The following is a 144,179-nucleotide window of genomic DNA, read 5'->3' as shown; positions in this document are numbered from 1 at the left end:
GTGCTTGTACTCTTTCTCTTCCTCATTAGGACCCAGTACAAGAGTATATCTCAGTTTTGGTTTTAATAAAAAAACGACCTAAATTGAGCTCATCTCAACTCGTAACTCTGTTGCCTCAAACCTCTTGGATATACCTTTTCACATTTCCAACCTCTTCTATCCATTCCATCCATTATCCAAACCGCTTATCCTGCTCTCAGGGTCGCGGGGACTTCCAACCTCTTCTTTCTCCAGTTCTCTATTTCTAGCCTATGAGGTTTGGTGTTCTCCAACTTAAACCAAGTAAAAGAATTTGTCAGTCTTGAAATTCAGTACAAACAAGCCATATTACTGCTCACCCCTATCCTCTTTATCTACACACCAACCTAATCTCACAGAAATACGTGAAATGACAATGACCTCTTAACACCATGTTACAAAAATGACAAAATTTAGTGACAAAATGTCCAATGCCTGCAAGCGGTTCTCCTCCCTCTCTTCCCTCCTCACCCCGTCACGATGAATGACTATGTCCTCTACTTTGAGGAGAAAGTAATAATTTCCCTACTCCCTCTGCCACTGATCCAGAGACTTCAATTTTCCAAACTTCACCTCTCTCATCATCCCACAACAATCTGTCCTCTTGACTCCCTTCCCTCACCCCTCCTTCAGTGCTTTACACCCACCATCACCTCCACCTTAACCTACACGTTTAAGTCATCACTCCTAGTATCTCACCTATGTCACCCCGCTCCTGAAAAAAAAAAAAAACCCATCACTTGATCCTATTTTGGTCCAAAACTATTGGCCGGTATTGCTGCTCCCATTCCCAGCTAAAACTCTTGAATGATTAGCATGTAGTCGATGGCCCTAATTTCTGTCCCAGAGAAACCCACTTCATCAAAATTATCTTTAGTTTAGAAGTGGTCACTCCAGTGGAATTGCTCTTCATGTAATTACTGAAGTGCTCCATTCTGCCCAAGCTGCCTCCAATTCACCAGATCCTCTGACACCCCATCACTAGTTGTCCCTCCAGGAGCTCCAGGTCGGTGACCGAATGTTCGGTGTCAGTTCCTCTCAGATCTGAAATTCCCTGGAGAGACAGCAGGCTTGACGGCATTTTATCCAGTTTAAAATCTCTGCTCAAGACTTGCATTTTATAGAAAAGCTTTTGTGATGTACTGATTTCAATCTTTTGTCCCCATATTCATTGTGTTTTATTCTGTAAGCTATTTTTTGTTTGTATCTTAATATTGTGTTGAGGCAGCACGGTGGCTCAGTGGTTAGCACTGTTGCCTCCCAGCAAGAAGGTCCTGGGTTCGAAACCCAGGCCATCCCAGGTCCATTCTGTGTGGAGTTTGCATGTTCTCCCCATGTCTGCGTGGGTTTCCTCCGGGTGCTCCGGTTTCCTCCCACCATCAAAAAGACATGCATGTTAGGGTTAATACTCCTGCCTGTGTCCCTGACCAGGGCAATGGAAAGAAGAACTGGAGTTGGTCCCCGGGTGCTGCAGCTGCCCACTACTCCTATACAATGGGATAGGTTAAATGCAGAAGACAAATTCGTTGTAAGAATACAATTCGTTGTAACAGTACAAGGACAAAATAAAGTGTCTTTGTTTCCCTCTTTCTATTTTATTACATTTTATTATGTTTAATTGTTTTGTGACTTCATTTTGTTTGCTTTATGTATTTTGCTAAGCACTTTGTATGATTGTTTGGATAAGTGCTATGCAAATAAAGTTTTTATTATTATTATTGATATTTTTTGAATTATTATTATTACTTCTTGGTATGAGTATTGCAAAGCACTTCTCGCTGGTCTCCTTGCCCATGCAATTCAACTGCTCCAAGGAATCCAGAAAAAAAAGCTTAGCGCTTGGTTTTCAACCTGCTGAGATGTCAGCATATTTTTGTATCCTTACACTGGCTCCTGGTTGCCGGGTTCAAGGTTCAAAGTCCAAAACCTCGCTGCTGGCTTTCCTGCCAGTTCAAGGAACTGCGCTGACTTATCTGCAAACTCACATCAGCATGTACCCAGCTCTTCGTTCATCCTCAGGTGGACTACTGTCTATGCCCGCTTAAAGAGGGCCGAGCTTTAGGTTCAGAACTCTTTCTCACCTGACCCAAAGATGGTGGAAAGACTCAAAGAATGTTGAATCAGTTCATCTGGATACAACGTTTACTGACAGATACTTTTCATCACTCATCTAAGTGATCTCTTCAGTCATCTTCAGTAGTTGAGCGATTAAACGTATCTGCCAATAAATGTTGTATCCAGATGAACTGATTCAACCTTCCTTGATTTTCTTACCTGGATTATTGAGCATGCATCAAAACATGGTGGAAAGAACTTCCAGCTTTTCATCAGTGCTGCCTGCCTGCAAGGTTATTTCATTCAGGAAACTCCTAAAAATGGCCTTTTCCGGGCCTCCATTAACCAATAGAGGGCCCTAAACAGTGATGCTGTTTTGTGGCGTTGTCCAACTAATTTGTTATCTCGGGGCATTCGGGTAGCTTAGTAGTCTATTCTGTTGCCTACCAACATGTGGATCGCTGGTTCGAATCCCCGTGTTACCTCCGGCTTGGTCGGGCGTACCTACAGACACAATTGGCCGTGTCTGCGGGTGGGAAACTGGATGTGGGTATGTGTCCTGGTAGTGCCGTCTCTGGTTGGTCGGGGCACCTGTTCAGGGGGGTAACTGGGGGGAATATTGTGATCCTCCCAGGCGCTATGTCCCCCTGGTGAAACTCCTCACTGTCAGGTGAAAACTAGCGGCTGGCGACTCCACATGTATCGGAGGAGGCATGTGGTAGTCTGCAGCCCTCCCTGGATCGGCAGAGAGGGTGGAGCAGCGACCGGGACGGCTCGGAAAGCAGGGTAATTGGTCAAGTACAACTGGGGAGGAAAAAAAGGGGGAAAAAGCCACACACAAAAGAAAGTAATCTAGATCTCCTAATATTCTTGTCACTATTGGTGATCTACCTGTTGCACATTATGCTAATTGTACTTGACATGATATGCAGTCTTGATATTGCTATGATATTACTATTATGCAGTGCTCTAAGAGGCCTACAGGTTGACATAAATATACCTGCTAATCGCTGATTTTCTTCTAAGTTGCTCTGGATGAAAAAAGCATCTCCTAAATAACAAAATGTAGGTGCAGATGTAAATTTAAAACCAGTCAGATAGGGTGTGTAAATGCCCGGCCATCACACACACTGACTCAGCTACTGAACCAGTCCTTTTTTCCCCCTTTTGTTCCCTATTTTAGTTTTATCTCACATCTTTACATTGTTCATCGTTCACTGCTTAGCATCACTTTCCCTTTTCAGTCTTTGCTTATACGTTGCTTTTGTTCTTGAGCTATTATGCCGTCATCAGAAATAATTTTATATGTATTGCTCATACAAGATACTGCAGCATTGCAGCTGATGTATGTAACATTTCCTCTGAAGAAGCATTTTGGATCTTGACGTTCGACGTTTCATCTGTTAAGTATCTTGCAGTGGCTCTTCTCTGGCAATGCATGTTTATGTAAACCAGTATGGCACCCTCCAGTGCATTGCATAACACTGAAAGGTCAAAATGCCTATTCTTGAGTATTTTTGTGTTTATTTGTGCGTGTGTGTGTGTGTGTGTGTGTGTGTGTGTGTGCGGCTGCACTTGCCAGTTGTGTGTATGCCAATCCTAACGTTTCAAACTGATCAGTTGTAGCCAGTTTCCATGGTAACGTCTGCCTGAGAGCACAGATGTAGGAGAGAGGGGAAAGGAGTTGAGACAATTATCATCATGGAGGGGGCTGAAAAAGGAAGAGCCCAGAATGATTAGTGTGAAATAGTGTGAACCGTGGGATGAGACAGCATGAGAAACAGATGCATGTGTGTGTGTGTGTGTGTGTGTGTGTGTGTGTGTGTGTGTGTGTGTGTGTGTGTGTGTGTGTGTGTGTGTGTGTGTGTGTGTGTGTGTGTGTCTGTGTCTGTGTCTGTGTCTGTGTCTGTGTGTCTGTGTGTGTGCGTGCATGCATGCACCGGTGTAGGAGCAGTTGGTTTGTTGAAATCATGACCGCAGCCATTATAATGCTAGACACATCAGCCTTAATCCACAGAACAAAATGCTAGAAGAAGAAAACAAAGATCTGGCATGCAGGAAAACATTGCTGCCAGGCCATACGGCAAATCTTAGACTGAACCTGAATTTTTATTTTATTTTTTTGTGTCTTGAGTGAGAGTGTTAGAGTGAGTCAACAAGGTATCTCTAGCACAATTTTGTTTCCATGGTGACAGGGGGGATTCTGTTCAAACAGAGGAAAAAGCAGGTTGGAGGCCACATTTTCTTTCTTTTTTTTTTTTTTTTTTGGAGTTTCCATTATTCATCTGAAACATTTTGACGAGCAATTATCTGCCTTCCAATCTAGTCTGGAAGCCGGCTTGAAATTAAAGCATTTCACGCTGTGCAAGAAAAACCCTTCAGCTTTGCTCAACCCACATTCTAATGCCAGCGAGCCCATTTCTGCTATGCGAACCACAAAGTGAGTCTATAAACCCAACACATAACTGGCCTCAAGAACTAATACCTGATTAAATCAGTTCAGGCCTGAGCCGGAGCCAAAAAGAGGTCTATTAAATTTGATGTTTTTCTAAGTTATCTGATTTGCTAATAATGCTACAGGGTTTTGTTTTGTTTTTTTGTTGACATTTACAAGGGGCTGTCACCCCCCCCCCCATGCTGCCTCCTGCTGATAAGCTCATTTACAGTAAATACATGGTCAATGATCGCATGGGAGACATTTTCTATGAGGCAAAATATTTTAATTGGACTCTGATGTTTAGGTGGCTATACATTTTTTGCTTTGCATGTGGGATAAGAAAGAGTACTTTAGCTTTTTTTCCTCCTCTGTCCTACCCCCCCCCCCACCACCACCACCGCCCCCAATCATCTATGGTGTACTTTCTTCATTTATAAACATTATTGTGTTACTATTGCACCATTACCTGCAAAACCCATTATAAATGGGCTGAATACTGACTGATATGTCACAGGTGAGAAATAATAATAATAATAATAGTAATAATAATAACAATAAAAAAAAATTCACAAGACATTGCTTTTAACATTGCTATTTTATTAGAGTAATGAATGTGAATCGCTGTTTATGAACTGTACATCATAGGGTAATCTAATAAAGATAAAGAAATCCACCAACTTTACTATAGCATACAGTGATGATCAGTGTATAAAATACAAATACAAATAGATATATTCAAATATTTTTTTCTCTAAATTGCTCATTTTGAGCAACCTAATGACATTCCACCCAGCTGCATTTCTTAGTCTTTTTTCCTTGTTCCTGTGCTTAATTTGTGATTGTCCAAAACAGCATCATGTTGCTGGCAGAGTTTTGAGGACTCTGTGTCCCGTGTTTACTTCCATGTAAAACGGGACATGTCTTAGTCTAGGCTTCAGTGCCTTCCTCAAGAATATTGACAGACTGCTAAAGTTGCCCTTGCCAAGTTCAAAAGATGTCAGAATTCAAAAAGCAAAAACACACAACCATCCCAATGCTCCCTGCTCCCTCTAAAGAAACCCAGGAAGAATAGAATAGAATAGAATACATTTTATTCTTAATGCACTTTTCATTAAAGGCAAGGCTCAAAGTGACAGAATAGAATAGAATAGAATAGAACAGAATAGACGAGTAAGGGGTAAGTGGGAGGAGACCCCTGCCGCAAAGCATCATATTTGGACAACTTCCCAAGGAAGATTAGCTGTAGAGAGAGCGATTGGTGAGCAAGAGGGTTAAAAGTATGTTAATATTGTTTGCCCTGCACAATTTTATTTGGAAACCATGGTGCAAAATGTCTCATCTACAACACTACACTACCAACTATTGTAGTGTGATTTTGACCATGCCATTTTTTTTCCATCGTCGGTACTGATTTGTTCAAGATGTGATTTTACCTGTTTCTAACAGACTACCAACAAGCCACTGAAACAAGGCAGAATGCCAGTGGTCACCATGGATTACTTGGACAACAAACAAATAAATAGCTGTATGTTGATTCTTCATGCAAGCTGTGGCAAGGTGAAATATTACTTTAATAGACTGCCAGTATTCAAGGTGTTTGCTGTGTGGGTCCAATGGCAACCATGTTAGATATGTTATCCCCATCAAGTGTAACAAGAGGAACCAGACTATGACAAACACAGTTTGTTCCCCAGCCCTGGATGCACCCTTCCTCTACCGATGTTAAAATGACACATTTGAACCACCACTTATCGACAAATATTTCAGACTAATAAAACAAACGATAGCAAAGGCAGCACCAGCTGAGCAAAGGCTTTGCTGTTAAATAGAGTCTCGGCCGACACCGGATATGAGTAGGTCCCTCTGAAAATTGGCACAATTTGAAATGTATTGAGATTATTCAGTTTACACCCATTTACAATCCATCCACCCATTATCCAAGCCGCTTACCCGAATTCGGGTCGCGGGATGCTGGAGCCTATCTCAGCAGTCATTGGGCGGCACCCTGGACAGGGCGCCAGTCCATCGCAGGGCCGACACAGTCACACGTAAGGACAATTTAGTACGGCCGATTCACCTGACCTACATGTCTTTCTGATGATGGTGGAGGGAAACCAGAGCACCCGGAGGGAACCCATGCAGACACGGGGGAGAACATGCAAACTCCACACAGAGGACGACCTGGGACGACCTCCAGGGTTGGACAACCCCGGGGTTTGAACACAGGGCCTTCTTGCTGCGAGGCGACCGCACTAACCACTGTGCCGCCCCCCATTTACGATCAATTGTGCTATTGTAATCACAGATGATGCCTTTCGTTTCTATGACTGAAACACTGTGATCCACACTTTACTGTCATTATTACGTCTCCCATTTGTTTCACACCCACTGTTATGACATATATTGAAGAATATTGTTGGTACCGATACACCTAATGAATGACAATACATTGCTGTTTCGTTGTCTTCGTATATGACAAAGATTTCTATATCTGTAATCCACATAAGAAACGCTTGTGGTATAGATGGAGATGCATACAGTAAACTTGGAAAACAGGAATAAGGCGCTTTCTGCACACTGCCAAAAAATATGACTAAATACACGACAACAGTTTAGCAAAGTTTCTCGGCTTTTGCTCTCTTTCTAACAAAAAAAAAAAAACGATGACGCAAATTGAAATACACTAGTGTACAGTTGCAAATAAAAAGCCAAGGCTAGTCATCGCTCTGACGGGCGGTGACAGAGGATTGTATCTAGCTTTGTTCGCTCTGCTCTCATGTGCACTAATGTACTTTCAATGTTGTCGCTTCTGTTTTTCAGCACACAAGCTGAGCAACTGTAGCTGCAAGTTTTTCCTTGTCCTACTTTAGGTCCAATAATATATTGCATCTCTGAGTATGGCGCTCTTTGAAATTACACAGAGCCCGGCATGTGGTCTATGTGTAGTAATTCCTCCCTGCAATGGACATATTTAACAGAGTCCCCCCTGTAAATGTTGTTATCAGTCCACAAAAGTTCCCAAGCTTTTTTTCTTTTTCTTTTTTTTTTTGTATCTGCAACACATTCATTTGAAATTAGAAAAGTATATCACCTCGAATACAAGGAAAAACACCAAAATCGTTTGTTTTTTTTCCCCGCTTGTAGCTTGTGATTGCAGTATAGTTCCCGAATCAAAGAGCACATCGGGCATCCTTTTGCTTGGCGTTTCACAGTGGTTTGAGTGACTGGATATGTGAAAGCAGCACGGGAAAACTCCAGCCCTTCAAATGTCCTGTCAGATCACACGATGGGTCAAAGGCAACACACACATTATTCAATTAATTTTTTTTTCCTGCTTCATTTCACTCCTGCGAAACATAATCCAGCCGTCAAGTGTCCGTCTCTGGGCTAAAGCAGTTGAATCAAGTGGACCCAAAACCTCTACAGTACATTCATATTATCACCCAGAATGATCATTTCATGTTCACCCGAGGTTACGTCGGAGAAAACCCAAGCCAGTGGCGAGATAAATACATGGCACGAAGAAAAAGCGATGGCATTTGTTTTATTCCTCCATGTCCTTTCTGACCTTTAGTCCTTGTTTCGTGGTCTTCTATCCTCTGTTAGAAACTCACCAGGGCATAGACCATACTTTCAGGGGAAGACACACGGTACAGATAACAAAATGGGGAGACAGGACAATAAAATGTTGATTTCTTGCAATTGTGGATCACATTAAGGCAACAAATAGAAAATAAACTCATTTAAATCCATGAGAAGAATATGAGATAAGACTTACCTATACAGGTAATAGAAGAACGACACCAGATAAAAACCCAGTTTACACCAGGACTCCTTCTGACAGTAGTTGAGGATATCTGCATTCATCACGCTGACGGGGTCGTACATGACCTCTGAACCATCTGCGGGCCGATGAAAAAACCTGAAAGGGTAAAGAGAGTAGATGAGTCATGCCCTTGATCTTGCAGAAAGTTATTCGAGACCCGGTCTGTGGTCCTACATACCTCCAAAGATGGTAGAAAAGCAGGGGGATATTTAGGCCAAGTGTGACCCACTCTCCAGCACACATGAACATCAGACAGAAGAGACCATGGATGGAGTACTCTGGTACCACCAACTGAAAGGAATATTTACTGGGACTCAGACAGGACATTTGTGTAGCTAATAATTCCTCTCTTTCTCTGTCTCCCTATTCTTCCGCTCATGCTGCATCTGCTTCTTATGAGTAAATGGCTGCAAATCAGCATCAATATAGTTATTTTCAGCAATCCCCGATAGACAATCTGCCACCGTTTTTTCACCATTTCCGACATTTCCAAGAATATCATTATGTGCAATTTTAAGAAGGCCTTGAAATGTAAGCCTTACCATCTTGAGACAATACTGTAATGAATATTCTCAGATTATTTGAACACATCAGTGTTTTTCCTGACCCCTGGCATCCCATCGTCTGAGCATGCTACATGTTATTGATGCTCAACCACAGGAAAGGGGTTCATGCCGAAACCAAACAAATGACAAATTGGGTTATTATCCTCTGAGGTAATCTGATACTAATCCCTCTATCAATCATCTGCCATTTTCAGGTGGATAAAGACATTTACTCACCCTCCGAAGCAGGTTGCAGATTCTCTCAATATTAAGAATTCTCTCCCTCTGTGGAGTGGATATAGAGAAAGTGGGATAAGGGGCCCATGTATTTTTCAATATTTGCTTGCTGCTTCTGTCACCGATCATAACTTAATATCTAAATATTTGTAGTATTATAAAGGATTTGGAAAAAATTCCCAGGACACTTTACAGGGATTGTAGCCTGGGAACCAGACGAATTTGCAAATGCTAATTATATGCCAGAGCATATGTAAAACATGAGCTCGCAGATTCATCTGGCTCCCAGGCTACAAGGATTGCAGAAAAGCAACAAAAAAAGAAGAAAAAAAGCAAGCTGCATTTTAAATTCAAATTCATGTTTGCCATTATTGAGTCCATCCTCACCTCCTCCATCACTATCTGGTATGCTGCTGCCACTGCCAAGGACAAGGGCAGACTGCAGCGTATCATTCCCTCTCTGAGAGGGTGATTGGCTGCAACCTGTCGTCCCTCCATGACCTGTACGCCTCCAGGACACTGAGGTGAGCAGGAAAGATCATGGCCAACCCTTCCCACCCAGGCCATGGTCTCTTCGAAACACTCTTCTCTGGCAAGAGGCTAACGTCTATAAAAACCAGAACCTCGCACCACAAAACAGCTTATTCCCTACAGCAATAGACCTTTCTCACAAGCCCCCAGACACCGACAGATCCGACACTGCCGCCCACCCCTCCCACTTCTATCTTCCCTACTGTGCTCTCTGTATATGGGCACCTTGCATGAATCCTGCACTACCCTGTAAATAACTCTTATTCTGCAAATAACTTCTTAAATTCTCATTTAATTTTTTGTAAAAACAGCTCCTGCCACCCAGTCCCAGGCACGAGGGGCTGCTATGTGGTCTCTTGTTGTTCACTCCTATGTGCTGCACCTGTATGGAATATTGCAGGGACCTGGTTGCATTAACTATACTGCACATGTGCATCAAATAACTCATGCTAGAGCTGAACAGTTAATAGTTTATGGACGAGAGTAAGTTGATTAAGTTAAATCGATGCAAATTTGAGCAAGCTTGAACCTAATTCAATGTTAACCGACTTGCTTAAAAGACACAAAACAGACTTAGAGCGAAGTTACTTCATCCATCTTCCCTTATATAACATCATCATGTGATGATGTTACAATGGTGTATGATGTTATGAGGCATGCCGCTTCTGGTCTCCTCAAGTCCACATGTACAGTATTCCTCTCGAATCGTATAAGCCGATTACTTATTTTACAAGAGATACTGAAGCACAGAATCGTATTTCCACACTTTGGTTCCTTAGTATTGCCCTTTCCTTTCAAACAGCTAGTGCAGGGGTGGCTAACCATGTGCCATGGAGAGCCATGTGTATGCAGGTTTTCATTCCAGCCAAACTCCACACCAGGGGATTTCACTGATTTGCAACCCTTCAACCAAAGGTAGAATGTATCAGTGAAACCACCTGGTGTGGAGTCGGGTTGGAATGAAAACCTGCATACACATGGCTCCCCATGGCACACGGTTAGCCACCGCTGAGCTAGTGGCTGGCTGAATGTCCACTACCTGGTAGCAACTCTCTATTGCTTCTGTGTTTTTCCCTCAAATTAAAGCCTGACCCCATATTCCAAGCTCCCTTTGTAACCTGAGTGTGGGTGTTGTCCTAAATCCACAGCATACAACCTACACTGCTTTCCAACTTAAACCTTCCCAGCTGCTGGATTGGTGTATCGAAAATTCATGCTCTGGTATGTTTACAGTTGGTGTATCGAAAATTCATGCTCTGGTATGTTTACAGTTGGTGTATCGAAAATTCATGCTCTGGTATGTTTACAGTTGGTGTAACTAAAATTCACGCTCTGGTATGTTTACAGTTGGTGTATCTAAAATTAATGCTCTGTTATGTTTACAGTTGTTCAAATCATTTGTCCAAGGTAATGTGAGCTCTGCAATGTCACACAGTTCATGGTTACACCTTCAGTTTCTATCGTTATCATGACATTTAATCGTTGGCTTATATTTGTTAGAGCAGATAATCAATAATGAATACTTTTTGTTGTTGTTGAAGTGATCATTAGAATTGAAGTGCTTGGACGGCATCCTCCCAAACTGGATAATTACCATGCAGAAACATGCTCTACTTTGGCCCCATATTAATTTGAGCAACTTAAACTTCTTATGAGGGGAGGAGCTCCATCATAAGATAAAGCTTATTTCAGACTAGGCTGTTAGAAATGTTTGTCTCAGCTCTTGTCCCTCCTCCCCTACTTCCTTCCCCTGAATAAAAAGCATTTTTAAAGAGTACCTAAACTCAGGACCATTTTAGTGAGTTTGCTGACATTTAAAGGCTAAAAAACCATCTAAAGGTTAACATAAGACAGGCTAGTCTTGGTATTCTGTGATGTTAGCATAGCAGGATAAACACAGCTGCAGCTAAGAAAATTAAAAAGGGATCTGTTAAAGGTGTGCAAACTCACCTATCAGCATTGACAGACAGACGGAACTGAGCCAACACTAACAATCATCAATAGTACTGTCAATGCTTCTTTTTTTTTTGGCACATCTACATCCAACAAATGTTATTAGCTGTAGCTGCGCTTATCCTGCTATGCTAACATCACACAGTACCAAGACCAGCCTGACATGTTTTTAAAGTTTAGATGGTTTTTAATTATAGATGTCAGCAAACTCATTAAAATGATCTAGGGTTTAGTCATTCTTTAATGGCTTTTTGATTCCACTCATAATCTTAATTTTCCAGTCCTCTTGCAGGTTGTGACAGTAGTTTATAACCATAGTTGGATATGTTAGCTGACATATTTTCTTCAGGCGCTGCCAACCAAGTGGCTTGATAAACTAATAATTGTTAGTAGTATCTGCTTGATGCATTTTGTAATTTAAAAAAGGATGTTTTTTTAATTTTATTTTGTTGTTATTGGTTATTGGTGTTGGTCCATAAATTATTTGGGATAAGTTAACACTGTTGGTAATTAAAGCCTAAAATCAGACACGATTCTGAACTTATACAAGTTTTCAGTTGTTATGCCACTGTATTGTTTATAAGGGTGGGGATACCTGAAGTCAGCTGAGACTGAAGGCTCACTTGGATGAGTGATGAAACCGTTCTGTCAATAAATGTTGGGTCCAGATGAACCGATTCAACTTTCTGTGATTTCCTTACCCGGACCACTGAGCATGCATCAAGACATTTTGTAAAGGTTCTTTTGTTGTAGGGACGGCAATGAAGAATGCTTCAACAAATTCCTGTGCCCCCTCTGCAGGAGGGTTACTCAATATTCATTTGCCTGTGGCGTATTTGGGAGAACTGTCACAGTGTCAAAATGCTACATATAAAACATCTAAACATAAATATAGATGAGGTAAATGAAACAAGGCTTTCATTCCCATATGAGACATCCAGTCTCATACGGGGGGAAAAAAAACAACTAGCACCCACACGTTCAACATGATGGCTGGCATTAAAGTAGAAAACATTATGGGTTATGTAAGGGAAGCCATTAAAATGTGACACATGGGTGAACCACAATGAAATACTAAGGTCACTCAGTTTGTTTCCATTAAAAAATGTGTTGGCATTTGAATATTTTAATGAGGGCTTTTTGACAAGTCTCAAAAGGAGTCACCCTGGCATGTTCCACACATTTTAACCAGTGTCTTTAGAGGACAGTCTCTAAAGACAAAGAACAGCTTTTCAGTGAACAAGTCATCAGTTGAAAGTCAAAGTTCTGTTTCTCTACATTACAATTAAGGTTTACAATGAGAGTTATGAGTTATTTTGTGACAGATAAACCCTGTGTGTTTTTGAAATACGTGTATATTCAGTTGTCCCCCGTCTGTATATGTAGTTGACTGGCGAATCCCCTTGTTATGAAATTCAAATTAATTCTAGTAGCTACATGAAACTTGAAAGAAAGCATGTCCAGTCACATAACAGGGGTCTTACCGCTCTGGTGGGGTTGCTCTGATCAATTGGGTTCTTGAAGTCGGTGCGGAGCTCATCAAACGCGATGATCTAAAACAGACGTACATGAGCGAATCTGTGTTCATTCCGTTACATTTCGAGTAGCCTCGCTTGCACGATTTCATTCTTTAAAACAGCTCAGGAGACAGTACACTGAAACAAAACTGACTCCTTTCACGACACCATTCAGTGGAGAGTAAGTAGGGAGAGACTGGCCTTTGCACAGGAAGCAAACTGAGGAGTTCAAAACTTTTTGGAAAATGTTCCCTCCCTTTCGCAGCACACTGTAAGTGATCAAATCCATATCCATCATATTTGGGATTAAAGGTCCTGTTGAATTTACCAGCGAGTTGACGTTTGACTGAATTAGCACCACAAAGGACTATCAACATGACCATGTAAATATTCTATCTAAAACCCTCTCTCAGACTAGCTTGGTCTAGTCAGAAAGGCATGAACTGATGAAGCCTCTTGGATGAGAGGCGAAACGTCTTCATGGATATACACCAAGTCCAGTTTCACTTGATTCAATTCCTTTGGATAACCATGACCTGGATGAATGAGAACATTCACAGACACCCTCTCTTAACTTTTGAAAGCTAAACATTTAAATGGTACATGTGTTTGGAATTGTTCTCTTGGTCTTATCCATCCATCCATCCATCCATTTTCTATACACGCTTATCCAATTTTGGGTCGTGGGGGGGCGGGGGGGGCTGGAGCCTATCTCAGCATGGTGTTATATGCTGGAGCATGGTGCACATATGTTTGCATATTTTATTCTTATTTCTATTTCTTATCTTATCTTCTATTTCTATTTATTTCTATTTTCTTGTTATCTTGTATCTTGTTATTTTTTTCTGTACTTGAGCGTGATTGTATGTACTTGGACCCAGTTTCCCCTTGGGGGTTAACAAATATTTCTGACTCTGGTTCTGACTCCATACAAATCTATATCGCTCTCCCTCGTCTGCTTCCCACTTGGCGCTCTTGTAAACAGATGCAGTTTCCATGGTGACATGGTGAGCCCCTCAGCGGGCACCATGGTTACTATAGCAGTGAATAAATGATCTGATTGGTTGACAGCCACATAGAAATTCGGAGCTCTAAGCAAGGATGGATTCAGATAGGGGGAAGGGGAGGATGAGGATCATGGTTTGATAAGCATTTCCAATCACATGCTTCATTGCTGAGACACACGCAGACTGGCTCCTGTCTCTTTCAAACGCAGACACACTCGCACACTGACTCATATGTAGTCTCACCCACTTAGTCAGTGCATAAGTCAATACAATAGCCATTTCAAGCCTGATTTTGTTATGGTCTGATTTGCATTTCACATCAGTACTTTATCCATGGCTTGAATGGCTGAAAGAGCAACGCTTTTTAATATTTGCAAAGTCTGTATCTGTCACGAAGCGAGGCTTCGGGTCGAATGCTGAGTGTTGGAGGTCTCCGGTGACGTCTGTGCAAATTCCACTCGAAATTCTTCAGACAGGTGAACAACAATCCGGCAGATAGATTTGTCTGCGCAGTTATTCCCCCCCCTCTCCCCGCGAGACTTGTGTACTGTTTGGCCTCGCCGCCTTATTTCAAGAGCGGCTTTGCTTCAGTGTGCTGTCATTGTAAAAAAACCCTTCATGTAGAAGGGGAGGAAAAAAATGCCTTGAGGCGGCCCTACACTTTGAAAGGGGACAGCATTTATTAGACTAACAATAAACCCACCCACCTGCTGACCCAATCAATTTAGAGCCACTTATGTGTTTTTTGTGTGACTGTAGCTGGAAAGAAATAGCATGTTTGCAGCTTAAATTCGGTGTTGCCGCGGCTCATGTGCTGATATTCACATTCTTTGGTGTTTTGTAGGAATGATTTCTCTCTCGCATCAATGCCACAATCATAAATGGCTGCAATAATTCTGAGTTCATTCATTCTAACAACACAACACCAGTGGCATTAGCTTACAAACCAGTGTTTCGATGCTTTTTAAAAGGCAGGGCAAATGGGTCACTTAGCCCCCTCCATTACAAGTTAGCAAATGCTGAGGTTTTTTGGCCAGCTCCTCTGTGTGGAGGGGGGGACTTAAATTCAAACACCCAGAGGCTTTTCAAAATCTAACTGTCGCAGATACTAACTATAGTGTTAGAGAACATTTTTAGAGGTTTTGTCATTATAAATATGCAAAATACGCATTAGTGAGATGGGTGCTGCCCGTTCCTTTTTAGTATTTTCTTAGTGTGGATGTGTGTGTGGGTGGTGGTGGTGGTGATGGATGGTCTACTACGTGTGTGAGAGGGTGGACATTTGCGGGCCTACAGTGCGACGGCTTTGTCTGTGTGTGTAGTGTCAGGGGTGCGGGGGTAAACACTCACCTGCCATATGACGAAGAAAATGAGAGCAGCGCACAGCACCAAGGTGAGCATGTAGCAGAAGGCCGCAAAGGTGAACGCCATGGCCGTGCCAGCCAGCCTGACGATAAGATGGGTCGAGAGAGGGAGAGAGGGAACTTCCCCCTCTCTCTCTCTCTCTCTCTCTCTTGCTTTGAAGCTCTCTTTCTCCTGTTTGCTTACTCTCCCTCCTTCCTTTACGAAGGTTTAGCAGTCCGTTCCCTCTTCGGCTCCCCTGCGCTCTCAGTCCTCGCCCCAGGTTTGAGTTGTACCGACAGTCTGTATTGTGCAGGTGAGGTGGAGGACTGAGAAAAAAAAAATCAATCAAGCCGGGGCATCACTACATCTTCCCACAGAATCTGCTCTTCAGTCCACCGGTTGCCTGCCACCCCGTCCCTTTTTCATACGTCAGAGCCGGTGAAGAGTCTTGTTTCTTTAAAGGAGTCTTAAGTCTTTTGCAGCTTTAAAGCACTTACGGGCTCTTTTTGCTCACAGTTGCTCTCCAGCCTGGTGCAGCTCTTCTTCAGTTTGTGACGGGCTTCACGTCGGTCCCCCTCCCCATCCCCCTCGCTGTAGTTTCACCGTGGACGAAGGCTACTCATTCCAATCACTGTGACGAACCTGCAAAGTGTCTCACTGACCACAGACACACGGGCTTCCTCTCGACACCGAGCGGCACGCGCTGGTTCGGAGCGCTGACGACTATTACGGTGAATGAGAGTATGGCTATCGGTTCGGATGATTAAACCCTCCGCGTTATGGCTTTCGACTTATCCGTTGCTTTGAATCAAGTAGGCAGATGCGGCCAAAGACGCGCGTCGACCGTGTTTGTAAACATCTGTTGTCGGCAGAAAAGCCGAGACGTCTTTATGACATTAAAGGCCAGATTTCTGCGCGAGTAGACATCTAGAATTTGGGTTCAGGCGAACATTTTGCTTGCCGTGCAAGATATTGCTCAGGATGTACAATAAACCATACAGTATTGTGAACGAGTAAGTTATTGGTAGACCCATATGGTCGATGGTGGACTTTGCAACTAAACAAATCGGCCATAGATTACAGGCAATCGTGCGTTCAAATTACATTTCAAATCAAATGAGCGCTTTAGCCAAGACCGCTCATAAGACACGTTTACGTAAGGAAAAAACAAGAAGGATGAAACGAAGACGGCATCGCTGTTGTGTTTTGTGGCGTTTGTTTGGAGCCGGAAAGTCTGTGCGGATCTTAATGTCGAGGAGAGAGAGTACCTGCGTCTGTCTGTAGACGGCTCTGCCGCTGAATATTCCAGTCTCTTCTCACCCAACTCTGTCTCTGTCAATTCGGGTCGGCACCATGTCAGAATTTTGTGCTCCGCGTCTCCCCCTCAGTCGCATCCCTCAGATGTCATCAACGACTTGCCCTTTCCATTGCTCATGTGCAGTATATTTATCAAAATACATTTTTAAAAATAAAACACCCCCCAAAACGAGCATCTAAGGCAATCTAAAATAGGCATCCGAAATCTCTACATGTTGAGATAGCACGACTGCTGTCATTTGGACATTTCATTCTGAGATGTTGAGCAAAACCTCCACAGCCCTGAGAAGTCACAAGTTAATTAATCCACCTTTCTCTCGCACCCTCCGGTCTACTTTGTCGTCAGTCTCCCTCCATCCCCTTCCTTTTTCTCCCCCCCTCTGAAGAAAGACCCCAGAAATATTTCCTCAATCTGTCTACCTCTTCTCTTCTGTATCTTAGACTGTAACGGCAATGTTTCTATCCCGATAGCTGTTATAACGGTCCTCCAATCGCATCACTTGTTCAACCCCCCCCTCCCTCTCTCCCTCTCTCTCCCTCCCTCTCCCTCTCAGACACTGTTTCTGTCTGTCTTCCTCTCCTTTGCTTTTTTTTACATTTCCATAATCCCTGGTTCCCCAGAGATGGATGAGGGGGCAGGGGAGATCCCAAATGTTTCTTCTTTTTGTCTGCATCCTTTTTTTTTCTTCTTCCTCTCTCCCTCCTTTTCTCGCTCCGTCCCTCTTCCTCTCTCCAGCTCCCTCCTTCTCCTTCTTTACACCCTTTCTCTCATCATTGTTTATACAGCCTTGTGACCCATTGTTAAAAAAGAGCCTGTTTTGCTGAGTATTTAGCCCCCTCATCCTTTTTTTTCTTCATACCCTACCAGCTATGCTTTTATCCTTTACCAAATTGAGATACCCCCCCCCCTTTTTTTTTTTGTTAAATTTTCAATTATTTTCCCGCAGTAGGTTTCCGTTTAGAGAGCGTAGTGGACCTTTACTGTTCGTGCCTCCCCAATATCCATTGTTGCCCGTTCTTTTGTTTAAAGCCTCCTATACAACGTCACAATGACCTGCATGCTACCTGCTGATTTCCCGTCTGCAGGAGTGATGGCATATCCTTTGCTTTTGATGCACAGTACCATGCTGAAATAGTTAATGGTGATGGTATAATGGTACATTACATAGTGTTATGTCTGCACATTTGGTTATCAGTGATGTATCGAGTCATAGCATTGTTTGTGCTGCAATAATTGTGTTATGCCTGGGTCACCAGCGATGCATCAAGTTATAGTATTCTTCTATTGTGCTGCAACCATTGTGTTATGCCTGAGGTGATGGGTATTGAATTATTTTTGTTTTGTTTTTTTGTCCCCCCTCCCCCCTTTTTGTCCCCTACCCCACTCTCCCGCGCTGTCCCGGTCGCTGCTCCACCCCCCTCTGCCGATCCAGGGAGGGCTGCAGACTACCACATGCCTCCTCCGATACAAGTGGAGTCGCCAGCCACTTCTTTTCACCTGACAAGCAAGGAGCGTCGCCAGGCGGACGTAGCGCGTAGGAGGATCACGCTATTCTCCCCAGTTCCCCCTCCTCCCTGAACAAGCACCCTGACCGACCAGAGGAGGCGCTATAGTGCAGCGACAAGGACACGTAGCCTACCCACATCTGACTTCCCACCCGCAGACGCTGTGGGTATTGAATTGTGTTCAATCTGTGGGTGTTCTGAATGCGGAAGTAAACAGACGTTGTGTTGATGCTACGAATGTGTCGAGGTGTGATCCATTCGAACACAATATTCGGAGACGAGGATGGTTGATAAGTCTTTCCCACCACCTGCCCCCCCCCCCCCCCATCTTGGCATTGCCTGGCAAGCCTCCGATACTTCGGACTCGCTGGTTACAGTCCTTCGAAACTTACCTCATAGCATTGGGGCTAACCGGCGTGAGCGCGGCTCGGAAGAAGGCACTGTTCCAACACCACCTGGGAGCGGAGGATCAGCGTGTGCTCGGGACACCAGGGAACAGCAGCACCGACACCAGCTATGACACAGGGAACAACAGCACCGACACCAGCTATGACACAGGGAACAGCAGCACCGACACCAGCTATGACACAGCTGTGGGACTTCTGAACACCCACTTCTCTGCTCCACAAAGTGCTCTTCTTCGGCAATTTTTTATCCCGCCAGCAACACCAACTGCCCGGTGGGTCTGTGCACAAGTAGTATGTGGCTAACTTGAGGGGGCCGGCTAGTTCGCGTAAATTCGGCACGACGCAAGACAAGATGATCCACGAACACACCAGCAACGCGAAAGTGCGCCAGACTCTTACTCGAACGATACGATCTACCGCTGTCTAGCATTTACCATTGCGTTGCAAGTGGAGAGTGCAGCTGAGGGTGCAGCTACGCTAACTAAACAGCAGGTGTTTACAACTAGCCAAGTTGCCTCCGATTGCTCTCTCTACTCGAGGCTGTCGGACCCCGACCCCGGCACAATGTTACAATTTCATTTAGCAGACGCCAGTGGGACGACGGCAGCGTTTTCAGCCCCACCCACAGCAGCCCTGTGGTAACGTGGATCTCGGTCTCACGCCTCTAGAGCCCAGCACTGTCCAGCCCGTGTCCACACATGCCGTAGCTGGTGTGAGGAAAATCATTTTGCCACCAGCTGTCGTTCTCAGAAGGCCACACCTCTCAGTCTGCACCCACCATTATTCAGTATGTGAACTCAGGGCCAGTGCCATTCAACTCATGCACAGTCCACCTCAGTGATGTGTGCATCCCTCTGCTTTTTGACACCGGTGCCAGTGTATCTCTCCTGGACGCTGATACTCAGTCAATCTTTCAATTCACTGCTGCTGTCCACACCCTCTACTGCCCTCAGTGACTATGGTAATGCAAGAATTGACCTTTCGCAAAGTCCCACCCCCCTTAGTTACTGTTGCTATGCCCGTCAAGCATTTCAGAACTATCCAGGAAGTAGCCAGAAAACACCAAAACATGAAGGAAGAAATCAGCGCATTGTGTGGGTAAAAGTAACAGTAATAATACGTTAGCTGTATTAGCTATCAATAATAGCTAGTAGCAAGCTTAGCTTGGAGCAGACAGGTATTTTTGTTGATTTTGGATGGATTAAGATGGCCATGGGGTCTGCTATACTGCGAAATCTATTGCTGACATTGCGCTTCTTGCGTTCTGGGTTGTGGGAAGGGAAAGAAAATTACACCCCCTCCAAACTTTTCAGATATCTAGTATCCGATTTGCAGATCCCATAGGCACACCGTTTCAGCATTTTGCTGTGTTTGAAAGCTTGACAGACCATTGCTAAGGTAGGATTGGACAATCACCGTTCTGGGGCGGTACTTTGCGAAAGGTCAATTGGTCTGGTTAGTGCTCTTCTAGTGACTTCGCTATGGAACCAAGATTGTGTGGTCAGTTTAGTCTTTCATATTGCTCGCCATGGGGCCATCCTGATAGGCCTGGATCTGTTCTCTGCTCTGGGGTTATCCCTCTTGGACATGGGGGAGGGGGTCAACAATCCTGACTCGCCATGCCATGGCAGCAAAAGTGGCCATCACTGTTTGAAGGTCTGGGCTGCCTCTCTGCCTTTGCCCATCAACCTCTCCTCAACCCTTCCATTAAACCAGTCATCCAGCCACTACACCGCATCCTGCTGGCTCTCCATGATGGGGTCTTACCCAAGCTACAGCAGCTGCTAGAAGCTGGTATCATTGAGCTAGTGGACACTGCCCTGAGTCTCAAACCTAGTGGGGGCTAAGAAGAAGTTGGGGGCCCTGCATGTCTGTTATGATCTACGTGCAGTGAATAAGGCAGTGATCCCTATCCACTACCCACCTCAGAAGAGCTCACAACTCAGTTTTACAGCTCTAAAGGTGCTCTGTGTGAACTGGCAGACCTGCAGGACAGGGAGGTTGGGGATGGGACCACCTCTGTGGTGAGTAGTGTCAGCAGCTGCACTCAGAATGGAAGGTCTTATTGTCGTAAATTTTTTTTAGGGAGTTGTTCCTTATCTGATGCGAGGGTCTGGCAGGATGTGTTGCTGTAAAGCCCATTGAGACAAATTTGTGATATTGGGCTATACAAATAAAATTGACTTGACTTGACTTCTCCAACCTCGACCTCAGACAAGGATACTTACAGCTGCCTCTCCATCCCAGCAGCAGAAAATTCACAGCCTTTGTGACACATGTGGGAGTGTTTCGCTACACCTGGATGCCTTTTGGCCTCGGGTCCACCCCAGCTGCTTCCAGAAGGTCATGGTCTCTGGAATATATCTGGACGATATTTTCATACATGGGCCCACCGCTGAAATCCATGACGAGTGACTCAACAGGGGCTTTGCAGCCTTAGTCAAGCACAAGTTAACTCTCAATGCTGAAAGATGTCATCAGATCTCAATGCTATTCTATTCACAGCGAGAATTTTCATCATTTATTCTGGTCGGTGTCTATATCCCACCCCAACCCTGCGTTAAAGAGGCATTAAAACACCTGGCTGGCTGATAAAATTACAAACATGGAGCACAAGTATCTAGACTCCCTTCTCATTATCTTTGGGGATTTTAACAGAGCAAACCTCAGCCATGAACTGCCAAAATACCGACTGCATGTTAAATGTCCGACCAGGGACAAAAAAACTCTTGATCATTGCTACACAACATTAAGGGACACTCTGTCCCCCGTGCAGCCCTGGGACTCTCTGATCACTGTCTGATTCATCTTACCCCAACCTACAGGCAGAAACTAAAATCTGCAAAACCTGTGGTTAAAACTGAGGAAGTGGAGCAATGAGTAAAAACGAGCTACAGGCCTGCCTTGACTGCACTGATTGGTGTGTTTTTGAGGTTGCATCTACAGACCTGGACGGACTTACTGACACTGTGACATCTTACATCATTTGTGAGAACACGTGTGTGCCCACCAAAACATTCTGAACCTTCAACAACAATAAGCCCTGGTTCACAGCAAAACTCAGGCAGCTTTGTCAGGCCAAAGAGGAAGCCTGCAGGAGTGGAGATAGGATCCAGTACAACCAAGCCAGAAATACACTCACAAAGGAGATCACATCAGCAAAAAGATGCTACTCTGAAAAGTTGAAAAACAGGTTTTCTGCCAACAGCTTAGTATCAGTCAGGAGACATTACCAACTACAGGATACCATCCCCCTACACTGCAGGGAACCATCAACTGGCTGACGATCTCAATGGGTTTTACTGCAGGTTTGATAAGCGCACTTTCACACCCCTCACCCTCTCCAGTCACAACACAACCAACTGCACCCCCTGCCAGCCTCTCTCCCCTCCCCACCGAACCCCACCCGTACTCAGGATCTGTGCTGAAGCTGTGCATGAGCACTTCCAGAGACAGAAGACCAGGAAAGCACCAAGCCTGGATGGCTTGTCACCCTCCTATCTGAAAGTCTGTGTTGACCAGCTGGCCCCCATTTTCATACTGATCTTCAATAGCTCACTGGAGCTGTGTGAAGTCCCCTACTGCTTCAAGAGCTCCACTATCATCTCGGTTCCCACAAAATCCCATATCACAGGATTAACTGACTACAGGTCCGTTGCCCCAATGTCAACACCAGTCTCCTTTGAGAGACTGGTGTTGGCCCATCTGAAGGAAATCACAGACCCCCTACATTTTGCCTACTAAGCAAACACGTCAGTGGAGGAGGGAGTCAACATCATTGCACTACATCTTCCAACACCTCAACTCCCCAGGGACACATGCAAGGGTCCTGTTTACGGGCTTCAGCTCAGCATTCAACACCATCACCCAAGATACTCCAAACTCACCCGGCTGACTGTACCAGCCCCCATCTGCCAGTGAAATAAAAACTTCCTGACAGACAGGAGGCATCCAGCACCCAGATAATCAGCACTGGCGTCACCCAGGATATGTGATTCCCCCCTTTACTCTTCTCCCTCTACGCAAATGACTGTGCCTCAGCAGACCCGTCTGTTAAACTCCTGAAGTTTGCAGGCAACACAACCATTATTTGCCTTATCCGGGATGGTGATGAGTCTGCATATAGACGGGAGGTTGAACAGCTGGCCCTCTGGTGTGGCCATAACAACCTGGAGCTTAACATGCTCAAAACTATGGAGATGACTGTGGACTTCAGGAAGATCCCCCCAACACTGCCTTCCTCCCTCACCATACTCAACAGCATGGTGTCTGTGGTTATAACCTATAGATTTCTGGGTTCCATATTTGCCAGGACCTAAGGTAGGCATCCAACATAAAACAGTCATCAAAAAGGCCCAGCAGAGGATGTACTTTCCCTGCCAGCTCAGGAACTTCAACCTGCCTCAGGAACTGCTGATTCAGTTCTACACGGCAATAATCCAGTCTGTTCTCTACACATCCATCACTGTCTGGTTTGGATCGGGCACCAAACAGGACAGGGACAGACTACAATGGACAGTTAAGTCTGCAGAGAAAATCATTGGTGCCAACCTGCTCTCCATTCTCTCCCTTCAAGCCCTCCAAGGGCTCTCTCCACAATCTGCAGTTGGTACAAAACGCCACTGCTCAGCTCATTACCGGGACAAAGAGGCATGACCATATCATTCCTGTGCTTGCCTCCCTACACTTGCTTCATTTTATATTTCGTATTGATTTTAAGATTTTATTGCTCACTTTTAAGGCCCCAAATGGTCTTGCTCCTACATACATTTGTGATTTATTGACTTAGTATACACTCTCTCAACCATTAAGATCCGCAGATGGCGCCCTGCTGGTTATTCCCAGGTCTCGGTTTGTCACAAAAGGTGATGGGGCTTTTGCTGTTAGAGCCCCCACATTATGGAACTCTCTTCCTATTGAGCTAAGACAAACCAAGTCTCTAGCTTTCTCCAAATCTAGTCTTAAAACTTTTCTTTTTGTGAAAGCTTTTACAAATGTTTAATATTTGTTTTTATTTATTCATGCTGTTTTTATTTTTATTCTTACTTATTTGGTCTTATTCTTATTTTTGCCTTGTCTGGTTTGTGAAGCACTTTGTAACATTGTTTTAGAAAAGTTCTATATAAATAAATAAAGTTGTTAGTATTATTATTATTATTCAGAATTTATACATCTCCAGAGTCCGGAAACGGCTGGGCAATATCACTGCAAACCCATCACACCCTGGTCACAATCTGTTCCAACTCCTCCCCTCTGGTAGGCACTGCAGAGCACTGTACACCAAAAACAACCAGATATAAACAGTTTCTTCCCGCGGGCTGTCATTCAAATGAACACTTAAATTATCAAATAATTCCTGTCATTTTATATATATTGTGTCGTACATTATGCGTATACTGGTACGCTCTGTCATGTACAGCTACCTCAGGCATGTATGTAAGTAACCTGTTAACATCTATTTCAGCATCTTTGATATATCCTCTGCACCCCTGCACTTTATTACCTCTTATTTTGCCTGTATATAGTCAATCCTTTTATATATATATCTGAATATTGTTGTGTTGTTGTGTTTTTATTCTATGTTAAGTACACTGAGAGAGCCACAAAACTGGAGTCATAGTCCATGTAGTGCCAGCCTACATGGGCAATAAAACTGATTCTGATTTTGATGTGTCCTCTCCGTGCCAGCCATTGAGTTTGTGGGGTTCCAACTGTCAGCAGGTGGCATAACTCCAGTCCAACGCAGCTGCCATTCAGGCCATCCCCGAGCCTAGCTCAGCTGCTCAGGTCGCCTCCTTCCTGGGCATGACAGGCTACTACTACCTGAAGGTCCTCCCTCAGTACTCCGCCACCACAGCTTCCCTGCATCAGCTTCTGCTTAAGGACAAACCATGGGTGTGGTCTCAGGCATGCAGTGAGGCTGTATGTGCCCTCAAAAAACTTTCTTCACCCCAAGTGATGGCTTACTTTGACATCTCCAGCCCCACCCTCATGACCTGTGACACAGCCACCTATAGAGTCTGTGCTGTCACAGATCCAGAACGGCGTTGAGAAACCACCACCTTCACCTCCCATCCCATCAACCAGACTGAGCAGCTGTACTCAGTGAGTGAGTGGGACAAATTAGCCTGCATTTTGGCTTGTGAAAGGTGGCGCCTGTACTATGGCCGCCCTTTCACCCTCAGGACGGATCACTAGGCAATGACAGTGCTGCTGTCCACATCTGGAACGGGCCAACAACTTTAGCCTGCAGTTCACCCCAGGCAGAGACAATGTTTTGGCTGACCTGCTCTCTCACTCCATCTCTGCCCCAGCTCTACACATGGGCACTGACTGCATGGAACAGGACATTATTCAGATGCTACACACACCCCTCCAGACCACTGTCTTGTCTCTCTACAGGAGCTCAAGACAGTCACCGAACAGGACCCTGCCCTCTCTCAGCTCTGCACCTATATCCAGAATGGCTGGCCTTTGGCCTGGGCGTGATCATAGGTCATGGAGCGTGATCATAGGACCTTGTGAAAGGTCCCAGAGGAGCTCTCCCGAGTCAAACACGAGCTCTCCTGCTGGAACTACACCTGTGTGGCACACATGCCTTGCACAGTGGTCCCTAGTGCTCTGCGTGTGCATGTGTTGACCATGGCACATTAGGGCCACCTGGGCATTGTGACGCTAAAACAGCAGTGCCAGAACCAGGTATGGTGGCCAGGGATAGACAGAGACATTGAGGCCCAGCTCAAGGACTGCTCTGCCTGCCTTGTGAGTGGCAAGTCTGTCCTCCAGGCTCCCCAATCCGGCAGCCTCTTGCCTGGCCCTCTCAGCCCTTGGATCACCTGCAGCTGGATATCTTTCGTGAGATCCATGGGGTTCTTCACCATCAATGCTTCTTGGTGGTTGCCTACAACCTACACTCAAAATGGTCAGAGCTCACCACTACTGGCTCTGAGACCTTTCAGGTCATCATTGACTTCCCGAACTCTCTCTTCTCTCACTGGGGCCTCCCAAAGACCATCACCACTGACAATGGTCCTCAACTGGTCTCTTCAGAGTTCACTACTTACCTTGAAAGCAAGAATATCCATCATGTGCGCACTGCATATGATCACCCCCAAGCCAATAGTGGTGTTGAACGCTTTCACCGGTCACTGACAAATGGCCTCAGAGCACACCTAGCCCAAGGGTGCTCCTTTACACAGGCCATCCATCATACTCTGCTGCACTACAGGGCCACACAGCACTCAACCACAGATGTCTTCACAACTTCTCTCATGCTGGGCCGGGAACTCAATCTGCCCCTCAACAGGCTCTGCCCCTCTACACCCCAGGCACCTCCCTCTGGGGTCAGCGCCTCAGTCACCCATCAGCAGAGGTGGATGAAGTAACAATTTGACCAGTCAAAACAAGCCAGGTTGCCAGACATCACTGTCTCAGACTGAGTCAGGGTCCGTAGGCCCCAATGTGACAATAAAATTACCTCATATTGGTCCTCTCTCACCTTTCCAAGTCACCCGTCAGCTGGGCTCCTCAGCGACAGCACTCCGTAACACTCCAGCCGCCTCTGAATGGAGCTCCGCCAGACACAGCTGGTGATACACCCCAAGTCATACCTTCAGCATGGCAGGACACCCCGGTGCCACAGGCAGCCCCTACACAGGCCCCAGAAACTCCTTGGCCTCAGCTGCCCCAGCCTTCTGTCTCCCCAACTCAGTCTGGTCAGCCTCAGCCTCATGCCTCCCCGTGACCTGCTCACACATGTTCACACCCTGGTCACATAGAGGACTTCATGTCAACATTTCATGTTTGAAATCCTGCTGGGGGAAATGTTATGTCTGCACACTGGGTCATCAGTGATGCATCGAGTTATAGCAATGTTCTGTTGTGCTGCAATCATTGTGTTATGCCTGAGTGATGGGTATTGAATTGTGTTTTCTGTCTATGGGTGTTGTGAATGTGAAGGTAAACAGATGTGTTGATGCTACGACTGTGTCAAGGTGTGATCCTTTCGAACACAATACATAGCTCATTATTCCAGACACTGAAGTGCTTCTGGCCCCTTACGATAACTTAACATGGGCCATTGTCAGCTACGTTTGTTTGAATCCAACTGGCTTATAACTTGCATGGCAGATGGACAATGTCCCCCATGTGTTGATGTTGAACAGATGAGAAACTGATTTTCAGATAATGCATACCTAAACAGCATGAACTGACGTTATGTGGTTATACTACTTTTGATCACAAGCTATCTCCATGCTCCGTGTCTTTATGCATGCTCAAGCTACCTCCGTCTTGTGCGACTGACTCAGAAACCATGGCGAATACATGGCTGAGTCTGGATAAGGTTCCCTGAACAAGTGGATCAACAGGCTGGGTCCTCTGGCCTTGACAATCCAAGTGGAAACGTTTATCCCCTAGCACCGGTGTGTTGTTGATGGGTAATCAAAGCATAACAAAATCAACATATGAAATGAATATTCTTATAATATTACTGTGGACATGTGTTCATTAAAACTGAGACTCACCAAAAAATTAATAAAAATGTATTTCATTACTGCTTTATAAGATATCTTAAAGTTGTAGGGAATGGGTTTGAAGAACCTTCAAAATTTTCTTCTGGATACCCCCCAAAGTATTTGGTATCTAACTATGTTGAATAGATTAGATGGTGACAGCCTTTCCTTATCCCATCTTTAAGGGTACTGCGTAGTAGTACTACATCCTGTACTTAAAAACCTACTACTGCAGTGAAACAAGGTGGGGATGGTTCCTGCCGTTCTGCCTCCAGGTAAATCAGAAGATGCTTAAAGAGGGAGCGGAGACAGATGGATCCTATCAACCTTGTTGCTGACTGTGACTTGACCCACCTGGTTTCATCCACGTGTTGATACACCACATGAGAATCTGACACATCTCTGGGTGAGCTTTCAAGTGTCACCCTCCACCGAAATTGCTCAAGGAAGGAAGGACCCAAGTGTTAGATAATAGCCCTTGAAAAACCACTAGACAACATGAGAAAGAGTCCCAGACCCTTGGTGCCGGCAGCTAAACACCTCTCACCACAGCACATTATATAATGGAAAACTGAAATCATAGATTTTTGGGGCAGGAGGTAACTTTCTAATGGGTAGAAACTATTACCTCATTGCCATCCCCAAGCCTCCAATGTGGACATAATTGATCAAGGGTCCTGAGATATTCTTCCCAAAGAAGGACAGTCTCCACAATTGTGCTTGGTTTTACATATTGATTGTACTGTATTGTACAGTATGTGGTATTTGTGCACGCTCCTGAAACAGTAAAAGAAAATAAAAGAAATATGTTTTGTTTTAAAATGTGATATGATATTGTTTTGTGATGATGGGTCATTCTGATTTCACTGTGATATCCTTAATTTATCAGTGATCAGAAGGTTAGATCATGGCAATTAGCCAGTTACCCGACTCTCCAAAGAGACTTATTTAGCTTCTTGTTTAAAGAGATTTTAACAAAGACACGTCACGGTTGTTGCAGGGGTTGAACTCATGAGCATCCAGGCATAAGCTATTCTGTCTAGAGAAAGACAGCCATAGCAGTGAACAGCCAAAAAGTGAGGTAGAAAACAGTGTTTTGCTGGGTGGAAAACAATCTGGGATAAACACAACTTCTTCTTTTTTTAAATTTATTTTTAACTGTGTTCTGTAAGGTGTCCTTGAGTGCTCTGAAAAGCGCCCACAAATAAAATGTATTATTATTATTGTTGTTATTATTAAAGACCACTGTTCTTTTTGTTTATTTTTTTATTTTAATTTAATTTTTTGCTAAAAATAAGCTCAAGGCATTGGGATAACATTTGCTTGTGTGACAAAGCCCCAATCTACACATGGCAGTAATGTCGCTTTTAGCCCCATACGTGTCAGTGGTGGCCTTTGCTGTTGCTTCATTTCTGGCTTAAAGCTTCCTGCCAGTGGTGGTAACGAGTCATTGCAGTTTCTTCTGGATTTCTGCTCTTGTCTGCAGAGGGTACAGCGATGGACTGATGACCTGTTCAGGGTGACTCCCTACTTTCCTCTCTGTTTGTCAGGATAGGCACCACCCTAACCACCCCAGAAAGGAATAAATGAGTGAAGATAATGGATGGATGGATGAATCGATGGCTGTAAAGATAAAGTTAAGAATAAAAAGAGAGAAAAAATAGTTAAAAATAGTTTTGTTTTAAGGCCAGCAAAACTAGCTTCCAGAAAGCATCACACATAAGCATATATCTATGTAGACTCATCTCAGTCACCCAGATGGGAAGATTATACACAAAAAAAGAAACTGAATACACTCAACTCGGTGGGGAAAAATATGATGGAATACATGTAGCGGCATGAATTGAGATACACTGATAACTTTTTACATAACTTTATTCAGGGTCAGTTTGATGGTGACCTATGCTGTATCAACTTCCAGTCAATTGGTGGGCGAGGGGCTTGAATACATTCTTGAAACGAAATGAACAGTCTAATCAAGAAATTACTTGATAAAATGTCGAACCTCTCCATATAGTTTTCAACTTGCTATAACTTGCTGGGCAGCACGGTGGCCCAGTGGTTAGCACCTGCCTCAGAGCAAGAAGGTCCTGGGTTTGAACCCCAGGCCATCCAAGGTCTTTTCTGTGTGGAGTTTGCATGTTCTCCCCGTGTCTGTGTGGGTTTCCTCCAGGTGCTCCGGTTTCCTCCTACCATCAAAAAGACATGTATGTTAGGGTTAATACTCCTGTCTGTGCCCCTGAGCAAGGCAATGGAAAGAAGAACTGCAGGTGGTCCCCGGGCGCTGCAGCTGCCCACTGCTCCTATACAATAGGATGGGTTAGATGCAGAGAACAACTTTCATTGTAACCTGTACAATGACAGAATAAAGCAGCTTTCTTTCCAAGATATACTAAAATATACTCCAGTATTTAAAGGGTTCTATATCAGTTTATCATATTACATTGCTAATGGCTCTGGTTAATTAACCTACAATGATAACATCACATGGACTGAGGGGCCACTTATTATGATGGTTCAGTATGCGTTTTGTTTTTTGCTGCTGCCAGACAGATGTAGACTATTGAAAGTAGTTTGTTTTGAAATGTAAAGAATTTAACTTAACTTTAATTTGTGTGTGTGTGTGTGTGTGTGTGTGTGTGTGTGTGTGTGTGTGTGTGTGTGTGTGTGTGTGTGTGTGTGTGTGTGTGTGTGTTTACAATCTCCTTTTCCCTTACAGTGGTAAACCTTTATTCAGTTAGCACAAAAACTGGGCTAACTCCTCAACTCTATGCGATTAGATAGATAGATAGATAGATAGATAGATAGATAGATAGATAGATAGATAGATAGATAGATAGATAGATAGATAGATAGATAGATAGATAGATAGATAGATAGATCGATCGATCGATCGATAGATCGATAGATAGATTTTATTCCACATTTAGCTCCCTGGGGTGTTATTATTTACTGTTTGTGTTGTTTGCATGTTACTGTGTTTTGTGTTCACAAGCTTTTCTAAACAAATTGCCCCTAGCAGGATTAACAAAATTGTTTGTATTTGTATTTGTAGATACGTATATCAACCAGCCAAAACATTAAAACCACTGACAGGTAAGTGAATAACATTGATTATCTCATTACAGTGGCACCTGTCGAGGGGTGGGATATATTACAAGTGAACAGTCAGTTCTTGAAGTCGATGTGTTGGAAGCAGGGACAATGGGCAAGCATAAGGATCTGAGTGACTTTGACAAGGGCCAAATTGTGATGGTTGGACGATTGGGTCAGAGCATCTCCAAAACGGCAGGTCTTGTGGGGTGTTCCCGTATGCAGTGGTCAGTACCTACCAAAAGTGGTCCAAGGAAGGACAACTGGTGAACCTGTGCCAGGGTCATGGGTGCCCAAGGGTCACTGATGCACATGGGGAAAGAAGGCTGACCCATCAGGTCCGATCACACAGAAGAGCTGCTGTAGCTCAAATTGCTGAAAAAGTTAACGCTGGCTATGATAGACAGGTGTCAGAACACACACTGTATGGCAACTTGCTTGCCGCATACTAATCAGAGTGCCCATGATGACCCCTATCCACCACCAAAAGCAGCTGCAGTGGGCACGGGAGCATCAGAACTGGACCATGCAGCAACGGAAGAAGGTGGCCTGGTCTGATGAATCACGTTTTCTTTTACATCATGTGGATAGCCGGGTGCATGTGGGTCATTTATCCGGGGAAGCGGTGGCACCAGGATCTACTATGGGAAGAAGGCAAGGCAGCAGAGGCAGGGTGATGCTCTGGGCAATGTTCTGCTGGGAAACCTTGGGTCCTGGCAATCATGCGGATGTTACTTTGACACGTACCACCTACCTAAGATAAGATAAGATACTTTATTGTCATTGTGTGCAAACAACAAAATTACATTTGGTGACTCAGACCAGCAGAACTAGACAAGGTAAATGATTAAAAAAAACAAGATAAAAACAAGGACAAGGAACATTTAGTATAAATAAGTGAGGTAGTAAAAAATAAGTGAGGTAGCAAAAAATAATGAGACAATAAAAGATAGCAGCGGCTTTCAAAATAGTGCATGGGATTATTGCTCATAATTGTCCATATTGCAGCGGCTTTAGTAGCAGCTAGTCCTCAGCAGCTATAGGCAGTTGTGTGTGTGTGTGTGTGTGTGGGGGGGGGCTACAGCTCTGGGGAAGAAGCTGTTCCTCAGCCTGTTAGTCCGGGTTTTGATGGTGCGGTATCTTTTCCCCGATGGCAAGGGAACAAACAGGCAGTGACCTGGGTGTGTTGCATCTTTGCTGATGTTGCTGGGTTTCCTCTGTAGGCGACCAGCATACACAGCATCCAGGTCCGGGAGCACAGCTCCCACAATCCTCTGTGCTGTCTTCACCAACCAGGCCAAGTCCTTCCTATTCTCTGCTGTGCAGCTGGCATATTACACTGTGACACATTGACAGAGGATGCTTTCTATAGTGCTTCTGTGAAAGCTGACCAGCCACTGAGAGGGGAGACCGGCTTGTTTAAGTTTCCTGAGGAAGAAAAGCCTCTGTTGTGCTTTCTTAACCAGGTGGTAACAAACATTGTTGCAAACCAAGTGTGCTCCTTCATGGCAACAGTATTCCTTGATGGCAGTGGCTTCTTTCAGCAGGATAATGCACTATGCCACACTGCGAAAATTGTCCAGAAATGGTTTGAGGAACATGACAGAGTTCAAGGTGTTGCTTTGGCCTCCAAATTCCCCAGATCTCAATTCGATCGAGCATCTGTGGGATGTTCTGGAAAAAACAATTCTGATCCATAGACGCCCCACCTCGCAACTTACAGGACTTAAAGGATCTGCTGCTAAGATCTTGGTGCCAGATACCAGAGGACACCTTCAGAGGCCTTGTGGAGTCCATGCCTCGATGGACCAGAGCTGTTTTGGCAGCACGAGGGGGACCTAAACAATATTAGGTGGGTGGTTTTAATATTTTGGCTGATCGGTGTATATGCATTGTAAACCCTTCCGTGTCGGCATGGACTATATTTGTTGAGATACAGCGTGAAGAGCGAGCTGTTAAATATTTTATTAGAAAAATAGATTTAGGGTAAAGGAGTTGGTGATGACCTAATTATCTCAGCTCTGAAGATGATGTTCAGTACAAATGTTTAAATATATATCCCAATTAGGAATATTGTACTTATTTATAAAAATAAAAAGATTAATGTCTCGACGGGTTAGAGCTGTTTTGGAGGCACAAGGGGGACCTACATGACATTAGGCAGGCGGTTTTAATGTTTTGGCTAATCGGTATAGATAGATATGGGATTAATAAAGTATCTATCTATATGAGGGAAATTTAAGACATAAACCACCCAGCAACGATAGATGGGATTACAACTTTGAGAACAGTGGTGTAATGCTCATTGACTCAGAACAGGTAAGAACCCACAACACGGAAGCGATCAGGTAAGAAATCCAAGTTCACAAGGTTTATTCCAGTAAACAGGCAAGGGTAAGAACCAGGAGATCAATCAGAGAAGGTAAACTTAACCTGCAGGGATCAGGCAGAGAATCAGGGTCCAGGGGATCAGGCTGAAGTTCAGATGGGAAGATTCAGGAATCGGCTTGCATGTTCTGTAAAGCTTAGCGTAATGTAAAAGACAATCTGGCAAGGAACGGGTGGAGATGGACTGGTGTATAAGCTGAGGAACTAATGAGTGAATGAGCTGCAAGTGGGGAAATGGGCTGAGAAAACCAGGTGAAAGGAATGAGGTGGTAGCATGGCACGAGGGAGTGGCAGGATCTGAAATGACGGGAGAATTAGAGTTAATGATGAAAACAAACTGAGTAGATTGAATGAATGAAGTATGAATGAATGACGATTTATTTCAAATATATAAATAAGCAGGATATAACATACAGATAAACCATCCAAGCTGCTTATCCTGATAGGGGTCGCGGGATGCTGGAGCCTATCCCAGCAGTCATTGGGCGGCAGGCGGGGAGACACCCTGGACAGACTGCCAGTCCATCACAGGGTCGACATATTCACACCTAGGGACAATTTAGTATGGCCGATTCACCTGACCTCCACGTCTTCGGACTGTGGGAGGAAACCATTGCCAATAATCTGAAGTGATCAACAAATCCACACATCAAACTCAACGAACAAATCTCCGTATGCATCAAATTATTTGTTACATGTTGGAAAAGGAGTAGGAGGAAGTACACACTTTTTTTCCTACCCCTTCTCACATACTCTTAAATTAATTCAGCTACTATGTACTTCAAACTCAATTCCCACTGTACTGTATAGTTCATATTCAATGCATGTTGTGCTGCATAACACAAACTCAATTATTGTGAACAATGGGAGAAAGAAGAGAAAAAAACAAAAAACCATGAGAGAAAAAAAAAACATCCTATCGTCATGTACCACGAATAAACAGATCTAAGTGCTACATACAACCCAAATATCTACTTGGTGTCATGGAAAGACAGGCTTTGTTACATCTTAGTAACGTAACAGTGGCATAGATGAGGCCAGAGATTTCAACTCCTGCACTGCTGCCTCATGCTTGGGTAGCCAGTGCCATGGTGTCTCTTTGTCCAGCAGCCGTCGCAGAGGCTTGCTGACTTCGGACAAGCGTGGCATGAACTTTGCAAGATAGTTTGCAAAGCCGATGAGCCGCTGCACTCCTTTTGGATCAGTCAGGTTTGGCATGTCAAGAATTACCTTCACTTTTTTAGGGTCCGGCTTCAGGCCTGTGGCTGAGAGAATATGACCGTGGAAGTGAACGTCTCTCACATTGAACTGCAGTTTCGTCAGGCCAAGGTGCAGCTTGATCACTCAGCAGTGCTCCATCTCCATCAGTACCAGGAGCTTTACATCATGGTCATGTTCTGCTTCTTCATCAGAGTCACCACAGCCTACGACCAGGATATCATCAGCAATGGGTTCGATGCTCTCGAGCCCAGCCAGTAACTCGTGCTGCTTGCACTGGTAGACTTCAGGTGCCACGGAGATGCCAAACGGGAGCTTGAGCCAGCGTTTTCCACCCCAGGGGGCCCAGAAGGTGGTCATGAGGCTGCTTTCCTCATCCAGCTTGCATTGCAAGTACGCATCTCGAGCATCCACCAGGGTGAAGATCCTTGCCTTGGGAAGCTTGTAGAGGACATCCTCTGGTGTCGGCATGATATAGTGAGAGTGTTTCAGCACCTCGTTCAGATGCTTTGGGTCAATGCAGACCCTCAGTTTTTCTGGCTTTTTTACAATGACCATATTGCTGACCCAGTTAGTTGATGTCATGTGGCCGTGCGCCTCATGCACGTCTAGCTGTGCCTTCACAGCCGCTTTCATTGCAATGGGCACATTGCGAGGAGCACACTGGACTGGAGTGACGCTCTTAACCAGCTCGAAGTGCACCTCCCCCGGTACTGATTCGACAGGCCCATTGAAAACGTCATCATATCTGCTAAGCAGTTGTTCTTTGGACAAGGGTCCACACTGGACATGCTCCATGGCGTGCAGGTCATTCAGAATTGTGAAGTGAATCAGTCCCAGACATTCATATGTGGAATCTGAGAGGAGGGGATATTGGCTGGCGTTGACTATTTCAAACTCTAGCTTGTGCTTTTGTCCTCTAAAAGTGAATCGGCGAATGGCTGAACAAGACATGAAGATTGAAGAAGCGGAACGCTACAATCGACGATGGAATCTGAAACTTTTCAATCTCCCTGAAGCTCTCAACGAAACCACAGAGGATGCAGGGAAGCAGCTCTTTGAGCTCTTTAGCCAAATTTCTCCAGATGAGAAAAACAAACTAGGTTTTCTCATCGACACTCTACACCGGGTCGGATGCCCCAGGGCAGACAGAAGTGCACATCCAGTAATAATTCAGTTCACCATCAGGGAGAACATTTGGAAAGCCTCAGTAAACGCCATGGAATGAGAGGAAGCTCCGACTCGCAGAGGATCTGACATACTGGGAGAGACGATGTTGGAAAAAACTTCGGCCGCTTGTTGACAAAGCACGCAAGAAAGTGGGGAAAAACTACATGGCGTGGCCCCGATGTGGTCATGGGTGGGAAAAGAATTGCAGCAGATTCGATCAAGGGCACGTTATAAGTTTCACTTGACTCTGTTCCTACTTTTCCTTCTACTTATGAACGGTTTAATGTTGGACTGGTAATAACAGGTTGGTTGACAAGTCAGTCTGTTAGACTGGTTAATAGGTTTGAACTAACGCACTAATCACCATGCATTTCCGTTGCAGTTAATAATGTTAATTGCTGGTGCCTAAAACTTGAAAACCTTTCACCTTTACTGTTTTCTTGTGTTAAGCCAGTTCAAACGGTTGTTAATCTCCATCTCATTCCTGGTGGGTTTCCTTCAGCACATTTCAAGGTTTCTTAGTGTAAAATCGGTTACAAGTAAACCTCGTTTCGTAATTTTTTTTCTCTTTTTCTGTTCTATGGATTTTAGATTTAATTCTCTTAATGTCATGTCTTTAAATATCAGGGGAATTAGGGATATTACCAAGAGGAAAGTGATCTTTTTGTTGTGTAAAAGAACTGAGGCTGATTTAATTTTACTTCAGGAAACGCATTCTTGTGGATCGGATACAACATTTTGGAAAACACAATGGGGTAACTTGGCTCATTTCAGCCATGGCACTAATCGTTCAGCTGAGGTCTTAATTTTTCTACATACATTTAAAGGGGATGTCCAGAGGTGTAAAAACCAGGTCCAGAAAGTAAATGTCCAAACCGTGTATTTGCTCCAACCATGTTACCAAACCAGCTGATTTCATTAGGTAGTTTCCCCTACCTAGTTGAAGAGTGGTGTTGACTAGAATCTGCTAGTGTAGCGCATGAGTGGGGCAAATACATGGTTTGGACTTTTACTTTCTGGAACTGGTTTTTACGCCTCTGCCCGAGACAGCGCCCTCTTGTGACGGTAGATGGATTGCTCTAATAATTAAGCAAGACAGCGCACCTTTATTGTTTGTAATATATATGGGTATAATTCCCAAGCTGTCAACAAAGTCTTATTTAATAAAAATGAAATAACATCCAAATTGAAGGAACTACACAAAAAGTATCAAGGCTCATATATAACTCTTTGCGGTGACTTTATTATGATGATACGAAAGGTCGATACCCTCCTAGATTAAATCAGGCTTCACAGAACAATAACCTTTTCTCGTTGCTCTGCTCCAACCTCTCCTTGACTGTTGCATGGCGTTTTTTTTAACCCTAGTACAAAAGAATTCACCTGGTGTAATAAAAACTAACTTCAAAATCAAGAATTGATCTATTTCTAATCTTCTCCTCTACCCTTCAATTTGTGAAAGAAGTTAATCATTTGTATGCCCCATTATCAGACCACAAGCAAACAATCTTGAAGTTAGATGCTAAGGATGAGACCTCTAGGATGCGAGGATATTGGAAATTCAACAATTCTCTTAAAAGATGTTTCATTTAACGCCACTATTAAAAAAAACTTGCAGAGGAAATCCTCAATGATGGTTTAAATAGTAATAGCTAAAAGAAAAAAAGGGAATTCTTTAAATCTAAAGTCAGATATGTATCTATTAAAAGAAGTAAATAATTAAAGAAAGAAAAAAGTACACAAGAAGCTGACTTGATGCACAAACTTGACCTTCTACTGACCAAAGGAAAACATTCCTTTAGAAAAAGAACTTGATTTTAAAGGACATTCGGCTACAGCTGGATCAAATTTATCTGGACATGGTTAAAGGAGCGTTTATCAGATTTAGAGCCAAATGGCTAGAGGAGGGGGAAAGGAACACAAATTATTTTTTTTTCTTGAAAAAATAAATTTTAAAAAGAAGCCATTAACTGCCCTCAATATTGACAGAGCTCCTTCTAAAGATCCAACGGTAATTTGTAATTTTGTCATTTGAGTTTTATGAAAAACTATAATCCAATTTCAATGCTAAACACTGTGTGAGTTTCCTGAGGGGGGGTCTTACTTATATCCCCTCAACTGATGAAGAGTGTAAAGCTATTTGCGATTCTGACCTATCAGCTAATGAAATCAAAAATGTGTTATTTTCAATGAAAAAATGGAAGTCTCCAGGAATCGACGGTTTATCCATTGAGTTTTATACTCACTTTGGGGAACTTATTCCAAACCCACTGTTATGTATGTACAAAGAATGCATCAGTCAGGGAGAGATGGTGGCTACAATGAAGCAAGGCATTACATCTCTTATCTCCAAACCCGATAAAGACCCCTTATCAATCGAAAACGGGCGTCCCGTCACTCTTTCAACAATTGATTATAAGATTTTGGCATTAGTATATGTGAACAGATTAAAGAGAGGGATAGATTCTATTATAGCCGAAACTCACAGGATTCATGAAAAACCATCATATTAGCTGTAACATAAGACTCATGCTAGATCTGTTGGATTATGCAGATTCAGTAAATTCTAAAGCACTTATTTTGTTCTCAGACTTCTGCAAGGCCTTTGACACCATTGAACACAAATTTCTTGTACAGCCCCTCAAGGTATTTGGTTGTGGAAATAACTTTGTTGGCATTGGCAACATGTTTTACAAAGATATTAATAGTTCTGTTATAATTAATTTTAATACCTCTAAAAGATTCCAGATTAACAGAGGGGTCCGGCAAGGCTGCCCTATTTCTCCTTTCTTATTTATTTTAGTTACCGAATTATTATTAGTTAATATCGTGAATGATAGACGTTTCTCACAACTGGCAGATGACACTACTTTGTTTTTGAAGAGCAAGAGCCACTTGAGTAACTCTATTAATTTAATTAACCAATTTTCCAATGCCTCAGGTCTACGACTAAATGTGTCCAAATGTGGAAATTTGTCTCTGCGTGATTGTAACGATTCTGTAACTGGAAATATCCCAGTAAAAGATTCCCTTAAGTATTTTGGGAATATATATATATATAAAACTAAAAATCTTATTGCTAGACAACAGCTAAATTTCTCAAACAGATTAAAAAAAGACCACGTCTATCTTTAATATTTGGCTTCAAAGGAATTTATCTATATAGAGTTCTCTCCAAAGCAGAGAGCCTGTCTCGCTTTGTGTATCCAGCTTTATCTTTATTAGCAAAGCATCGAGTATGGCTTTTGCGCCACCTTGTTGTTGCGCCGTGAGAGTGATACTATGCCGCTAGATATGGCTGCATTCGCTGCCCATTAAACTTCTCAAAGTCGCTGCCTGGACTTCCTTGGGTTTCTCCAGTAGTCCAGTCGCCAGCGCACGGCCCTCGTATTAATCTCTAAATTTATCCCAATTAGTATGCCAGTTCCCTGCAAGACTCATGGGCTTCTGAGGGGGAATGTTCGTCGCCATAGCTATGGAATGTGAGGTCTCGTCTGCAGACATGTTAGCGTTGGCTGGCTAACAACTGTAAACTACTAATAACACACGTTAGTCCCTAGCTAACGAGTCTGACCCTTTAGCCGAGCGGTTGGTGATGTCGTCTTGTGGTGCAATACACCCCGTATCGAATCCCGCACCAGGCAAGAAAATAACCGGTTACACAACTTAGCCTCTTGAACTATATTAGCAAACAACGGCGTTTGTTCGCATATGGAACATATTTCGTCTATGACGTTACTTTTTTCGGTTACAAAAAAATAACAAAAGTCTAGTTTCCGAGCCACTTCTGACACCATGTTTCAGTGCAATTGAATGAAGACGGACACGTCAGTAATCAGAACAGATACAAGTCCCTGTGCTGTGTGCGGGGTCGATAGCTTCCTAACTGCTTCCGGCGTATGACAGCCTGTCTAGTCGACTACCCATCACCTAGACCCCGTAACAGGAATCGGGCTGAAGTTAGGATGGGAAGGTTCATGAATCGGGTAGTAGGGGCTTGAAAGTTTAGCGTAATCCAAAAGACAATCTGGCGAGAAACTAGTGGCGATAGATGAGCTGCGACTTCTGCATTTTAGTAGTCGGCAGCTACTCCAAAAAAAGTAGTCCAGTAGTCGATTAATCGCGGGAGGTACATCATATTTTTTCACGCAATAACAACGATCAAGTGCCGTCAGAAAGGTATCAAATAAAGCCGGTAAAGGATTAGGTAATGTAGGCGCGACCAACCTGGCGGGTACACGAAATAACAGAGTCCTCGATTGGCTCTGAGAGGCTGTTTACAAATGAGCTGCAATCTGATTGGACTAACCCCCCCCCCCCAGCAAGTCTGTCTGAGCTGGGGAGTTTGACTGCAGTAACGGCGCGACTGCTTTCTTGCCGTTGTTTCGGTTTAGCTAGTGACCGTGTTAACTGCTGACTTTCAGCCGAGTGCGTCCGTGGTTGTCATAGTGACGGCAGCTGTTGAAAAGCCTTAAACTAATGTTCAAGACCATAACGGAGGTCTGCGGCCTCTACGGGTGCGCTGAGCAGAGACGGCGAACACTGGCGGCGTGAGTCCGGTTAGAGAATCACGGAGGCGGAGCTGCAGTTTGAGGATTATTTATTCGAAGAAGGATGTGGTTTGTCAAGCTAAACTCTTCTTAACAAGCGCTTGTCTACAAAGACAGTATATATTCTCCTGGTCCTTTCAGCCCTGCATTATGTAAGTTAAAGATACCGAATTCCTCCCTTTCACTAATGAATGGAACACCCCTCTCACTTTGACGGACTAAAACAGTTTATATACATAGAAATACGGTGGTGGCAAAACAAAGGCAAAAGAAGAAAAATAAAAAGCAAGGGTTCTTGTAAATTAACCTGACTTAATTCAAGTTACTATTACTTGCACATACAGTCGATATGTCCGGCTCGCAATAAGGCAGCACAGCCCGAATTAGTCAGCTGAAGTGCCTTGCTCAAGCACTCTTCATGATGTGAACTATCATTATTCAGAGGGGTTTGATTTTTGTTGTTGTTTTAGATTGTCAGCAATGGTCCAGATGAGGTGGTCCCCGTGTTTTGGTCCTCTGGCAGCCTTACAGAATCCAATGCATCCCTTCTCACCCTGGGCTATCCGTCTCCATTAGCCCACGTTACCATGGTCATCATCTCGTACGTGTGTGTGTGTGTGTGTGTGTGTGTGTGTGTGTGTGTGTGTGTGTGTGTGTGTGTGTGTGTGTGTGTGTGTGTGTGTGTGTCCTTACCACACTGCAACAGAATTGAACAAGAAAACAAGAAACATAAAAGAACATCTTTATATCCGTACTGTTTAAACAAATGGTACCGTTTGAGTTTTAGAGATGGGGAAAACCAGCTGCACAGCGGATCAAGAGTGAAATGTTACGCAAGCTGTAGTGGGAATTCTGGGTGAAATAACCATTTGTCTTGGACTCTTCATGCGCAGTCAGAGGGGCCAGCCGCGTGTATGAAGCTGTTTGCAAACGTCTCCTCCCCTGTTTCTGCAGCACTCACTGCTTTTTCCCTTCTCGCTTATCGTTTCTCATGCCAACGCTGCTCACCGCACGAGTAAGACACGGCTTCAGCTGCATAACACCGGGCTCCTGTGTCCTTGTCCACCCCCCCGTCCTTTCTTACATATCCATCTTGCCCTGATGTGTGTATGGTTTGCGTCCTCTCGGTCTCTCACCATTCATTCACGCCTACTCTCATGTGTGCAGTCCTTTATTCTCTCTCTCTCTCTCTCTCTCTCTCTCTCTCTCTCTCTCTCTCTCTCTCTCTCTCTCTCTCTCTCTCTCTCTCTCTCTCTCTCTCTCTCTCTCTCTCTCTCTCTCTCTCTCTCTCTCTCTCTCTCTCTCCCTCTCTCTCTTTGCGTTATCCAGCTTTGGGAGGTAAAAAGGGGGGTATTTCCATTCAACGTTTTGCGCATTATAACCCGTACAAATGGACTGTTTGCGGGGAATTCGCGGTCCTACAAGCGGGACGATGAGGAGCGAGTCAATTATTTAATTCATTATTTACGCATCAACAATCGCTCGCAGCTTGGAGAGGCTGAAACAAACACCCCCTCTTTGGAGAGCTGGGGAATGTGTCAGCGGCAGTCTCATACACGGGGATAGATATATATATCTATATATCTATATATAGATATAGATATCTATATATCTATGACGGAAAACTAATCCGACAGTTTTAAGTTTACCGAGGTTGTCAGAAGGATTTCGAGGCGAAGAAGCAGCATGGAAAGCTCCGCGTCATCTCCAAAACGCCAGCGCAACAAGCCAACACTGTTACGTTCATCTTCTATGTGAGTGGCACACTGGGGGGGGGGGGGGGGGGGCTTTTTGTCGTCTTACTGGTCTTCGCAGGGTAGGGGTGTCCGAGGGAACTGTCCAACTGAGGGGAGGACATTATACGTGAGTATTACCAATCCGTTTGGTGCGCACGGCAGCCTGTGTTTGTGCGCACCAAATGGGTGGCATGGACTACTTCGTCCCCGCAGCCTAACGCAGTGCCGGGCGATGTGGGAAAACGTTACCATTGGGACGAATCGTTGGGAATCCTGCACAATATCGATATATTCATATCACGATATCTGCTTACGTACATGCACGGATACTATATTTGCGAATCCAACTTAAGTTTATCACGTTGGCATCGTAAAGTATAACGTAAAACCAGAAGTTGTTTTCAAATAGTACTCCCTCAGATATTTCAGACATCGTTCCGTGAGAAATGTTTAGAGAAGAGATCGTCGTTATCGATAATTTGGGCGATAAAATCGTGTATATTCAAATTCCATCCTGATACAATACCGCGCGAGACGGTGATAATATTGAGTTATTGCCCAGCCCCGGTCTCGGGGATCCAGCGTGTTTATTCATTATCTATCCTGGAGTATTTCATTATGATGAAATGTGTTTCTAGCCTTCACTGGTGTTTCTGATTTGGACTCAAATATTGAATATGCTGGCCTGAACAGTGAGGACGGGATCCAGTTTTCATGGACATGATGAAACCATCTCTACAGCAAAAAGACCTTTCTTTCTCATCTGAGGGATAAAGTTCATCTCCTGAGGTCACACAGAGCTGACTCTGAAAACCACAACCAGGTAAGCATTAAGTTTCTTGTAACAGGGCGTCCGGGTGGTGCGGCGGTCTATTCCGTTGCCTACCAGCACGGAGATCGCCGGTTCGAATCCCCGTGTTACGCCTGGCTTGGTCGGGCATCCCTACAGACACAATTGGCTGTGTCTGCGAGTGAGAAGCCGGATGTGGTTATGTGTCCTGGTGGCTGCACTAGCGCCTCCTCTGGTCAGTCGGGGTGCCTGTTCGGGCGGCGGGGACTGGGGGAATAGCGTGATCCACCCCCCCATGCGCTACGTCCCCCTTGTGAAACTCCTCACTGTCAGGTGTAAAGAAGCGGCTGGTGACTCCACATGTATCAGAGGATGCATGTGGTAGTCTGCAGCCCTCCCCGGATCGGCAGGGGGGGTGGAGCAGCGACCGGGACGGCTCGGAAGAGTGGGGCAATTGGCCAAGTACAATAGGGAGAAAGGAGGGGGGTTCTCGTAATATTATATGAATGAAGAGATATGAAGATTTGAGAACACAGAATAAAAACGTGCTAACAGTGCAAACAAAGCGATTTCAGCTAAGCTAAAAGAGACGTGCAGACACAAGAACTCTACAAATATAAAGGCATATTCTGACAGTTTTTAACTGCCACCAATAGCACGATTAACGACTGATCCAGGGAGCACGAGGGAAATATGGAGTCTGACATCTTGACAACTTTTGCAAAACCTTGGAGCCCATTTTAAAATCCTCAGCAGCTGTCTGCGGCGCGGATCTTGCTAACAGTCGCCACAGGTATCGGCACTTACTGTGTGATGAGCCACTAAAATAGCCGTGTTTACGCAGATTATCATTCCTAACCAATCAATACACCAATTCATTTCATCCATTGCCCCGGCCAACCCCCCACCCCCCACCCCCACCCTGCCCCACCCCCACACAAGCTGAAGCTGTGCTCCTCAAATCATTGTATGTAGTGTTTACCGAGACCGAAAACCTGCTTTTGATGCAGCCGGCCCTCGGTGGCAACTGGTTTAAGGCTGCTGGGCTGGTTTGGATGACGTTCTGGCCGGCTGATGGCTCCCTGAAGCAGCTCGGTGGATGGGGGAATTTGTGGAGCTCGGAGGTGATATTGATTCGTAACTCACTGATTAATAAGTCAGCACAGGAAATACAACTTAACGTGTGTGCCCCTTTGCCATTCTCTCCTTAAAACAGAGGCTTTGAGCAGAGCTACTGTGTCCTCCCACGCTCTCACTCCCTCCAAGTTTCAGGTTGAGATGGAGGTTTTGCAGCTATTACCTTGCTGCATGTAAATGAGAACGCACAATGTGCACATCCAAGTGTTTTCTAGTAAGACGCTCGACTTGAACATCAGCCGTACACACTCAATAGAACTGCAAGTTTACAAACCCCATATGCTTGTTTCATCCCTCATTGTTTTTCTTCTACTGTCTCTCTGTGTCTCTTGGTCTCTCTGTCTCTCTCTGTGTCTCTGTGTCTGTCTCTGTCATTCTGTCTGTCTGTCTCTCTCTGTGTCTCTGTCTCCCTTTGTCTCTCTCTGTCTCTCTGTGTCTGTGTCTGTCTCTGTCATTCTGTCTGTCTGTCTGTCTCTCTCTGTGTCTCTGTCTCATGGTCTCTCTGTCTCCCTCTGCCTCTCTCTGTCTCTATCTCTCTCTGTCTCTCTGCCTCTCTCTGTCTCTTTCTGTCTCTCTCTGTCTTTCACTCTGTCATTCTGTCTGTCTGTGTGTGTCTCTCTCTCTGTGTCTCTGTCTCATGGTCTCTCTGTCTCCCTCTGCCTCTCTCTGTCTCTATCTCTCTCTGTCTCTCTGCCTCTCTCTGTCTCTTTCTGTCTCTCTCTGTCTTTCACTCTGTCATTCTGTCTGTCTGTGTGTGTCTCTCTCTCTGTGTCTCTCTGTCTCTTGGTCTCTCTCTGTCTCTCTCTCTCTCTGTCTTTCACTCTGTCATCCTGTCTGTCTGCCTGTCTTGGCATGTTTTATTCTCTATGTTACACCTGCGGGTAGAACTGGAGCAGGGCTCGAGTCGGCACTGCTCGCCAAAATGCTGTTAGCCATTCACTTGACATGAGACAAAGTCAGAATGACATCGTGTTAATCGCATGCAAATGAGTCAGTCTTTGTAAGCGCTGGTACAGGTTGATTGTTACCATAGATACTGTTGATGGTGACCAGACGTTCTGCTTTGACAGACCGGAGCTCCTTCCACTTTAAATGGCAGTAGAGTACACTCTGCTTCTATAAACCCTCCAATAGACCCGTCTCTGTGGCGAAAAAACAGCTGTCAAAGTACTGGGATAGCTCACACTGGGGTTTCTGTACACATCAAACTATTTCTTGTTTATTAAGTTATATTCAGAATTGGCATTGCTGGTTTTTAGATGGCTCATAGAGGGGTGTTTTCCATCTCTACTTCCACCTGCATGGTTAAACATCCTTGAGAAATAAAGAAGTGCCTCCAGTCGGTGGCAACACCCTTCCCCTAAAGTTTGTAATCCCACATTGGCAAATCTCTCGGTGTGTCCTTTTGAGATATTCTATAAGGTATTAATTCAGGCCCTTGACTTGCAGTGCGTCTCAGCATAATGTAATTTACAGGAGGAAGACCGTGTGCAAGGCTAGACTACCTACCTGTAAATCAAATGGGCAATTGAATTTCCCTACTGCCGCACCACCCTCATCCACAACTATGCACTTTCTACGCATATACACACATATACATACATACATACATGCTCATCCGCCCACACACACACACACACTACAACATTTACAACAGCACTTTTCAAATGTGGTCATTACAGTGTGGGATCTGAAGTCCGCCATGTTTACAGAAACCATTTTATTCAGGTCTAAACTGTAAAGTCCACTGCAGTGGCTCCAAATGTTGGCCTGGCTATTCTTACGGAAGCATCTTGTTATTGCTGGATGGTGATTATGGCAGGTCAGAGCTGTTATAACTGCAGATAAAGTTCAAAAACATGACAACAGTTTCGTTTGCTTATGACGAATGTGTTTATTTCATCTTTCCTAAAACTTGTACCGTGTTCCTCTGTTTTCCAGAAGTGTCTGTAAAAACGTTTGGACGCGAGCTCAGTCATCAGAAGACCTGGCCCCCGACATCCCAGCACCACCATGTCAGTGCAAAACAGCTGCAGTTCACCTTTCACCTCCCACCTGTTAACCTCCTTCCTGTTGGTCCTTCTCCCGGGGCTCACTCATTTCTCTCAGGCCGGCTCTGGCCACGCAGCCAGTAACGCACCGGGAAACTGCTCCAGCGAGGACAGCTGCTCTGAAGGAGTGGTGCTGCCCACCTGGAACCCCCAAAATCCCTCAATGGGGGACAAAGTGGCACGCGCCATTGTGTACTTTGCAGCTCTCATATACATGTTCCTGGGCATGTCCATCATCGCAGACCGCTTCATGTCTTCCATTGAAGTCATCACCTCTCAGGAAAAGGAGATCACTATCAAGAAGCCCAATGGCGAGACCACCACAGCCACTGTGCGCATCTGGAACGAGACCGTATCCAACCTCACCTTGATGGCGTTGGGCTCCTCCGCTCCAGAGATCCTGCTTTCAGTCATTGAAGTGGTTGGCCATGAGTTTGAGGCCGGCGCGCTGGGCCCCAGCACCATTGTGGGCAGCGCTGCATTCAACATGTTTATCATCATCGCCATCTGTGTGTATGTTGTGCCAGAAAACGAAACCCGCAAGATAAAGCACCTGCGGGTGTTCTTTGTTACTGCCACCTGGAGCGTGTTCGCTTACATCTGGCTGTATCTGATCCTGGCTGTAATCTCCCCCGGGGAGGTGGAGGTGTGGGAGGCAGTCCTCACCTTCTTCTTCTTCCCGCTCTGCGTGATGCAAGCCTGGATCGCGGACCGGCGCCTGCTCTTCTACAAGTACGTCCATAAGCGCTACCGTGCTAACAAGTCCCGCGGCATCATCATAGAAACTGAAGGCGATGCCATGTTCACCAAAATGGACCTGGAGGTGGATGGTCAGGGTGTCAACTCCCACAACCATCCCAAGGAGGCTCTGGACGGGATGCTGGAGGGGGTGGAGGAAGGTGGGGGGGTCAGTCCAGGCCTTGACCAGGAGGAAGAGGCTCGTCGGGAGATGGCTCGCACTTTGAAAGAGCTGAAACAGAGACACCCGGAAAAGGACATGGAACAGCTGATTGAGATGGCCAATTACCAGGTGCTGGTCCAGCAACAAAAGAGCCGGGCCTTCTACCGCATCCAAGCCACGCGGATGATGATTGGAGCCGGCAACATTTTGAAAAAGCATGCCGCCGACCAGGCCAGGAAAGTGGTGAGCTGTCATGAGGCCAGTGGCCAGGAAGAGGATCCCCACACCATTTACCTCCAGTTTGACCACACTCACTACCAGTGCTTTGAGAACTGTGGTTCACTTAAGCTGTCAGTCGGGCGCCATGGAGGAGAAAGCGGCTGCACTGTAAAGGTAAGAAACAAAATGACTTCACAGCTCTGAGGGGAAGTTGCCCATGGACGGTGGTCCTAGACCTGATTGGTAACTTATACTGAATATGTGACCCTAACCTCAACCCAACCTCAACCCAACCCAAACAGTGCCAAACTTAACCAAAAACCTGAAAAACTGACAGAGAGATACAGAAATGCGGACTGTGTTGGAACAGTGTAGAAAACTTGTCCGGGACCAGCATCCACACGCAGCTTCACCCCAGACTGATTCCACATGTATGCTAAGTGCATTTTAAGGCTGATCTAAAATGAAGCCAACTGCTTCCATCAACAAATTTAGGCATCAAGAGATGTTAATATTTCAGCATCATCAAAAATTATAACTCCAGTTCTGTAAATAATTTAGATGGGTAGTTTCAAGGGTCCTTCCTCACCTCTTCCCCGTGCCACACAGGTGGATTACCGCACGGAGGATGGAACTGCCAATGCTGGCTCAGACTACGAGTTTGCTGAAGGCACGCTGGTCTTCAAGCCCGGTGAGACAGTGAAGGAGTTTACCGTTGGTGTCATAGATGATGACATCTTTGAAGAGGACGAGCATTTCTACGTGCACCTCAGCAACCCTCGCGTCGTGCATCGCGCGGAGGTCTCCATCCTGGAGCCCAATTCCATCAACTCTAGCAACAGCATGATGGGGAGTGGCCTCCCACCCCACGTCCCCCCTAAAGCAGCCCTGGGCAGCACTCACACTGCTACAGTCACCATCTACGACGACGACCACGCCGGCATTTTCACATTCGAGAGTAATTCCACGCGGGTCAGCGAGAGCATCGGCAGCATGCAGATGAAGGTGCACCGGACCTCCGGCGCCAGGGGTAAAGTGGCCGTTCCCTACCACACGGTAGAGGGCACCGCCAAGGCAGGGGAGGACTACGAGGAGGTGGTCGGCAAGCTGGAGTTTCAGAACGACGAGACCATGTGAGTGGCAAACGTGTCCGTCCTTTCCCTCTTGGGTGTGATTTTGTGCCGTTAGTCTCTCGTCGCCGCACAAGTCCAACATAACAGCGTATTCGCTAGCCAAGTAGGGGGGGTTGCCATGTTGAGATAGTGACCCTGGTGCTGGGCAGAGGCACTGTTTTCTGAACATCACGGATGAGAGAACGAGGGCCACGGGACGAGAGAGGGGGAATAAGAGAATATACTGGGGAGGAAAGGAATGACACGTGGCGGGTACGCGTGAAAACACAGGAGCGGCTCCTATCCACGCAGCCGCTGTCGAATGAAATCGGAGTAAATGCACGGTTACAGTGTGGGGGAGCAGCGGTGTTTCTATGGGAGTTCCTTGTTATAGGGAACGAGGGAAGATTTCAGCACCCCAGAGAAAACCAAGGAAGGAAATGCCAAGTGTAGACGAGGGGAGAGGAAGCCAGACAAAGGAGCAAAAGGAGAAGAGGAAGAGAAGGAAGAGTCACAGTTTATGTGATTTATCAAGACGGCAATTCATACGTACACAAACGGAGGGGGAAATAACAGGGTGAGGGGAATGGTAGAAAGTATAAGTGTGGCTTTTTTTCTTTTGTCGGTCAGGGCATCATAACGTCCACTGTCGTTTGTGTTCGCAGTGATAGGAGGGGAAAAAAAGAAACGGCAAAATGCTGCAGAGTGCAGCCAAACAAAAGACGCAATTAAAACAAGCAAGGAAAGCATGGCTGAATGACGAGCGTGTTAGATGAGCCTGTGTGTGTGTGTGTGAAGGGATGATTTCAGGGGTCGTGTGTGGGTGTCTTGTGTAGGCTGGTTGAGTGGGTGAAGAGGCAGGTGAATGCGTTGAGTCAAAAGAATACAGATATCCCTGCTTGTCTCTTGAATCACTGCCGAGAGTTTGTGAATATATTTTTTTTCCCAGTTTGCTCGTGTATCTGCATGCCTTTATCAATGTTTGTGCCTGTGTTTGCAGCTCAGATTGTGTGTATGTGTGTGTGTATGTGTGTGTGTGTGTTATGGTTCCTTCACCCTACATCATCAACATAGAGCACCACATCAATTTAAACTTCTAGATAAATACGTCATGCCGTACAAATAAGACAACAGTGTACGACCAGATGCACCACAGGGGCACATGCAGTTAGACCACATCACTGGACTCCTAGTCTACGAGGGGGCGGCTGACCACCTGATGAGATTTTATGATCAGAATAATAACCACCTTTAAAGTCATGATCAGATCAGCTGCATTTATACAGCGCTTTACCGTGGATGCCTCACATCCACCCATTCACACACACGTTCAGACACTGGTGGTGGAGGCCGCCATGCAAGATGCCGCCCTGCTCATCGGGAGCAGTCAGGGGGTTCGGCATCTTGCTCGTGGGCACTTCGGCACGCTCTCCGGAGGAGCCGGGGATCGAACCGATCGAACCGAGCCACGTCGCCCCAATAAATAATAGTAAATGATGTGCTACCCACTCAGATATCATCCTCATCCTCATCCTCATCACCGCCATAGGTAATCATAGCCATATTTGTTGATGAAGATAACCACAGATTGGTTAAACGAGAGCGTGGAATCTGTCTAGACTCAAACGAAAAGCATTTAGCTGTTTTTTTTGTTGCAAAATTGACACCGAGGATACTTCTGCAGATTCTTGGCGCCCCTAACATGATACCACTGGGGGAGGGAGATGTATTCCTGTGGCCTTATGGGGTATATATCAAACACCAACAGGTCATAAAAATGTTCTGGATTTTATAAAGGTGTATGAAAGGCCGCCGCGGGGGTTTTGTTCACCGGGGAACTGTGGTATATGTTGTTACTACTACATCAGCTCACGTTAACACGTGATCCTGCCGACAGCAGGATCTCAAGTCTGGTGACCCTGGGTCAGCACGTCTTCCACCTATGGCGCTCCTCATGCAACTCCGTGTCGCGGGACATTTCTGCCTGGTGATGAAACAGGCAGACGGATTGTTTAGGCAGAGATCGCCTGTTAGAGTCCTCCCGCCGAACAACATTTCGAGAGAGAAGCCAAGGTCCTTCAATCACGTCAACGTGTCTCACCACACGGTTGTGTCCGTTTCCTCTCGAGTCACACGTTTACCTTATTCAGCAGGCCGAGGTCTGGTTCCCCCTCCTCCTCCGTCTCCCCCTGTCAGGAGAAATAAAAGAGGAAAATGCCATGGTGAGGGGGATGCCTGGCCCGCTCCACTTTCCTTTTTTATGAGAAAAACAAAACTAACAACAACTATGGAGCCGCTCACAATGCTGCGTGCACACACAGACTCGATGTGTGTGTTCGCCGCTGTCCTCATCTGAGCATCTGAGCATGTTCTTGTCATCACAGATGTGCGTCTGTGATCAAGCAGGCTTGCATGTGTCGTATTTATCCGTGTTGTTTTTTTCTGCTGAGCTGGCAGCCAAAGTTTCTCTTTCAAACAGCCAAGCAGGGTTGGTTTTTTTCTTCTTCTCCTAACGGGGTGTTCCCTGGGCGGTCATCACTCAAGATAGCTGACACCCGTCAGCAGGGCTCCAAGGAGCTCGGTTTGTGTGTGTGTGTGTGTGTGTGTGTGTGTGTGTGTGTGTGTGTGTGTGTGTGTGTGTGTGTGTGTGTGTGTGTGTGTGTGTGTGTACACCATGTTTAACTATCCTTATGGGGACCAAATGTTCCCCATTAGGATAGAAAAACCAGAAACCACCTAACTTGTGGGGCCATTTTATGCGGCCTCACAAGTACAAGGGTCTATTGTAGGGTTAGGACTTGGTTTTAGGGATAAGGTTAGAATTAGGGTTAGGTTAAAGTTAGGGTAAGGGTAAGGTTAAGGTTAGAATTAGGGTTAGGTTAAGGTAAGGGTAAGGTTAGGGTAAGGTTAAGGTTAGGGTAAGGGTAAGGTTAAGGTTAGAATTAGGGTTAGGTTAAGGTTAGGGTAAGGGTAAGGGTTAGGGTAAGGGTAAGGTTAGAATTAGGGTTAGGTTAAGGTTAGGGTAAGGGTAAGGTTAGGGTAAGGGTAAGGATAAGGTTAGAATTAGGGTTAGGTTAAGGCAGGGGTCGGGAACCTTTTTGACTGGGAGAGCCATAAAAGCCAAATATTTCTAAATATATTTCATTGAGAGCCATATAGTATTTTTAACGTATAATAAATTAAATATGTCTTACTTTTAATGCGACTTCTGGTGCTGCATGGTTTTGCTGATGGCCTTGTAGTCTGGTTCATACGTGGTGAGGTTGAGCTTCACGCAGGCGTTGAGGCTTCCATCAGTTAAACGTGAGCGTAGGTTGGTCTTAATGTTCCTCATATGCGAGAAAGACTGTTCACATGCATATGTAGAGCCAAACATGGTCAATACGGCAATACTCACACGCTGCATTGTGTGGTATGTCACAGGAAGCTCGTTCCAAGTTTTAAGAATCAGCTGGTCTTCAGGTTGAAGATTTTAAATTTCTGTCCACTTGTGTTCCCTCGCCAGCTCTGCTCGCTGTCGCGCAAGACTTTCCAACTCTCCATTAAGTGACTTGAACTTACTCATCCACATGTCTGATGCCTTCAGGTCAGCAACTTCCAGCTCAGAGTCTCCGATAGAGACCCCGGGGATGCATGTCAGGTCGATTTTGTCCACTGCACACTCATGTGGATGAGTGATGAACTTGAAAAGACCAGTGCGCGCACGAAATTCTCCAAAACGTGCTTTGAATGACTGCAGGAGATTGAACGTAAAGCCAGCTAGCTGCTGGAGATCCAGATGTTGAGTGGAGTCACTTGCTAAGCATGCATCTCTAAATTGTTGCAGTCTTTCAAAGTGCAGAAGACGACCTGTTTCAATGTCCCTGAAAAAGACTTCCAGCTTGCTTTCAAATGCAAACACTGCTTGTTGAAGGGATGAGATTGTATTTCCAATACCTTGCATTTTCACATTGAGCTGGTTCAGATGGCCAGTTATGTCCACGAGATAGTGAAACTGCAGGAGCCAGTCAGTGTTGTCTAGCTCAGGATGCTTGACGCCTTTCATTTCAAGAAAAGTCCGGATTTCACTCAGGCAAGCTGCAAAACGGCTGAGCACCTTCCCCCTTGACAACCAACGCACGTTGCTGTGTAAAAGCAGACCGGGATAATGATTCCCAACTTCTTCTAACAGAGCTTTAAACTGGCGATCATTTAAAGCTCGGGCAACAATAAAGTTGACCACTCGAATGACCAGAGACATCACCTCGCCAAGCTCCTGGCCACACGTCTGAGCTCAAAGCGCCTCCTGGTGCAGGATGCAATGAAAACTTAGGATGGCTCTCTTTTCATGTTCACGGAGAAGCGCTACAAATCCTTTGTTCTTCCCCAACATACAGGGTGCACCATCAGTACTGACAGAAATAAGTTTATCCATCGGTAGTTTTTTTTCTTTAGCAAACTCAATGAAAGACATGAATAAATCCTCTCCTCTTGTTGTCCCTTTCATTGGCAAAACAGCCAAGCTTTCCTCACGCAGTGTGTCACCTGCAGCATACCTGGCAATGATACTGCACTGAGATAGATGGCTAACGTCTGTTGACTCATCTAACGCGAGAGAAAAGTATGTCCCGGCGTTTATGTCCTTAATTTGTGTTTCCTCGACTTGATTTGCCATCATGATGCTACGATCGTGCACAGTTCTTGCTGACAGGGGCATGTCTTTTATTCGTTTGATTATCTTGTCTTTATTTGGGAAGTCATCAAACAGTTCATTGGCCACATCAAGCATGAATGTTTTGGCATACTCGCCATCTGTGAATGACTTTCCATTCCTTACTATTGCCAAAGCCCCCGCAAAGCTAGCGGAATTCCCGTCACCTTGCTTGGTCCACACACGTAGTTGCTGCTGACTCGTCTGCACTCTCCGCTGTAGCTCCTCGCATGCCCTTTTCCTGCTGTCCCCCGCTGGAGATTTCGATGCAAATGAAGCATGGTGCGTATCGAAGTGCCGCTTTATATTTGACCGTTTCATCGATGCAATTTTATCATTGCATATTAGACATACCGCAGATCCTGCTCTCTCCACAAATGCAAATTCCTCTGTCCACGCAGCCTGGAATGCACGGTAATCATCGTCTTTTTTTCTTTTCGCCATCTTTTCCGTTACAAGGGTTGAAGCGGATAAACTAGTTGGCTATCTGATAAAATTGATTTCTTCACCTTTACAATGACCCGGACATGCTCGCGAGCCATTGGTTCCCGACCCGACCCACGGGTGACCCGTGACCCGTGAAATTTATCTTCAAAACTAATTTCTGTTTACTTTAAAATGACACAGTATTATTAAGAAATATCACAAGTATTTTAAAATCAGTTCCAAACTGATTTTTTTGAAAAAAAAATAATTTTCAACTCAAAATTGTCTGGGAGCCATATGCCGTCACCGGAAGAGCCATATATGGCTCGCGAGCCATAGGTTCCCGACCGCTGGGTTAAGGTTAGGGTAAGGGTAAGGGTTAGGGTAAGGGTTAGGGTTAGGCATGTAGTTTGCGTGGTTAAGTTTAGGGTTAAGGGCTAGGAAATTAATGTAGTCAGTGAGGGGGCCCCACAAGTATAGTTTTGTGAGTATGTGTGTGTGTGTGTGTGTGTGTGTGTGTGTGTGTGTGTGTGTGTGTGTGTGTGTGTGTGTGTGTGTGTGTGTGTGTGTGTGTGTGTGTGTGTGTGTGTGTGTGTTTTGGTTGTCTGTGCTTTTATTTTGTCCTCGTGTCTGTGCTTGTGTGTGTGTGCTTTTATGTCCGTGCCTCTCTCTGTATCCATGCAGAGGAACAAGATGGGGGGACGGGGGCGGGGGGCAAGTTTTCAGGGGGCTGGCACGGAGCCAGGGCAAATGGGGTAAAACCCTGGTGTTCCGTTTAATAAAAAATTGTCCCTCTAAATTTGGCGCTGCAGTAACTAGATTAGGGTTTACAGACAGAAAGCGCCGTGCCAGAACCAACAGGCAGTGGTAGAGAGCCGTTTACATTCGGTATTGAAGGATTAGGGGAAGATCTGCAGAAACCCTTTGATGCTGGTGTATATTTTCTGGTCGTATCTGTTTTCAGCCAGCTGCTGCTGCTGTGAGTGTGTGGTGGGATACACGGAGGTATAGGCCGAGGTAGATAAAGGGGGCGGGGGGGGGCGGTTACATAAGCCGCGATGAAAGCGATGCGAGTGGGGCGACTTCGGCGCTGGAAGTCGATATCTTGATATTCCTCGCTAGTCGCAGCTTACGCAGACCAGATCAATACCGTCCTGAGCATCCTAACAAGCGCAGGGAGCAGCAGAGCAGGGGGGGGGGGGGGCTGTGGCGGAGATACGGCTAACCTGCGTTTGGGAAAAGTGAAACCAATCCACACACACACACACTTCCCCTGAAACACGTCTCATTTAAGTCGAAGGTAAGGCCTGCCTAATTTGCTGCAAGTATTTTAGTGATCTGATGGAGGAGGAGAAGCGCACCGAATAGTCTTCCTATTTCTCATCTTGGAAAATTCTCCTACTCTGTTCACATACTTTATTCTCATTGCACCAGGTGATCGTTTTACCTGTTAAGCCACACGTTTCCACTGACAAGGTGGGACGGTACCTTGGTGGTTAACACTATTGCCTTGCAGCAAAAGCTTCCCTGGGTGGGTTATTTTGATAGTCTGCAGAGATGCATGGTGTCTATAGGCGCGGTACGGATGCTGTTTGGGTCTAATGACGTACTGGCAACCCATCCAGGGTCTTTCCCAGCCTTCTGACTGGGATTGGCTGGGGCCTGCAATCCTGAATTGGATTGAGTGGGTTTAGAAAATGAATGCATTTTGTCTGCGTATAAGATTAGTCTTATGTGGACTATTCTTTTCCCCTGACTGGTCCTTCGCATCATTTATTCAGCTGCGGTTGAATAGCCATTCTCTGTATACCCAATATTTATGAGAACCATATCAGCCGTCACATAATGATAAAAAAATAATGCACCATTGGGTGGGTGAACATATTACAAAAACAGATAAAGGTAACAGACAAAACCTTGAGTCCATTGTTTGGAGGCAGATGAGGGAACTTACACCTTTTCCTCTCCATTTGCTTATACCTGCAAATTCGATTACACGCTGGTTTACATCACACTCACTTATTGCCCTTTTTTTTCCTCACGGCAGATTTAATGCAGCGATAAATAATTACCGTTGTTCCATATAATTACTGACTTGTGGCATTGTAAAGCTAATTTGTAATTTGAATCTCACATCACTGGCTATTAGTGATCTACCTATGGCACACTTACACTAATTACAGTCGACACGAGGAGCACGCTTGGCTCTAACTTCACTATTGCTGTTGTAGGAGATGCACAAATTTACCTTTACCTGCTGAATCTTGGAAGTTGCTTTGGATAAGAGAGTCTGCTGAGTGAGGAAATGTAAATTGCTTCTTCTTCTTCCACTTATTATTATTATTATTGTTGTTGTTGTTGTTGCAGAACTATAACTACCATAGATCATAACTATTGCAGATCTATAACTATAGCCATTAAAGCTGGTAGGATTTCAGCATCATGCACTGAATTTCTCTCACCATATAGTTTGAACTGTTTCCACCATCTCTTGCACATAGAGGAGGCAGAAGTCATGGGCTTCAGGTAAAGTAAGCAGATATGATATCTCCTGATACCGGCCTGTACAGTCCTCTATATTTTGGTGTGATGTGGACCTGGTATGGAGTGTAATATGCCATGATCACCGAGGCCATCGGTGTAACCAGTCTAAACATACCTGTACCAGTGTAATGTACCTGAAGTATGAGAGGTTATGAGGTACATAAATACAGACCGGTTGTTACCGTTGCTGCCCAAAGCTAGTGATTCATATGCTGTTGTTGTTTACTGCCTTTTCTGGCTATTTCAAAACAAAGTCATCTTCAGGCTTCCAGCATGCAGAATAAAGCCATTGTTGCCTCTTTCTTTTTCTTTTTTTTGCCCCAAAAATACATATCCTTAAATCCCCATCCTTTGCAAGAATGGCATCTCAACTTGCTGCTCTCTTGATGTTGTCCAGAAACAGGCATTCAATGGCATTTCAATTGTTTGTAAAAAAACAAAAAACTTTTTTCCTCCTGCTTGCAAAAGCACTGCCTGCATGCATCCATCCAATCCCGCGTGTCTATCTGTAGACAGAAATAGACGCCCACCCACGTATCATTAGGGGGATGGATGGAGTGAAAACAGACTCGGTGTGACAATGTGAGAGAAAGTAGAGGAGGCTGAGCCGCTGAGGCAAACATGTCAGGTTTCAATGAGGCGGCGCAGCTGTAAGTGGGTGTAAGTATACCTAAGTCAAACATTAATTTATTTCCAAATGTTTTGGGATGCGTCTTTTGACCCGCCGGAAGCAGCCGGTGGGTGGTTTGCTTCGAAAGCAACGGAACAACAAATATCACACAGCTGCCGCTTCCAAAGGCAGATCATTTGAATGTGAGCTTCATAAACTTTCTTTTTTAATATTATCAACGCATCACCTGACATAATGTGAATAGTGTAGGTGTAGGTGGGAGGTATGAGCCATTTCATTTGTGCTGTGTTACCGGTAAAAGTTGGTTTAGGCGTGGAGGGATGTCGCCCTCTTGTGGACACACAGCGTTGCACACCCAGGCGCGCTTGCCAGAGCTCTGTTTTGGTTGCCACCTGGATCTAGAAGAAGCAGGCTGCAGGATAGGACCAGCAAGTCATCAAGTTAGCATTCAGCCTCAAGACGGTAGTTTTCTTGCAAAAGAACAGATAATTTGTCAACGGGGAACGTCATTTCAGGGATTTCCTGAAATAATATTCAATCTGTTTTTAATGAAGACTGTAGATTATAGATGCTAGTGCAGAGACCTGCCATGTATATATGCAGAGTTACAGACGGCTCTGTCACGCACGTGCCTGCGTAAAATCAATGAAACGTAGAGAAGCATCTCAAACACAAGCGGACTCTTCTCTTGCTGCACACATTTTTGTGTACCTGTAAGGAAAGCAGATTTTCAACACTGTGAACAAGACCATTACATTGTGTGCAGCTGGCCATTTTGTGCAATGCTAAGCAGCTGTTTTCTTATTTTTACATGTTTTTTTTCCTAATCCATTGATAAAGGTAGATTGTTGGCTCTAGAACTTTTTTTGCATTATGATATTTAAGAACCTCTGAAGGACAAATGACCTTCATTAGTGTACATTGTACCGTGCCGCAACAATTAATGCTAAGTATTTCTGACAGGGCTAGAAAAAAAAGATGTTAAGTCTTTCCTCAGCAGACAGCTCTCTCTCTCTCTCTCTCTCTCTCTCTCTCTCTCTCTCTCTGTTTCTCTCTCTCTCTCTCTCTCTCTCTCTCTCTCTCTCTCTCTCTCTCTCTCTCTCTCTCTCTCTCTCTCTCTCTCTCTCTCTCAGGAACTATAAACAATCCTAACTTCATTTGCTTTCCATCCTGAGTTCCTCGTTATCTGGTGCCGCCTGTTTTTTTTTAATCCATTTTACTCTTGGTGCTGTGAACCTCTCCACATGTAGGAAGCTGCTGGACGTGAAGATCATTGATGACGAGGAGTATGAGAAGAACAAGACCTTCACCGTCGTTTTGGAGGAGCCAATACTGCTGGAAGTGGGACAGAAACACGGTGAGTGAGCCATCGCGTTTCACGAGGAAATCAGAAGTTTGCCGTGGGAAAGATGAACTGCACTTAGATTTGCTCCGGCTTGTATTGACCCACATTCTAGGAATATCACTGAATAGCATTGATTCCTCATTTGTGATATTTGTGACTTGCAAATTACACATTAATTGTAATATCTTTTTTCAGACCACTGCACTGTGAGTTCCTTTGCCTATTTAAATCTTTCGACAACCATGGACACATGACAAAAAAAACCTCAAAAAAACAAAAAAAATATTATTAGGCCCAGGTTTTGGGCGGCACAGTGGCACAGTGGTTAGTGCTGTCACCTCACAGCAGGAAGGTCCTGGGTTCAAACCCCTGGGTTGCCCAACCTTGGGGGTCATCGCAGGTCATCCTCTGTGTTGAGTTTGCATGTTCTCCCCATGTCTGCGTTGGGTTTTCTCCGGGTGCTCCAGTTTCCCCCCACCATCAAAAAGCCATGCATGTTCGGGTTTATACTCCTGTCTGTGCCCCCTGACCGAGGCATGGCAAGACGAACCAGAGTTGGTCCGCGGGTGCTGCAGCTGCCCACTGCTCCTAGCTACACAGCTAGGATGGGTTAAATGCAGAGCATAATTTCCCTACGGGAATCAATATAGTATCTCAAAATCAAAAAAAAAAAAAAAAAAGAAATCCTGACGGTTCAGCTGATACTCGCTATATAGAATAACACATTATGTAATCCCACACAAACGTGCTCATCATTTGTCTCAGGAGACTCCAATGATAACAAGCCAGCGGCCGGGCTGGAGGACGTGGCGAAGATGGGCTGCCCCAGTCTAGGAGAGCACACCAAGCTGGAAGTCGTCATCGAGGAGTCTTATGAATTCAAGGTAACTTAAAAATCACATATATATATATATATATATATATATATATATATATATATATATATAGAGAGAGAGAGAGAGAGAGAGAGAGAGAGAGAGAGAGAGAGAGAGAGAGAAAGAGAAAGAGAATATATATATGTATAGCATTTTTTTCCGAAACCGTCAATGGTGTTGAGTGCTCGACTAATTATATATATATATATATATATATATATATATATATATATATATATATATATATATATATATATATATATATATATATATATATATATATATATATATATAAATCCATTGGATTATTTTGCTCCTTATTTGTTGAGCACTTTCCCTAGTTTTTCCCCCAGTTGAGTTTTCTCCAGGTAGGGAAAGTGCTCAACAAATAAGGAGCAAAATAATCCAGTTAGTCAAGTAAATCCTTCATGAGACAGTACAAACAAGCCTGTTCAAAATTACCGGTTGAAGGCTGAAGGAGGTCCATATCATTAAGGTTTATTTCCTTAATTCTGGTAATGCCCTCTTGTTCACCCGCCGAACGAAACCTAAGGCCACGCCATTCACTGCCAGACTGTCAAGAGCGTTGCCAGCGCGGCAGGGACAGCGTGCAAGAGTAAAAATGACATTTATGAGAACGAGGCCAGACTGCAGCGGTGCCTAATTTGTCTTGACATTGACAAGGCCACTCTAATCTGTCTACTCCAACCCATCTTTTCCCATTATTCTTTGATTTATTTTTGATTGTGCCGCTCGCATATGGACACCAATTGGTTCTTGTGTTCTGCTCCTATGTGCCGTTCGTCCTCGTGGCTGTGCCGTGGGGCCCTCGGTAGAACACGGTGGATAAGCTCATTAAGAAGACTAACCTTGCTCTGGTGGTTGGCAGCAGTAGCTGGAGGGAGCAGTTTGTCAGCGCCGTCACTGTCAGCGCAGGTGAGTCCCCGGTGTCCTGGGCCAGCGCTTTTTATTCATCATCCCCCCATGGACAGAATCCACTGGGGGATGCAGCCTGCACACCGAGTCTGCGCCACCGGCCGCAGCACGTTGGCCTGCCCGCCCGGCTTGTGAAAATGACGGTGGATGCTCATCTGAAAGCACAGACATAAAAGGGCACATAGCTTGTTTCTCACCCCCCCCCCACCCCACCATGTTCTCCCTGACAAAATAGCTTACGCTGCAAAAGTGCCGTGTCAAAATTCAGACAGAATTTTGCATATTCATAAAAGGAAAACCCCTGAAACAAGCAAAATGATCTGCCATCCCAGTACAGCTCCCCAGAAAAATCTTAATTTTACTTCTGAAAATGCTGTTTTTAAGACGCAATAACTAAGATGACAAAAAAATATCCTTAAATCATGCTAAATAACTTAACACAGTTCTTGATGAGTAAATCCTTCTTGGGATAAGATACGATATTTGTGTGTTTTTAAGACTGTCAGACTTGTTCACATATACCAGCATGATGTGTATGCATCGTCCATCTGCTAATGTAGTGCAACTGTGCCATCTTTTCACTGTTTCGCCTTCAAATGAATGTGGACTATTTATCATTTGATTTCTTGTGTGTTTGTTTGTGCGCGCGTGTGTGTGTGTATTCCGTGTAATTATTCCACCTTGTCTTTCCTCTCTAGGTGACGATGACGAGGAGGAGAGCGGGGAAGAGCGTCTGCCATCCTGCTTTGATTACATCATGCACTTCCTGGCAGTGTTCTGGAAAGTTCTCTTTGCATTCGTCCCGCCCACAGAGTACTGGAATGGCTGGGCCTGCTTTTTTGTGTCCATTTCTCTGATTGGTGTCCTGACAGCCGTTACTGGTGACCTGGCCTCCCATTTCGGCTGCACAGTCGGTCTCAAAGACTCGGTCACCGCTGTGGTGTTTGTGGCCCTCGGCACTTCTGTCCCAGGTGGGTGCAGTTCGCTCTTCAATGCTGTTGTTTTGCCTCCGCCAACTTCTCAACTCGCCCCTGTAATGGTAGCAGCTGATATTTTATGATACTTTCCTAATTATGACGAGGTACTTGGGTCTGAACTCTGTCACATGCTATGAGGAAACCTTCATTTCTAGGGCCTCCAGGTAGCGTAGTGGTCTGTTCCATTGCCTACCAACACGAGGATTGCCAGTTCGAATCCCCGTGTCACCTCCGGCTTGGTCCGGTGTCCCTGCAGACACAATCGGCCGTGTCTGCGGGTGGGAAGCCGGATGTGCATATGTGTCTTGGTCGCTGCACTAGCGCCTCCTCTGGTTGGTTGGGGAACTGGGGGGAATAGAGTGATCCTCCCAAGCGCTAAGTCCTCCTGGCGAAACTCCTCACTGTCAGGTGAAAAGAAGCGGCTGGCAACGCCACATGTATCGGAGGAGGCATGTTGTAGTCTGCAGGCATGTACAAAACAAATTGTGATCTGATGATCAACCAAAAGCTGTATGTTGTAAAATTTTGCAATACTTGCATTGAATGTGACAGAAAAAAGCTTTAATTGACACTGGATTTTCTTTCTTCTGATTATATGGATTGTGTGGCCGGGTCTACAAATGCAGATATCTGCATTTTGGAGCACAACTGTGCTGTGACTGTGGTGTGACTTTACACATAGAAAAGTGTTGTTTGCATTGGTCAAATGTATATAAGCTAAGAACTACATACATTAGAGCCACATAGCCTAAATTGTGCTTTAAAGTAGCATTTTGTATTTGGATATAGAAATTGGGCCCTGTGATGGCCTGGGGCCCTGTGGTGGCCTGGCGGCCTGTCCAGGGTGTCTCCCTGCCTGCCGCCCAATGACTGCTGGGATAGGCCCCAGCATCCCTGTGACCCTGACAGCAGGATAAGCGGTTTGGATAATGGACGGATGGATATAGAAATTGTCAATTCATTTGCAAAATCCCAACAAATGAGGTACATTTGAAAATCACATTTAAAGAAAGCCTCAAAACTTTCCTCAGGCAAGAAAATGGCAGGAGAAGGGTGTCCTACTAATGACACGTGCAGAGGGGGCGGGGTTTTTGGCACAAGGGGTACCTCCTTGACACCTGCCCAAATCCATTTACGTACTTTGTCGATGTTTTTATTCACATTCTTTCTCGCATTGTGCTCTATGTTGTTACAGACACATTCGCGAGCAAAGTGGCCGCCATCCAGGACCAATACGCCGACGCCTCCATTGGGAACGTCACGGGCAGCAACGCGGTTAACGTGTTCCTGGGCATCGGCGTGGCGTGGACCATCGCGGCCGTGTACTGGAAGACCAAGGGGAAGACGTTCCACGTGGAGCCGGGCTCGCTGGCTTTCTCCGTCACCGTCTTCACTGTCATGGCGCTGGGGTGCGTGCTGGTGCTGCTGTACCGCCGCCGTGCCAGCGTGTCGGGGGGCGAGCTCGGGGGCCCACGGACAGCCAAGCTCCTCACCATGCTCCTGTTCCTCTCCCTCTGGTTCATCTACATCCTGCTGGCCTCCTTAGAGGCCTACTGCCATGTGCCCGGCTTCTGAGACAGAGGCCCCATACACACAGACACACACACACAGACACAGACACACACACACACACACACACACACACACACACACACACACACACACACACACACACACACACAAGAGGCCGATCTTTAGGGTATTTATTTTCGTTTTAAGCTACTTTAATCAAAGTTTATAAATATTTGTATGATTATTATTAGTTGATAATTGTGTATCATTAGTTAACAAAGATGGATTGCTGCTGAAATTAAACTTGAGCCACTTCCGTGGTGATTCGTATCGATCTAATCACGCCGTCAGCACAAACCGAGGGGGGGAGGGGGCGCAGCAAACAATCTCTTCTTCGCACACTTCTTCTATCAGCAAAACCCCACACTCAACCATGAACTCTTTTTTTTCTTCTTCTTCTTCCTCTCATCACACCTCATCATCACTTCACATTCACTATCTAGCCTCCTCTCTATGGGGTCGTCTGTATTTATTTCAATATATTTGCACTCACGGTGTCTATAGATAAAAACCAATTAAGATGGATTTAGCGCAGGCTTTATAGACTGCCTGTAATGTTGATGGGAGTTTGGATCATGTGACAGACACGTGCATGGTACGTCATCACACTCAACTGACATCTATACCTAAAGAATAGTGGTGACGACGAAAAGATGATCAGCGAATACCAATTGTGTGTTTACTCTAAATACTACTGTTATTATTTATTTCTCAAGCTATATATTGGTTATTTATCGTATACGTTGTTAACGATGAACGTGTAACTATGTGCGGGAGAGTTTTGTGAGAGAGTAAGGTATGTTTATTTTATTATTTTTTTGCACGTTGGAACAGGAATTTTGTGGAAATACACTTTTAAGTATTGTATGTACTATTTTGATATGGCTGTCGAGGTGTTAATCGTACAAGTGAATCAGAGCTAAGCACATATTGGTCCGTCACTGCCTGGTGCCCTGGCCAACAAGGTCAGTTACTTTTCAATCAGTACCTTGTAGGACACGGTGAGCCCAGGGCGCTCTCTCGGGTGTCAGACGCCTTTTTATATACAGACCATTTCTATCGTTCTCAGGCAGACGTCCTGCTTTCACCTGGGCTGTAAAACGTGAATCCGTGGAGCACAGTCGTGTTTTCCGTGTGTGTGCGTGCGTGCAGCGTGCATGTGTGCGTGTGTGTGTGCGTGTATGTGTGTCTATTTGTACTACTTTACTGTAATTCAGCTCTAAATGGAGAAAGGCATGGCGGCGTAGCCTCAGCGTGACACCGTTGGCTCAGAAGGAGCGCGAGGATCGTCAACGAGGCGCCGCGTTCGCGCGAGACGGGTACAGAACGGGCGCCATTCGTCTGGTCTGTCACAAGGGGGCGCTAGACATTTTCCACCGACATGACTTTCGCAAAGCACAGAGAACAAAAGGGGCAGATTACGGACAGGGAGCAACCGACGAGAACAATTTTAAGCGGAGAACGGTCGTCTTCTTTGCTCCGGCACACAGAATAAGCAGGTCCACGGTCTGACACGAACGTACCAGGAGGAAACGCATCTCTCTCCTACACTGACAGTAACCTCGTGTCGCCCTGTAAGTGACACCGAGTTGTTGGTTTTTTTTCTTCCTTTATTTGACTTTAAATCTGTTGAGCCATATTAATTGTGACAGTATTAAAGTAAAGGTATACTTTATATGAACATTGCTGCTTTAGTTTTATTAATATGCATGTTTGGTGTGTGACAAAGTGGAAATAAAGGTTGTTGATTTGTAGTGCTAACAAGAGAACTTTTGTCTTGATTGATTGGCGGGGATATATTGTGATGCAGATATGGATTAATGTCAATTAAAGGTCTAAAAATAAGACTCACCCCCCCCCCCATTTTTTTCTCCCCAATTGTACTTGGCCAATTACCCCATTTTCCCGAGCCGCCCCGGTCACTGCTCCACCCCCTCTACTGATCCGGGGAGGGCTGCAGACTACCACATGCCTCCTCCGATACATGCGGAGTCTCCAGCCGCTTCTTTTCACCTGACTGAGCAGTTTCACCAGAAAGGCGTAGCGCGTGGGAGGATCACGCTACTCCCCCCAGGTCAGCGCCGGCGCTGCTCCCAGTTCCCCCCGAACAGGTACCCCGACCGACCAGAGGAGGCGCTAGTGCAGCGATCAGGACACCTACACATCCGGCGTCCCACCCGCAGAAACCCGACCAAGCCGGTGTCACGGCACGATCGGCGGCCTTAGCCGGGAAACTATCCCAAGAAGATCGTGCCGTGACACCGGAGATAATACGGGGATTTGATCCTTCGATCCCCGTGTTAGAAGGCAACGGAATAGACCGCTACGCTACCCGGACGCCTGACAATAAGACTATTATTCGTGCTGACATCAAGACATGGTTTGCTACAGCGAGAGTTATTCGCTGACAAAGACTACAGTGAACATTGGTGTGACACCCAGTTTAGCTTGAAATGTTCGTTTTTTAGAGATTCAGTAGAGATCTTTGTTTTAACACTGGGTGATCAGCTGGAAAAGCTATTTGGTGACGACGAGAATACCTTGGAAGAAGTATAAATAAAAACACCCCCAGGCTACTGACACCAATGAATCTCGTCGTCCTACTCGGGCCACTGCAGACCCAAGGATGTGTAAAATGTGACATAATCCAATATACTATACTATACTATACTTTTGTGTATTCTAATTACAGACAAAAACAAGATTTATGTGTGTACTGTATGTACAGTAAGCATGGATCATGCATAGTTTTAAATCTGAGCTCAAATAGTGAAACCAAGACACATTCCTACATGGTTTTTGCGCTTGATAAATAGTGCTGGATTATGCCAGTTTCTGATTCTTACAAAAATTGATGGACAGGCATACATGAATGTTTGTCTATATTGTACAAAGCCACATCTCTTAATCACAGAAATAACACTTCTGACATCACTTCATTTGTGATACTAAGTGAATTAACATGACGCTTTTTAAAAAAAAAATTTTCAAAATCATTCTGTGGTCCAAGTGTACTTATATAATTGCTGGCTTGACTCGCGTAATAAAGTCTCTGTCATTTTTTCAGGGTAACTTGTGCAGGGCTAGGTCCAGTTTAACGCACATCATCATCAGCGGTCACTCGGGGTCGAGTATGACTGTCCTCCCTCTAGGGCCTTGTGGGTATCTCTGCAGGAGGGCGCCTGCGCGTGACAGCTTTTTATGTGGACAGGCTGATGCGCCTACAGCAACCATGTGGTCCTTGGCAGGGGGTGGCCAGAGTCCAATGGCATGGAGAACCAAGACGATTAGGGACCACCCTCTGTTGCAGCCTTCATCTGCCTTCACTGGCGTTGTCTTCTGCCAGTTCCGCCATTGAAGTCTTTGTTGTTCGTCCGGAACCTCCCCCTTGACCCTACCAGGAGCCAAGCTCCGGACGGCATAGCTCTTGGGATCATTAGTACATGAAAGCTTCTCCACCACAGCAAGGTGGCGATCCAGGAGAAGTTAACGCACACCAGCAATAGCAACACGTTGCTATGCAAGGAGTCTCAGGAATCCTAGCATTTTAAAATCTTTTCCAAACACAGCACATATCAGAAAATCCATAAAGAAGGGAATCTGTGTGGTGTGTGAGTGCATTCTGTAAGTGTAAAGGTGGAAAAGTCCTCATGCAGTTTGACAAGGCCCGTGTAATTTTAATCTTCCCCCTGCTTAATACGTGTCAGTGGCGGTAGACCTGTTGGTTTTAACATTGCTTATCATGTCAGAAAACTTCTCATCTGCCTGCTGGAGTTTCCTTCAAGGATACTAGAGAAGAAAAAACCCAACAATGACTTGACATGTCAACGGCAGGCTAGGGCTTCCTAGTCACAAGTGTATTGAAATTGCTTGACTGATAAATAAAGCATGTGTAAACACTTTGCTGGCTCTGTTATATTGCAAAGGATTTTTATGGATTTTTTTAACACCAGCATGCTAAAGTGGTTCTGTGGCAGGACAGCTAATGTGAAGCCATCGATCCAAGAGAATACGGCTACGTTTTAGCATCAGAGCTAAACAACCTAAACAATTTAGCTAAACAATAGTTTAAAATTAACTATTCCTTTCAGCCATTTGGCCGTTCAGTACACTGATTGTACAAAAAATTGGTTAAATTGCTCAAATCTTGCTAGCACGTGAATATTGATGTTTGGGTGAGTGGTTTCAAGGTTTCGGGCGTAAATTTTACAAGGCCACATTTTTTTGGTTCTGGTCTTCAGGGCGTCCTGGTAGCATAGCGGTCTATTCTGTTGCCTACCAACACAGGGATCGCCAGTTCGAATCCCCTTGTTACCTACGGCTTGGTGGGGTGTCCCTGCAGACACAGTTGGCAGTGTCTGCGGGTGGGAAGCCAGATGTGGGTATGTGTCCTGGTCGCTGCACTAGCGCCTCCTCTGATCAGTCGGAGCACCTGGTCGGGGGGGTAGCGTGATCCTCCCTTTTCAGCAGGATACTTGGGTAGACACTATTTATTAATAGATTACATTAAAGCGGAGAGGAGCGAACCACACATTTCACATGTAACTGATGTCTGTCCAAGTATCCTGGTGTGCACTGGATCTTAGTTTTTTTGGCTTACTGTGGTTTACTGTACCAGCTGGCACCCAGGAGAGAAGCCCTGCTGTGCATGGGGTATCTTCCTTTTTGACAAAAAAAACTCTTTTGTTACAGAATAAGGGACACTTTGTCTATTTAAATTGAGTCAATATAATGAGTTTATCATTATCATTATCATCATTATCATTATAATTACAAATATTAGTGGCTGGGTTACTACTACTACTACTACTACTACTACCGCCACTGAGGATGCACAAGCCAGTGCATTGTTAGTGCTGGTCCCAGTAGGGAGGTTTGTTGGCCAGCAGGGTGCTAGTGGAAACTATGCTACTGTTGGGCAGAGGAGAAGGAGAGGGGGAAGCTATATACAGAGGCAACAGGAGAGGAAGAAGGGTAAGAGTGTGGAGGTGAGAGTCGGAACTTTGAATGTTGACACTATGACTGGCAAAGGGAGAGAGCTGGCTGATATGATGGAGAGAAGGAAGGTAGATATACTGTGTGTGCAAGAGACCAGGTGGAAGGGGAGTAAGGCCAGGAGCATCGCAGGAGCATCGGTGGTAGTATGTCAAGAGTGTGTTGGAGGTGAAGAGAGTGTCGGACAGAATGATGAGTATGAAGCTGGAAATTGAAGGTGTGATGACGAAGGTTATCAGTGCATATGCCCTGCAAGTTGGGTCTGAGATGGAGGAGAAAGAAGAATTCTGGAGTGAGTTGGATGAAGTTGTGCAGAGTGTACCCCAGGAGGAGAGAGTGGTGATTGGAGCAGACCTCAGTAGACATGTTAGTGAAGCGAAGGGAGGTGATGAGGAGGTGATGGCTAGGTATGATGTCAAGGAGAGGAATGTGGAAGGACAGATGGTGGTGGATTTTGTGAAAAGGATGGAAATGGCTGTGGTGAATACGTATTTCAAGAAGAGGGAGGAACACAGGGTGACGTACAAGAGTGGAAGAAAATGCACACAGGTGGACTATATCTTATGTAGGAGGTGCAATCTGAAAGGGATTGGAGACTCCAAAGTGGTGACAGGGGAGAACATAGCTAGGCAGCATCAGATGGTGGTGGTAGTAGTAGTAGTAGTACTAGTGGTAGTGTTATTGTTATGATATTATCAAGCAGAGTGGTTGATATGCATTATTATATATTTATGTTCTGGTAGGCTTCTCTGATAATATCCTGTTTATTCACTTCTTTTGCACATGGTCCTAAATAATGTTAATTGGTCTGGTCATGGTCTGAGGATTGGGCTACAGCTGTGATTACAAATAGGGCTAACTGATGAATATCATGCTATCCCTCAATTAGCCCTATGTATCCCTGTCCCTAATTATCCCTATTTGTATCCAGCTAGGTACCCTGGCTGGATACAAATCGTGATTCAGTAAAGGAGGGGCGATTGTCTGAATGTGTTGATGTTGGTGATTGTTTGGTTGGGGTAGGGGCATCAATTCATGTATACAGCAAGATGAAAAAAAAAACATTAATCTATATACACAGAATAAGAAGCATACATAGAACGTTCATGGGAAATAGATATAATAATACCTAGGAAATCATGATATTATTACCTTGTCAGTTTATTACTTATGCAAGAGGGTATGATTGTTGGCAGGGTTTTGTTCCCGTCCTGCCCTAAAGCTTGTACGAGAGTTGTGTAATTGCATTGTTTTCTTTTATATGTTTATCAATGATTAAGTGAGAAAGTTGATGCAAAGTTTGTTTTCTCACTCTACTACTTAGACTTAATAGGGTGATTGGCCCAGTATCGCATCTTGTCACAGGTCAGAATTCCTGCTAGCAATGCTGTGTGTTCAAGACAAGTTGGACTGTGTGGGGGAAAAAAAAGCAACATGCAACTTGCGGGAGAGAAAAAAAAAGAATCGAATATTCGTCGAACTTGGAATTAAAGATCGGAAACTTGAGTATCATTTCAGAGCTCCTACCTGAGCACGACTGATGTCACAGCAAGAAAAAGTGGAACAAAAAAACTACATGTTTGCTAAATAAACAGCAGTAAATACATATCTTACTTCTAGAAAATATTTGCATGATGACAACATCCATCCATCCATTATCCAAATCGCTTATCCTGCTCTCAGCGTCACAGGGATGCTGGAGCCTATCTTAGCAGTCATTGGGCGGCAGGCGGGAAGACACCCTGGACAGGCCGCCAGACCATCACAGGGCCGACACACACACACACACACACACACACACACACACACACACACACACACACCTAGGGACAATTTAGTATGGCCGATTCACCTGACCTACATGTCTTTGGACTGTGGGAGGAAACCGGAGCCCCCGGAGGAAACCCACGCAGACATGGGGAGAACATGCAAACTCCACACAGAGGACGACCTGGGACGACCCCCAAGGTTGGACTACCCCGGGGCTCAACCCCAGGATCTTCTTGCTGTGAGGTGACCGCGGCTAACCACTGCGCCAACGTGCCACCCATGATGAGAACAATATTTCACATTAATGAAAGTTTTTCCTGTGGACACCCCACCCCCACCCCCCGAGTTAATAGCATGAATGCGTGACATCAGAAGTTGGAAATTTCTTGACATTTCGAGTTTCAACTTCTCTCGAACGCAGCGTAAGATTCTACAGGCTTGATAGGACAAACGATAAGGTGGGCAAAAGAAATGCACTCATGCATGTATATGCACAGCAGGGGGCAATTCCTCATGTGACCGATATGAGCCAAAATATCATGACCCCTCACAGGTGAACCGAATAATATTGATCCTCTCCAAACAAGGGCACGTGTCAAGGTCTGGGTAGATCAGATGGTAAGTGAACAATCAATTCTCATAGTCAACATGTTGGATGCTGGAGAAATGGACAAGAACTGAGCGACTTTGACAAGGGCCAAATTGTCATGGCCAGATGAATGGTTCAGGGAGGGCATCTCTAAAACAGCAAGGCTTGTGAGGTTCTCCTGGTATGCAGTGGTGAGTACCTATTGACAGTGGTCTGAGGAGGAACAAACCACAAACCGGCGACAGGGTGTTGGGCACCCAAGGCTCATCGATGCATGAAGGCAACGAAGGCTATCCCGTCTGGTCCAAACTGACAGAAGGTCTACGGTGGCACAAGTCACAGAATATTTTAATGATGGTTACGGGAGCAATGTGTCACATTACACAGTGCATCCTCCCCTGCTGTGTATGGGGCTGCATAGCTGCAGACCGGTCAGAGTGCCCATGATGACCCCTCTCCACTGTCGAAAATGCCTACAATGGGCACGCAAGCATCGGAACTGGACCTTGGAGCAATGGAAGAAGTAGTCCTGGTCCGATGAGTCCCGTTTTCTTTTAGATCATGTGGCTGTCCCTGTACATGTGCGCCTTTTACCTGGAGAAATTATGGCACCAGGATGCACTGTGGGAAGACGACAAGCCGGTGGAGGCAGTGTGATGCTCTGGGCAATGTTCTGCTGGGAAACCCTGGGTCCGGCCATTCATGTGGACGTCAAATCGACACCTGCCACCTACCTAAACATCGTTGCAGACCAGGGACACCCCTTCATGGCATGGTTTCCATGGTTTTGGCTCATGAGTGTAAAGCTTCCAAAGTATGTCTTTCCCCAGTACGTCTCTGCCTCCGGCATTAAGAGGTACACACATGGTGTAGCAGTTGTTGTTGCTTGTGTGCTGTCAGCTCAGCGGAAACTGCCACTCCCCCCCACCCTGTAGAAATTACATCCTCAGACCACACCTAACAGAGTCTCTCTAATGAATTACAAATGTACAAACGTCATCAAACTATATGGGAGCACTGTTTTACTGTAATATTGATTGTAAAATTGCTAGATTACCTGTCCATAAGAAGCATCAACACATCAACATCATGTTTCAGTTTATTTTCCTGTTTGAGTAGGAATGCTGCCACCGCACCAGTGCTCGCCCTGCTCGGTCTAGTATTTCAACAGCGGTATACGGAGAGTGTCTGCAGCCATGGTAAAGATGCCAGTTAGTATTATGTAACCTGACTCCATAGTCCACCAATCCATTATCTATATCCGCCTATCCTGGTTAGGATTGCGGAGGGTGCTGGAGCCTAGCCCAGTATGCACTGGGCCCAAGGCAGGGCCAACTCTGCACAGTCCATCACAGGGTGAACACAGACGCACAACCATTCAGACTCACATTCACACCTAAGGACAATTTAACCCTTTCAATTCTCCAATCCACCTAGGCTGCATGTATCTGGACTGCGGGAGGAAACCGGAGTTCCTGCAGTATGGGGAGAGCATGCATGCAAACTCCTTACAGAAAGTGTCTTGATGCATGCTCCTTACAGAAAGGACCAGGGCCAAGATTTGAACCTAGGACCTCCATGCTACGAGGCAATAGTACTAACCGCCAGCCGCCCCACTTCAGTCCAGATAGATGAAATAACTATTCATTAATGGAGAAAATCCAGCATTTCAGCTATAAGGCAAGAATTTTTTGTTTAGATATATATTTATATATAACTTTGTTAAAAGAAACACTCAGCGGCAGGAAAAGTGCTCACCAAATAAGAAGCAAAATAATCCAGCGAGTCAAGTAATTTCTTTATGCGACAGTACAAGCCTGTTTCATGCCATAAGCAAAGCTGATGATTGCTTATGGCATGAAACAGGCTTGTACTGTCTCATAAGGAATTTACTTGACTCACTGGATTATATTTATATATATATATATATATGTATGTGTGTGTGCGTGTGCGCGCGCGCAGCGTGGTGTATGCACGCGTGATAAAAAATAGAAATAAGGGACAAACGAAATCAAAGGCATAGACTATATTAGGTATTTCTGTGCACAGGCTGTCAGAATCACGGCTGCCTACTGAAGTGCACCGTTCATTTGTCATGATGCTCCCCATCCAGGCACGCTGCCTTGTTTGCAATTCGTTAACATCACAAAAAAAGCAACTGCTACCAAGTCGCAAATATAATGCAACATGGATGGCTTTTATTACATTTACGACTACCCTGGTAGCTTGAATGCCCCCATACCATCGTGAGGTTGGTTGCCCATAACCCCCCCCCCATCTTCGCTCTCTCTCTCTCTCTCTCTCTCTCTCTCTCTCTCTCTCTCTCTCTCTCTCTCTCTCTCTCTCTCTCTCTCTCTCTCTCTCTCTCTCGATGTCAGACCTGCTTGGAGGGGTTTATATAAACCGCCATTAACAAAGAAGGTTGCTGACTTGCAGTGGAGGATTGTGCATGGGATAGTAGCAGTTAATGCTTTTCTCTCTGTTATTGGTCAGGGTGTGAGTGATAAATGTATTTTTTGCCCTTACAAAGAAACTGTTTTCCACTGTTACCTGGAGTGCGTGCGCCTGGTACCACTGTTCATGTTGTTGGAGAGTTTATTCAGAAAGGTAGGGGAGGTTTTCTCCAAGCACACTTTCATTCTGGGGTTTGTGTATAAACATACTGTGAAAGACAAATGTCAACTGATGAATTTCATCCTGGGACAAGCGAAACTGGCCATATATATAAGCAGAAAAAGAAAGATAGAAGACTCAGTAGACACTGAGGTAAAGCTGCTGTTTACTAGAATGGTAAAAGCCAGGATGATTCTTGATTTCAATTATTACAAAGAAATGAAAGATACCCAGCAATTCAGTGCTATCTGGGCTTACAGGGAAGTGTTGTGCTCAGTAAAAGATGACCAACTTGTTTTTTCTGGAGAATTGATGTGATTTACCTTTTATTTTCTACGGAATTTTATTTATTGGCTTGTGGTTTGAATATGATTGTATTTTTCTAAAATAAAAGTCACTTTTTAAAAATCAAATCTCTCTCTCTCTCTCTCTCTCTCTCTCTCTCTCTCTCTCTCTCTCTCTCTCTCTCTCTCTCTCTCTCTCTCTCTCTCTCTCTCTCTCTCTCTCTCTCTGTTGGAGGCTACACGTGTTGAGTACGCCACAACGCTGGCCGCCTCCTCGTCTTCCGTTTGCCATTGGCCCGGAATGACGTCATGCGCTGTAGAAACAATAGACCCCACCTCCCCATCACATCCATCACATCCATCCACCCCCCCTCCCACCACCCCCTCCCCCTCCACGTCTCATCACACAGTGACACAAGCTGAGACATGAAGCGAGTTGGCCAAGCACTTTTATCAGCAGGGAAGCGTTCAATTATCTATCCATCTCCCTATCTGCGTTTTGAGCAGGGGAGGTGTTGCACGTCTTCCAGTCTCAGCAGATTTTTTTTTTTTTTACAGTCACAGAAAACGAGTTGGCTGGTGTAGGGTACACATCTGGATCACACCAATGAACCGGACCGTCCTACACGGACCACAGTAGAAACGCTAAGGATTTCTCTCCCGCGTATAAATGATGGATATCCCACGGAGCCGCCCTCTCCTGATGTACGTGAGTTTCCTTTTTTAAATGGTGTATATCACGTTTATAGCCGGCCGCCGGATCGGCCTGCGTTGGCTGCTGTGTCAAGTGCCGTCATTAACTGCCGCTGAACTATACGCACGTCTCATGCTGGCGACAAGAAAATCGCCTTTTCAAGAACCGGCGCTTTTTTTTTTGTTGTTGTTGCTGCTTTTGTTTGCGATGATGCCCCAACACGGTAGGTAATGTGGGGCAACACATGCGTCGCCGTGTCAAATTTCGCCGTTCAGGTTAACTGACCGGCGAAGGATCAACGAGTTGTTTTAAAAAAAAAATTATTAAGGGATCGCCATGTATTATATTTATCAGGACAAAACTACGCAGTTATACGAAACCGCCAAGTGACAAGTTGTGCATCCAAACTCATATCCGAGCTAGATGTATTAAGCGACAGACAGGGCCGGCTTTGCTGGCTTTGGGCCCTGCAAGCCTCCATCAGCGCCGCTATTATACATCTGCCCGTTCCTTCATCGTGGTTTTAGGTTCAAAGAGGCTGCGCTGCCAAGATGTCAAATAATGCGGGGGCACTGGGCACTGCGCCATCTAGTGGATCACAACGTGACGCAATGAGTGGCGTAAACTCACTTACCTGTAGGTATTTTCCAAACAGCCCTGATTCTGGCTTGGTTTTCTCCCTGAGGTTGTGCCCATATGATGCAGCAGAGAGAGCTGATGCTGCACTATACTATTTATTCAGCTAAAGGAGACAGCGATGACCAGCAGTTGTTTTGGAAAAGGGGTGAAGAAAACAGTAAGGCAAAGTATCCGACTGTATGTGAGAGAGAGAGAGAGAGAGAGAGAGCGACAGAGAGAGAGAGAGATATCTTATATCTACAGATCCAAGCATGCACGTGTTGATTTGTTAGCTCGCTTGGTGAGGGTCAATCCCGGGGCAGATCCACAGGGTTGAGGATTAAATGTGAAAGAAGGGCTCAGCGGCACCACAGCTGAGTGAAGGGATGAAGTCCTTTTAAGGTAGGGGTTATTATAAATCACAGAGTGTGCACAATACTTGGGTGCGGATTTAGGAGGCAAGTATTGAGATGATGTCCGATTCCCTTACGCGAGCAGGAAGGTATGGGGAAGCTGTGCCTGGAGGAAACTTTTAGCCGTTTAGGCGGAGGATCCATCAGCAGCTCTTTATTTACTTTTGAATACAGGAGTCCGGCTGCCTACATTGGGAGGGTCAGTTTTGCTTACATGGAGTAATTCAATGAGTGAAGTCCAATAATATGATGGCGAACCAAGACATTATGCGTACAAGTCATTCTCAGTTAAGGTACAGTACGCTAGTTATATGGCCCACGTCTCAAGGATATTCAGAGTCACAGTGAAGCACAGCACCATAAATCAAAATATTTTACTGTTGAGATTTGTGAGTTTTGTCAGTCGTGTGCCGTAATTATGTAAGTTTTCTTTACAACCCAACATTACAACCACTGATTTCACCAGGTACCACTTTCAACCAGACAGGGGAAATCATGGCACATGTTCGACTGTCGCTGATCTAAGCCTTATGTGTCAAAATTCAACACACATTGTAGGTGATATTGGAGTCTTGTCACCTGAATTATGGTGTGCACTTCTGACAAATCCTCAGTCGGAAACTGCCACAGCAAAAACTTAAACTTGAGAAAAGGGCTATATTCGTACATAGGCGATGCGGATACTTCGCTGTAGGATTTGCAGAGATTAGGCTTTATCCCGAGGGCGAGACATTTTGCATCAGGCATTCAGGCAGTTTGTGCGGCAAAGGGAAGGGACCGAATCCGACTGTTGACGTGCCACTTGATTGGTTAACCTGGGCAAGGCGAACTACTGGGATTGGGAAGTGGAAAACAGTCAATCAAATCAATCCATGTAATTATTTTGACTTCCTCTTGGTAGCTTGTCGCTGGGAAAGCTCTTATATGAGAGTGTGAGGCTGAACAGGCCACAGTCGATGGTAAATGATGTAGTGACAGGCTTATGCACACAAGACTTCTCATGTCGAGTCAAAATGTCCCTTCAGAAGAAAGTCTCTTGTCATCAAATACCAGTCAGACTTTAGTGAGGACATTTCCCTCTGGTCCAAGTAAGTCTCTGGTTATTATTTAGGACTTTAGTCTGGCGTGAGTATATATACTCAAGTATTTCTCCACAGCATACCCTTGACTGGCTTTCTTTTCAGTATCACACAATCTGTTAGGCCTCTGCAGTTTCATTTGATTTTTGGTTTTAAGATTGTCCTGATCATGAAGTAGCTAATTTAACCAAGAATAAGTTAATTAGGACTGAGCAGATATATTTTCCTTTTGAAAAGTACCTTTCAATCCCCCCCGTTCATGTAAAAGGCTCCTATAGTCCCCAAATCACATGCAATAATTTGGCCTCAGCCTTTTAAATTGCCCATCTTCACTTACGGTACTGTTCCTTCTAATGCACTGCTACTTATAAGAATTGAACTTGTGAACAATAACTTAGTTTTCTTTATCATCATCATCATCATTTTCAGGTGTGTTTGAAGATTGTCCTCAGGCTCCTCTATGGAACTGCCTAAACGCACAAATCTGCAAAAATACATGCTTCGGATCTTGACAAAGCTATAGGATCATGAATAATTTTGACTGTGCCACCGAGGGTGTGTATATAGTCTCCCTTAGCTTTATGTCAACACCGATTTGACTTCTATACGGGATTTAAACCTCTGTTTATCCTGGGAGCGCTGGTTGATATCACAGCTGCACACATTCAAACCTGGAAGCTGCCCAGCACGATTGATAATCTTCTGCTTTTGGCTGCTGAGTGGCATCATCGAGGGGCATAACTCTCATTCAAGGGCATCTGTCTCTCACCTTGGCAAGCAACCTTGTCTGCACGATGGTGCTGTAGATGAGAAATCATTCATACATGTCATGATGGGTGAGAGGTGAGCCCTTCTCTGCAGACCACTCAATCAGATGACCGGATGATTACCACCATAACCTCAGTGAAAGCTACAGGGGAGATGGTGCATGCTGCTGTGGCACCAGGGTCTAGGCAATGCAATGCTTTGCAGTTTTATGATTCTGTGCCGCATATTGTCTTTTGGTGAAATAGGCTTTACCGAGACGTTTGATGATTTTTGGTAGTCTGAAGAACTGAAATGCAACCTACAAAAGGTTTAGTACTCAGCCAGGTCCTGCGATAATACATGGAGAATTCGATGCCAAATTTTGCTCGTCTGTTTTAAGCACCCAGACAAATCTGAAATTCCTTCTCTCTTCGCTGATGTATAAAAATAGTTTATTTTTGTTTTGTCAGTAGATCTGTCAATCTATCTGCTACCCCTCTGAGGAAACTCTTCTCCGGTGTTGAGAGGACACATGTGCCAAAATGGGTTTATAGACTCTTTCTCTCTTGACATACTTTAAACAATACATGGCCACGCATCGTTCTAATCCTGTCTCACTTCCCAGCAAATGTGATATCAGATTACCTCAATGAATTTAAATGGAGCGGCTGGCTGACGTAAGAATATCTGCACGCTGTGGGATTTATGGTTCACTAATAGGATGGGTTCAAGTTCACGCCACCCATGTTTAAAAATAATTATAATTACCATCCTTCTGTCACCGTGTAAGTATAGAGAGAGTGCGCCTTTCATTGCGTTTCTCTAAATTTATCATTCGATTCAATAGTAAAAAAAAAAAAACGGAGAAGTCTGCTCTCTTTTCGAGCTAGAAATCTGGGAGAGCCACACAGTGAGACATTGAAAATACTTTTAATTCAGATTTCATTGTGACCATGGAGATGGAAAAATTACATTAGTTAGATCTAATACATAGATTTTAAAACAGGCTGATCACAGTAGATATCAACTGAGCATAATAATTCTACCTGACTCACAAAAACTAGTCAAATATCTGGTTTCTGAGTCTCCAACTCTTAAATCCCATGCTCCTTCCATCAAGGAAGTTAAAGTGGAATTCGGGTGGTGCATAGAAAAAAAGGGAGCATGCTTAATGTTCTTTACTGTCCACAAACCCATTTTTGTGGGTAAAACGGTGAATTTCAGGTTATTTACCTTCTCCATTTGAATATTGCTGCCTTTTAGCCTCGTTCACAGGTCACAGCTGTTTTCACTTTCCTGATAATTACAATTTTACTTCATTATGGGTTTACCTCATTTAACAATGCAATAACCCATCAGAGGACTAAATAATATTCATGAGTGGAGAAGTTATCTCAATATTTATTAGGTTATTGGCTGATTATTATGTTTTGACTTCATGACGAGTGGTGCAGTGGTTAACGCGGTCGCCTCACAGCAAGAAGGTCCTGGGTTCAAGCCCTGGGGTAGTCCAACCTTGGGGGTCGTCCCGGGTGGTCCTCTGTGTGGAGTTTGCATGTTCTCCCCATGTCTGCGTGGGCTCTGGGTGCTCCAGTTTCCTCCCACAGTCCAAAGACATGTAGGTCTGGTGAATCGGCCATACAAAATTGTCCCTATGTGTGAATGTGTTGGCCCTGTGATGGTCTGGCGGCCTGTCCAGGGTGTCTGCCTGCCGTCCAATGACTGCTGGGATAGGCTCCAGCATCCCGCAACCCCGATTGGGATAAGCGGCTTGGATGATGGATGGATGGACTTCATGACTATCCAACAGTTGTCACATTGACTTAGAATAACAGGGTAGCATGGCTTAGTGACATGCTGGTGGCACTGACCTCTCGTGAATTAAAAACCTCCGAGGGCCTAGTACTATGCTATCACGTGTCTCACAGACGTTGTCCTCAATCCCTTTATAGTTTTAGAACAAATTAGTGAACTACGCAGTCAATTTGTCGTTTCATTTGAAATACCTGGGTATGACTGGTCCATGTGGAGGACCCTTATTGATTTTCAGCTCTTCATTCAACCCCATCACATTGTAAATGCTCTGCAGCGAATTGTCCCTGTTGAAAGTCAACTCTTCAGTCAGTGGGTGGCCCTGATGACAGATAAAGCACGATTTATGCGAGCGGGACCTCACCTGTCAGACCTGTTGATGTCTAGTGAGGGATGTGCACGTCCTCCACTCCTCCCATACTCTGTACTGTTCCTACCACCAGTTGTCTGTCAGTTTGGTTATGCTTTTAGTTGCAAACGCAGCCGTGGTCGGGCGTCACCACCAACAACAATGAGGCCATGTAAAGGAGAAAGATGGACTTCCTCACATCATGGGGTGCCGCCAAAAACCATTGCCTAAACCTGCTCAAAGACATGGAGGAGTCTGGGTAGCGTGGCAGTCTATTCCATTGCCTACCAACGCGGGGATCGCCAGTTCGAATCCTCGTGTTACTTCCTACTTGGTCGGGCGTCCCTACAGACACAATTGGTCGTGTCTGTGGGTGGGAAGCTGGATGTGGGTACGTGCCCTGGTCGCTGCACTAGCGCCTCCTCTAGTCGGTCGGGGTGCCTGTTCGGGGGGGAACTGGGGGGAATAGCATGATCCTCCCACACGCTACATCCCCCTGGCGAAACTCCTCTCTGTCAGGTGAAAAGAAGCGGCTGGAGACTCCACATGTATCGGAGGAGGCGTGTGGTAGTCTGCAGCCGTCCCTGGATTGGCAGAGGGGGTGGACCAGCGACCGGGACGGCTCTGAAGAGTCAGGTAACTGGCCAAGTACAATTGGGGAGAAAAAAAAAGGGGGAGCCCACAACAACAACAAAAAAAGACGCGGAGGTGAGGATTGTTTTCTTAAGGGGCCAGCCTTCTCATCACTCACCTGGGCTGTGAACTCAGCTGAGTCCCTCAAGCTCAAGTGACCATCGCCAGCACTCTTATGTTCGACAAAAAAAACAAGCAAACACTGATACGTAATATAAGAATAAGAGGATGCAACAAAAGTGTATGTCCTTGCAACAGCCAAAGAGACTCGAAACCAGTTTTACTTGTCGATAATCCAAAGTTTCCTCAGGCCCCGTGTCCTCTGCAGCATCCTACAGTAATTCCAGGAAAAGTTTCGTTGTTTCGTCCACACTTCTGAGCGAGTGTTTGATGAGAGAGCTGCACGATGCCAGGGGGCAACAAAGGCCCTGCAAGGACTGCCACTAATCCGGCACACCCAGGCAACCCATCTGTTCTCAGACAACACCTGACACCGCAGCAGCTTCCTCCCAGGAAAACCGTCGCCCCCAGTTCCTCCTCTACAGCTGCAGCGATAACGTGTGAATGCAACCCGAATGCATCTGTAGATTTGCTGAGTGATACAGTCTGCTGTCTGTTGTACACTGTGCGTCTTGCACCGTCTGTCCCCTTGTGCTTTATAGTGTCGCGCTGTCCTCTGCACCGTCAATTGATGAGGTGTTAACGTGTCCCCGTATCAATGTCATCAAAACAAAGCCGTACACATTTACACGCTTGGCAAACGAAGGGGTTGTTTCAGACGGTGTTCTGTGATAAACCAGAGAGAACGGTTCTGCTCGGCTGCCTTTTACGAGGAAATAAACAACATATTGCAAATGTTCTTCTAGATACAGAAAACACACTTAGGTTGGCCATTTGAGCCTTCAATGGGTAGGCTAAAATAGAGGTCTAGGTGCATTTCTTCTCTCTATCTTGACTATGGCGGCTGTCTGTTATCTTTGTTCTGCTGGCAGGGTGGTATTTAACAGTGCAATTATAGCGACCCCTTAACTAACTCAGGCACTGATATATTTCATCTGAGCTATTTTACTTTTAATCTCGTCATGCTTGCATGGGTTTCAGTTCAGAAGCCATTAAAACTGCTGCATATCGTGACATACTTTAATTTCCCCCTTAATCGTTAATGTGTGATTTAGAAATGCGCATGCATTTGCCCTTCCTTTTCTTAATCCCCCACCAACGCTTCCTGTTTCTGTCTTTGCCGGCGGATGTAAGTGACTTGTAAGCATAAACGGGATGGTTTTTACACTTTTCTCTTCTGCGTTTTGGAACCATTAGATACGTGAAATTCATATGTGCAATTCAGATTGAGTGGTGTGAATTTTCATGTAGTTCTTGACATAATGCACGCACAATTCGATACACTTATTATTCATATGAAGGAACTGGCATTTCTCCTGCCTCCTGATACATACAGGTTTAGTGGTTAGAAATTACACGCCTTATTATTAACCTTGGGTGGCACGGTGGCGCAGTGGTTAACACGGTTGCCTCACAGCAAGAAGGTCCTGGGCTTGAGCCCCGGGGTAGTCCAACCTTGGGGGTCATCCCAGGTCATCCTCTGTGTGGAGTTTGCATGTTCTCCCCGTGTCTGCGTGGGTTTCCTCTGGGTGCTCCTGTTTCGTCCCTCCCACAGTCCAACGACATGTAGGTCAGGTGAATCGGCCGTACTAAATTGACCCTAGGTGTGTGTGTGTGTGTGTGTGGGCGGGTCCTGTGATGGTCTGGCAGCCTGTCCAGGATGTCTCTCCGCCTGCCGCCCAATGACTGCTGGGATAGGCTCCAGCATCTCCGTGACCCTGACAGCAGGATAAGCGGTTTGGATAATGGATGAATGTTTCCCATTACACTGTGGAATCATTGTTACAAATGCGGCACTAGTAACAAAAGGCTAGCAACTATTTTTTTTTAATAAGAATGAAATGGAAGCATAACAATTTGCTATTCACTGTTGAAACTTTTACTGATGCCACTCACACATGAATATGAAGCCACACAAAAATGAATGGGCACATTCATGTAAACACAACATTAACACATTACCTATCAGCACGTTGTTCATAGTGCTATATTGTGCTATTTCTTTCTAAATGTTAATGTAAATCCACTGTACATCAAAGAGATATTGACATCACGGCAGACTATATAACACAGCTTTTGGACGTCCTACCTGACAGGCTTATCTAACTTGACTGTGTCACAGCCACAAACATGACCAATTATCCTGACAAGTCAGACAATAAGTGTATTACAAAGAAGACTACATCCGGCTTAGTGATCAGCCCAGTAACAATACTGAGTCAGATATTTATTGTTTGCTGTAGACTTGCTGCAGTAGTCTACATAGTTCATGAACCTGGCAGCTACCCTAATCTCAGCTCAGACCATTTAATCTATGGCACTTGAAACCTCTCCTCAGTTAATATTTCAGTTGAATAATACAGGCTTAAGACAACAACAAAGCAACAAAAACTACCGATTCCATTGAAGCCTGTCTACACCCAGCACAAACAGAGCAATATAGTACATGCTGTTAAGTGCCAGGAGGATTGCCGTGACTTTTATATCGGGGAAACCAAACAGATGCTGGCCAAGAGGATGGCACAACACAGGAGAGCTAACACGTCAGGCCAGGACTCTGCAGTCAGCACCCATCTACAGGCCAGTGGCCACTCTTTCAAGGATGAGGAAGTGCACATCCTTGGTAGGGAGGAACAATGGTTTGAACAGGGAGTCAAAGGGGCCATCTATGTGAAGAGGGAACAACCATCCCTGAACCCAGGGTTGTCGTAAGAGTACATCTGTCACCATTTTCACCATTTTATAATGCTGGATTGCAACTATTCCCCAGTCCTGTGTGAATAGTACACATGGCCACTGTAACTCCAGTTAATGCTCACGCCCATATTTGCATATGAAATTGATCGTTGGTTTCGGGCGTTATGCAACTGTATTGTTTATAAGGGTGGGGATACCTGCAGTCAATTGAGACTGAAGAGGTCACTTAGATGAATCAGTTCATTTGGATACAACGTTTATTGACAGATACTCTTCATCACTCAAATATGTGACCTCTTCAGTCTAAACTGACTGCAGGTATCCCCACCCCTTATAAACAACACAGCACAATACAGTTTCATAGCAACTGGAACCAACGATCAGTTTCATATGTGAATATGGGTGTGACCATTAACTAGAGGTGCAATGGCCATGTGTACTATCCACAGAGGATTTGGGAATGTTTGCAATCACAGCATTGTAAGATGGTGACAGCTGTACTCTTAGCCCCCCCGTTCAGGGATGGTCGTTCCCTCTTCACATAGATGGCCTCTTTGACTCCCCGTTCAAACCAGCGTTCCTCCCTATCCAGGATGTTGAGCATGCATCAACAACACGTCACTTAGATGAGTGATGAAATGTTTGTGTCAATAAACGTTTAATCCAGATGAACTGATTCAACTCTCTAGGGCCTGCCTACACCCTTATTTTGCCATACTGACCGACCCAAAACCTGATGTCCCTGCTGAGATACAACCATGAAGAGCTGCAATTTGTTAAAATATAGAATCACTGCTTTCAGCTTTTCTCTTATGGACTCCATGTCAAATGAAATGTTTTATTTATTTAAATATTTATTTGGGAAGGGACAATGTACATTAATCAACATTTGAAACAAATGTAAATGTACCCGAGTTAGCTAAGAGGCTAGTTTCCATCAACAGTCCCTTTGCTTGATGTTGTTAGGCATCCTAGGATAAAATAGTACAAGAAAATAAAAATACAACATAGTTAATAAACAAGAACAACAGCAAATGTTCTCTCTGTGCTGCTTTCCATTGCTAAGCTGCTCATCTTAGATTTGTTTACTGACACATTCCTTAACTAGACTCACCAATATATTGGCAATTAATTGGGGAAAATGTGCCGAGAATTGCCCAAACCTTTCCATGTGTTCCAAAAAAAACCTCATGATTAAAATGCTTTTGTTTGGTCGCTGCTTGTTTGACACTGATATTTGTAAGAAAATCCCTGTTTGTGTTAACATTAACAAAACCTCATTCAATATTTGGTCCTTCATTTTCCACAGCACAACTCCCCTCTCAGCATATTAGGGTTTTTTTGGGAACCTATTATTCCGTAGAGCAGTATATTTAACTAGGGATTACTGTGAGTGCTGATAGCAATACTTCGTCTTAGCATGTTTATATGTTGCGTTCGATGTCCCTCGTGGTGACTGCTGTAAGGCTGTGACTAAGAGAAGGAAAAGGCCGGCAGACCTGCCCAGTGCCCACAGTTGACAATGCATGAGCAAAAAGTGATCAGATTGACAGTGACTTCTACCATGATAAATCTGGGTCAATGTGTCCCCCACCCCCTCCACCACAGGCAAGGCTGAAAAAGGGGGGGGAAAAAAAGATGAGGAATCCATCACCAGAATCTGTGCGTGGATATAAGCATGTGGAAACGCAAGCATGGTTTGCTTTCTCAGTCGGTCGGTATCTATGTTGTGTGGGGTAGCAGAAAATGTCTCTGCGTATTTCCTTCGTGTTTTGTTCTCCCCTGTGGTCTGGCTTGCTGTGTCCTGTCATATCATGTGTCCCTTTATTTTGTATTCTCCAGTCTCTCTGTTGTCTACAGTATCTATTTCCCCCTATTTCCCCTGAATGTTTTTTGCCTCTCACTTGTCTGAGGGATTCTCAGTGGATACAGTGAGACTTAATGATTATCTGTGTCAAAAATATTCAATACTCTATACACATCTTAAGGTGAGCAAATGCAATATGGAAATTGAGGTTGAAAGATTCTGGTAAATATAAGGTTTTTAGATTGTCGACCTGTCGTTGTACAAAGCAATCGTTAAAAAAATAATGATCAAAATGTTAAAATTATGGGGTATCCGGGTGGCGTGGCGGTCTATTCCGTTGCCTACCAACACGGGGATCGCTGGTTCGAATCCCTGTGTTACCTCCAGCTTGGTCAGGTGTCCCTACAGACACAATTGGCCGTGTCTGCAGGTGGGAAGCCTAGCGCTGGTTGCTGCACTAGCGCCTCCTCTGGTCGGTTGGGGCACCTGTTCGGGGTGGAGGGGGAACTGGGGTGAATAGCGTAATCCTCCCACGTGCTATGTCCCCCTGCCAAAACTCCTCGCTGTCAGGTGAAAAGAAACGGCTGGCAACTCCATGTGTATCGGAGGAGGCATGTGGTAGTCTGCAGCCATCCCCGGATGGGGGAGAGCGGCAGAGGGGGTGGAGCAGCAACCAGGATGGCTCGGAAGAGTGTGGTAATTGGCCGGGTATGATTGGGGAGGGGGAAAAAAGGGGGGGGAATCCAAAAAATTAAAACTATATTTCAAGATTTCGGCCTGCATAGCACTGCCTTTTACGTTTTCTATAGTAAGTACCGTGTGCCTTCATAGACGGTGGTCAGTATTTTGACTCGTTGCAGCCAGCTTTGGTTTTTGTTGTACCAAGATGAGAGGCCCTGTCCAAGTGAGACGCATTGTTCTGGTGTGGTTTATTTCTCTTTATACCATGGCCTGGGGAAATGCTCAATTCTCATTGGTCGGAGGGTCAAATAATAATACCCAATTAATCTGATGTACACCACGACCGGCATGAATTCCCAATATTGATCTGTTTTGACAAGTGAGGTTTCCTTAAATTTCAGTTAACCGTCCACTTCTCAATAAGTAGTGTGCCATTGCGGTGTAAGTCACTAATTTGGCAATTCTTTTTATGAGCTTGGCAGCAATATGAACCTATGCTTGTGAACTTAAATCTTTTCTGGTGAGTTAATATTTCAGCCACAACATAGAGCCAGTAGGATAGTTTGGTGTTGAGTCCTGCAGTATTTGGGATGTCCCAGTAGTATTTAAATTACAAGACTTACAGTACTAGTATGATGAGCTGCTAGTTAAGTGACAGCTGGTTACCGAGCAGCTTTTAAGGCTGTTGCTACTTGCATGGAGATTATATTATATGAATAAAAGAAGCAGTCGAATAAAAGACCCATGACTGCTTTCATCCTCGACGCTATTCTAAAATTATGCGCTTGAAAAGTTTAGATATCAAACTCAAAGATAGACAGATTTACCTGCCTGGTTGTCCTGCATAGCAAAATAGCTTAACGGCTAATACCTGTGCTGGGATTAGAAAAAAAGATCAGTCTCCCTCCCGGCTATTCAAGTACTGAAGAGATATTTTATTTTCCGAACAATCTCAATTGAAGAATGGGAGCGATAACGTTTCAGGGATTAGCCATATCCTGAGCAAAATGTTTTTTGAATGCCAAACACCCCAAAAATATGAACGATCTTTTACTGTTTCAGTGTTTCGCAAACGGCCATGGCATAAGTTGGATAATAGCCTTTAACATGTATGTTGAATAACTTGAATGGATTTTGCCGTGGCAGTCGTGCTCCAGTTCATTCTCATGTCTTTTCGTCACAGCATCATCCAGTCAAATTGTTTAACTTACACAGTATTTGGTATTATCCTTACATATTTTTTTTTTCCTTTCAGTTTTAGCAAATGTGGTGAAACGAATAATGTTTGATGTCTCAGTGGTTAATAGAGACGCAGCATTGGTCCTCTTTTGGTTAATTGAATGTGCTGTGTTTTGGATAGATCTTAACAGAACCAACACAAATATGTAAAACGTAGACCAGCTTAGTTACTGTATATGTTATTTCACATCAATTTGGCTTTCACTTTACATTATGTGTACAAAAATGAATAAACCGCTATCCTGTTGACTTTTGTAAGCACAGTGTACAATACGTATTAACAGAAAATAGGTGACAGTGTTCATAACTCTCATAAGTTCCCTGTATTTTATGACTGTATACATATTATGTGTAGGTGTTTTTCAGCATGTGTGTCAATGTGTGCAATGTGTGGTATTTTTGTAATGGAAAGTGTTTCCCACTAAATGTATGTGTTGTTAGTGAAATCACAGTAATTATCTGACTGTTGTCTTTCTGTTTCTGTCTCCCTCGTTGATGCACAGCTCCGCATAGACCCAGATGCCTCCCCTCCCTCTTGACGAGCGCATAGTGGTTATTCAGCACCCTAAAAACTTGGCCCTGTGTGAGGGCTCTCCACAAACCATCCCACAGCCTCCCTCTCAAATACCAACCATCGCAAATGGACAAATTCCCCACCCTCCCCATCTTCACCATCCTCAATCCTACCCCTACTCGCCCTCCTGTAACTTGCTGACTCTGGAATGCAAGCGCAGATCTTCCCGCCAGCAGAAATTCAAGGGCGACCAGGCTGTCGTCCCGGTGGGTGTCAGACAGATCCCTAGCCACTGCCACAGCAACGGCACAGTGACTCTCACGCCCAGGCTGCCCTCGCACACACATACCATTGATATCAAGGTATCATTGGACAAAAGTGTAAAAGCTGGGGGATCCAGTAACTCGTTACGGCACAGCAGCAGCATCAAAAGTGGCAGAAGGAAACACATCTCTTTACATTTAGATCAAGGACTGGGTGAAAGAAAATACGGAACGACGGGGAGGCCCACTGGAGCCGATCAAAATTCACAGAAAAGTCCCCATCACAGTCAGCTATCAGCCAACCCAGGAGGGAATCTACAGTTTGTCCCTGCCTATTCACAACAGTGTAAGGCCAGACGGGAGAGGGAAAAGGAAAGAGCTGGTGTTACTGCCAGCTTTGTTCCCAGAAGTGACCAAGAGCTACCCTCCGTGGGTAACAGGAAGAATTCCAAACTGGGAACTGTCCATCAAAACCATAATCCTCACAACCCACCCTGTTACCACAATGCTGTCCCTGTGCCACATGCCTCTATCCTAAACTCCAACTACCCTTCGACCCCACTTTCCCACCCTACCCATGCTCCCTCCTCATTCCAGCAGCTCAACCAGTCCCACGCGTCCCGTAGCAGGGATCACCGCCCTCATATTCTTCATGGTTTACCTCTCTCCCCCTGCTCCTCCCATGGTGGAGCTTTCCCAAGCCCTGACCATACCTGCACCATAGACTTCTCACATCCCTTCAACTGCGGGTGTTGGAAGTTGGTGCGATGCGGAGCATGTAAAGGGCACTCTACGAGTCGCCAAGGTGGTGGAGGAAGTCCGTCCTCGTCATTTTCCTGTGTTCACACTGTTGGAGCAGTGAACGGCGGAGCCAAAACAATGGGCCTGAAAACTTTAGGCGGTTGCCTCTCCACTGTCTCCACCTCCAACACCTCTTCCTCCAACAGCACTGTGTCTGACTGCCGAGCAAATCCGTTCAAACCCCTCAGCTGTGCCTCCTGCTCCGGTGAGGCTGGAGCCTTCGAGAGTCCAGCAATCTTTCGTAAAAAACTGGTGGGGGGATGCCTGCCTTGTACCCCACTGTCTTCTTCAGCCCCTCTCCGAGCATTACAGAGCTGTGTAACAGGCTGCAGTCCCAAAGCCAGTCAGACTGGCAGCTCCACCTGCAGTTACTGCAGCAGTGACCCCATAGTGGTGACTTTTAATCCCCGCCGAGGCAAACACCCTGGGAGAAGCATTGGAGCAGCTCACCCAATGGCTGTGTTCCCACCCGACGATGATGACTACAGTGTGCGCACAATCTGGCCTGAGGAACTGGCCAAAAAGATTAACCACTCCAAAGCTCAAAAGAACCACTGTGCCGGTTTGGGAATCGGAGTAGGAAAAACTTGCGTAAGCAAGGATCAGAATAGTAGCAATGGAGCAGGTCTTGTCCTCTTGGACTGCCAAAACCTCCAGCAGTTCACACAGTCTCAGCTAACAGACCATGCAGGCCGACGCAGACTTCGGCAGGGCAAGACAGCAGCTCTTGATTTTATTGGTTCTGGGTCAGGGTCCAGGCGAGATGAGGGGCAAAATTCCCTGAAAAGACTCTTACATAGAGAGATGGGAATGGGAGATTCTACAGAGCAAGATGGAGATCTAGCATATCCTTCCTCTCCATCTCCTCGCTCCCCTTCGCCCCCATCACCGATTTCCTTTTCCCCTCCACCATCAGCCCACAACACACTCATCAAACCTAAACCCAAACAGAGAGACAGAGAGGGAGGTCATTCGCTTCCATCTGCCCAGTCATTACACCTTGTCCTAAACTCCCTTAACAGAGAGCAGGATGAGGAGAACAGTAGAGGTAAGTGGTATATGTACATTATGTATATTATGATATATGTATATTATGTTCAAGTGGTATACATCATGTTAAATTGAAACAATCATCACTGTTCAACATTATCTATATGTTGTAGGGATAATGCTTCGTTAGCAGCCACAATACTGAGCAGTTTTGCAGAAAAGTGTCCGGCGGTATTATCACTCACTCACTCATCCAGTGTCGTCCTTGTGGGCGTTAGCTGCTCGCGCTGCCTGCCTGATGATATTGCCCCATCTGTCCCTGTCTCTTATGGCGGTGAAATTTCAGCCATACAGTGTCCTGTCCATTCCTTTAGATTGTCCGTATACTTCATCCTGGGGCGGCCATGTCCTCGTTTACCCTCCATCTTCCCTTGTATGATGTCTCTTGTGAGAGAGCATTTTTTGTTACGGCTAGTATTATCACTGGCAGACAAATCCATGAAATGTGAAAACTAAACCCTTACTTCCTGGTTTGCCACTACCTTCAGTGGGCAACATCAAAATAGGCTAAGAAAATGCAAATAACAATGCTTCATATAGCAATGGTAGCAAACACCGCTGAATGCCAAACAATTTCGGCAGGCGACTACTCAGTGTTACAGCTGCAAATGGAGGGTTAGCCCTACAACACAGAGGTAATGTTGAAAATCATGATTGTTTCCCTTCAAGAAGGCAGAATCTTATCTGTGATTAGAGGGTATTGCTATGCAACATTAACCATACCAAGGGAGCAGATTTTGCTGTGAGATAATGCTAAAATATAGGTAAAATGTAGATTGGGGACAGGTTTTTTTTAACATTTGGTAAACAATTTAGAAGGCACACCACACTGTTCATGAAGATTGATTGCTCTTTATAGCGTGTGAGTGGAGGTCGTTTGGCAAGCAGGAAAGTATTGGGGAAACTAAGTTACTGGAAAATGAAGGCTGTGAACTTACTGTAACAAAGTACCTACAGAGTATTAATTGCAAGTAACTTCTGTTTATAGCCCAATTCTTAAAAAGATTGGTAAAGCACATTTTCTAAATTCTTGAATAAGAACAAAATCTTATTCCTGGGTTGTGTTAGGAAGAAACTTTCCCCAAACCTAATTTTTTTTCTTGTACTAATTCCTAGTTGCTGTTTGTAACTGAGGGCGGCACGGTGGCGCAGTGGTTAGCGCGATCGCCTCACAGCAAAAGGTCCTGGGTTCGAGCCCCGGGGTAGTCCAACCTTGGGGGTCGTCCCAGGTCGTCCTCTGTGTGGAGTTTGCATGTCTCCCCGTGTCTGTGTGGGTTTCCTCCGGGTGCTCCGGTTTCCTCCCACAGTCCAAAGACATGTAGGTCAGGTGATTCGACCATACTAAATTGTCCCTAGGTGTGCATGTGTGTGTGTGTCAGCCCTGTGATGGACTGGCGGCCTGTCCAGGGTGTCTCCCCGTCTGCTGCCCAATGATTGCGGGGATAGGCTCCTGCGACCCTGTGTAGGACAAGTGGTTTGGATAATGGATGGATGGATGTTTGTAACTGAGTCTTTCCTGCTCCAGTGATTCTGCGAAATTACCCATTTCCATTCCCTACCCGATCAAATTATTTCTTGCACCCAATTAGTATGTCTAATATCTCTGACATCTCATTTCTCATGCTTTTTGTCTCATGTCCCTCTGAGGCTGTCAACTCTCTTAACTAAAATATGACAGGCCTCACAAAATTTATGACACTGTCCTTTAATGTATTTTGTCTGTTTCTTCTCCTAGTGCACCTTTCTTTGCCACTCTCCTCTTCATTGCCTGCGTCTCTGTCTGATGAGAGTATGATGACTCCTGATGCAGAGAATGCAGTGGTCAGCCCTATCCTGCCCTTCCTGTTTCTGGGAAATGAGAGAGACGCCCAGGACCTGGACCTGCTGCTGCACCTCAACATTGGCTACGTGGTCAATGTGACCACACACCTTCCCCTTTACCACGTCAACTCCGGACTAGTGCGGTACAAGAGGCTGCCAGCTACCGATAACAGCAAGCAAAACCTGCGCCAGTATTTTGAGGAGGTCTTTGAGTTCATTGGTGAGGATCACGAAAGAGTTTCCAAATCAGTGCAAGTGTTTCCTGTGTGCCGTGACTGTATGTATAGTTCATAAAAATGTGCAGGAGCTCTGTCGCTAAACAGGTAATGTTGAAAAGGGGCAGGTTATGGGCGTCCGGGTGGCGTAGTGGTATATTCCACTGCCTACCAACACGGGGATCTCCAGTTCGAATCCCCGTGTTACCTCCAGCATGGTCGGGTGTCCCTACAGACACAATTGGCCATGTCTGCGGGTGGGAAGCCAGATGTGGGTATGTGTCCTCGTCGCTGCACTAGCGCCTACTCTGGTCGGTCAGGGTGCCTGTTCAAGGGGGAGGGAGAACTGTGGGGAATGCGTGATCCTCCCACGTGCTACGCCCCCGTGGCGAAACTCCTCACTGTCAGGTGAAAAGAAGCTGCTGGTGGCTCCACATGTATCGGAGGAGGCATGTGGTAGTCTGCAGGCCTCCCCAGATCGGCAGAAGGGGGTGAAGCAGCGACCGAGACAGCTCAGAAGAGTGGGGTAATTGGCCAAGTACAGTTGGGGAGGGAAAAAAAAAGGGGGGGGGAGCCAAAAAAAGGAAAAGAAAAAGAGGCAGGTTATATTTATCCCCATCTAATTTTTTTTTTTTAATTCAGGTGAAATGTCAAGACAAATTTTAATGTCATCATCAATGTTTTTCTCTCTCTTCTGCAGAGGAGGCACATCAGAGTGGAAAAGGGGTGTTGGTGCACTGCCAGGCAGGCGTGTCTCGTTCTGCAACCATTGTTATCGCATACCTTATGAAGCACACCCTCATGACTATGACAGATGCCTACAAATATGTGCGGAGCCGTCGTCCTGTTGTTTCCCCAAATCTCAACTTCATGGGCCAACTTTTAGAGTTTGAGAGGGATCTCAACTCTGGGGTCACCCCTCGTATCTTAATGCCTAAGCTTAGTGGCCTGGAGACACAGGTCTGAAGAAGAGACTTTAAAGGGGGTCAAGGGAAAAGAAAAAGGAAGCCATCCACTGTTCAAAGGAAAGGACTAACATGACATTAATGTTGCATCAACAACAGAAAGATAATCCAGAAGAAGTGCAAAAAAAAAACTGAGGGGAAAATTTGATCATAAATCCTACACTGTGATCTGAAAAAGGATGGTGTAGTAGACATATAGCGCACTTTCATTACTGTGAAACCCAAGACAAATGACTGGATGGTTCGGTTGTTTGTACGTAGTTATGTCAGTAGTCAACATAATTCCAGACAACTCGATCTTCATCCACTACACTGTTGATAGAAATATGTGCCAATTTTTTTTAGATGCATATTATCATTTTCAGAGATCTTTTCTCTTAATTGTCTGATGCCTCTTCCTTTTTGGTCCCATAGTTTACAGATACAGGCGTTACCGAAATCCAGTGACACATTGCTGCCATTGACACGCCCACAAACACATGCAGATAAAGCCACAAACATATGGACAAGATCGACAATTAGTATCCTGCCACATCCATAGCACAACTCCGCCACATGCAGCACCAGAAAGGATTTTGCAATGCACTTTATTTTCCTTAAATTCAAGTGTAAGCTTGGTTGTTTTGCCAGTTTTCTGTCAGTTATCGTGATATAGTTTTCCTCCATTTAGCGATCGTACTAAATTGCCATTAGGATGAGGAAATTTTGACAAAGACCTCAGGCATTGTTTTCTGTTTTTTGCTTTATTTTGTTAAGATTTGTGTGTTTCAACTGGAAAATGTGCAAGACAGCAGCATGGACCACGTGAGGACGTAAGCAAGACTTAAATCTACGATGACGCTAGACTGGAAATTTACATCCCTCTAGATTTAATGGGGGTGGCACGGTGGCGCAGTGGTTAGCACAGTTGCCTCACAGCAAGAAGGTCTTGGGTTCGAACGCCGGGGTTGTCCAACCTTGAGGGTCGTCCCAGGTTGTCCTCTGTGTGGAGTTTGCATGTTCTCCCCGTGTCTGTGTGGGTTTCCTCCGGGTGCTCCAGTTTCCTCCCACAGTCCACAGACATGTAGGTCAGGTGAATTGGCTGTACTAAATTGTCCCTAGGTGTGCATGTGTCTCCCCGCCTGCCGCCCAATGACTGCTGGGATAGGCTCCAGCTTCCCGTGACCCCAATTGGGATAATCGGCTTGGATAATGGATGTATGGATAGATTCAATGGGACTTCATCTTTAACCCAAATGTGGTCAAAATTAACAACCTAATAACCCAAATTAATAAACCCAGTTTTAAGAATAGGTCCACTTTACAGTGACCCCATTCTTAAACTCTCAACCTAATGAGCACTATTCTAAGTTTGAGTTAATGCTGTTTTACGGTTAGTGACAAGAGGGTCCCTCTTATGGATAATATTCTTACGATAATACTCTCAAGGATATAACAGCGTAAGGATTTTCATCAGTGCCATCGCAGTATAATTGCTACAATGACTTCACTTCCTGCAAGTTATTTGCTTTTGATTTGATTTGATTTTGATATACTTTATAATCCCCTTTATTAATTAATTAATTAATTTTTTATTATTTATCAATTATTATTTGTTATTATTAACATTTCTTAATATTTATTTCTTAATTAGTTTATTAATATCAATTTCTTCATAGAATAATTTATTAATTTATTACGTGCATACAAAGAAATTAATACACTGGAATAAAGCAACTGTAGACTACCTACTGAGTCACATTAAAGGGAATAGATACAGTGGACGAGTTAATAGGTATTATGTTACACGTAATATGAACTATATGGAGTCGTCTATGTGTTTTGGTTGGCATGTATTGTTCTGTTGTTATAATGTACTTTATGCAATGAGACCTATCCCAAGAGTGCCCTATTCAATCTGTGGCTACAACACAGGAAAGATTATTCTTTGACTTGCCTGTTGGATCGGACTGCGTTTTGCTTTTCCTTTTCAACAACCAAGTGAGAGGCTTGAGGCTTTCTGGTGAGAGAGCACATGGAAATGACGGTTAATGGAGAGGACGGAGCAAGAGCAGACACCTTCCTTTACACCTCGTTTTGCCTATCTGGCTTGGACACCGTCATAACCTAATATTACACAAGGTTTTACCAATCCATCCAGCTATCACCAAATCAAAGTTTCCTGTGTTATCTATTACACACGACTACAAACATATGCCTATTTAGTTACGTGTCATTTTAAAACGGCGTTTAACTAGCGTCGAGAACAGCTTTACCTGTCTCGTCTCTCTTTGTGTATCGATACCCATCCGTTTTTCATCGAAGGCCGCTTTTACGCAGACTTCCTACAGCGTTTTTAGCCACGTTGTTCCTGTATTAAGAAAACCAGTGGCAGACGTCCTCGTGCGTCCAACACAACGTCACTTCCTCACTCGCGTTTCCGTTCAAGAGGAAGGCCCGTAACCCCGCCGTTCTGTTGTCGCGTAGCCGTGAGACGCTTTTTGAGTCTCAGTACTACGTTAATCACTCTGAAAATCCTAAAAAAAAAAAGAAAAAAAACTCAGTACTACTCAATATATAGTTTATATTGGACTATATTCATGTCTATCTTAAAAAAAAAGAAAAGAAAAAGAGTTGGGCTGCATCTAAAGTTGTGTGTCTGTGTACCCAGTAGATTCAAGTTGCCCATCAGTGTTTTAGCTGTTGCCATTTTCAGTCTTAACCTTAACTCTTCCTCTGCCCTTTTTTTTCTTCTTCAACTTGGCCTTTACTGGTTCATAACATTGGTTTCTCTTACAACTATGCATTCGGTGTTTGTTTTTGTCTTTTGGGGTTTTTTTTTTTCGTTTTGTTTTTTATATATATATAAAAGCATTGATTTGATCGTTGATGGTCACCTGGTTCACTGTGAACTCTTCCTGCATATTGTTAAGTTCTCGGCCAGGCTAGCCTCTAGCCAACATGTATATTACATGTATTACGGTTATTATTCAGACCTGGAGTAGAATATGTTGCAAATTGCATGAACGTATTACAACATCCACATGTTCTCCAATGTGTAAATCTGTATATTATCTTTAGAAAATTATCATTTGCAGCCAAAGCTGTAGCTTCTAATCAGTCATGATTTAAACTTTACAATCTGGAGAGATCTGTTCGCAAACCCTCCTCAAGGCACAAACAATTCAACAAGTAAGTCTTAATGCCTACAAAACAATTTGCATTGGTTAAAATCTATGTAGGTTGAGCATGTTTACTACTATTTGAACGCTCACGTTCAACTTAATAGTTGTAATTGTAGCTAAGGTTGTGCAATCACAATGCACATGTAGACAATGTAATACACATGCAACTAATTCAGCTTTTAATTGCAGGATTTTAAAATGGACCATGACTCTCTATTGTATCCTAAATCCAAACATTATGGAAATAATCTTTGCTGATGTGAGAAGTGATCATTTGAAGTGTGAAGAAATGCAGTACTATACTGCAAAATTTGTAAACCATCGCCATGCACGTAATATCAGATACTCTTCCTTTTAGACCGCCCCAAAAATACCTTTTAGTGCATTTACTAAATAGAAACAAGAGATTCTTACACTAATCTATATGTTGTAGCATTGCTTTGTAATTGGTGTCAGTTGTGATGTGTTTCAGAAGTCTTGAGCTGCTGATCAGTGGCGTGCACAGGCTGTCTCAGGGGCAGGGCCCAAAATCTGAAAAGGGGCAGTTTCAGTGTAGTGGGGGTCAGCGCTCGTATCCTTTTGAGAAGATTTTTTTTCCTTTAAAATTTCAACGGAGGTGACTTGAGAGAAGGATTGTAATTTCAAACCAGTACTTTGAAAAGTTTGACAGCCCAATCCCGAATCGAAGTAAAACCTGCATCAAAGCAAACCTGCCATAGAAATCCAGCTCATTCAAATCAGAAACCAAAATGGTTGCCCAGTCTGATGGGGAAATTTAGGTACAATTTACCCTCCCTCAGCAGGCCCGTGCAATTAGATATTTACCATTAAGGATCGTATAAGGTTAGGTTTAAAGAGGGAATTCTGGGGTGTCTGGGTAGTGTAGTGGTCTATTCCGTTGCCTGCCAACATGAGGATCACCGGTTTGAATCCCCGTGTTGCTTCTAGCATGGTCGGATGTCCCTACAGACACAATTGGCCATGTCTGCTGGTGAGAAGTCGGATGTGGGTATGTGTCCTGGTCGCTGCACTAGCACCTCCTCTGGTCGGTTGGGGCCTCTTTTCAGGGGGGAGGGGAACTGGGGGGAATAGCATGATCCTCCCATGTGGTACATCCCCCTGGCGAAACTCCTCACTGTCAGGTGAAAAGAAGCGGCTGGCGACTCCACATGTATCGGAGGAGGCTTGTGGTAGTTTGCAGCCCTCCCAGCTCAGCAGAGTGGGTGGAGCTGAAACTGGAACGGCTCTTGATAGTGGGGTAATTGGCCGGGTACAACTGGGGAGAAAAAAGGGGGGAAATTCCAAAAGAAAAGAGAGGGAATTTTGGTTCTGATATGACTAACACCGACCCTAAATGCTTTGTAAAACTGGAGAAATCGGTGTATGAGTTTGGACATGAAGTTTTAGACTTGAGGTTAGGAATTGCAGGATTGAGGTTAAATAAAGTGCCCCTTTTTCAGATTTGAATAAATTAATTTGAGCAAAATCGCCCTGCAAGAAATTTCTAAACAAAAAACAAAAATGCCTTCGGTTGAGCCTTGTATAGTTTGGTCCTCCAATGGTGTATCCCTGCCATGATTTTGCAAGTTGATAGCGTCTGAATTATGCTTCCGGGATTTATTTCCCAGATACTGTGTGACTTTTATATAAGCTATATATTTTTCTACGGTCATTTTAGTTCACCGTGTGTACACAGAACTAGGTATGCACATATATCTTTAAGTTTTGGTTTTGTATCAGAGGCAAACCCCTGTCGGGACGGTGTGGCATCTTCCAGTCATGTAAGCAAAGATAAGGATCTTGAGCTGCGCTTAACATTGCAGTATTATTCTCTTACTCCTCTTAGACCTCAGTAAATATGGGTCAACATGCCATATTTCATTGTTTACCTCGAACCTTTACTTCAGCTTTGGAGTTCAACCAAACACACTGTTCTGCCCATCTGCCCGGTGTCCTTTCAGAGTTGGTGCATTGCCAGCCACTGGAGAGGGCCTGCTGATATTGCTCCTTGATTTTTTTTTTTATACAAACTTTATATGCAAAGATGTTGTGGAAGCCATTTCTTTTGCCACACGCTGTATGGACCTCGGACATTTGTATCGGAGAGGCATTCACACAAGGATGTGAAAGCAGACATCTCAAGTATTATCTCTGACTTCTCGCTAACTGGGGAGAGGGTCGGTGTCTTTTTAAAGAACTGCAGCGTCACTGTGGATAAATCTTTTTTTGTTTTGCACTGGAAAAGAGGGGAGAAACCTGCGAACGAGGTTGCTTTGTGTGCGATAAGTTGTGAAACCACTGTATTTCTGTGCATTAATTGACTCGTGTAAATTTAATCATCCATGTTTGTTTTTTCGTTTTTTTGATGTTTATTTTGTAACATTGTCTTATTTCTTGTACCAAATGTCGGGACTCAACAGTAATGATTAATATTTCATGATAATGATGGTATGATTAAAAAGATGCAGATAACCTCCTTCATTCCTGAAGGGGGTAAAGAACTCTTCAGGTATGACTACCATAGTATTGCTGTGCTGTTTTACCCTGCTAGCCTGCTCCCCCAGTGAGCACAGGTTCTTGTCAACTTACCCATAATGCCCATCTACACCCTCTTTTGCTTTTCCTATTAGATCAATTCTCTGAAGCAAATGTAATATTTTCATATTGTAGTATTCCGTACTTGTATCTAGACAATGTTTTTATCTTAATATACTAACTACCATTAGTAATTCTTTGTTAAAGAGGTGCACTGTGACTAATACAATGCTGCTATATTACATGGGCGTTATTCGTACGTCACATTCAGTTGATGCAAAGTGGTGAATATCACAAAGGACAATTGATAGAAAGTGGGCTTGCATACGGGATCCCTGCTTATATTGTCCAAATTTACTTTTTTGTTTCTATTTGTGCCAGAACAGAAATGGAAACAAATATACATCACAATGAAATACAAACGTGGTGTAAAAAAAAACTGACAGACTTGCAGTAAAAATTACCCAACAAACATGTTATATACACATACATACTATATCATATGTGAACATAATTCCAAGTATACACATACAAATGTACATTCACGCATGCAAAAAACACCTATGTCCACACACGTGCAGTACCTACACAAACCAAACAGACAAAAAATCTGACAGTCAATATTACATAAATTAGCATTATGTGAATTACTACAAGAAAATTCAGAAAAGCTGTACATTAAGACAATATATGAAATGAAATCGCTCAAAGGGAAAGGGGAAGATGAAATTCTTTGTCACGTTACAATGTGCACTTTCAAGTAAAACAATTGTAATTTTTTGAAAGTATTAAATGAGGGGAGTCTACAAAGTGAGGCGGTTAGGCTGTTCCATTCTATTGGACCTCTATACCTGATGGAACATTATAGAAGATCAATAGATATAGTACCATGACCATGGATTTGCTAGTTGAAATAGAAGAATTTAATAAAAGAAAATGGAGTATATTGTTGTAAAATTTGGGAAAAACATGTGCCAACATGGAATTAAATAATATTGAATGTGGTGAGAATCCCCAAAGTGTGGGAGGTCCAACTAGAATCAGTAACCTTTCTGACGAATTTCTTTTGCACTCCGAAAATGGCATTGAGGCTGATATGTGCTAGCCCAGAATTTATTGCCATAAGAAATAAAGTCACAGACCATTGGATAATACAGATCCAGTAAAATCTTCTTTGACAAAACCTGTCTTATTGTTCTTATTACACCAATAATTCTTAGCAACTCTGTTGGAAAAAAAATCAGGTTTTATCAGTGATCAGTGGCGGCTGCCCAATATAGGGCACTAGGGCACAGCCCCACCACTCCCCACATTCTAGACTTCATTGAAAAGACTTAAAACACTTTGAAATATAGTTAGTTAGTTAAATGTATAATCTGCAATATAATGTAGTTTAAAAATGTTCTACATTGTCTAAAGTTACCAATAGGTCACGTATTTCAGGCCGGGGGCACAAGAATCATTGTCCATTGACTTTCTTTATAAGTTGTACATGCAAGTTCGCTCCTCATCAATTCAAGAGATGGAAGCTTGCTGGGATGCTGAGGAGCTGCACCCCAACAGCATTAATCTGAATGCTGCTGACTTTAACACCACCAACTGGGTAGCAGCAGAGAGCGAGTGGCTCATGGTATGTCATCTGACATAAAATCAATCAAATGCGCTGGGATGAGTTGTTGAGCGTAGAGTTGGAGGAGCCTTGTTGCAACTGACAGAGAGTGTAAATTAGCACTTTTCGCTTACTTGGTCTTTCACTATAACAAATTGTGGTATAAAGGATTTGCACTAACTGAAGTACCTGACCTTAACAAAGCACATTTCATAATAAATGTTTGTTCAGCTCAGCAAATACAAATAAAGGCCTTTTTATTTATTTAAATAGTCAAGTCAGTTTATTTATAGAGCATAATTACAAACAACAAACGTTGACCAAAATGTTTTAGAGAGAGTAAAATGATTACAATCAAACAGAAACACAGGAATGATCAAATATAAACACAGACATAAATAAGAAGATATAAGTAAAGTAATACTTAAAGTCACAAATACACTGGTGTGATACCTTAGTACACGTTTGCTTGATTTTTTGTATAGCCCCCCCCCCCCCCCCGGAGAAAAATACATCAGCCGCCACTGGTGATTATACCTAAAAACTTAACATAAAAAAAACGTGCTGAAGAACATTATTAGCTATATGGAAAGAGGTGTAAGGAATTTTTGTTTCTAGGTCGTAAAATCATCTCATGGTTGCTCATCTTTATCCGTACGAAAAAAATATTGGTGTCATCAGCAAACAAGAAAAGGTATGCTTCATTGGATGCTCTGTAAATCATTTATATTAATAAGGAATAATAAAAGACCGGGTATGGAACCTCGTGGAACACCACACTGTATATTATATTTTAAATTGGCTCTGTTCCAAGTAACAACTCGTCTCCTAATAAATAAGGAACTTCTGAAGCAATTGAATACACAGTCCAGACTTAATTATCACAGCTCAGTGTCTTTCAAGGCTGGTAACATGGATTTACCCAAGTGTAACCGTGCACATAAGCACACTGACGGATTTTAAATTTCAGTCTTCCTCACAATCATGAGTGACAGAAAATAGATACTGTATTATAAAATGAATGAACATTAGTGAAAATATTATAAGAATTCACTTGCTTAACTGTGTTCTATTGGAATTTAAGCTGCAATGTTGCTTTTTCAGCAAAAAGTGTTTATGTCGGCAACAATGTTTTATTTCAGTGAGGGTTTACTGATCAAATACCGCGATATGTGTGTTATTTAAGTAGTCTGAGTAGTCTGCCATTAAAAAATGTGAGGATCAGTTGAGTAATTTTAAAGAATGTGGAGCTAAATTATATGAAAAGTCCAACCAAAATTTGAAAAAACTGTATATGTAAATCATAAGCTGCAAGTGTCTTTACAATTTTCATATACAGGGATCATCAATGGTCATATTTTTTGTAAGTGCAAACATTTAAACGCATTTACAATCCCAGAGATGTTGCATTTACAATTGCAAAGGTGTTAAGATGTTATTAGTGACTTATCATTGCCGAATGGAAAATTGGTTATTTGATTGTTTGCTTATTTCATTTACAGATTTGGTAGTTACATACAAATCAAAAATCATCAGAGAAACGTTCGACAGATACAATATAAAGACTAGGTATGAATTAAATTTGATTAAAAATTTACTTTTGCTTAACAACTTGCTAGCCAAGGAGCTACTGGTTTAACAGAACTGTTTCTGCAATACTGCTCCCATGAACTTTGTTAACATCAGACACACAATTTAGTGAAAAAATGTCACAAAGATGTATGCTAGCAAGCAGCTACACTTGTGAGTACCTGGTTAGCTGCTGTTAGCTCTTCATCTTCATAGGATCAGTGTAGCAGTAACAATAACCTACCAAAAGATGGCAAACAGCTTGATTCAATGGTGTCTGATCTTGCACTCTCCAGGAGAAATGCTATTGGTGTGAAAACTGAAAATGAAGGCAGAAGCAGAGAGATTAACTTAATTCCCTGTTTTATGTCTCCATATCTAGTAATGTTAAGAAACTCTTGCTCGTACATATAGTAGATTAAGTGCCATGAATGGCCACCATTCATAAAGCATAATTCATATTATTTTCATGGAAAATGTGCAAAACATAAAGGTAACAAGTTGCAAATGTGATATATATATATATGCAGTTTGCAATGCAGAGTAGAGGCATTTCGAACACCTTTCAACCCATGCTTAAAATCATCATTTAACACTGAGTTAAGCCTGTTTAAATTTATATGATCAAAAATTAGACACCATGTTATAGTTTTCACCATGACTCAAAGAAACACATACACGAGTTTGTGCATTCAACTTTTAAGACTAAAGAGCAATCTGCACAAAAATTGAAAAAATACCAGTTATACTTATTTTTTCCCCCTTTTTCTCCCCAATTGTACTTGGTCAATTACCCCACTCTTGCAAGTCATCCCGGTTGCTGCTCCACCCCCTCTGCCAATCCGGGGAGGGCTGCAGACCATCACATGCCTCCTTCGATACATGTGGAGTCCCCAGCCGCTTCTTTTCACTTGACAGTGAGGAGTTTCACCAGGGGGACGTAGCGCGTGGGAGGATCACGCTATTGCCCCTAGTTCCCCCTCCCCCCAAACAGGCGCCCCAACCAACCAACCAGAGAAGGTACTAGTGCTAGGCACCAGGACACATACCCACATCCGGCTTCCTACCCGCAGACATGGCCAATTGTGTCTGTAGGAACGCCTGACCAAGCCGGAGGCAATATGGGGATTCGAACCAGCGATCCCTGTGTTGATAGGCAACGAAGTAGACCGCCACACCACCTGGATGCCCCACCAGAGTTACACTTTAATTGTGATTGTGCTCTGTCTTTATCAGTAACAAATGATTTTGTTTTAACTAAGTGATATCCAACTATCCGTCCATTATCCAAACCACTTATCCTGCTCTCAGGGTCGCGAGGATGCTGGAACCTACCACAGCAGTCACTGGGCGGCAGGCGGGGAGACACCCTGGACAGGCCCCCAGTCCATCACAGGGCCCAGACGCAACATGGAAAAACAAAAACTAGTAGCCCAGAACTCCAAAACAGAGACATACAACAACAAGCAGCCCAGAGGTGCAGATGCATGTGTGTTGCTTCTGCACCCTCTCCCTGCCTCTGGGTTTTGCACTTCAGAGCCACTGTATCTACCTTTGAAGTTGTGATTTATTGGTGTCTCTGATTGGTTCACTGACCAAGTGATATCCAATTCATATCATTGTCACGCTGAAACACTTGCTGAGGAAGTTTTGGCTGTGGCTCAAGCGTAAAGTATTTTCTCTCCCTCGAGTGCATTTAGAACCGGAAATATGAGAGAGGTGACTTAGACAACAATACACTTTAAAAGATATTGTGCATGACTTCATTGTATTCATTTTAAGTGGATCTCAGACAGAAAAGTCAAAATTATTTGATGCTGAAATCCTCTTGTAGCAAAAGTCTAAGTATTAAAATATTGTTTTGGGTGACTATAGCTAGCGAGCAGGTCATTACCTCATCTCTGAAAAAGTGCCAAGACCGTCATCCCAAACAGAGTACTCATCCAACCAGGATCACCACGAGGGAAATCAGGACAAGCTGGACTTGGCAGACAGGATGCTTAATTACTTATAACCTGTGGAAAACAATAGCAAGTGAGAACAGCTTGACACCCAAAACATATTAACATACCACTTTGCTGTTGATGGTTGTAGAACATATAAATACCAAGTTGTCAGCATCAGAATTGGATTGGCACGTTGAGAATTATCATTATGCTCTGGTGGCATGGGTTCAGCCGCCCATCAACTAAAAATAAACAGTTAAGCAATACATTGGATTACATGACAGGCGTTGAGGATTTCGGGAAAAAAGAAAATAAACAGATCAAGTTACGCCTCATTTGGTGGAAGTGATAAATCCAGCAGTCAAGACAACAGTGGCACTTTTAAATGGAAAGTTTATTTCACATGCGTGTAATTTCTGCTCTGTTTCTTAGAGATGATTGTTTCAGGGGGCAAGAACATTGAAAAGCTGTGCCAATGAAACATCCCCGCAGAGGGATTTTAATCATCCTCTTGTCTTCCTTTTTTGTTGTTTTCCGCTTCATACAATAATGCACCCTGCATAATTGCATCCTGCAGTGTGCAGTATAAAACTAGATGGCTGAACAGGGAAATTGTTCTCCATTATACATTTGGACTTGGCTCTTTGAATAAAAAAAAAAAAAGATATTTGATAAATGTGTGAGAATTTTTTTTTTCTTTCAATTCGTTCTGATTTTCAATCATCCCCCCCAGCCAGATATACAAGCAGCACGGTTAAGTGGAACTGCTCATGTGATTGGAGGGTGCTGAAGCGTGCGCTGAACTCAAACACTCTCATCGACTGAATAGTGCGCTGTGATAGGCTGATGTACAGACTGCTGACTGGTCATCGCCACTCTCTGGGTGAAGTTATGAGTGTCTATCTGGGAGTTATTGAACAGTTACACTACCATCAATGGAAATGCCCAATTGCAATTGATGATTCAGATATCAGCCAACCCAGATCTGCTTTGCTCACGGTTACGTAAGAGCTGGTTTGGTGTACTCTGTATTGTGATTTAAGCCCCCTGGAGGCAGATCGATCAGTAGGCTCTCACTTCTATTGCCTTTGTTCTGTGCGAGGGGTTTCAAAGAGACTTAGTATCTGCCCTGCAGTTTATTTTAGTCAGACTAAATTTGGGGCATTTGTTGATTTTATTTTTAGATGGCCCAAATACAATTAAAAGCTATGTTCTGGCTATCTAAAGATAATAAAAGCAACGGGGCAATGAACAGCAGACCAGTGCCTATGTAACAGATCACCAACACGGGTTCTATTTATCTGTATATGCTGATAGTTAAGCCAGGAATTCAAATTATGTCGTTGAACTCACAAGGTACAAAGGCAGTTCACCGGATTCAAATGAATATCTAAAATCTTGCAATATAAATGCTGAGCACTACTCTATACAATGTTAGCAGCTGCATATTTATTGTGTGCAAATCTGTTGTCACCTCTTCATCCTAAAATACTATATATAAATAGTACACTGGCGTTGACGATTTATTTGATAATATTGTATTTCTATGCTTATATTTTAGGAATATACTGTATGTGAATCACAAATTAAGTGCTGGTACTCAATTCAACAGCCAGTGCAGCAAATGTTGTATGAATACAATAGAGTTAAAATGATGGTGTGATAGTTTGTGATAGTGTGATAGTTTACAGGGGGCCTAAGTTTTTTGTGATTTTTCAGATCCTGAAACTCTGTTAAAGAAGAGTATCTCAGCTTGACGATAAACACACACCCACGCTTTAGGCTTGGTGCCTCTGACTGAAAAAAAAAATTCAACTGTCACTTCTTGTTATGTTTGTGCTTGTGGCCATAGACAAAGGCTCATGTGTAAACATGTTCTTTCTCATATTCTCAACATCAACACCACAATCGTAAGGTAACCTGCATACTTTGCAGCATGCACAAACTCATCATCTCTTTTGCCCTTTGGCCCCATCACAGAACTGATAGTCCATCCATCCATCCATTACCCGAACCGCTTATCCTGCTCTCAGGGTCGCGGGGATGCTGGAGCCTATCCCAGCAGTCATTGGGCGGCAGGCAGGGAGACACCCTGGACAGGCTGCTGGGCTATCACACCGGGCCAACACACACACACACACACACACACACACACACACATTCATACCTAGGGGCAATTTAGTATGGCCGATTCACCTGACCTACATGTCTTTTGACTGTGGGAGGAAACCGGAGCACCCGGAGGAAACCCACGCAGACATGGGGAGAACATGCAAACTCCACACAGAGGACGACCTGGGACGACCCCTAAGGTTGAACTAACCCGGGGCTCGAACCCACAACCTTCCTCCTGTGAGGCGACCGCACTAACCACTGTGCCACCATGCCGCCATTGATAGTCCACATGATCTGAAATAAAAATCTTCGATCGATCGCTCTGTCATTGCTTCAACCACTTTTGACACCAATCTCTGACTTAAAATCCTGATACGTTTTGCATTGGTTTGGAGTCAGCCCCAAAAAAAATCAATAATAAATTACCCAGGTCAAACGGTTACACAGGTTTTACTTGAAACAGCAGTGTGTTTAAAATAAGTGTGGGTGGGACAACATTAGACGGCTAGAAAAAAAAAGGTTTGAGTCTTATTTTGACATCTATCCATTTTAAGTGATAAATAAAAGCTGTCTTATTTCAGAATACTGTCTGGTTTACATAAACATGGGTTTCAATTTGCCCAAGATGCTGAACAAAGGAATATTTACATCAACCCTGTGAAGTAAAGAACACATTCATTATTAACATTATATTACACAGACATTTTACTCACTCTTTGGGGTTTCTATACATAGAAGTCCCAGCACACTGTGGCAGTAATTACTTGTCCATCACTTAATTACAATGGTTTAATTAAAACATGAATTCACAGTATAGTCTAGAAAATGATTAAAAAGCAAAATGACTCAGTTGATCATTATACTACAGTACTTACTTTCTTTAATTGTTCAGGAAAAAATATATTGACGTGTCAATTTGCCATTTCGGGCATTTTACCTCTTGTACCTTTTTTCTATTTACTAGTTCACTCTCATGCACAACAATTACATGGTGCAGCTGCAGCCACTGCAGCTGCACCATGGGTGCACGGTGGGTGATGGTAAATCTTAGCATGTATTTTTTATTAGATAGCATGCCCCCCTGAGTAGCACTAGTAAAGATGACAACTGGATGTGGCCTGAAGAAAGTCTAATTCTCTAACAGTTAAGTCACATGACCTAATGCCCATTGACACGGATGCAAAAAATGTTTAAGCTGCATGTGACCCTTGTTTACTAATTTCAGATTTTGTTACTATACCATTAAAATAACTTTGTAACAAAAACACAGTTCATCAAAGTGTTAATCAGGATTCATCAGTGAGCCAATAGAACTGGTCATCAAATTTGGGGAGCAATTCAGATCAGAGCCGCTGCCCTGTACAAACACAAGGTAAACGCATCACAGTAAATTGCAGTGGAGGAAGAAGCAGGTCCAGCAAGTGACAATGTGAGTCGTGTATTTGCAGCACCCATGCAAAACCAGCTGATTCTGATCAACACCAAAGATGGTTTACCTGAAGCTTCATGACTTTCTATTGCTTCCTTCGTTCCTTCATTTGCAACCACCCTCCACCACTAGTAAGTGTATAGCATCTAAAATGGATAGGCAAGAATAGCGCTGGTACATGGCTAACATTTGAATCTACAGCCATGAACCTTCTTTATCAGGTTCTAGAAGGTACTATGCCCAAATATTGTCAAACTCCATTAATCAATAAGACCACTTGCATCTCAGCCTCACAGATTTATTTTTTCAGAAGCCAGCCAGCTTCCATTGTCTTGAGGCTAAACAATGCTGACTGGCTGTATTGGTTTAACAGGACGCAATCAAAATAAATCTCTAAGACTTACACTAACTGCGCTTCAAGCGCCCAAGTGGCCATTTTCAGAGTGGTGCACCTTTCGTTCAGGCTAAAGTGCCTTTGTCAGCATCACTCTTCAGCTAGATGTGAAGTGTACATGGGTGGAGCAAATACATGATCAAGACTTTTACTTCATGGACCGGGTTCTTCCCCTTCTGGTAGTTTGGAGCCACTTGAGGAAGCAGTCACCTGGACTGGAGAGATGGTCCTTGCTGATTTGTGATACTGTGGGCTTGTGTGGTGTGCAATGCCCAAATTCCTCAGCAGAGGTATAGAGATACTATACCCGTAAGAAATAAAAGCATGTAATAATTTTCTCTATCAGTGATATAAATGTAGATCTAGTTTTGTTTATGTTTATGAAATGGCTGAGAGACAGGCTTGAAATGGTCCCCTCATCCTTTGCCAAAACTCTGCTCATTACAATGAGAGAGAATAAATCCTCACTCCGGGATTTGAGATGGAGATTATGGTTGCTCATCGTGTTTCTCCTCTGCTCTTAACATGACAACAAATAAAATAAAGTTGCAGTTATAGAACTTTTCCTTAGGTTAAGAAAAATCAGGTGTGTGTGTTTGTGTGTGTGTGTGGGGGGGGGTGTTGCAGTTATCTCTTATTTTCACATGCTTTGTGTTCATTTGACTGCGATCTGTGGCACTGATATTTGAGGGCCCTTTACAGCACCGAGATCCACCATCAGACATTCTTCTTTTAGTTTGTGGCAGCAATTTTCTCCAAAACTAAATTCACTAAGAAAAGAAATGGATGACAATTGAAATACTGTAGGGAACCCCACCTCAGATATATAATCAATCGTAGTTTAATTGGCGAGCCGCCCCCCTCAAATCTACAGCAACCACTTATCATGAATGATCATAAATAGGTCTTGGATAAATTGTGAATCCTCCCTTGACTGATGGGCAGATTTTCTTACACTGGGCTGACAAAGTTACGATTTATAAATAATGCCTTTTGGCAAACTGAGTGGTCAGCGCTCCTGCATGAACACAATATTGAATGGCTAACTAGGGCGAGGCTGACAATGTTATTATATATAAGATCATGACTGGTGAGAGGTGGCCTGCATTGCATGTCATGTTATCATCATTATGATAAGTGTCAGATAGCAAAGTGATAAATTATGTTGTGACGGTGGTGGTAGGTGGGACAGACGTTGCTACTGTATGTGAGTGATACAGGTGTGATTGGTAATGACAGTTCTTGCCTGGTGTGTAACGATATATGAATGATAACTGCATAATACTTGCCCCGGTTCTTACTATTATTTTGATATAGGAGCGATCATTATACTTGCCATGTATACTATTTTTATGGTGGTATGTATGTGAGTGAGTGACACTGATGTTTACCCTGTGTCATTTTTGTTCTTGTTGTTTTCTTAGTTTAACTTGTTATTATTGTTTTCTTTTTTGTTCATGATGTCTTTGATCTGTGTGGCGTTACTTCTTTTGAAAAGCAATAAAAAGTGAATTGCTGGGGGCGTCCGGGTAGCATAGCGGTCTATTCCGTTGCCTACCAACACGGGTATCGCTGGTTCGATTCCCCGTGTCACCTCCGGCTTGGTCGGGCAACCCTACAGACAGAACTGGCCGTGTCTGCAGGTGGGGAAGCCGGATGTGAGTATGTGTCCTGGTCACTGCACTAGCGCCTCCTCTGCTCGGTCATGCAAGACGCCAACCTGCTCATCAGGAGCACTTAGGGGGTTCAGTGTCTTGCTCAAGGACACTTCGACCTGATCTCTGGAGGAGCTGGGGATCGAACCAGCGACCTTCTGATTACTAGACGACCCGCTCTACCTCTTGAGCCATGCAGCCCCATAAAGACCTGTTTCCAGCTCCAACCCCCCATGCAGCCACCTGCATAACCACTGTAACGAGATAATCTGTTTATACAATTTTTTTATTTACTTATTTCATTGTGTTTCTATCATAACCTGCAGAGAACCTGCGCAAATGTGCAGCACACAACAGATTAGGGGTTACCTGTCGTTGGGCTGGTTCATTTTGGTGTAAAAGGCTTGCATCGCTTTATAAAGAAGATGATTGTAATTTACAATTGTACATTTTAGGTAGGGTAATCAGCAAACCTTTCTGTACTCTTTTAAGCATTTATCATCATTATTTGCCGAAATTACACCAGTATGTGTTCATTATAAGCAGGGGGATCAAGTGTGAAGCTCTTTCTCAGGTCATAGGCTGCCATAAACCACCAGCCACTATGGAGAGAATGACTCATAATGAACCGGTATATAAATGATTTATAACAAACTTCGGTGAGTTGGCAGGCTCGACGGTCGAGCCCACTTTTTCCTCTGAATTCTGCCACAACGGACAGTTTCTCCATCTTGTATTGGTACACATGGCAATATACAAACAAAATATAACCCATTCAGCCATTTATCTTAGTTTACACAATTTGCGTAAATCAGAACATCTTAGTGACATTGTGGTACCCCCCCCACTTATGTTTATTCAGGCTATAGCATCCGTTTTTCAAATAGATACATTAAAACCATTAAAATCACAATGTTAGAGGAGAAATGCTCAGCATCTGTAACTGTCTAAGTAAACTAGACAAATAAATCTCAAATGGGGGGGGGGGGGGGCGGCAAGCCGCTTAACACTGTCCAGCAGGGGGAGTCCACATACTGTCTCATCTTATCCATTGCAAGGGCGCTCCACTAAGAGTGACAAGTTCAACTCATCAGATGACCAAATTGCTTTATGCCAACAAATAATAAATAAAATGGTAAAATGGCTAATGGGCTGCATGTATACAGCGCTTTTCTAGTTCACCAACCACCCACTTACACACACATTCATACACTGATGGTGCAGGCTGCCACGCAAGGCGCCAACCTGCTCATCAGGAGCACTTAGGGGTTCGGTGTCTTGCTCAAGGACGCTTCGACATGCTCCCTGGAGGAACCGGGGATCGAACCAGTGACCCTCCGATTACTAGACGATCCGCTCTACCCCATGAGCAATGTCGCCCCGGGTTCAAGTTAATTTTGGTCAGTCAGCATTTAGTCTGGGGGACAAACTCACCTTACATTCGAAGACTGCATCAGAGGTCGTTTGCAAAGCCAAGGAAAACTCTCAGTTGCACAGTCTCAGTGGTGCCTTGCCCTTGTTACCAAATACGCCAAGGAGCTTTCAGATGGCATCCCAAAACTTTTCCACCACCTACCCCCTCCACAACCAGGGACGAACCTGAGGGAAATGAGCATATGACGTGAGTGCAGGGCTGTATTCAGAACCAGGAGGGCACACTCACTGTCCTTGTCTCTCCTTTAAGCAAACTCTTAATTGAATGAACAAGTAAACACACGAGCTTCTCACAAGGGAAAAGAGGAACAACAACAGCCGTAAATGAATGACCTAGTGGGATATGAGACGTCAGCCATTATAACTCATAGACCCACTCCTTTTGAACTGCGACGAGCATGGTTTGAAGAAAAAACAGCTTGCCAAACCTTAGAATATGAAGTCTAAAAGAAAAAAATACCCCTGAAACGCATTAGGGGGGGGAAATGATAGCACTGAATCGGTTTACTTAGGCCTGTCTTTATGCATTCTCAATAATCCAGGTAAGGAAATCACAGAAAGTTGAATCCATCGGGACACAACGTTTATTGAGAGAAACGTTTCATCACTCATCTAAGTGACCTCATCAGTCTCACCTGACTGCAGGTGTCCCCACCCTTATGAACAATACAGTGGCAAAAAGACCCAACCAACGACCGCTTTCATATGCATATTACCGTGAACGTTAACTAGAGTTTCAATGGGCATGTGTACTACTCACAGAGGATTGGGGAATAGTTGCAATGACAGCATTGTAAGATGGCGACAGATGTACTCTTAGGTCCCCCCTCGGTTCAGGGACGGTTCCCTCTTCACATAGATGGCCTCTTCGAATCCCCATTCAAACCAGATCTCAGTTGCTTTCAAACCCCAAAACACGCTGCGCCAGAAATCGGTCCACCCCAAGGATCGGGTCCCCCGGCACAAACAAAGTTTCTACCTTTGTGGGAAAAAAGATACAGAGCTGCCGCTCCATGAATTCCCCTAAAATTGCATATATTTGCATTTAAGATGGGTTTTAGATCAATTGCACACACACACACACACACACACACACACACACACACACACACACACACACACACACACACACACACACACACACAAAGTTACGATAAGATCTACCTGAAACGACCACGAGTGGTCAGAATGACCGTCTCGAAATTTGCGCGTGATCGTGCGCGTCATGTGACTATTTATGACGTGTTTTGGTTGCGCCATTTCCTTCCCGAAGTTCACTGCTCTGTCCTAGAAACACCCTAGCGTTCTCCAGTGCAGAGAAAGAGTCTAAACTTGATTTTTGATTATTGCCAACTTGTCTGGGTACAGACGCACCATGGCTACCACCGAGGCGTTGTAGTGTTTACAGGCATTGGACAGCGGCCATTTTAAATGGTTTGAAAAATAGTATTAAAAGTTGTTAAAGTGTTAATGTTGGTGTCCGTTTCTTAACAGACATGCTAACATGTGTAATGCATTGATATCTCAGTTGGGTGTCTATCTTGACAGAATGCAGAGTTTGAAAACAGTGGCGGTCAAAATGACCGCTCACGGTCGTTCTTGTAATTTTTAGGTTCTGGTCGTTGTTTGGGACTGTTTCAATATTCAATTTTCAGTTCGTTTTTTTTTTTTATTTCACGTTTTATAGGCCTTGTTACGTTTGTTAGATTAGCAATATGTGCTGTCCGTTTTGTTTTTCAGGTAATATTTTCACTTTTTCAATTTTGCTATTCAAGTTCGACCATGTCTCTCTGAAGTTTAAATTGTTTAAAATAGTATTGTCGTTGTTAAATGTTAATGTAGGTGTCAGCCGTTTCCTAACAGACATACTAACATATGCAAGGCATTAATATCTCAATTGGGTATTTATCTTGACAGAATATAGAGTTTAAAAACCGGCGGTCATTTTGACCGCCCGTAGTCGTTTTAGGTAGGAGTGAAATCCCAGTCGTTCTAGTTGTTAAGTGCCAGCAGGATTGCCGTGACTTGTACATCGGGGAAACCAAACAGACGCTAGCCAAGAGGATGGCACAACACAGGAGAGCTAACACGTCAGGGCAGGACTCCGCAGTCTACACCCATCTACAGGCCAGTGGCCACTCTTTCAAGGATGAGGAAGTGCACATCCTTGATAGGGAGGAACGCTGGTTTAAACGGGGAGTCAAAGTCAAAGAGGCCATCTATGTGAAGAGGGAACGACCATCCCTGAACGGGGAGGGGTCCTAAGAGTACATCTGTCACCGTCTTACAATGCTGTGACTGCAACTATTCCCCAATCCTCTGTGAATAGCACACATGGCCACTGTAACTCTAGTTAATGGTCACTGAAATTTGCATATGAAACCGATCGTTGGTTTTGGTTGTTATGCCACTGTATGGTTTATAAGGGTGGGGATACCTGCAGTCAGGTGAGACTGAAGAGGTCACCTAGATGAGTGATGAAACGTGTCTCTCAATAAAGGTTGTGTCCAGATGAACTGATTCAGCTTTGATTGATAAGCATAGTGGGTGTGTAGGTTAAACAGCCACACATACCAGGCCATTAAAAAAGAAAATATTAAGAGGATAATTCCACTTCTGTTTATTTTATTTTGAGATACTTTATTGATCCCCTATTCTTTTAAATTTGAGCGTTTGAGTCAATAACCAGAATATGGATAGTATTACAGATATGTCATCCTGCAAAACTGAAAAGCCCGACCTTCAGAGGACAGACGTGTATCCTCCAAAGAATTCAAGGATGATCAGCAGGCATTGTGGTGTTGCAGGCAACAGGATCCACATCACAGAGGAAAGGAGGAAAGGAGGAGGCACCGGATGGAAGGAGGAGACAGACAACTAATATCTAAATTCTTGTAATATAAACGCTGAGGACTACTTTAAACAATCACAGAAAGGTGAATCGGTTCTACTGACTCACTGTTCTGTGATTTTCTTACCTGGATTACTGAGCATGCATGAAAAATAGATACTTTAAACAATGTCAGCAGCTGCATATTTATTGTGTGCAAATCTGTCATCGCCCTCAGAAAAGAAACATTTTATTGTAGACTGATGTGGATGATTTATTTGATAATATTGTATTTCTATGCTGATAGGGATATACTGTATGTGAATCACAAATTAAGCGCTGGTACACAATGCAACAGCTGGTGCAGCCAATGTTGTATGAATACAATAGAGTTAAAACGATGCTGTGATAGTTTGTCATAGTGCGATAGTTTACAGGGAGCCTAATCAGATTTCTTGTGATTTTTCAGATCTGGAGACTCTGTTAAAGAAGAGTATCTCAGCTCAGAGATAAACACACACCCACGCGTTAGGCTTGGGGCCTCTGATTGAAAAAAATAAAATTCAACTGTCACTTCTTGTTATGTTTGTGCTTGTGGCCATAGACAAAGGCTCATGTGTAAACACGTTCTTTCTGCGCAAACTCATCTCTTTTGCCCTTTGGCCCCTTCACTGAATTGATAGTCCAAATGGTTTGAAATAAAAAATCTTCCATCTATCTTTCTGACATTGCTTCCACCACTTTTGACACCAATCTCTGATTTGAAATCCTCATACATTTTGCATTGGTTTGGAGTCAGCCCAAAAAAATCAACCATGAGTTACCTGGGTCAAACGGTTACACAGGTTTTACTTGAAACAGCAGTGTGTTGGAAATAAGTGTGTGTGGGAAAGCATCAGATGGCTGGAAGAAAACAGGTTTGGGTCGTATTTTTACATCTATCCTAAACAGCCACACATGTGCCTGAACGCATTTAAAAAAGAAAATATAAAGAGGATAATTCCACTTCTGTTTCTTTTAAATTAGTATTTGAGTTGATAATCAGAATATGGATATTATTACAGATCATCCCACAAAATTGAAAAGCCCGACCTGTTGAGGACACACGTGTATCCTCCAAAGAATCCAAGGATGGTCAGCAGGCATGTGGTGCTGCAGCCAATGGGATCCTTCATCACAGAGGAGAGGAGGAGACAGTGGAGGAAAGGAGGGGCAGCGGGGGAAAGGAGAAAACAGTAGAGGAAAGAAGGAGAAAGTGTAGGAAAAGAGGAGACATCGGAGGGAAGGAGGAGACAGTGGAGAGAAGGAGGCGGCATCGGAGGGAAGGACACAGTCAAGGAAAGGAAAGTAGGAGACAGTTGTGGGAGCGCAGGAATGAAGAGACAATGAGACAGTTTCTCTTTTAAGACCCTTGCCGGGTTGTTTTATTCCTCCCCAAAACCACACCCCTCGCAACTCTCGAATAAATTATACATTTCAGATTATATATATATATATATATATATATATATATATATATATATATATATATATATATATATATATATATATATATATATATATATATATATATATATATATCGGTGCCCCAGGGTAGTCCAACCTTGGGGATCGACTTTTGTGTGCCGTACTAAATTGTCCCTAGGTATGAATGTGTGTGTGCGACCCTGAGAGCAGGATAAGCGGTATGGATAATGGATGGATGGATGGATGGATGAATGGATGGATAACATCAAACACAATGAGTGAAATATAAACATGCTATAGAGCAGTTGTTTTTCTGCTGAATTATATTAGTATAATCTGAACATTGAACAAAATGACAATAGCATAACAAACAAGGAACTAGAATGCCTTTCACTGAAAATGGCCATTTCTGGCTTCTCTTTCACCATTGTTGGCAAGTTCTTCTTTACAAAATGAAGCATTTCAGTTTTTTCCACGGGCTAATCTGCTCCTCTTTTCATCCACCATAATGATTTTTCAGACTGTAGAATAGATTCAAATTCAGAAATTGTTTGGATTTCCACACATGATTTGATCCATAACAATTTTGTAATTTCAAAAGTAAATACAAATGTCTCATAATAGCAAATATTGCACAGGTGTCTGACAAAAACAATTTCATTTTAAAACTATTTTATAGCAGAAAAGTACAGAAACTCAGTTGATGTACATGACAGTCAAGCCAAGTCAAGTCACTTTTATTTGTATAGCCCAATATCACAAATTACAAATTTTCCTCAGTGGACTTTACAGCAACAGCAACTGGCTTCTTTGTGGATTTAGAGAAAGCATATGTCAGGGTGCCAAGAGAGGACGCGTGTTATTATAAGAGGAAGTCGGAGTGGCAGAGAAGTACGTAGGGGTGGTGCAGGATATGTATGAGGGAAGTAAGACAGTGTGCGGTTGGAATGACAGATGGGTTCAGGGTGGAGGTGGGATTACATCAAGGATCAGCTCTGAGCCCTTTCTTGTTTGCAATGGTGATGGACAGGTTGACGGACGAGATCAGGCGGGAGTCTCCGTGGACTATGATGTTTGCGGGTGACATTGTGATCTGTAGCGAGAGTAGAGTGAGGGTTGAGGAGAGCCTGGAGAGGTGGAGGTATGCACTGGTGAAAAGAGGAATGAGAGTCAGTTGGAGCAAGATGGAATACATACCTATGCATGAATGAGAGGGAGGACAGCGGAATGGTGAGGATGCAAAGAGTGGAGGTGATGAAGGCGTATGAGTTTAAATACTTGGGGTCAACTGTCCAAAGTAACGGGGAGTGCAGAAGAGAGGTGAAGAAGAGAGTGCGGGCAGGGTGAAGTTGGTGGAGAAGAGTGTCAAGAGTGATTTGTGACAGAAGGGTAGCAGCAAGAGTTCAAGGGAAGGTTTACAAAATGGTTGTGAGACTAGCTATATTGTATGGTTTGGAGACAGTGGTACTGATGAAAAGAGGCAGAGTTGAAGGTGTTAAGATTTTCATTGGGAGTGATGAAAAAGGACAAGATTAGGAATGATTATATTAGAGGGACAGCTCAGGTTGGACAGTTTGGAGACAAAGCAAGAGAGGCAAGATTGAGATGGCTTGGACATGTGTGGAGGAGAGATGCTGGGTATATTGAGAGGCGGATGCTGAATATGGAGCTGCCAGGGAAGAGGAAAAGAGGAAGGCCAAAGAGGAGGTTTATGGATGTGGTGAGGGAGGACACGCAGGTGGCTGGTGTGAAAGAGGAAGATGCAGAGGACAGGAAGAGGTGGAAATGGATGATCCGCTGTGGCAACTCCTAATAGGAGCAGCCGAAAGTAGTAGTAGTAGTAGTAGTAGGACTTTACAGCAACACAACATCCTGTCCTTAGACCCTCACATCGGATAAGGAACAACTCCCTAAAAAAACCTTTAACAGGGAGAAAAAAGTAGGAAGAAACCTCAGGGAGAGCAACAGAAGAGGGACAAACACAGTTTACAGAATGCAACATTGAAAGAGGATAACAGAAATATAAAGGATTTATAAGATATATGAAGAATATGATGAGGAGGATGCGAAGCAGTGCCCAGATGCCACCGGAACAGCCCAGGACCTGAGCCCTGCGACCACCATCCCCATGGAGACCTGACAGGAGGACAGACTACACGTGTACACAAGGGAGACTCACATCACACCATTCACATACAAAAAAACAGGAAGGAGAAGACATCATTCAGAGCAAGAGAGAGAAAAGACATGTGAGAGAAGAGAACAGTTTGCAATAGCCAATAATCTATACTCTATAATCTGGTCGGCAGAACAGTGCTTGGTAAAGACACTGCGACAGAAACCGACCCACCATTCAGTACAGATCATGAAGTATAATTTAAAGGCAACTAAACGTAGATTAGCGGCACGGTGGCGCAGTGGTTATCGTGGCCGTGCTCACAGTATGAAGGTCCTGGGTTCGAGCCCCTTGGTGGTCACCCTGGGTCGTCCTCTGTGTGGAGTTTGCATGTTCTCCCCTCGTGTGCGTGGGTTTCCTCTTGGTGCTCTGGTTTCCTCCCACAGTCCAAAGACATGTAGGTCAGGTGAATCGGCCATACTAAATTGCCCCTAGGTATGAATGTGTGTGTGTGTGTGTGTGTGTGTGTGTGTGTGTGTGTGTGTGTGTGTGTGTGTGTGTGTGTGTGTGTGTGTTGGCCCTCTGTGATGGCCTGGCGGCCTGTCCGGGGTGTCTTCCCGCCTGCCACCCAGTGATTGCTAAGATAGCTCCAGCGACCCTGAGAGCAGGATAAGCATTTCGGATAATGGATGGATGGATAAATGTATAGGTTAAGGCAAAAAAAAAGATGAGTTTTAAGTTTGGATTTAACGGATTCAACAGACTGATTGTCTGACACGGCAGCAGGCGGGTTATTCCACAAGAACGGGGCCCAATGGGAGAAGGCCCTGCCGCCGGCTGACTTCTTTTTAACTGGGGGTACACACAGGAGCCCTGTATTTTGAGAGCGAACAGCTCTAGATGGAATATATGGTGTAAGGAGATCAGACAGGTAAAATGGGGCAAGCCCATTTAGGATTTCATAAGTCAGCAGAAGCACCTTGAAGTCTGATCTAGCATGGATAGGAAGCCACATTCTGAGCCATCGTTAAGACTGTTAGTACTAGCATGCTACATTCTTACAATGTGATCATCACATTTATACAAGTACTTCTTTAGTCTTTTAGTGATACTTTTTAATGACTTTTCATTGACAAACCCTTGTATATTTAGGACTGCTTAAAACAACACTGCAACAAATTAAAGAGAACATTAATATTCCAGTCATGGTTATCATCAGTAAAGACAAGACTTAGACTGCTTTTATTTGTCATTGCCTCATATGCACGTCTCACACATGCAAGGGAATGAAATTAAGTTTCACACGGACCACAGTGCCACATAAAAAGAGATAACACGCAATAAATATTTTAAAAATCGCATTAAAAACAAAAATTACTTCACAGACCTGAACATCACAAGCACACCTGACACGGACAGTGAGTAAGAAGGTCAAAAAGTCATTTTATGGAAGGTCTCAGTGTTCAGGCTGTTGAACCTCACAGGAATGAAACTGTTGCATAGTCTGGTGGGAGGCATCATGGATGCTCCGGTACATCCTACCAGAGGGTAGGAGGGTGAAGTAGATGTGGGAAGTGTGGGTGGGTTCCCTCATGGTGCTGAGAGCCTTCCGGGTGCACCGTGCATCACAGATGGCCAAGATGGATGGGAGAGCAGTTTGGAGGCCTTGCAGTTCCCATGCCAGACAGTGATATCTCATGTCCCTACACTGGCTCCCAGTAGCTGCTCGCATCCAGTTTAAGACTCTGGTGTTAGCCTACAGGGCAGTGAAAGGAACAGCTCCTTCCTATCTCCAGGCCATGGTCAAGCCCTACACCCCCGCCCGACCACTTCGCTCTGCTGCCTCGGGACGCCTGGTTGCCCCGTCGCCCAGAGGCCCCTGCTGCCGATCGACCCGGTCACGGCTCTTTTCTGTCCTGGCCCCACAGTGGTGGAGTGAACTCCCCACTGATGTCAGGACAGCGGAGTCGCTGCCCATCTTTCGGCGCAGGTTGAAAACTCACCTCTTCAAGTAGTACTACCCTGTTACTTGCTCGTAGTACTTATTGTATTCACTCAGTAAAAAAAAAAACTCTTTCTCACGCTTTTACTTTAACACTGGTTTTGCTCTTAGATGCTTGTTTAGATGCACTTATGACCTCTGATGACTAGTAGATCTCCTGATTGCCTACGTTAAATGCACTTATTGTAAGTCGCTTTGGATAAAAGCGTCGGCTAAATGACTGTCATGTAATGTAATGTAATGATACAGCTGGTCAGAATGCTCTCTATGGTGCCTCTGTAGGATGTGATGATGATGGATGGGGGGAAACTCGCCTTCAGATGCCAAATGAAGTGAAGACGCTGCTGGGCGTTCTTGGAGAGTGCAGTGACATGCCAGGACAAGTAGAGGACCCCTGTGATGTGAATTCCCAGGAACTTAACACTGCGGACTCTCTCCACGTCCATACCATTGATGGTCAGAGGGGTATGGTGGGCGCTGGTCTTTCAAAAGTCAATAATATCCCCCTTAATGTTCTTCTATACTTAGGGGGAGGTTGTTGTTTTTGCACCTCGCTGCCAATTGATTTCCCTCCGCTCTGTATGATGATCCATCGTTGTTGCTGATGAGACCTACCACTGTAGTATCATCAGCCATCTTTATAATGAGGTTGGAGGTGGATGATGCTGTGCAGTCGTGAGTAAGCAGGGTGAACGAGAGCAGACAGTGTGATCGTACTGGAGGTGATCTTGCCAATTTGCACTGACTGTGGCCCAGCTGGCTACCAATACGGGGATCGCTGGTTCGAATCCCCGCGTTACCTTCGGCTTGGTCGGGCGCCCCTACAGACACAATTGGCTGTGTCTGCAGGTGGGAAGCCGGATGTGGGTATGTGTCCTGGTCGCTGCACTAACGCCTCCTCTGGTCTGTTAGGGCCCCTGTTTTGGGGGTAGGGGGAACTGGGGGGAATAGCATGATCCTCCCACATGCTACGTCCCCCTGGTGAAACTCCTCACTGTCAGGTGAAAAGAAGCAGCTGGTGACTCCACATGTACTATAGGAGGAGGCATGTGGTAGTCTGCAGCCCTCCCCGGATTGGCAGAGGGGGGTGGAGCAGCAACCAGGACAGCTTGGAAGAGTGGGGTAATTAGCCAAGTACAATTGGGAAGAAAAGGGGGGGGGCATTCCTTAAGTTTTCTGCCAGGCTCATCAGGAAACCCTTCTTCTTTCTTTTTTTCTTTTGTAATTTGGAATCGCATATTAACAGCATTTTTACAAAATCGTCCTTAGATACTTTTAAAACGGGATCCATCTTTTCTGCATTTTACAGAGTAATTAGAGAACACAAAAATAGATCATGGGGTGTTTTTCCATTTGAGATTTTAAAAAAGTAAGAAAAAGTACAAAAACCATACTTACATAAACATATTTAAACAAAAGAAGGGCGTTTTGCGGGAATATACAATTTCCACTTCTCCCAAATTTCGTTTCCTGAAGCCTCGTGGAGAAAGTGATTCTTTTCATCACAAACATTTCATAAATTATATCATACCAGTCCTATATAGATGGGGTGTCTGACTTAAGCCATGTCTTTGTCATTGCTTTTCTAGCAGCTACACGCAATATTCCAAATAAGTAACTTGTATTAATGTTTGTGGGTGTTGCATGTAGTAGACCAAAGATGAGTTCATCCCAATTAAAAGTAATATTTGTCTCAAAAATAGTCACTAATTCTATATAAATCATACGCCAAAAGGTATTTACATTTGGGCAGGCCCAAAACAAGTGGTGGTGATTGGCTGGCTTCTTGGGGGCTACAATTTCTCCAGCAGCTGGAAGAGCCTGAGTGGTGAGATGTCTGAACGGGTGGGATAAAATACCTACTAAGACTCTTCCAGCCAAACACTCTCACGAAATCCTTCATCGCTGGATCCTCCCACATTTCGTTCTCCTCGCAATACTCCCATAGACATGGAGAGTGCAACTTTCTCCTGTGAATGTCTCTCTCCAAAAGGTTCAGCCTTGACTGGAAAGCTTCAACCGCCTTGTACATGTCTGCAACACTGTGGTTCTTGCCTTGTAACTGCAGACTAAGGTGATTTAGATCAGACATGTTGTCCCACACCTCTCCGAGAATCACCACCGTGACGTGGTGGAGGGGTTTGGATGTCCCTGTGATCCTGGGAGCTCCGTTGTTGGGGGAAATAGCTCCTGGTAGGGTCTCCCAAAGCAAATTGGTCCCAGGGGAGGGGCCAGACTAACAGCGATTCCCAAGGATCCCAATGAATTTACAACAGCAGAGCCACAGCACCTTGCCCGGAAAAGGGAAACCGGGGCCCCCTCCTGGACCCAGACCTGGGAAGGGAGCTCACCAGTGAGTATTTGGTGGCTGGGCCTTGGCCCATGGGGCCCAGATGGGCCCAGCCCAAAAAAACCAACATGGAGCCACCACCCCATGAACCCACCACCCGCTGGGATGAGCATTGGGGTAGAGTGTAATGCAGGCCAGGCAGCAGGCAAAGATGGGGACCAGGGCATGCTGACTTCCGGCATTGCAGACTGGTCCTCGGGACGTGGAATGTCACCTCTCTGGCAGGGAAGGAGCCTGAGCTGGTGCGGGAGGTGGAGCAGCACCAACTAGATATAATTGGGCTCACCCCCACACATAGCATGGGATCTGGTACCAAATTTCTGGGGAGGGGCTGAACTCTTTACTTTTCCAGAGTTGGCCAAGGTGACAGGCGCCGGGCGGGTGTGGGGATACTCGCAAGTCCTCGGTTGAGCTTCGCCATGTTAGAGTTCTCCCCGGGGAATGAGAGGGTCACCTCTGTGCGACTATATAAGTCGCTGTGGGGAAGGCTCTGGCTGTTGTGTGTGCCTATGCACCGACTAGCAGTCTGAAGTATCCACCCTTCTTGAAGTCTCTGGGTGGTGTCCTGGATTGGGTTCCACCTGGGGACTCTATAGTTCTGCTAGGGGACTTCAACGCTCACTTAGGCAATGATGGAGAAATCTGGAGGGGCATGATTGGGAGGAGCGGGCACCTCGATAGGAACCCGAGCAGTGCCTTGTTATTGGACTTCTGTGCGAGTCATGGATTGGCCATAACAAACGGTTTGAACATAAGGTAGTTCATAAGTGTAATTGGTACCAGAGCGCCTTAGGCCGAAAATCGATGACAAACTTTGTGGTCGAATCATCAGATCTGTGGCCGTATGTATTAGAAACACGGGTGAAGAGAGGAGCAGTGCTGCCAACCGATCACCACCTGGTGGTGAGTTGGATCAGCTGGCGGGGAAGGTTGCCGGACAGAACTGGTAAACCCAAACGTGTAGTGAGGGTGAACTGCACTGAAAAAAAAGTCTGTTGGATTTACATAGAAATATTATGCGCTTCGGTTGCACATATTAAAGTTATGTTTTCTAAAACTGATTTATTTATGTTTATGAATGAATTTATTTATATTTACTTATGAATCATAAGTAACTGTAGCATGATATGACGACAGTCATATCATGCTATAGTCCAACGAACGTAAGCGATGAAACTGAAGTTGATATCGTCTATGATGAACTATCTTCACTAGTACGACAAATCCCCAAACATAATGGGCTAATAGTTGGTGACTTGAACACAAAACTAGGACGAACCAAAAAGACCACAAATTCTCCTGCCATAACACAACAAATAGAAATGACAAACACCTGTCAGAATTTACTCAAGAAAATAACCTCTGCTGCCTAAACACCAAGTTCCAGATAAAATCAGCAAAAATATGGACTTACACCTACCCAAATGGTATTAAAGCTCAGCCTGATTACATCTTGGTTAACAGAAAATTGGTAAATAGCATCACTAACTGCCAAGCATTTAACTCATTTGTTGGGGTAAGCTCTGATCATCGTACTGTAAGCATTAACATCCGCCTCAGTCTACGTATCAACAAACCAAAACAAGCAACCTTCCCAAGATATGACTGGTCTGCTCTAACAAACAACACTGACGTTAAGTCATAACTTCAACATCACGCTCAGAAATAAATTCAATGCCTCACAATCAGAAACAGCGACTATCACACCTAACATCACATATAACAACTTTGTTACCGCAAATGAAGTAGCTGCATCTGAATGCCTACCACTAAAACCCAGGGTCAAAGGGCGATCTCCGTGGGAGACAGACTCAATCTACATGAAACGCGGAAATCTATCAAAAGCAGTTAAGCAAAAAAATGCACAACCAACAAAATCGAACATCAACAACAAGGCCAAACTGAAGGCAAAAAGTCAGCGAGATCGCCTTGACAAGTGGAGAAAACACTCTCAAGATCTACTTGGTAAATTACCCAACACCTCAGACACACCTATACAAAAAAATCATAAATTATGAACTTTATATTAAGAAAGGCGATTTTACAATGGATGAACTAGAAGAAATCAGCAAGAAATTACCAAACAGAAAAGCTGCCGGCTTGACAACATCCCACCAGAAGTATGGAAAACAGGCAATTTTAATGAGATACTCCTGCGTATCTGTAATGCAGTTTATAATCAGCAAACAATCGACCGATGGAGAGAAGGATGCATTCTTCATTTTTCAAAGAAAGGTGACCTCGGCCTACCTACAAACTACCACGGCATCACACTTACAGCAATAGCAGCAAAGATCATGGCCGGATTAACCCACCAGGGGGCCCTGGGGCACGCACATCCATTGCCCCCCCCCCACCCACCCCGTCAGATAGGCTACACAAACAATACTAAACATTGTTAAATGTAAAACTAAAGCAAATATCCAACATGGTAGTCGACACTATGCGAATCTGCATGGGATTTGGATGGCGACTACAAAGTACAACACAATTTTGAATCCCAAAACAGAGACAAGAATAGCAGCTCACAGCATCGCAAACATATTGTGAAGCCTTCTTCCCACTTACAATGGCTTACCAACAGGAAATAAATGTTTGTTTCAGAGCAAATAATTTAGTGAAATATGGGCCCAATGACTTCTGGGATAGGGTCCAGCATCCCCGCGACCCTGAGAGCAGGATAAGCAGTTCAGAGAATGGATGGATGGATGGATGGATGGATGGATGGATGGATGGGCATATTTTAGTAAAACTATTTGTTTGATTATTTTTCAGTATGGGCATTCTAGCTAGCACAATTGTTTAACTATACACAATGAAACAATGAATTTGATCATAAGCATCGAGTTTGCGCGATGTCAGACTTTGTTGCACTCTCAACTCTACAGTGTAAACACGAGGCACATGTTGCACTCTTACAACGTAAACATAAGGCGCAAACTCTTCAAACCGGCATTGTCATATATTTAGAAACCACCCCCGACATATTTAGTACGTTTATACTTGTAATACTGATGGCTCTGCTTCAAACGAGTCCCTAGCAACTGAAAAAGGCTTCCGCTTCGACTCCAGGTTTCTTATACTGTCTATGTCGCAGACTGTGAAAGTATGATGATGTTATGGTGATACTACACAAAGTTAAGTCACTCATTTAATGCGGATTGCTTGAGCCCGATTATTTCAGGTCACTTGCATCAATGGAGAAATCAGTAGAGACTGTAGCTTGGGGCCCCGCATCAGTAGAGACTGTAGCTTGGGGCCCCGCATCAGTAGAGACCGTAGCTTGGGGCCCCGCATCGATAGAGACTAGCTTGGGCCCTGCATCGCGACGCAGGGTTGGAAAAAAACGTCCCTTGTAGGGTACGATTGGGGATCCCTACTATACACGAACACAATACCTCTAACCTTTTGGGGCCCGTTATTGTCCGGAGCCCCGGGGCACTCGCCCGGTATGCCGAGTCCGTAATCCAGCCTTGGGTAAGGAGGAGACAGTGGATGAAAGGAAAGGAGGAGAAGTGGATGGAAAGAAGAGACAGCGGAGGTAAGGAAGAGGTGGTGGAAAGAAGGAGGAGACACAGCGGAGGGAAGGAGGAGGCAGTGAAAGGAAGGGGAAGACAGTGGAGGAAAGGAAAGTAGGAGACATTGGAGGGAAGGAGGAGACAGTGGAGGTGACTCTGGGGGTAAGGAGGAGACAGTCGAGGAAAGGAGGAGAGTGCTATGGAGGTTTGGGATGACACCCAAGTCTCAAGTCTTCCGGCTGTTAAATCGATCGGTCTTGTTCCTATCGACCACCTGCCTCGTTTCAACGACTCGCATTGCGTTTGCCCTGAACAGTAAACCACAAGGGGCAGAAACTGTCCCTCCTAACGCAGAATACCTCTGACTACCCAACGCACACGCAAACTATGGCAATGAAAATAAGAACATTTTTTGGGGGGGGGCAAATAAAACATGGCAGTGTGTAGCCTACATTACAGGAAGACACGTAAGCGTTGGAAAATGAAATGATGGATATCATAATGCCCTTAAATCAATAACACACTGTAATATTAACGTGGCGTCATCGGCGCCACGCGTTTGAGAAATTTGGATTGTGAGTCTGAATACACTTACACATGCGCAACAGTCAGACTCTGAGGAAAATGAAACATTTAATTAATGTAGTACATGTTGTATAAAAGACCTTACCAATTACAAAAAAAGAGGGAAATGATTAAAATGGGATCTAAATGTCTAATTCACCACCTTAGACCATGTACCCAATTGGGGGAAATTATTGTTTTCCTCACCAGGTTAATCTCCCATTCAGTGCAATCCGTGAGTTTATGATCACTACATCCATGCATGTAGAAATGAGCCAAACACAATTTGTCGTTTCTCCATACACGTTTTCCACTGTGTGCAGCCTACAAATGGGGAGGGTAAAATAGCCTTGCAGATATGCAACTGGGGAACAACTGAGTGCCTCTTGACATGTCATCAAGATCACACTGAGATTACTATTAGCCAGGATCGAGGAGCTCACTGTAATGTGATGAAAAATACCAAACCAGACTGCAGCAGTCCCCATAGCAACAGGGGTTGGGGGGTGGGCTTCACAAATACATGGAGGGTCAGAAATAGCACATGATTTATTAAGGACACATTTCCCTATACTGTTTGAAGTCTTAATGCTAGACACATTGCCACACATCATGGTCACCCTGTTTCATTCCACTCGCCTAATCTGAAAGAGTCCTCTTGCCCCCGATTTCCCCGTGTCTCACAGGGTAGATGTGGTATAATCCACCCTCACAGAGAATGCGAACCAATGGCTTCCCCCTCCCCTCTCCTGGCAGATACCATTCACTGCTGAGGGGTGTCTCTTCCCATGTACCACAAATTTAGTGCTCATTGTAGCAGAATTGCAGTGCACTGGACTGTACAAAGCAGGGGAGCACCAAGGCAGCCTATGAGGGGTGGGGTCCAGCTACACTGCTATTACAAACACAAGCTGATAGAGGGTGAGAGGGAACGAGGGAAGAGACACAGAGAGAAGAGGGGGAGAGATTGCATCTGCAGAAGAATACAAAACGGGTAAGGCAAAATAAGGGCTTTAGAGAAAGAAAATGGGTAGAGGTCTAGAATGGTCCAAATAGACTCAGACCATGGCTAGTTTCTCTCATCCCCCCCCCCCCAGCTTCCCATCTCTCGTCATTTCTTTTCCGTCTGTAATATTTATATTGGTCTACCGTTGTATGCATAATTATATTATTTACACCTACATCTACTGTACCACTGCCGTATCCATATTCAGTCTTAGTGTGATACTGATGTGATTTGTTGATGCTTGAATTTATAGGAGGAATCTATTTGGACCATGGTGAATGTGCATTTGACACAGTTTATAGTTTTCTCTTGCCTCTGGGAATATATTTTGTCAGGGCCCTTGAGAAACACTTGCTATAGCAGCTGTGCTTATTATTAGAAAATATTGATTGAAATGTATACTCTCGTTGACGATTAACAGGCTTGATGTCTGCTTAGCATAGAATTGCAGGTTAATGGCCAGACTCCTTGGGGTTTATATAGAAATAGATGGCTCAGTGTTGTATCACTGACGTCCGTTTGAGTACAGCCTGTATCGTACACCAATGCCATTTTGTGTTTTGACATGAAACTTAACAAACTCAACTTGTATAGGAATTCACAGACCAGGCATAACTCACATCTCCATGTATAGTGAATGGTGCATCGAGAAAGATAGCGATAATATTTGACCCAGGGTTATGAATACAAAACGTCAACATCAAATTACGATGGCCACTCCAAATTATTTCCCAATTAATCACATTATCCGTAAATTGTCACCTATAGAGGGACAAGTTAACGGAGCCTGCTTCATAAAAAATGCAGCCTAAACATATATCAAATATGTATTATATATGTTGAATATTTAACATAATGCATGTCAGCACAAATCTGCAACTTTGTAACGCCTGTGAATGTCACACTGTATTTGATCCACGGGGGTAGGATGAAAGGAGACACCCCAGTGAACAGTACCATGAGTGTCGGCCAAGCCAGGAAGCTGGTGGAGCAGTTGAAGATAGAGGCCAGTTTTTGTAGAATAAAGGTAAGACGAACCGAAATCTATGGATGTCGATCTCACCATTCAACCCACAGTGAAAACGAAACAGGTTGCTGGATCACAGTAAACAAAACTGTGAATGTGAGACACCCCCACCCCACCCCCGTTGCTTTTCACTCTATATGGGCTCTTGATACACAGACTACAACAGCAAAGCAAGCACAGCTTAAAATGTGACACGGAGACAAGCTCAGTACTAGCAAGCTAAAGAGTACTTTATATTTGGTGTGTGTTAGATCTACAAATTGTTCGCTTACAAAAAAACTGACAGTTTTGCAACACTGAATTGAGATGATCAGTAACTGGGATCTATAATTGAGATGAATGATCAAAAGTCTAACTTGTGCTTTCTAGCTGTCAATCAAAAAGCTTCAAATTCTTCCTTGTAGGCACATTGCAAGCTAAGTATATGAGTCGAATGGGATAACTAGGCTAGTGTAGGTTAGTTCTTATTATCATGGCTCTGGGAATACACACTTTACTGTTAGGCATTCTTGAGGTGTGGATCTAATTCAGTAAAGCAAAGGAGATGGGGCTTGCCCAACTGATAAACCCAAGGAGTATTTTCCCAATGACAGACAGACAGACAGATAGACATATAGATAGATAGATAGATAGATAGATAGATAGATAGATAGATAGATAGATAGATAGATAGATAGATAGATAGATAGATAGATAGATAGATAGATAGATAGATAGATAGATAGATAGATAGATAGATAGATAGATAGATAGATAGATAGATAGATAGATAGATAGATAGATAGACAGACAGACAGACAGATAGATAGATAGATAGATAGATAGATAGATAGATAGATAGATAGATAGATAGATACTTTATTGTCCTACAAGAGGAGATTTGTACAGGAGGCTCTGTACAAATTCATACCTTTGTACAGAGCCTCACATACAGTGAATACACGTATACATACCACACAGTATACACAGAGAACAACAGTGACACAACACATTAACACAAGAGAAGTTTGCTCCCCAAAAATAGCACTAGGGATCGTTTCGTCATAGTCTCCATATTGGCCAATTAAAAGAGTATGCAGAAAGGCTCGGGGGGAGGGGGGGTGTCTGTCCCATTGTTGCACCACACTGACCAGGAACAGATTTCTGCCCTAAGAAGTTAATAGACCAGCATGGCTCTCACCCTTGAGACGAATATGAACCAGGCCCCATGGGAATTTAAATGTGCTATGTGCAAGTCTACTTGAGTCCTGTGTGCATTCAACAATAACAAATCAACATAAGCAAGACAAATAAGTTTGCCTCCATCTGTTGTTTTTAAGCACCCTCAGTAGATATCATTTGCTCCAATCACTGTAGAATTTGCTGAGGAGAGCGAGGCCGGGCATCAAACAACAACAGAAAAAAAAGACTTAGTTGGCCTGGTTCCTGTGTTTCTCAAAGCAGAAATCTGGGAGGAGGGAGCATAAGTCATTCACTTCCTTTCGTTCAGTACCATTCAGCAACATCCAACTGATATTTACGGGTCATATAATGCTTCAGGAAAGCCAAAGTATTACACATCACACCTTCACTGCAAACGCTCGGATGATTAACGATGAGCAATTAATCGTGGGTTTTCAGTTGTTAGCGTGCCATAAAAAAGAATTTGGACAACTTTTTTCCAACAATGCCTAATATATTAAAATTAGAAGAGGAACCAAGTATGTGCACATCCAGAAAACTTTTAAGGTGCAAGACAAAAATTGCTAAACTAGAACAAAGGAGTAAGGTCTGCACACCGAAATCAGTCAGCTCTCCCTCAGGCAGATCTGACTGATCAAAACGTTGCTGAATAAATTAGTTTTTGGGAACATTTCAGTGTGCAGACCTTACTCCCTTGTTCTAGTTTAGCACATTAACACTAACATTTAACATCTGAAATGTTAAATAGCTCGTTGAGATTCAGTAGCATCCCCGTCATATTTACTCAAGAATATTAAGCGATGACTGGCTGTCATGTGACGTGTTATCCCATTGCAATAGGATGGTCTGAAGATCCCAAATTATTATTCATGACTCCTCCAAGCCAGTTGGTTCTAAAGTACTTATAATGCTGCACAAACTATACATACTTTCTGCTTTGCAAAACAAAAAACAAAACCAACTATTTTAACTACATTGCTTATAATGTCTGAGGCAGCTTACTGGCCAACTAGCCAGAATGAACAGAGGTCAAACCTAAAGGACAACCCCGGTATTATTTTGCTTTTGGCATTACCAACATTGGATGGAAACGCACCGGTTTCTTTCTTATTAACACGTACGATCTACACCTCCTGTTGGATATCCTCCAACAGGAGGTGCAGCAGCTTGACCAGCACAGCTCATCATGACAGTAAAGAAGCAGCAGATGATGGTATCTAGTTACGCCTCCTTTCTAATCTTACATTTTATGGGAGTGTTTTCACAGCTGCGGTATATTTCCTGTGGCTGCAAGAAAAAAAATGAAACCCAGTGTTAGTGGGAAAACAGCTTCATGTGTGGAGTTTTTTCTCGAAGTAGCTGTAAGCAACAAAAAAAAGTTTTCACCAATGATTTTTTGTTGTTGTTACATGAACTCTCATATTGCCTGATCTCAGCTGAGAGGAAGAGGCAATGCAAGAGGGAAAAGTAAGAATTTTGCTATGTTTTCACCAAAATACCATTAAGTTTATTCCATCAAGAGACGATTACTCAGCTGCAGCCTTTTTCACCTGCAATTTCATTGTTTCCGCACAGACTGAGGTAAATCTTTTATCCAACTGGAGAAGCTCAGTAGTCCAACACATGGCCAGTGAGGTGCACATGCAGAACATGTGAAATCATTTCTATTATATCAATTTTTAGAACAAGACCGATACAACGTTGCATTGCATTTAATCAAACAAGAACAATATCTGCACATAAATACTCTTAGACTCTTTTCACTTTACCTCATTTTGACTGGTTTCACAATTAAAATTCACTGTAATTGGGCCTCACCTGTGGAGTCACTCTAAATCCTCTTTGATAGATTAATAACACCGTATTGTACTGAATCTTATAAAAACTTCGTTTAAAACAATTAAGAGGTATTGTAGGGCTAAATGAGAATTTAAATAAAGCGAGCAATGGTAAAGCAAACAGTCTGATGGAACTATTTGACTTGAGCCCCTCTTTCAGTTTTGTTTTGTTTTTGTTGTTCTTTTAAGCCAATTTTTACCCCATATTGCTGAAAGATGCATAAATGTTGTAATTCAGATATTCCTGAGCAAGCCTGACTCTTTGACTTTGAAACTACAGTGTCCAATCGCTAGTCAGAAGATTTGATGGGGCTTTTATATTTCAAGCGCTACTCTAACATGTTATGAGTACGGCCAGTGTTAATAATATTGATGGGGTGTAAATCCGTAAGATTACACCTGTGTCAGTATTTTATAATCACTAGATGTAAGCTTCCTTCCTTTTAAAACGTATCCGCTCATGTGTGCAGTCTTAGAACAGGAAAGGTTTCACGGGATGCCTTTCACACACACACGCACACACACACGCACACACAGGATCAAACAAAGTTTCAGAAAAAAAGGTTATTTATTATTGCTTACACAAATGTATTCTTGCATCAGGCTCATCCGCTGTTTGGGAAAACCTAACTGACAATCCTGTTTTGCCATGTACACTGTGTATTGGTCACAAAATATTTCACTTTGCTGGTCAACAAACTGAACAAATATAATAGATTAATCAAATAAATTGGCGAGATGAATAAATTAATGAACATGGATTTTTGCGGAATGGAAGTGACACGGAAACCTTTCTCATCCAGTGCCTGATAGGATCTAATCTGACCATGCGCATTATATATATATATATATATATATATATATATATATATATATATATATATATATATATATATATATATATATATATATATATATACACCATGGTAACGGAGAATACTGGTTCCTGATTGGCTGGAGCGTCTGCATTAAAATCAAATAATACAAATGTATGTTGAGAGAAATGTTTCATCACTCATCTAAGTGACCTCTTTAGTCTCAAATCATGGCGGCAGATATCCCCACCCTTATAAACAATACAGTGGCATAACGGCCGAAAACATCGATCGATTTCATATGGATATTCATATGCAAATTGCATACGTCTGCAATTTGCATATGAAACCGCTCGATGAAACGTTTCTCTCAATAAAAGCTGTGTCCAGAAGAACTGAGTGAACTTTATGATTTCTTTACCTGGTTTACTGAGCATGCGTACAGGCTTAAATAATACAAACGTAGTTCGGCCAGTTTAGTCACTGTTCTAAATTCATGCGCAGGCGACGAAGTTGCAAGCATACAAAAGTAGCATAGCTGTTAACTTTCTAATTCTGAGTCCAAATTGTTAAATCAAATAAGTGGTCACTTAATTGTTTTAGTAAGTGACCATGTTATAAATGGGTTAATCCTCTCCGATGTGTGCGTTAAAAGATTTTAACCACCCTCCGCTCGTGTTGGGTGGTTCTTTAACGCACGCCTCGGAGTACCATGGTCACTTACCAAAAAAATTAAAATAAAAGCGTTCACTTATTTTTTTTGTGTGTGTAAAATTTCGCGCTCCGAATTAACAGGTTACGAAGCAAAATTTAGCAGCTAAGCTAACTCTGAATATTCAGTGTTTACCGCTGAATCGGCTTGTTACCATGGTTACACAGCAACACTGCGGCCGGCGCATGAATATAACCAGTATTCTTCGCGTATATAGATCCCCTGACGCACATTACTCGTCGTGGATTTATCCCTTCCGCATATTACTTACTACTGTAACCGGTTATTTTCTTGCCCGGTGCGGGATTCGATACGGCTGTATTGCACCACAAGGCGACGTCACTAACCGCTCGGCTAAAGGGTCAGACCCGTTAGCTAGGGGCTAACGTGTCTTATTAGTAGTTTACACTACGATAATTCAAGCAACACTGCCAGATCCTTTTCTCCATTCACTATTCACAAAGGTGTTTTCGCACAGCTTGTCGTGGATTTATCCCTCGCTTGAATTGTGATTTATTATTACCGTTGTCTGAACTTCTTTAGGTGTCAAAGGCGGCAGCGGACCTGATGGCATACTGTGATGCACACGCCTGTGAAGACCCTCTCATCACCCCAGTGCCCACCTCAGAGAATCCCTTCAGGGAGAAGAAATTCTTCTGTGCGCTCCTTTAAGACAAATCAGGGATTGCTGCGATGGGATGTGCAACTGTACAGTATGCACATGCATCTGCAGCGTGTACATGTACTTCAAATCTAAATGACATCAATGTACAATAGTTACCTTGCATAAAAAAGAAAAAGCTGCCGTTGTACAGTACACACTCAACTGCGGAGCTAAATTTCAAAACTGCTAGTGTCTGTCTTGATATTAGAAGGGGGGGGGGGGCAAAAGAACATAGGTATGGGAAACTTTCTGTGCGCTCTTTAACCAATGTCAATAGAGGAAATATGGAGTTATCACTGTCAGTACCCAAACAGCCATATCCTTGTTGAAATCATGTACTTCTTATGTTTAGATCTACTCCAGGTAATTGCCAAAAAGGAAACACCAAAATTAAAAATTGAATGAGTTTTGGTCAACCACAAGCCACAAGAACTGCTTCAGTGAGCCTCGGTATAGATTATTTGTCTGGGTTTCTACTGGAGATGCTCGGTCACCCTTGAAAAAAATAAATTCTTTTATTTATTGTTATGGCGGTGACAGACATTGCTTCAATTAGTATTTGCTATTGCACCACTAAGTAGTTAATTTAAGAATCAACAGCTGAGAGAAAAACCTATAATTGACTTGTATTGCACTCTATGAGTCATCTTGTTAAAGATGAGTTCTGGTTATAGTGATGGGCATAAAGTCAACTTCATTTCCATATTCTTCAAAACAGCCTGTGACTACTTGCACTCTGTGCATGAAAGTAGTATTACCATTAACAGACTTATCCCATCGCACAAGGGAGTGGAGCAGATGTATCATTCGTACTTAAAGTATATTTTTTACATTTTACTTTGGTGTTGTCTGTATTTTGGCAGTTACTTCTATCTACCAAGAACGATAGCTGATTACAAGAGAAAGTATCATGCTTTCATGTTTGTGAACATTTCAGTGAGTGTATGTATGTATGTATGTATGTATGTATGTATGTATGTATGTGTGTGTGTGTGTGTGTGTGTGTGTGTATGTATGCACATAGTATGTATGCATGCATGTATGCATGTATGTATGTACATATGGTACATATGTACATACGTACGTATGCATGTATGTATGTACAAGTGGTACATATGTATGTGCATGTATGCATGCATGTATGTATGTATCATGTATTATGTATTTACGTACGTATGTATGTATAGGTGCTACTGTGAAACCCACACAACAAACATGCATATTTGGTCACTGTTAAATTAGTATTTTGTAGTTCAATAACACACAGACCCAAAACATTCCAGTGGTAATGGAACTATATATAATCAAAGCCATTTAAACAAAATTGGCTATTGAACTATCACGAGTCTGTCACATTAAATTTTCTATTTCTTTCTGGCAAAAATAAAGATGTTATATAACTATATTAATCCAGACAGGTGTGCAATAACGGCATGTAAGAGAAAAAGCTCAAGAGACCATTTCTAAAGTTGATCACTGTATTTCAGATTTCTTGCAAAATTTCCAACTCCGAACTTCGACTAATGGGTAACCATGAAATATCAAAGATCTACATAAAAGCTCCTGTCAGGAAAAAAAAAATCTCAATTTGAATTTATTGCATTAAAAAACTTGGAACTGTTTGGTAAAACTAAAAAAAACAAATAAATAAATCTGTCAGTCTTACAGTCACCCTTCATTTTGTTAATAGGCGTTAAAGGCGTTCAGTCAAACACAAGTCAGTGTTTCAAAGGTTACATCTTAATTTTCTTTTAACTGGTGGTATTTGGGTATAAATGCCAGATTATGTATTACAGTGAGAGATTATGTCACTCTGGTTGACAAGCATGAACATCAACATGCAGTGTTTTGACTCGTTTAACCGTTATAAAGTCAAAAATGCAAAAAGACATTTCACATTTAGAGACATGTCTAATAATACCACGCTACTACGCCTAAGAATCAGGTAATAGTCAAACATTTTCATTCATCAGAGGAGCAAACAAGCAGTCTTATTTCTGCACTGCATGAAGCAACACAGGACATGATTTTTGTTTTTTGGGGGTTTTTTTTGCTTTTACTTCTGGTTTTTGATTGATGAGGCAAGTGCAGGATGGCTTTAGTCACAAAAATAACCATTCCAGAACATTCTTCATGACATGTAATGGGCACAGGCTATAAACTGCCTTCGTGCAAAGGGCACTTCTATCAATTTAACTGATGCACCTAAGATGGCTGCCCTAAAATCCTGCTGATGTTGTGGCAATTATGCAGTTTCATGTGCAGATGATGCACAAAACTTAAAAGTCAAAATATTCAACACAACTGTCATTGTAAAGGTCCTCTGAAAAGTAATATACCATCCCATGCATGACATGATCAAAAGTTCTGCGACATCCATTTTAAGTACACCCACAAACTGGTCATTGACTTTATTGAGAATGTACTTGTGCTTTTCCAATGCAGCATCATCCATCAGGTGCAGAAAAGCCCCTTTTTTGCCTCTAAAGCTTGCAACATGACTCAGCTAGGCACATTCTTGTGAAAGTAAATACTTCCGATTTACATTTTGAATTCATCTGTGGTGCTGGACATGTTTTGGGCAGTGTAAATTTGCTGCATCCACCTCCGTTTTTTGCTTTTGTACTTTCAGGTCCCAGTTCAGGTAAAATTGTTAATTTGGAACCTGAAGATGGTAGGCAATGCTCACCTAATTGAAACAAAGGGCAATTCTCGGAACTAACAATTTAAAAGAGCCAAACTCTTAGTATTTATTGAGAAGCTCAGCAACTGCAGCATGGAGAATTCATTTCCATGTCATATCCAGCTGAAGCCACTGAACATTTTAGTGAATTTTGGTAAGCAATTTTACTGCAATCAGTGGAATTCTGTAAATTGTACCTTTGCCAATCACCAGATGACCTAAAATGTGGACTATTGTTTCACATCAATTTTTCAAAGGTTATTTTTTGTCATTTTTGTTTTTAGTGGCGCCTTTCCGATGGCTCTAATGATGAGGCATACAGTCCAGGAATGCAGGTTGAGCACTAATACTTAATGTTATTTTTTGAGCTAAATAACCATATTGACCTACTTAACTTGTTGTTTTTCTCAAAAAAAAAGTATGAAATAGAAATAACAACATGTTTCGGTGAGGCTAAAATGTTTATTAATAAAATTAAGCCAGAATTACAGAGCATCACAGAGGAGGCAATATGCCCAGAGAATAACTGACATTTAATCTAAAAGTGTTTATCTTTTATTCCAATAAGTTTAAACCTGCAAACATGAAAAGTGGGGTTTCATTGCTTAAAAAAAAGGAAATTGTCAAAAATTTTAATGTAGTGACCTCAAGATAATTTCTACTCTTCAGACAAATGGTAGAACACTGACTTTCTTGGTTCTCAAAAGCATTCTGCCACAAAAAAATGAACTTGGAGGATGTTTGTTGAGAATATTACTAACAGCCAGACCGAATGTGTATGCACTTCAAAATCAAGACTGATTTCTCATACATCATGAGAACAGCATGTGTGAATTCCGCTGTGGGTGAATTTAAGCTCAGTCTCGAAATGTTATGGGAATAAGTGTGACTATATTTTAAAACTGGTTGACTTTAACAAAACTCATTACTTTGTGCAGTGTCAGTTTGTAGGGAGTAGCTGAGTAGATTAAAAAAAAAATCAGTGAAGAGGAACATCAAAAGTACAAAAAAAAAAACCAAAAAAACAATATACAGTTTATAGGAAGGAGTCACACCATTCCCGAAGACAGCTATAGCAGTCACCTTGCTGCTTGGTATTTGCCCCGCAAACTTCCTTCAACCAGTCCCGAAACAGCTCCTCATCTTTCTTTAGCACCAGAAACTGTCCAAGGACAACGTATGCCTGTGGATATAAAGATGATGAGGAAAAGGAGGACGATAAAATGTAGAAAATAAAAGCCGAGTTAGGAATGTAAATTTCTCATTCACATCATTAAATGAACAATGTTGGTTACAGTGAAATCTAAAGGCAAATATCCGTGACCATTTTAAATATCCATGGCATGAATTGGCATGTAGTTGCAGAATGACTTGACAACAGCCTTTCATATCCTTGAATAAGTTTTAATGCTTTTTTTAGTTTTCAAGTTGTCATTATTTTGTAATGAGTAGAAGTTCAAGATGTACATGAACTCTCTCAAAACATAAGGACGTTTCTAAGGATTAAACTGACTGTGTCAATAGTATTTCGTGAATATATGAAGCAATCCAAATTCAGAGTTGAGTAAATCAAATTCCAAGTCACCTTGTCAAAGCCCTTTTCTTCCAGTCGTTTACCAAGGACCTCTCCGATGCCAGCAAGAGCCATCACAGGTTTCTCACCCATGGGCTCTGCCACAAAATCTTTATGCTTCTGGGATGTTGACGACATGACTGCTTTGTAAGTGGCTCCAGATCAACAGTTATTTAGCTGTAACACAAAGACCATGACGGAAATCAAGTTACAATTCAATACCACATTTTCTATGTAAATCTGACTGGATGCATCAATTGCTTAGTTTGTTATTTACACCCATTATACTCTAGTTACTCGAAATAAAATAGATCTCGTAACATTCAATTTAAATTTTAGCCATGATAACATCCTACTATTACATAGATGGTTTATTAGCCACATGACCAAGGCCAGTGGAATTTGTTGCTTAGCTAGCACTCTGAATTTGTGATATAAATAAAAAAGGGAACTGCTCATGTAAAGTCATCTGCCAGCTGGTTTTGATTCATCTTTTATCTTTTATGCATTTTGATTTAAAGGTATTTGCTACTCTTCGATAGTAAGTTCATGTCATCTTGCCAAGTGTAATAGGCAATTGACAGTGTTGCAGTCTACATCAGCCTAATATCACCTTCACTTTTCTAAATTGTTTTCGTAAATCAATGGATTTGTCCCATTTCCAAAAAAATAAGAGGCGAACAATGACGGAATGAAGTATGTATTCTCACAGATAGACTCATGGTGACATCTATTCTTCTGCTTATGCAGTTATCGCTTGCATTTACAAACGACAAATACAACAAATGTTCAAAATGAAAGGAGACATGAGTCAAAACGTCACGTTCCCCTTATTTCGCCTGTATAAGTCAATTCTGTATATAGCTGAAGATTTTTGTGTTGTCATGCTGTTATTCTACGTTAAGTACACTGAGACAGCCACGAAACCGGAGTTAAATGCCATGTAGGTGCACAAATAAACATGATTCTGAGTCTCATGTTGATAAGGCTAGTTAATAACAAGGAAACCAGCTGTACACCTGTTCTGCTTTAAAGAAAGTGATTTAAAAAAAAAAGTCCCTGACTACAGTCTAACATACCTATCCCATAGTCCAAAAGTCTGTCAGATAACCCCCCATAGGTATCGGAGATCAATACAGTAAACTATTGAACCTATTATTAGAAAGCCGCTTTATTTTGTCATTGTACAGGTTACAATGAAATGTGTTCTCTGCATGTAACCCGTCCTATTGTATAGGAGCAGTGGGCAGCTGCAGCGCCCAGGGACCAACCCCAGTTCTTCTCTCCATTGCCTTGCTCAGGGGCAGAGACAGGAGTATTAACCCTAATATACAGGTCTTTTTGATGGTGGGAGGAAACCGGAGCACCCGGGGGAAACCCGCGCCGACACGGGGAAAACATGCAAACTCCACACATAACGGCCCTGGGACTGCCGGGGGTTCGAACCCAGGACCTTCTCGCTGCGAGGACACAGTGCTAACCACTGGGTCACCGTGGGGTGTGCCAAGTCCAAAGATACAAATGAAGTGCACCACAGAAAAGACAATGTTCTTCTCACCTCAAGTCGCGCTGTAAACGAGGGGCACCGTTCCCAAAGACGAAACAAAACTGAAAGCGTGAAGCCTAAGGCGCCAAACCTAGGCAACCGCGCCGGAAAAACAGTCGGACGTATCGCGCGATTTGGCGGGCCCGTAACGCAATCACAATAGGACGATAAGCATCGACTTGGCGAGTCATCGCCGGTCATCGCACCAAACTAGAACAAAGGCTGAGTCCACACGGATACTTGCGAGATTATCGACGGAACTCGCCCCGTTTAACGGACCGCCGCATAGCTACATGTCGGTGGTTAATGTAGCACGGCCGTTTAGGTACCGAGCTGGCGTGTCTCCGACCCCAGACGTTAACGAGCCGACAGGATAACCCCAGTAAACCAGATGGTAGCTTTAGTTTACTGCCCAGACGGCCATCTCGTCGCGCGCATCATTTGTCTTTCAAGGTAGTAGGGGATTTTTTTCCAGCTAAAATGGTGTTTTAATGGCTAGCGGTTGTAAGCTTAGCGTTCTTACACTTGCGTGCGCCTGAGAGAACTTCTCAATAAGTTCACTTCTAGCCACGGCTGTTATAACTTACTAAGACATATTCACGGCACTGAACGTCGCTTACCTTTCCCCGCCGCCTTCTTTACTAAGTATTCGCCACGGCCGAGCAGGTTCTACTTGAATAGCTCGCCCCGCGGCACTTCCGAGCGCTCGCCCCGCAATCCGGTGGAGTGGCCTCTAGAGACCGCCGGGTGAAACTTTGCCCCGAGTTCTGACTTGGAGGTCGTACTCACGCGAACGACACGTTCGCAACGCGAGTCTCAGTCAAACCCGTTGAAACGAAAAAACCCCGTGAACCGAATCATCCCTCTTCGTCATATCTTTTCTGTTAGTTTTCAGCCCCATTGTATTTTGAATTACTGCCACTCACAGGTGGTAAAGGTATAATTTCATCTTAATAATCATTTCTAAAACAATGCCACAAAGTGCTTCACAACAACAACAAAAAAGAAGGCAAAAACAAAAGAGTAAGACCAACAAAACAAGTAAGAGCAAAAACAGCATAAATAAAAACACATGTCAAACATTTGTAAAAGCTTCCGAGGAAATTGAAGTAGAGGATAAAAAACAAACAAAACAACTTTTATTCGGTGCTATGACTACTGGCAGATTTCGTGTCAGATCATTTTACAGAAGCAAAATGTGCAGTGGGACAAAGGTGCTTAATCACATTCTCACACTTACCATAAAATACTTGCTACCATCTGCTCGTAACCTTAGCAAGGCCACTTTAAGGCGCCAAACCCTCTCACAGTAGTCAATCTATTACGTCTAATAACTTGATGGGGGGTAAAACAACTGCAGCCTGCAACTGTCACATGATGGATCTCGCAGCTCAAAATTGTCCTCTGTGGTATTTAGAATAACGGAAAGTCAGACCAGCTGCCAACAAATCAACTGTGTGGCCATGTGAAGAATGCTTTTAGCGAAGGTGTTGTTCTTAAACCCATTAGTCTTGCTACAGCATGTGCAAGGGCCGGAGGCAAGATCGAGACGGTTTGGGCATGTGTGGAGGAGAGATGCTGGGTATATTGGGAGGAGGATGCTGAATATGGAGCTGCCAGGGAAGAGGAAAAGAGGAAGGCCAAAGAGGAGGTTTATGGATGTGGTGAGGGAGGACATGCAGGTGGCTGGTGTGACAGAGGAAGGTGCAGAGGACAGGAAGAGATGGAAACGGATGATCCGCTGTGGCGACCCCTAATGGGAGCAGCCGCAAGTAGTAGTAGTAGATGGTTGTAGCAAATTATATTTTGAAACGGTAAAATAACTGTGAAGAAACACAGCATACAAATATGACATGTGTGCGTGTGTGCGTGTGCACTTACAAGTCAACACCGATGTGTGTGTGGGGGTGTGTGTGTATGTGTGTGTGGGTGTGGGTGTGTGCCCTTACAAGTCAACACTGAGGGTAAAACGAGCCCATCGTCATTGGTGTCCACCGACGTCGGCGCTACTGACCATACAAGGCGTTCCAGACATCCAATCACATGATACGGAGAAAGACACCCGCGCCATTAGCGTAGTGACGCAGTGAGTGTTCTTCTTCATTGAATTAGGCAGCTTAGACGATACAATGGCGTATTACTGCCCTCTAATGTTTGTTATTGAAGTTCCTTTTGACCGTGATATATAGTTATTTATAGTCCATGTAAGGGACCTGGCTGTAGGCAAGAGGAATCACAGGTAGTTTTTATAAAAAAGTGGTTCTTATTTAACCGCAAACAATTCCCCACCAATAAAAAAAAAGCTCTGGGCCCGTAAAAGAGGTCAACCAAACAGAAATTAACTCTTAAGAAACTGACCATAAGAATCTCAACTACTATGCTGACCTAACAAACTGAACACAATAGGGAACATGTATACTGGCTGGTCAGACCATTTCGAAACAAAAGGGGTAAAACTCAAACAACACTCTACCAACTAAACTACAAATAACAAAAAACAGGACAATTCTTCAAAAAGTTAACCCATTTACATGGTAACCAAAGCAAAACATATTCTAAAGAAACAAACAAAATATCTAAATTGAGACTAATATTCCCCCCTATGACGTCGCGGTTAGTTGGTAGAGCCTAACTGGCCGCCCCGTATTGAACAGCTCTGCTCTGCGGAGCGCATATTCTATTCAGGCCTGGCAAGATGTCCTCCAGCAGTGACAACCAGCAGCGGCACCCCAGCACTGGTTACTCAAGAACCGAAAATTAGTACATTAAAACTAACGAGAAACTAGAGTGTTGACTGTACTAAAGCTAACTAAATGTGTGCACTACGAAATAGACCCAATGTACTGTCAAAACTGCTAAAAGCATAAGTATGATGTATGAAAGAAACCCTGTGTCATGTCATTTAATAATGATAATAATAATATACCTGCACTGGAACATCTGCAAAGAATTCAACATCAACACAGAAGAGAAATGGTACGAGCACAAGCCCCAAACAGTAACAGAAAAAGACAACATCTCAATCTTATGGGACATGCCAATACAGACAGATCGTGAGATAAAGGCCAACAGACCAGACATCGTCATCAAGAACAAAAAAGAAAAAAGCTGCCTACTCATCGACATGTCCATCCCGACTGAAAGGAGCACCTCAGTAAAAGTAACTGAAAAACTGTCGAAATAAAAAGACCTTGAAATCGAGATTGAACGAATGTGGGGAATGAAAACCACAACAATACCAGTAGTGATAGGAGCCCTGGGACTTGTAAAAAAAAGGGGGGGTGGAGAAATACACCCAACGGATCCCAGGTAGCATCAGAATACAAGAACTACAGAAGATCACACTACTTGGAACATCCTCAGAAAGGCACTATCCATCAAATAGACTTCTACCTCATTCTAACCCTAGGCCCAAGGAATGGGCCCGGTTATTATGTTGTATAGAGTAAGATCAAATAAGAGTAAAAATAAACAGTATAAATAAAAACAAATATCAAACATTTGTAAAAGCTTTCATAAAAAGAAAACTTTTAAGATGAGATTTAAAAGAAGCTAGAGATGTAGTTTGTCTTAGCTCAACAGGAAGAGAGTTCCATAGTGTGGGGGCTCTAACAGCAAAGCCCGATCACCCTTTGTAACAACATCTGCAGACCTTAAAGGTCGAGGGGGGACATACCAAGGCAATAAATCACAAATGTATGAAGCAGCAAGACCATTTAAAGCCTTAAAAGTGAACAGTAATTTTTTTAAATCAATTTGAAATATAACGGAGCCAGTGTTGGGAGGCAAGCACAGGAGTGATATGATCATGCCTCCTTGACCCGGTAATGAGCAGAGCAGCGGCATTTTGTACCAACTGCAGACAGTGGAGGGAGCCCTCGCTGATACCAGAATAAAGTGCATTACAATAGTCAAGCCGAGAATAGATAAAAGCATGTACAACTTTTTGCAGATCGGCAATTGATAAAAATTACCTAATTTTGGAGATTAGCTTGAGCTGGAAAAAGCATGACTGAACAACATGTTTGATTTGATTATCAAAATTGAGATAAGCATCGAATATTACCCCAAGATTTCTAGCCACCTGCTTAAGACTACCTGACAGACCATCAAAATTAGTAGCAAAAGGGCTGATGCAATTTTTGGGACCAAACAGAATGACCTCAGACTTATCATCATTAAATTTAAGAGAATATTTAGACATCCAGGATTTAATGTCAGAAAGGCAAGTTGTGAGATTTGCTAGGGCGCTAGGATCTGTGGGTTTTAGTGGCATGTATAACTGAGTGTCATCAGCATAAAAATGGTAGAGCACATCGTGATTTTGAATGACCTGGCCAAGGGGCAGCATGCATATAGAAAAGAGAAGGGGGCCAAGAACTTAACCTTGTGGGACACCACAACTCAACTGAGCCACCGAGGAGGTAGAGCTACCCAGAACAACAGAAAAAGTTCTGTTGATGAGGTAAGAGCGTAATAAGCTAAGAGCCGAGCCCTTGATGCCAACCCAAGTCTCTAAGCAATGTAAGAGGATGTTGTGATCGACTGTGTTTGTGATATGAAATGTGATGTGCCTAAAATAAAGTAAACTAAATTAGGACAAAATGAACTACAAATGTGTGGCTACGAGTGCAGCCATCACAGTCCAGTACTGTGCAAATATTCCATCACTTTCTTCATTTTACTCCAGTTATCCCGGTTGAGTAAAGTGCACAGAGTAAAAAGTTTCTCCAGCTGCTCCCAGGTCTTTGAACAGCTGCCTCCTTTGAAATTAATAATTCTTGCACTGGATGAGGATGTGTCTTACTGTATCTGAGCCTCCACACCCACATTTGCCATCCGGGTGTTTCCAAATCATAGCCAGCCCACTCATAAACCCACAATCCCTAGGCCTCAACCTGGTTATGACAACTGAATCTTTTCTTTTTTAGGCAAAATTGCTATTTGCTTTTTTCCCTGTCTCCTGTATTGCGAAGTAAGATCTCCCCTTTTTTACTAACTTGTTTATAATTTAAGTGTATTTTGACAGGCCGTACTGTAGGGCAATTTCTATTCTATTCTCATCAGCAGCGTTCTTTGCCAAGAATTCTGCTTCATCGTTTCCCTCCACAGCCATGTGTGCTGGTACCCAAGTAAAACCTACCTTACACCCTGCTTTGTGAATTCTATATAATGTTTGATAAATCTCTGTTAATATATCAGGTCTGGACTTGGATTTGATTTCTCTTATTGTAGTTACAGCTACTGCTGAATCACTGCATATGACTGAGTTGTCTGGTTATTGTTCTCTACCCACTAAAATACCCATCATATTGCCAGCAATATGTAAATACTGACAACAGATCTGATATTCTATGCCCCTTTTCAATTCTTAATTCAGGAAGTGTTACTCCAAAAGCCACTTTCTCACTCTGTGGATCCTTTGATCCATCTGTGTAAATCTGTAAATACGATCTCAACTCTTGTTGCAGACATGTCTTAACTTCCTTGACTATATTTCCTGATTTCTTTCTCTTGTTATTATTCAGTACCTCCAGGATCTGGTATTAGCCATGATGATACAACTGACAAACAGACTGGAGGGCACACATTAATATTAATAATATCAATTTTCTCCGCCTTAGATTTTAGTTTATTTCCAACGTATGTTTTGGCCTTTCTCGTGCTTCCCAGGAATTCCCAATGTTGATCTAGCAGGCATTTTGTTGGAAATGTTTCACCATATCATTTTATTTTCATCAAGTATTTCAATCCATGTTGATATCGTCTAATTTCCAAGGGCATCTCTCCCATTTCTATCAATGGGTCAGGTATTGGAGTAGTGCAAAATGCACCACTACATATTCTCAGGGTTTTAGTTTGTACTATATCGTTCATTAGTTACTGTAGGATCTGCTGATCCATAAACCATGCATATATAATCAATAAATTATCTAAACATTGCTCTATATATCATCATTGACTCTGTCTGCCCCCCCCCAGTCAGATCCTGCCACACACCTAAGTACATTTATTATTGTATAACATTACATTGCAGTCATTTAGCCGACGCTTTTATCCAAAGTGACTTATAAGTGCATTTAACGTAGGAAATCAGGAGAACTACTACACACCAGAGGTCATAAGTGCATCTAAACAAGCATCTAAGAGCAAAACCAGTGCTAAAGTAAAAGTGCAAAAAAGAGATTTTTATTTTTTTTAAATGAGTTAATACAGTAAGTGCTAAGAACAAGTAACAGGGTAGTAGTTCTTAAAGAGGTGAGTTTTCAAACTGCGCCGAAAGATGGGCAACTCCGCTGTCCGGACATCAGTGGGGAGTTCATTCCACCACTGTGGAGCAAGGACAGAAAAGAGCTGCGACCGGGTTGATCGGCAGCAAGGGCCTCTGAGCGACGGGGCAACCAGGCGTCCCAAGGCAGCAGAGCGAAGTGGTCGGGTGGCAGTGTAGGGCTTGACCATGGCCTGGAGATAGGAAGGAGCTGTTCCTTTCACTGCCCTGTAGGCTAGAACTAGAGTCTTAAGCAGCTACTGGGAGCCAGTGTAGGGACATGAGAAGGGGAGTTGTGTGGGAGAATTTAGGGCAGTTGAACACCAGACGAGCTGCAGCTTTCTGAACAAGCTCCAGAGGACTGATGGCCGACGCCGGGGCACCAGCAAGGAGGGAGTTGCCGTAGTCCAGCCGGGATATGACCAGAGCCTGGATGAGCACCTGTGCCATCTTGTCGGTGAGGAATGGGCGAATCCTCCTGATGTTATAGAGGAGATATCTGCAGGAGCGAGCAACTGATGCAACCTTCTCAGCAAACGACAGTTGGTTGTCCAGGATCACATCCAGATTCCTCGCAGTTCGAGTTGGCATCACCACGGTGTTGTCAATGGTGATGGCCAGGTCTCGGTGCAGGCAACCTTTCCCCGTGAGGAACATCAGCTGTGTCTTGTCCAGATTGAGCTTCAGGTGGTGTGTTGCCATCCACTCCGAGATGTCAGTCAAGCACACACCAATGCGTGTCTTTATTATTCTTTTGAACTTTAATGAAGCCTTCTCTATGTGCACTTTCAATGTAAATGTTAAATGGATTGCATTTATATAGTGCTTTTCTAGTCTACCGACCACTAAAAGTGCTTTACAGTGTATGCCTCACATTCACCCATTCACACACACATTCATACACTGATGGTGGAGGCTGCCATGCAAGGTGCCAACCTGCTCATCAGGAGCAGTTAGGGGTTGTGTCTTTCTCAATGACACTTCAACACGCTCTCTGGAGGAGCCGGGGATTGAACCAGCAACCTTTCGATTACTGGAAGACCCACTCTATCCCCTCAGCCATGCCTCCCCATGTCATCCTTTCATCTAACCACATTCCAGGAAAGTTGAAGTTTTTGGCTTTTTCAAGCTTTTTACCATATATTTGCACATTCGAAATATCATGTATTTTGTTTTGTCTATGGATATTTTTTATCCCCAATCATTGGCCCACTCAATCACCTGATCCAGAGCTCTTTGCATTCAGGTGAAAACATAGGAAAGGTTCTTCCCTCACTTCCATATGGCCCCATAATCTGCAAATAATGAAAGACCAAATTTTCCCACTGTTCAATATTCCATTGACTAGAATGTTAAAAAGGACTGGGCCAATAACACTACCCTGGGGAATTCCATTCCCCACATCAAGTTCCTCAGATAACTCACTTCCAACACTCACCAGTTTTAAACATTCTTCCTCTAATCCCAGCGTCATATAGTGCAATTAATAACCCTTCTTTCTATAGCATGTCATACACTTTTTCAATGTCAAGAAAGACTTCAACTAATGCTTCTTGACATCAATGTCTAGATTCAGGACAGGGTCCATTGTTGAGTGCCCCTGCCTAAATCCACTCTGATACGTTACAAAGTAGCCCCTTTTTTTCCAGCATTTGCACTAGTCTGTCTGTTATCATCCGTTCCATTATTTTACATAATACAGAGGTCAAGAACTAGGGTTATTGGGCTCCTTCCCAGATTTCACAATTGGGATTATTACAGCGTATTTCCACTCAACCAATCGCCCACACTTTAGAGACAGTGAGTCTGATTTTAACCATCTCTT

General features: G+C 43.8%; 4 protein-coding genes across 6 annotated transcripts; 2 read left to right on the top strand and 2 right to left on the bottom strand.

Annotated features, from left to right (window-relative positions):
- Positions 1-8,112: 8,112 nt before the first annotated feature.
- On the bottom strand, positions 8,113-15,557 carry cnih2 (cornichon family AMPA receptor auxiliary protein 2). Its single transcript, XM_056285338.1, has 6 exons — positions 15,477-15,557; positions 13,087-13,155; positions 9,119-9,166; positions 8,515-8,627; positions 8,289-8,432; positions 8,113-8,140 (listed from the first exon to the last, which is right to left on the bottom strand). Exons 1-6 carry the CDS (start codon positions 15,555-15,557, stop codon positions 8,113-8,115), a joined length of 483 nt encoding a protein of 160 aa, XP_056141313.1.
- A 29,754-nt stretch (positions 15,558-45,311) lies between these two features.
- Positions 45,312-61,577, top strand: slc8a4a (solute carrier family 8 member 4a). 3 transcript variants are annotated; one of them, XM_056284663.1, is made up of 7 exons: positions 45,312-46,640; positions 47,076-47,599; positions 57,120-57,226; positions 57,980-58,098; positions 58,926-59,025; positions 59,724-59,996; positions 61,198-61,577. In XM_056284663.1, the coding sequence occupies exons 1-7, from the start codon at positions 45,510-45,512 to the stop codon at positions 61,575-61,577; spliced, it is 2,634 nt and encodes an 877-aa protein (XP_056140638.1). In that variant the 5' UTR covers positions 45,312-45,509. The 3 variants fall into 3 exon arrangements, with proteins under 3 accessions (XP_056140638.1, XP_056140639.1, XP_056140640.1); XM_056284664.1 differs by having other exon boundaries at positions 45,468-46,640; positions 57,120-57,220; positions 57,962-58,098; XM_056284665.1 differs by having other exon boundaries at positions 45,468-46,640; positions 57,983-58,098.
- Positions 61,578-72,508: 10,931 nt separating this feature from the next.
- Positions 72,509-130,292, top strand: si:dkey-175m17.7 (uncharacterized). Its single transcript, XM_056284214.1, has 9 exons — positions 72,509-72,530; positions 85,218-87,340; positions 89,078-89,383; positions 90,079-90,338; positions 97,529-97,672; positions 122,390-122,499; positions 123,990-124,034; positions 124,974-125,073; positions 130,164-130,292. Exons 2-9 carry the CDS (start codon positions 85,234-85,236, stop codon positions 130,290-130,292), a joined length of 3,201 nt encoding a protein of 1,066 aa, XP_056140189.1. The 5' UTR covers positions 72,509-72,530; positions 85,218-85,233.
- Positions 130,293-133,409: 3,117 nt separating this feature from the next.
- banf1 (BAF nuclear assembly factor 1) lies at positions 133,410-136,860 on the bottom strand. The gene is made up of 3 exons (XM_056284990.1): positions 136,707-136,860; positions 134,553-134,717; positions 133,410-134,150 (listed from the first exon to the last, which is right to left on the bottom strand). The coding sequence occupies exons 2-3, from the start codon at positions 134,676-134,678 to the stop codon at positions 134,004-134,006; spliced, it is 273 nt and encodes a 90-aa protein (XP_056140965.1). The 5' UTR covers positions 134,679-134,717; positions 136,707-136,860; the 3' UTR covers positions 133,410-134,003.
- Positions 136,861-144,179: the final 7,319 nt, after the last annotated feature.

This window comes from Lampris incognitus, chromosome 8 (assembly GCF_029633865.1).
Source record: "Lampris incognitus isolate fLamInc1 chromosome 8, fLamInc1.hap2, whole genome shotgun sequence".
Taxonomy (NCBI): Eukaryota; Metazoa; Chordata; class Actinopteri; order Lampriformes; family Lampridae; genus Lampris; species Lampris incognitus.
Note: the sequence above shows the minus strand (reverse complement) of the source record. Positions and strands in the feature narration are given on the sequence as shown.

Coding starts and splice junctions, on each gene's coding strand:
- cnih2 (XM_056285338.1), bottom strand. CDS start 15,557: ATGGCGTTCACCTTTGCGGCCTTCTGCTACATGCTCACCTTGGTGCTG. Junction 13,156..15,476: donor TTTTCTTCGTCATATGGCAG/GTGAGTGTTTAC, acceptor CGTCTGTTTTAG/ATCATCGCGTTTGATGAGCT. Junction 9,167..13,086: donor AGAGCAACCCCACCAGAGCG/GTAAGACCCCTG, acceptor TCCACTCCACAG/AGGGAGAGAATTCTTAATAT.
- slc8a4a (XM_056284664.1), top strand. CDS start 45,510: ATGGGGGACAAAGTGGCACGCGCCATTGTGTACTTTGCAGCTCTCATA. Junction 59,026..59,723: donor CGCCGTCACTGTCAGCGCAG/GTGAGTCCCCGG, acceptor TTTCCTCTCTAG/GTGACGATGACGAGGAGGAG. Junction 59,997..61,197: donor CCTCGGCACTTCTGTCCCAG/GTGGGTGCAGTT, acceptor ATGTTGTTACAG/ACACATTCGCGAGCAAAGTG.
- si:dkey-175m17.7 (XM_056284214.1), top strand. CDS start 85,234: ATGCCTCCCCTCCCTCTTGACGAGCGCATAGTGGTTATTCAGCACCCT. Junction 89,384..90,078: donor GGAGGTCTTTGAGTTCATTG/GTGAGGATCACG, acceptor TCTCTTCTGCAG/AGGAGGCACATCAGAGTGGA. Junction 122,500..123,989: donor GGAAAGAAGAGACAGCGGAG/GTAAGGAAGAGG, acceptor GAAGAGACACAG/AGAGAAGAGGGGGAGAGATT.
- banf1 (XM_056284990.1), bottom strand. CDS start 134,678: ATGTCGTCAACATCCCAGAAGCATAAAGATTTTGTGGCAGAGCCCATG. Junction 134,151..134,552: donor AAGAAAAGGGCTTTGACAAG/GTGACTTGGAAT, acceptor TTATATCCACAG/GCATACGTTGTCCTTGGACA.